The sequence below is a fragment of the Pan paniscus genome, chromosome 5, assembly GCF_029289425.2.
Source record: "Pan paniscus chromosome 5, NHGRI_mPanPan1-v2.0_pri, whole genome shotgun sequence".
NCBI lineage: Eukaryota > Metazoa > Chordata > Mammalia > Primates > Hominidae > Pan > Pan paniscus.
This window is the reverse complement of record NC_073254.2, coordinates 160,766,907-160,911,085: the sequence shown is the minus strand read 5'-3', so window position 1 is coordinate 160,911,085 and position 144,179 is coordinate 160,766,907. Positions and strand designations below refer to the sequence as shown.

At 34.8% G+C, this 144,179-nt stretch overlaps 1 long non-coding RNA gene and 1 pseudogene across 1 annotated transcript; both read left to right on the top strand.

Annotated features, from left to right (window-relative positions):
- LOC100969600 (small ribosomal subunit protein uS13-like) overlaps positions 1–21,693 on the top strand; it is a 23,372-nt pseudogene extending 1,679 nt beyond the window's left edge.
- Positions 21,694–46,184: 24,491 nt separating this feature from the next.
- Positions 46,185–98,742, top strand: LOC129398058 (uncharacterized). Its single transcript, XR_010112525.1, has 4 exons — positions 46,185–46,561; positions 48,830–48,957; positions 59,348–59,410; positions 98,410–98,742. It is a non-coding gene; the product is annotated as an uncharacterized LOC129398058 (long non-coding RNA).
- The last annotated feature ends 45,437 nt before the right edge of the window (positions 98,743–144,179 follow it).

The following is a 144,179-nucleotide window of genomic DNA, read 5'->3' as shown; positions in this document are numbered from 1 at the left end:
ATCTTACAAGAAAAATTCCAGGGTCTTGCCTGTACTTAACTATATCCTATTCATCCCCCTTTGTCCATTCTCTCATAACTTTTCTCTATTATGGTTTTCAAATCTACCCTACAACTGAAACTGTCAGAGTCACCAATGAGCTCCATGTAGCGCAATACAATGGCTCTTCCTTGGTCTTTATATTATTCACTATGTTGATGACATTTGAAATATTGACCACATCTCACTCTTTGATCTATTTTTCTCTTGACTTCCAGGATGCCCTACTATCTTGTTTTGCTGTAAGCTTTTTGCTGGTCCCTTTTGGTGGAAAAACAAATTTTAAGTTACACTGCTAACTCTAGATGTGGAAATATTTTATATATTAATATAATTCATTTCTTAATTATATTTTATTTCTAGCATATCAACAACTGGTTCATAAGGTTTTACACACACATAAGAAATCTACACAGATTTTTTAAAAGGTTCATTAAGTTCATTAAAAATAAGTGTTTACACTTTTATCTTAATACATATAAAAGTAATAAACTGAATTGATGAGAATATTTGTTATGTACACTCATTAATGTTTATTTATTGAGAACTTGTAATGTCTTAATTGAAATTATACAAAATGGATTTATATCACTGGGATTTAAAATGCCTTAAACACACTAATGAGATTATTTTATTTTTCAGGATTTTAGGAAATGCATCATAATTTGTTTACCATAAATGACACCAGGTAATATTTTCTCTATACTTTGCTAATCAGTTGATTAGAATTGATTGCATAAAACAGCTTGCTTTACTATAAAAACTTTAGCATTTTATTGGAAAAGGATAATTTAATTTGCTTATTTAAGACTCTCCTATGAGACATATACCTACTCATAGATGAAAAGGCATATATTCTGAAATAAGATGATTCTGGATTCAAATATGAGTTCCACCACTGATTAATTAAGGGTCTTTGACAAATTTCTAAATTTTACAAAACTTTTATCTGAAGCAAAGAGGGCTGTAACACCTATTATACAATACTGTTATGAGCATAAAACCTAGCAGAATGAAAAGAGCACAGTACTTGACTTGTGGTGATCAACTACATGAGAAAAGAACATGGAAACACTCACACAATACACACAGTGCAATCCCCTACTTTAATATACATGGATAGGACTGAAGGATCTAAAATATTCAATAGATGATATAACTTACCCAGTATTTTCTTTAAACCTCTTCTAGAATAGAATGAGAAAGGAAATGAAAAGAAAAATTGTCTTAATTCATGATCTATGATATTTTTTCTGCAGGAAATAAACTGATTTATCAATTTCAGTTTAATGCCTATTTTTTCCATGTATGTGTAAAGTTTTTTTTCGACACAATTCTGAAGCAAAATAAAATACAAATGGAGTGTATTGTGTGTTGCATGTGTTTGTGAGGAGCAGAAAGAGACAGATAAATAAACACCTATCTTTGGAAATTCAGGACATATATACATTTTAGCCACATGTATTCTAAAATAGAATGATTTTGTCAATAGATTTCTTTTAATATTTAGTTCTTCTGGATTCACATTTCCCATTATTTTCACATATCTTTTAACTAAACTATTTTCTTCTATCTGATATCATTTGATTATAATGTCTGTAACTACTACTGATAGTATTGATATGGAGTTATATCATTATAAGGCCTCTAGACATTAACCTCATAGTGTGCTGAGTAAAATTAACTTATGATTGTCTTTCTTTCCTTTTTATCTGTCAATTGAGTTTCTTTATGAGATTTTTTTTTTGGTGAATATTTCTGTTCTCATTTGTAGAAACAGAATCAATACAGAGTCACTGTGAAAAACTATATAACTTGGGTACCACAGTCTGAAGAACAAGTAATTTTTCTGGCATTATTGAGTATTCCACACAGTTCAAATAACCACATCATTGAAATGTGACTGTCTTTTAAAAAAATGTAAATGTGTAATGGCTTATATTTGTTCTGCTGCTATGACAGATTACCACACATTTAGTGACTTAAGACAATCGACATTCATTTTTCTCATAGCTCTGTAGGTCAGAAGTTGAGATGCATTCAGCTAGTTTCTCTGTTTTGGGTCTCACAAGGCCAAAATCAGTGTCAGCTGGGCGGGGCTCCTACCTAAAGGCTCTGGGAGAGTCTGCTTCCAAGCTCCTTAGGTTGTTGGCAGTATTCATTTTCTTGGAGTTGCAGGGCTGAGGTCCTGCTGTCCACCAGGAGCCTTTGTCAGCAAATTAATGCCACTTGTGTTCTTCATCATGCTGTCCCTGCATCTTCAAACCAGCAAGTCTTTCTCGTGGTTTGAATCTCTCTGAATTCTAATGCCATTCCTCTCTTATAACAGCCAGGGAATGTTCTCTCCTTTTTAGGGCTTATGTGGTTATATGGTGCCCACAGAGCAATCCAGGATAATCTCCCTATTTAAGGTTCATAAACTTAATTATATTTGCACATCTCTTTTGTCATGTAACCTAATATATTCACAGATTCAAGGGATCATGGTGAGGACAGTTTGGGGAAGGCATTCAGTTTACCACATGACTTGTTAAACATCCTTCAAAATTGACAGAAGTGTCCATATATTCCTGATATTTTAAATAATGTTCCATAAAACACATATATATTTAATGACAAAATGTATTTCAATGAAAGTGAATAAATGGTGTAGTGAATGAGCCTAGACCATTCTCCAGCATCATTCTTTTTGTCAAGTTTTGTTCTTTCTTCTTGATCTTTAAATGCCAAAACAAAAGTAAAAAGCATTGAACATGAAACATATAGGAACCTTTCTTAGTTCCTATCATGAGAGACATAAGAACTGAATGCAAGTCAAAAACAACATCCCCGTATACTTAGATTCTCATAGCACATTTGACTCAAAAAATATATGGTTCTCAAGAATTAGAGAAGTATGTAAGCTATTTAATTCAAATTTGGAGATTTATATGTCATTTTCCTGGAAATGTCAAATTTTTCTAAAATTTTCTACATGACGAGTTAGAGTTATTAAGGTAATTTATTTCTGCTTGATTACAAGGTAAGATGTTAATGTATGCTACTGCAGAGTGTGAAATTATTTCCTTAAACTTTAAATTACAAATGTTGCTGTGCATTTGTAATTCTGTATCAGTGCTTTTTCTTTGTTCTCATCCTTCATGTCTGTTTTTCAGTTATGACTCTTCATTGCTGGCTATTGTTAGAATGCATGCTTCTAGCAAAAAGCCAGCTACCTCTACTTTTCTAAGTTGTTTCATCTGCTGTAATTATAAACTCAATCCTGAAAAAGAAAAAGAAGTATGAGCGATGTTTTAAATGTAAGTCAGTAAAATTCATAAACTAAGGACTCTTCTAAAAGTCAAGGTCTTTGTGCCAGACATTTCAGTTCTGAGTTCATTGGTGTGTTAAAAGCTGAGGCTTCTGGAGTATTTATAATATGGAGAATTCTTTCAGTATAATTTTCACTAAAACTTCAGCAGAGAAAGCTTATGATAACTCATTTTCATTTCATATTTCTGTTATTTCAAAAACTGAATACCAACATTACTACATGATGAAAAATATTGTCTATTTCCCATAATTTTTAGCATTATTCAAAAATACCGATAGGTTCTATGTGCCAAATATTCTGTTTTCTGTTAATATTTTGGCAGCAGTACCAAGTTTGACACTAGAACATTTTAACTTGGAATCATAATTGTGTTTATGTATTCATGGGCTTAAAATTATGCAGAATACTTTAGATAAACCATATCTTAGCACAATTTCATTAAATTTTGTTCTAAAAGCATAATTCACATGATTTTCTCTAAATTACTAGCAGGAACCACTTTCCTTGTCTACTCTTTTTTATATATATAAACTTCTTCATGAACCTGTACTCAATTACTTTTTAAATCTTTGCTGAATGTAAATTATATAAAATGCATGAAAACATGTGTCTTTTTTTCCAAAAAGCTGCAGGCAGTGTCTGAAACAGACTGAATTCACTGAGTTTAATAAAAGACATGAAAAAAATAGTGCAACAATTCTATCCATGATGCCAATTTACTGTTTCTAACAAGCTTTTTTTTTGTAATGTTATATGAATATCAAGTGAGTCTTGCTTTATTTAAATAAAATTAGGAGAAGACAAATGAATATATAACATCTTTGAAAAAAAATGAAATACTTATTAGAAGACCAAATAGAAGACCGTGATTCAGCAAAATAAACATAATTCTAAGTATACACACATAATTCTAGGTGCACATACTCACGTGTGCAAGAAGTGTTAAATTTTCTTTCTTTCTCTCTCTCTCTTATTTCTTTCGAGACAGGGTCTCACTCTATCCCCAGGTATGAGCAGCTCACTTCAACCTCAAGCTCCGGGGTTCAAGGGATCCTCCTGTCTCAGCCTTCCAAGTAGCTGGGACTATAACTTGTGTTAGCATGCTTGGCTTATTTTTAATTTTTTTGTAGAGACAGGGTCTCTCTTTGTTGTCCAGGCTAGTTTGAACCCCTGGCCTCAAGTAATCTTCCCCACTCTACCTCCCAAAGTGTTGAGATTACAGGAGTAAGCCACTGTGCCTGGCCCATTATATTTCAAAAATAGTATTCAACTTGAATTAAAGACTCTATTTTCCCATTAGTTTGGCAGGAATGTCCCACACTACCCAAGAGTTTGATGTACTGAGTGGGCAAGTCTCCAAATCAAAGGAGGGCATTCCAGGAGGCTTGGTCTTTGGCCCAGGTGGGTAACTGCAAATAGGCATGTTAACCTAACTCAGATTGGCCCAGGAAGGCAGGAAAGGCTTAGCCTTTGTAATCTTTTCCCTGATTGGAAGTCTTGGTGCCCAAGAGCCTGTCTTCCTATTTGATAGTGTTATCTAATCATTCTCGTCTGAAATCTTGTCTCCAATTCCAGTGATCAGGCAGGGAATGGAGCATGGATCACAGTCTTTATTTAATTTGAAACCAAAACTTCCTTGCTGGTTTTGTGGAAATCTCAATTACTGCTTTAAAACCACAACACCAAAGTCACTAATCTACCTGTATGTCTTTTTCTTAGCCAACTCTGCCCCATAAATCTCACGTATCTAAAACAAAAGCCAGAAGGGGGGTTGTCCTCTGGAAACTTCTACTTTCAACTAACTTAATGGGGAGGGGGGTGGTTAAATATCAAGAAAAAAACACAAATTAATTGCTTGGAATATTATCGTGACACAATTTTTTGATTTGGCTCTTTACATGTAGCCTGTGTAAGTTTAGTTTCTATGATTTATGTATTTATATTTCGTTCTCTCTGAAAGGAATTATGAAAGCATACATTGTTTCTAAAAGATATTCTTACACTAAAACATAGTCTGGAAAGCTTTCACATTTTCAAATGTGCAAACTAATAAAGAAGCACACAGGAGAATTTAAATTTATGAGAGTAAAATTGAATCTAAAATTTGAACACCAATCCTAATTTTTGTTACATTACCTTTTTCTTTTACTAAAATAGAAACAATAATTCAAATAAAAGTTTTACCAAATGAAATAGAAATGTAATACAGGGGATAAAGAGATAAAGACTACTATGAGGGAACAAAAAGCATTGTGTTTCTGTCTGGCTCTTACATCACACAGAACCAAAAGAAAAGTTCACAAACCAGAAGCTTATGAATAAACATTTTTCATAATCTAATTCTAATTATATTACTCACTCTTTGGATATCTCTGATTAGAGATAAGATTTCTCAGTGTCAAACTCAGCTTTCCTCAGTGTCAAATTATAACCTCATCCTGGAAAATGAGCATTCCCGTCTCACACTCCTAGAACTTGAGATAACTAGTTGTCCCTTTCTCTGTGGTAGTAATAAATGAGCATACTAAACATGTTTATTCTGTTAGAAATGATAGCAAAAATGATGTGCAGCTTTCATTCAAAATATTATTTCTTCTGTAGTATATAGAAAAAAGTGTAAAATCACAAATGTTATTATGGGGTCCAAATTGTACCTTCAGTTTTACTCCCCAAAATCCCCAGTTACTTCCTTATAAGCTTTTTATGCTTTGTAACAAAGCAACTTGCTTCATTCTTAAAAACAAAGTTTTGTTCTAAAATATTTAATACCATACATAATACTCATGTATTCTTCTAATAATCATAATCATTTTCATCATCATCATACACCAGTGGACCTACCAGCAAGCTTGTGAAATGTAATTTCAAAGACTTGTGTGTCCCTTTCTTCAGTGGTAGCCATCTGCCTTGCTGTGATGAGTAACAACTATCTCAGTTGTCGTGTTTGTTATCCCTTTGCATTATCTTTCTTGTATTAATTGTGAAGAATAAAACATACATATAACAATATAAAGCATAAATGCAAATTTTATCAATGTTGGAAAGGAAGCATTCATGTACCCCAATTAGAGTCCAGTATGCTCTTGCCTGATAGCATTCTCCTCCCCAGCTCCCAGAGACAACAATTATAAAGGCAATTTGGGGGCTACACCAGGTAAGGGTGTGCAGTAGGAGCAAACCTCCAACAAACATATGGTTCAGATTTTGAGACTGACGATCCCATATGGCAAAAAGAGGAGTTTATTACTCATAGTGAGGCTTTCCTGGGAGAGCAGAGGAGGCTCTCAAACAGGTCTGCAAAGTTAGAGAGAGAAAGGACAAGTGACTGCTTTGTCTTTTACTGTAGTTAGGTGATGGGGCTAGGATGAGGTTCCTCACACTGTACAGAGCTTCAGCCTTGTGTGGTTGGAACTTCTCTGGCACTAAGGGAGTGAGCACGTGAACTTTATTATAGGCTTGCTCAGATACAGGGCAAGATGGAAAGACAGAGAGGCGGGAGTTTCAATGCTGTCAGCAATCAAACCTGAAAAATGGAATCGGGCTTTATTACAAAGGTTTGTGTTATCATTATTTTCTTGTATTTCTTTATAGTTTTATTAAATGATTATCCTCTGTTAAAAGTTAAATGTGCACATTTATGTAGATTGGCTTCTTTTGCTCAATGTTATCATTGAAAAATATATTAGACATCTTGCCTGTTTTTCATTTTAGTGACTGTATGTTAATGTATATTTGAATATGCCATGCTTTTTCACTTTTTTCAGTTTTGACTCTTTCAAACAATGCAGCCATTTAAAAAGATTGTAAATTTTATCCTCTATACAAATACATGATTTTTTTTCTGTGTGTATGTATATACATACAGGGTGGACATACATATATATGTAGACACTACATATATAGCTTTCTTTTTGTGTGTTGTTTAATAAATCCTTACTATGTGTTCATTAACATTTGGTCTTATTTTAATGTGTATATTATATTAGGGTTCTTTAGAGGGGCAAAACTAATAGGACAGATGTATATATGAAAGAGAATTTATTAAGGAGTATTCATTCACATGATCACAAAGTGAAGTCCCACAATAAGCTGTCTGCAAGTTGTGGAGCAAGAAAGCCAGCTCGAGTCCCAAAACCTCAAAAGTAGGGAAGGAAGCTGACAGCGCAGCCTTCAGTCTGTGGTTGAAGGCCTGAGAGCCCCTGGCAAATCACTGGTGTATGTCCAAGGGTCCAGAAGCTGAAGAACTTGGAGTTCCATATTCAGGGTCAGGAAGCATCCAGCACAAGAGAAAGATGATGATCGGAAGACTCGGCAAGTCGGCTTTAACCTAGCCGCACTGGCAGTTGATTCGAGGGTGCCCACCCACACTGAGGGTGGGTCTGCCTCTCCCAGTCCACTGACTCCAATATTTATCTCCTTTGGCAACACCCTCACAGACACACCCAGCAACAATACTTTGCATCCTTCAATCCAATCAGGTTGACACTTAATATTAACCATCACATATACCATTGATTGCTTTGCCTTTTACATTTGAATCTGTACTTCATCTGTGATTTTGTGTGTGATGTATAGTAAAGGACTTGGTCTTTTTTTTTTCCAATATGTAGCCATTTTTTTTTCCACATTAGTAGCCATTTTCTTCCCAGCAACATTCATTGAAAGCAGTGTCTTTCTCCCCATTCATATTCAGTCTCATTTTGTGTTCTTATATCTTTTTATATTCCATTCATGTATTTGTCTATTCCTGTACCTGTATAAGCCATCTTAATTATTATACATATTTAGTAAATATTGGCACCCACTAGAGTAAACTTTTTCCATTTTCTTCTCCTTTGAGTCTGTCAGCAGTTCTTGGAGGTTTATATTTCTTAACTTTCAAAGCAGCTTTATAAGAATGACCATCACATATACCTATTTGTTAGAATTTTAACTGGATTTATATTGACTCTACAAAGGCCTTGGAGAGAATTCACGTACATAAACACACACACACACACAAAACTGTTTCTTCAATACACACACACACACACACACACACACACACACACATATATATATGCATTATGGTCTAAATGTTTTTGTTACCTCAAAATTCATATGTTGAAATTCTAATCCCAAAGGTGATGGTAGTAGAATGTAGGGCTTTGGGGCAGTGATTAGACTATGAGGCCAGAATACTCCTGAGTGAGATTAACGTTTTTATGAAAGAAGACCCAGAGAGGCCCTCATCCCTACCACCATAAGAGGACATGTGAGCAAAGTCACCATGTATGAGGAACTAGGCCCTCAGCAGACACTGAATCCACTGGTGCCTTGAGCTTGGACTTCTTAGCCTCCAGATCTGTTAAGAAGTAAATTTCTGCCAGGTGCAGTGGCTCTCGCCTGTAATCCCAGCACTTTGGGAGGTTGAGGTGGGGGGATCACCTGAGGTCAGGAGTTTGAGACCAGCCTGGCCAACATGGTGAAACCCCATCTCTACTAAAAATACACACACACACACACACACACACACACAAATTAGCCAGGCATGGTGGTACACTTCTGTAATCCAAGCTACTCAGGAGGCTGAGGGAGGAGAATTGCTTGGACCCAGGAGGTGGAGGTTGCACTGAGCTGAGATGGCACCCACTGCACTCCAGCCTGGGTGACAGAGCCAGACCCCATCTCGTGAAAAACAAACAAACAAAAAAGAAGTACATTTCTGTTGTTTACAAGCCATCTAGTTTATGGTGTTTTGTTAGACAAACTACCTTTATTTTCATCTTTTATTCCCTATAAGTATTGTTGTTGATTTATTAGAATGTCTAATATTCTCGGTATAATACTGAACAAGCATAGTTTGTCTGTCTTCTGCTCAGCTCAGCTCATGATATCTGTCCATATCATTGTGTATATCACTAAGTAATAGGCATCTTTGTTTTGTTTCTGTTTTAAGAATTTATCAATTGGGATAAATTAGTAACACTACTAATTGTTGCTTTTAACATTCTATAACCTTTCTGATTTTTTATGTTTTTCAGTTCCCACGGTATTTTTCTTAATTTTTCCGTTATTGTAGCAAACTTGTTCTCTTTTTAGGTCCTTCAGCTTGTGCTTTATCTAGTTTGAGGTTATGTTATTAAGAGTATATGAGCCAGGAACAGTGGCTAATGGCTGTAATCCCAGCACTTTGGGAGGCCAAGCTGGGAGGATCACTTGACCCCAGGAGTTCATGACCAAGTCTGGCAAAATAGCAAGACTCCATCTCTACAAAAAGTCAAAAAATTAGCCAGGCGCGATTGCACATGCCTGTAGTTCCAGCTACTTGGGAGGATAAGGTGGGAGGATCACTTGAGGCTGGGAGGTCAAAACTGCAGTCAACCGTGGTCATGCCACTGACTTCAATCTGGGCAACAGAGCAAGAGCCTATCTGAAAACAAAAAAGGAGTTTATAAGTCTATATTTCTCCCTGATAGACTGAAAAAAATCTTATTACAAAGGGCTTTTTTAATCAATAATGATTTGTGATTTTAAGTGTAATTACAATCGATTTATTTAGATTAGTATTTACTTACATATCTTCCTCCATCATCTACTTTAATGTTATTGCTAATCTTATATTTTATAGTGTCTCTTGCTGAAATAATATCATTGGCATTTGTTCTGCTTTCTTTTGCCTTTCAATTGGATTAGTTAATAACTTCATATTTGTTGAACTTATTGATAATCTTTGAATTTAAGTTTCAAAAATTAGTCTGCTTTTTCTATTTGCTTCTGTACTCTTTTTTCCTTTTACTCTTTTTTGTTGTAATATTTTGAATTAAGTGTATACTATTTAATCATTCCTCTTTTTTTCTATCAGTAATATACTCTATTTCAGTTATTTTATTGGTTAGCCTAGAACTTATAACTTCTGACATCAAGTGATAAAAAAGCTATTGCTCAGTCACCGTACCAAAGAAGGCATATGGGGTAAATAAGCACGTGAAGATACTCAACATCATTGTCATTAGAAAATTTAAAATTAAAACAATGAGATATCACTACCTACCTATTAGAATGGCCAAAATTCAAAACACTCAAAAGACCAAATGCTGCTGAAGATGTGAAGCAACAGGATATCTCCTTCATTGCTAGTGGGATTGAAAAATGGCACAGCTACTTTGGGAAACAGTTTGCAGTTTCTTACAAAACTAAACATACTTTTATTATATAATCAAGCAATCGTTCTCCTCAGTATTAACCCAAATGAATTGCATATTATGTCTTCACAAAAATTCGCACATAACAGGGAATAGCAGTTTCATTCATAATTGTCAAAATTTGAAGCCATCAGGATATCTTTCAACAGCTGAGTGAATAAAAAAAAGTGGCACACCAATGCAATGGAATATAGTTTAGCACTAAAAAGAAATGAGTTAATAAGCTATAAAGTCATGAAGATACATGGAGAAACTTCTAATGCATATTTTTAAATAGAAGAAGCCAATCTGAAAAGTACCTGCTGTATAACTCCAACTTTGTGACATTCTGGAGAAGACAAAATTTTAGAGACCTGTGGTTGCCAGGGATTTGCAGGAAGGGACAGAGGAAAACATTAGCGGAGTACAGGTAAATTTTAGGGTAGTGAAACTATCCCGTATACTACTGTAACCATAGACACATGACACTGTATGTTTATCAAAACCCCTCGAACTGTACAACACAAAGAGTGAAACTCTCATGCAAACTATGACCTTTAGTTAATATAATGGATCAACATTTGTTCATTGATTATACAAATGCCTGCTAATTAGAGATATTAATAATTAGGAAAATTGTGGAGAAGGTGTAAGGAGAACTCCGTACTTTCTATTCAATTTTTCTGTAAATTTAAAACTGCTCTAAAAATAAAATCTATTAATCAAAACCAAATAAAAGCTACTGTGAAGCAATAACTTTCTTCCAGAATAGTAAGGACCTTAGCACACGTCTACCCTATGACAACCCTTACAGAATTTTAAAGTCAACTATATTGAGGTAGAATTTACATGCAATACATGAGTCATTTTACATGTACACTTCAATGAATTTTGCCCCATGTATATGTCCATGTAACCACCAAAAGAGTAAAGATATCAAAAACTTCCTTCACCCTATATGTTTTCTTGTTCCTCTTCCCAGTAAATCCTCACCTTCCACTCCTAATTCCAGGTAATTGCTGATGTGTTTCTCAGATTAGATTTCTGCAGATTAGATTTAAAAAAAAAAAAAAGCTTTACATAAAAGTAGTTACCCAGAACATACTCTATAGGATCTGTCTTCTGCTCAGCTCAATGTTCATGATATCTATCCATACCATTGTGTATATCACTGATTTATTCCTTTTTATTTCTGGGTATTCCATCATACAGATATACCATAATTTGCTTATACATTCACCTGTGTTGGCATTTGGTTTGTTAGAAGTTTTTGGCCATTTTGAACATAGCTGCTGTGAACATTTATTCAGAAGTCCTTGTAGAACACAAGTTTTCATTTATTTTGGAAAAGCAGCTATGAATAGAATTCTTGAGTTATATGATTATTGGGTTTTTAATACTCATCTTTATTAATTTCATCCTCAATGGGCACACAAAGTGTTCTGAATCAGAAAAACATCTCTTATTAAATTCTTCACAGTGATTAATAAGTATATTGTCCTTCCTTGCCTTTCTATAGGCTTATCCCTGAGGCAACACAATAAGAGCCCATGGAAATTTTTCCTATACAAGTGGCTAGATGCTTCATAGGTGTGGAATAAGAATAAAATGACTTTTCTCTGTTTACACAGGAGAAGTTATCCCTCTAGTCTCTGCAAAAGTCTTCTCATTACTGCAATGCTTTAGTATGTAAATGCAATCTCTCTTAGGGCCAGATAGACCAAAACATCTTAACTTTTAAGAACTGGAAATGTGTTCAATGTCTGAAGCCAAATTCCTTCTTGAAATACAAATATCTAGGAAGATTACTTACCAGTCTCTGTGGTGTGCTAACAGTTAAGCTAGGGGCCTATCCCTGGATGTAAACATTTGACTTTAAGGAAGATATGTCTTTATCTTTTTGAATCAGACAAACTATCTCTGTCATAAGGGGAACAAATAAATCTAATCCTTACAGTATGTAAAAAATATTTCTAGGGGAAGTCAAAGCAAACTATCTTAACTTTCTACCATGTAAGTTTCTGTTTCTATGTTTCGGGAGGCTAGGTTTCTTTTCAGAAACACCGAGAAATCCAAGTAAGTTTTATGTTCGAGAAATTATATGTAAGTTTAACTTTACAAGAAACTGTTAAACTGTTTTCAAAGTACCATTTTATATTCCCATGAACTGTGTATGAGAGTTCTAGTTGCTTTATATCCTCACTGATATTTGGTTCCTTCCATCTTTTAAAATTTAATTATGTAATGGATAGGTAGTGATATCTCATTATGTTTTGTGATGATTTTCTGCCCAGTTGAAAACATTATTTCCCGGTCTTTGGCTTCCATTGTTGCTGTCAAGAAGTTAACTATTGAACTAACTGCTCTTTACAAAATACGTTTTCCTTTCACTATAGCTACATTAAGATTTTTTCTGTGTGTCTGCTATGCAGTGTAGTAGTGTATAATAATTTTTGTCCTATTTCGGATTTGACGGCTTCCTTGAATCTGATGTCCTATTGGTTTTAGAAAATTCTTAGCTACTATTCCTAATATAGTGTCTTTGGTTTCCTCTCTCCTTTCACTCCTACTGTGATTTGTATTAAATTGTATGCCAGTCTTCCTCCCTGTATCTTAAAGATATTATATACTTTCTTCTGTATTTTCATCTATTTTTTCATTTAATATTTCATTTTAGATAATTATTTCTGTCTGACCTTCCAGGTACCAATTACTTATTTAATTTTGTTTAATCTACTCTTAAATATGTTCATTGTGTTCTAAATTATTTTTCAGTTCTAACATGTCTTAGTTTTTCCAAATATATCGTCTCCCTTTTCATTATAAAATGTTTACATTGGGCTTTTGTGTGTTTAAAAATAGTAAGCATAGTTGTTCTCAGGCATCTCTGTAGATATGCTTCTGCAGTCTTTTTATTTTTCAAATTAGTTCTCATTTATCTCCTACTGCACCTTGTCTTTGTATTTACAAAGTTATTTGTTGCAGTAATGTCAGATATAGAATTATGTTTTCTACTACCAGAGAGAATGTTGTGTGTCTCTACTTGGTTCCTGGGTTATAGTGGTTTGAGACACTTCCATGCTAGTGCTACTGTGGCATCCAGAGGATGCAACCCAGATGGTAGTGTTTGCAGGGACATTTTATTCTTGCTTACCTTACATGAGGGCACCCTTTGGGAGTCTCAACTCAAGGCAGAGGATGATTTCCAAAATCTCCATCCCCAGTGGATCCCTAGCCCTAGGAAGCTGTTGAAAGCACTCAGTATTTTACCCCCAAAATAGCCAACTTCTTCAGTAAAAAGATACCCCCAAATAATAGCCTCTGGAATTTCTCTTTGTCCTCTATTTCAAACCAAAGAAAATTCACCATTTTGGTGTGTCTTAGATGCTCAGGCAATAGCTGTTTAAAACAATAATATCTAGCTTTATAATTATGTGTATCAAGAAGTCTTGTACCAGGTATTGGGCAAGCAATTAACAAACATGAAATTCACCTCAATTCTAGTAAAAATAACATACATATTTTCTTTACATACTACATATTTTTACAAAGATTAAAAATAGCAAGAAAACATACATATTACCTGTCCATCTATATTATCTCTAAATAATATATGAATAACCTTTTTAAAATTATATATATGAAATCATAGCATGAATACTTCTCTAGACATGTTTTTTCACCCATTCTTTTTTTGAAGTGTATCTATGGTGATATATGTAACCGAAGCTCATTTATTTTCATATATAATATACCATTGTATATATATCAACATATGTTTGTCTATTACACTGTGGATATTCAGATCATCTTAAGTACACAGTTAAAAATAAAATTATTTTATCTTACCATATACATGTATTCAACTTTATTATATATTGTCAAATGGTTTTACAGAGTATTTATAATAATTTTAAAAACCACCAGCAATTTATTAAAGTTCCTGCTATTTTGTATCCATGACAACATTTGTATTATTAGTTTATTTTAATTTTTGCCAACCCAGTCCTTTACAATGACATCTCATTATAGGTTTAATTTATATTTTCTTATGAAGAAATAAGATAAAAATATATCTATGTTTCCTCTTTCCATTTACATATTTGCCAATTGTTTTTTTCTATGTGGTTTCTATATGGTTTTTCTTATTGGCATGAAGGAATTATTTATGTCATTTGAATAATAATTATTTTCCTGTGCTATATGTTGCAAACATCTTCTGCTAGGGTGTAGCTTGTCCTTTACTTTATAGTTATTTTGATGACTATGTCTTATTTTTGTTATAGTTGAAAAATTCATTAAACTTCTCCTTTGAAGACATGATTTTTGTGCTTTGAGAAATTAATTCCTATCTTAGAGAATAAGAATTTTGTTCTAAAATTCTTCTGGGTTTGATTTTAGGCATAGGTATAATATTTCATTTTTTTCATGTGGATAACTAATATTCAGAGCTTATTTTTTGAGATGTTCCAAATATTCTGACTAATAAACATTATCACATCAGTAATCTATCAGAACTCTGTATGAGGGTGAATAGACAACCTACAGAATGGGAGAAAATATTTGCAAACTATGCATCTGACAAAGATCTAATATCCAGCAATTATGAAGAACTTAAACACATTTATGAGAAAAAAAATTAAACAACCCCCTGAAAAAGTGATCAAAGGACAAGAACAGACATTTTCCTAAAAAGACATGTATGCAATCAAAAAGCTCAATATCACTGATAATTAGAGTAATGCAAATCAAAATCACAATGACATACCATCTCACACCAGTCAGAATAACTATTAATAAGAAGTCAAAAAATAACAGATCCTGGCGATGTTGGGGAGAAAAGGAAACACTTACGCACTGTTGGTGGGAGTGTAAATTAGTTCAACCATTGTGGAAAGCAGTGTGACAATTCCTCAAAGAGCTAAAAACAAAAATACCATTTAACCCAGCAATACCATTACTGGGTATATACCCAAAGGAATATAAATCATTCTACCATGAAGACACACGCACAAGCATATTTATTGCAGCACCATTCTCAATAACAAAGACATGGAATCAGCCTAAATGTCCATCAATGGCAGCTTGAATAATGCAAATGTGGTACGTATACACCATGGAATACTATGCAGCCATTACAAAGAATAAGATCATGTCCTTTACAGAAACATGGATGGAGCTGGACTTCATTTTCCTTAACAAACTAATGCAGGAACAGAAAACCACATGTTCTCACCTCTAAGTGGGAACTAAGTGATGAGAGAATACGGACACATAGAGGGTAACAACACACACTGGGGCCGATCAGAGGTTGGAGGATGGGAGGAGAGAAAGAATCAGAAAAAAAAGAACTATTAGGTGCTACACTTAGTAACTACTTGATGAAATAATCGGTACAACAAACCCCTGTAACACAAGTTTACCTATATGACAAAACCGCACATGTACCCCTGAATCTAAAAGTTTTGGTTTTTAATCTCTGTATGGTTAGGTCTCTTTCTCCTCTCTCCATCCTTTTCATTGCTATATTTGTTTATTGCTGAGGCAAAACAGATACTCTTAACTATTAAGATTTTGTAATATATCTTTCCACATAGAAAATGCTCCCCTCCCCAGCCAATCTTATTCTTTTTCAGTATGCCTTAACTATTCTTGTAGCTTCTCTCCTCCATTTTGTAATGTGTGTCCTTGTTTGTACAAGTTTTTTGCTTTTTTTATTGGAATCCTGTTGACTGTAAAGTAGTTTAGGACAATATATATCTTTATGGGAGAAGACTATCTATGAGCATAGCATTTTATTTCACATATTTGGAACTTTCTAAATATCTTTCAACATTTTTAAATACTTTTTCATAAAACTTATATTTCATAAAACTTATATTTTTCATAAAACTTTTTCATAAAACTCATAACTATCCCATAATATTATTTCTATCATAAATGAAACTTCCAAAAATAGATGTTCTTGTTGAACAGAAATCCTGGCGACTATTTGTATTGAACTTAATAATCATATTACATATTATTTGTGAATAATAATAGCGGTTTTTCTTCCTTTCTAACCCTTGCACCTCTTTTTTCTTGTTCTTTATTCCCTTCTTCTTTTTGTACAGATGGGGTCCCACTATGTGCCCAGGCTGGTCTTGAACTCTAGGCCTCAAGTGATCCTCCCACCTCACCCTCCCAAACTGCTAGGATTATAGGCATGAGCCATTATGCCCTGCCTGCGCCCCCCTTTTTTCTTTGTGAAAATATAAATGCTAAGACCTCTCATAATACGTAGAATAAATGTTATAAAACTGAACATTAGGGCCGGGCGCGGTGGCTCACGTCTGTAATCCCAGCACTTTGGGAGATAGAGACCACCCTGGCTAACACGGTGAAACCCCATCTCTACTAGAAATACAAAAAATTAGCCGGGTGTAGTGGCAGGAGCCTGTAGTCCCAGCTACTCAGGAGGCTGAGGCAGGAGAATGGCATGAACCCGGGAGGTGGATCTTGCAATGAGCCGAGATTCGGCCACTGCACTCCAGCCTGGGTGACAGAGCGAGACTGCATCTCAAAAAAAAAAAAAAAAAAAAACGGAACAATAATGTATTGTTTCTGATTTAACATCAAATAACTTATTTACTGAGATATTTTTGTAGCTACTTTTATCTGACGATTGAAGAAGTTCCTTTTTATTCAAAGTTATGGCTTTCTATCACTAATTGTTTTAATTTTTTCTCATCAATATATTTTTGTTCTTTCTAATCTCCTAGTATTATATGTTAAATTTTTTTATTCAGTGACACAGTGGTAAGCCTTTCCACTTCATTAACATTTCACCTAAAATATATTTAAATGGTAATATGATCATAACAGAAATATGCATGCGCGAGTAACAATTATTTCACTAAAATTTGAGTGCAGATATAGATCTTTTTGATGAACCAAAGACAGAAGATGATAACTAAAAAGCAATCAAAATCCAATTAGCCAGAGGCAGAAGTTTGATGTATTTTGTTCAATAATATTTAACTAAATTAAAATTCTATCTCTTGAAATAAATATTTTATGAATTACGTTTTCCTTGAAAGTCAAATTTGAATCCTAATATGGCAAAAGTTTAGGCTTCAATATTATTTGATTTGTTACTGTATGTAACATTTTTTCTTACAATAAATATTCATTAATCTAAATATGATTAACATTCAGTAATCATCCAGAGCTCTTTCATAGCATCTGTAAACATTTTGTGTAATTCAAACCACAGCAGAAGTAGTAAAGACCATCATTAGTATACTACCTCTCCTTTCTTGTAAAGGGATTTAAAAAAGAAAAATGAAGAAATTCTAAACTGTGCCCTTAATGAATGCTGAAGAACAACAAATTCACCTTCTTCTTTCAACTAAGAAAAATTAATCATCTCTTGAGAATTATGGTATTTATGAGGCACATAAAGAGATCTATATAATGCTCTAAAAAGACACTCAGAAATATTTTTATTCCTCTTGAATTTGAAATTATTGTGACCACCTATCCTTATCTTGTCTTACTTTTCTAGTCCAACCAAAAGAACTTTCTGTGATGATGGAAAGTTTCTGTAATCCATACTGTGCAATATAGTAGACTTCTGAGCTCTTGAAAGTTGGCTAGTGTGCCTGGGGAACTGAAGTTTTTAAATTGAATTTACAACTAAATTTTATTTAAATTTAAATAGCTATATGTGTCCAGTGGCTACCATAAAGGACCAAATGGCCAGACATATCACTTACATATTTGTTGTTTTTTTATATGTACATTTTCTCTTTCTCACCACTAAAAGTAAAATTTGATGACAGCAGGATCTTTGCCCTTTTTTGCTCACTATTATAACTCAAGTGGTTAGAAAAGTAGTTGGGACATGGTAATTTTTTTAATACTCTGAAAACAACAGAAATATGAAAACCTTTTTTTTCAAATTTAAATATGCTATGTAGTGTACTCTTTAAAGCAAGGGTTAAATACATGCTAAAAGTTCTAAGATTTTTTTTAATGGCCCCTTAGGTCAGGTTGCCATAATAAAAATCAAAATTTTCTATCCCAAATGTATCAGTGGTTGTCTCTACTTAACTCGCAGTTAGACTTCTGGGATCAAGAGGTCAGTTTACATGTACAAGAGCCAGCCTTTGGCATATACAGAAAGTGTAAAACAAAACACAAATTTTAAGTCTGGGTTTAACCTGGAATGAATAATTAAGTAGATACTCTAAGCAAAGTATCCATTGAAAGAGATCAGCCAGGCATTACAAACCATATATGAGCCAACTGAAGGAACTCCAAAATTTGAAGGGTGGATAGAAAACAGTTAATAGGGAGCTTTCCCCCAAGTTGTTTAAGAATGAAGGCGTACACTTTGAGTATGCAGTTATTAACGACTGCTGTAAAATATAACACACTGAAATCTAAATTTTGCATAGAACAGCAATCATTTTCTTATTTTTTCAATTTTGGGCTCAGAAATTTGAGTGGGGCTCAGCAAAGATAGTTCATCTCTGATCCACAAAAACATCCCAACTGGGATACTGCAATGACTTGCGTGTCTGGAGTAAACAGAAAGAGCTGAGAGCTAGCAAGGTATCTCTCTCTGTCTCTCTCTCTCTCTCCCCCCCCCACCCCCCTCCGTCTCTCTGTCTCTCTCCCTCTCTCTTCACCTTGTTCTATATTACCTTAACATTAGCTAGGGCTTCCTCACAGCATGGAAGACTCAGGTCAGTCAGACCTTGACATGGTTGGTCAATGCACCAAGAGGAATGAGCTGCTCATCCTCTTAAAGTCTACAGTCAAAACCGCTATAGCATCATTTTTACTATACTACATTATTTAAAACAGTCAGAGCCTAGCCCCAACTCAAGGGAGGACTCACAGACCTCACCTCTCATTAGAAGAAGCGTCAAAATATTTGTGGCTATTTTTATGCCATCACAGATTAAAGCAGCCTTCAGCTACGGATGAATAAATATCTAACCATGAAGGGTACTGAATTATTTTTATCTAAAATGTACATGGAAATAATTGAGTTACACTTATTAGAAATGTCCTTGGCAATGTGCTAGAAATCAGCTATTAGTTTTAAAAGTCATATGTTTAGAAGGATTCCATTGTACCGTATTACTTGTTTGTCCACTACCACTGTCTACACTGCCACATCTACAGGCAACTCTTCCTCTGTTTAGTCACTCCAAAGAAATTCACCAAGCTGTCTTTAAGCAATGACTCTATGAAGTTGTCTAATTTATTAGGACGTCACAGAATTAGTAAGGCAGAAAACCAATAACGTAATGTTGAGACCTTGAAACTCTCAAGAAACTCTGTTTGGAAATTTTATGATTTTGCCACATAAACTCACCTGCTTTTGCTTGGTCCATATTGCAATGTTAGGACAGGGGAGTGTAGCTAATAAACACAGTCATAAATTTATGCTATTTGCCTTCTCACAGCATTTTATCACCAAAAGTTATCATACATTGTTATAATTTATCTTTTTATATCTGAACAGCAGATGAATGATAAAAATGCACGGAGGGGTAATGAGTTACATTTAAATGCATTCTCAGAGTTAAGTCTTATACCCAAAACCCACAAGCTTCATGGCTCAAAACTGATTTTTTTTAACTTTTACTTGCTCTTTGTTACTACAGTGTATGGTGATCAGAATAATGATACTCCAAAGATTTCCACACCCTAATACCTCAAACCTGTAAATATCTTACTTTGCATGAGTGCCACAGCCAATAGAAGGGAGAAAAGGCAAGCGAATGGGTTCTCCACAGAGTCTCCTGATGTCCTGCATATATCAGGATTTCAGCCTGTTAAACCTGACTTTTACCTTCTGATCTCCAAACTGTACAATAAAAAAAAAACAGTGTTCTGTCATTGTATTTGTGACAATTTGTTACAGCAGCAGTAGGAAATAAATCCATGATGAAATGCAGTATATAACCTACAACATTTTAAGTTAAGAGCAGAGGCTATTAAAAATGACAATGGGACAACCGCTAGAATTTGAAAATGTCCCTGTCAAATTGGGTTGAATGTGCATCCTATCAGTAAAGCCACTTTATCTTTGTAGGGTATTGGGTTAACTTTCTTGGTGATTGTCCTTCCATATACATAATATTAAATAGCCTCCTAGGAACTAGGAACAAATACAATATTGATGTGGGTCCAGAAACTTCCTGAAAATGTACATGTTCTAAAGCACCCTTGAGCACTTAGAAACTCTGAACTTCCTGATCAGCTTTTGCTAAGCGTATTCTACTTGAAGACCATCTCTTGGGAAACTTGGCCTTGAGCCAGGAACTCTGACGTGCTTACTATGCTGAGGCCAAATAAAACTCTATAGTACTGCCCAGAACATATAGTGCATTCTAACCACAAGAGAGAGTTCAGGTAAATCTCTACTAAGGGATATTCTACCAAATATCCAAATATCTGAGCAGTAACCCTGAAAACTGTCAGTCATCAAAAACAAGGAACATCTGAGAAACTATCACAAACAAGACACAGGACACAGGACAACTAATTGTAATGTGGTATGCTGGATGGGATTTTAGGACAGAAAAAGGACGTTAAGGAAAATTGAGCTGTTCCACAGGTGGCCTCCACACCTCCACTTGTGTTGCTGCCATATCCATAGTGATCCCTGAGAAGTTCCAGCATATTTTGCAAATACTCAACACCAACATCAGTGGGTGGTGGAAAACAGCCTTTGCCATCACTGCCATTAAGGGTGTGGGTTGAAGATATGCTCACATGGTGTTGAGGAAAGCAGACATTGACATCACCAAGAGGGCAGGAGAACTCACTGAGGATGAGGTGGAACCTGTGATCACCATTATACAAAATCTACACCAGTACAAAATCCCAGACTGGTCCTTAAACAGACAGAAGTATGTAAAGGATGGAAAATATAGCCAGGTCCTGGCCAATGGTCTGGAAAATAAGGTCCGTGAAGATCTGGAGTGACTGAAGAAGATTCAGGCCCATAGAGGGCTATGCCACTTCTGGGGCCTTCATGTCTGAGGCAAGGACACCAAAACCACTGGCTGCAGTGGCCCTTCTGTGGGTGTGTCCAAGAAGAAATTGGCATGTGGGCCTTGTCTGTTAATAAATAATTTATATTTTAAAAAAAACAGGAAAACCAAGGGAATCTAAAAAAGTAATCTAAAATGAACTTTAGTTAATAATAGTGTATCAATATTGGTTCAATAACTATAACAAATGTACTATTTTAATTTATTGTTAATAGGGGAAATTGAGCATAGGATATACTGGAACTCTCTATACTGTCTTTGTAAGAATTCTTTAAATCTAAATTTATTTATTAAATATCTCTGTCATAAGTTCTAGTTAAGAAACTTCAATTTAAAATTTTTGACCACTGAAAATGGAAAGGTGGAACATTGTGCTTGGGGGATATATGTCCAAGATTTCAAAAATTCTGATAGCCAATAGATTTCAAATGATTGTTATTATTTTTCTTACTTATAAAGTGGCACAGTTGATCAAGATGACTTTTATTTACTGTGACTTTCTTACAGACCCCAAATGTTTGAAGACACAACTTCTGAAGACAAAATTTTTACACACACATAGAAAAAAAATTTGGTTTCCTATATATACATCTATACTAACAGAGCATATGCACGCTTGACATTGTATTTAGTTTCTTAAAACAATTATAACTTCACATACTGGGAGATGCATTCCCTAACCTCTAGGAGGAGCTCCTTGCCAGCAGTCTCCCCATAAAACACACACACAAACACTCACTCACTCACTTACTTACTCATTCTCTCCAGCCTTCACTCAAAGGTAGATGGTCACAGAGTTAACATGAGTCAAAGCTAAGGAAATAAATCACCTTTTTTACTATGGGAAGAAGCTTCCACTGAGGGAGTAGATAGGTTCATAGTTGTTAGGTACTCTTCAAAAAGAAGTGGCAAGTTTTGTAAGTTGAACACATGTAAGGGAGCCAGAACCATCTAATTTATGAATGTATGTCTGAGGAGAGGCCACAAAGAGTTTGCAACACAGGTCCTGTTGTAATGCATAGCGTGTATGTGCTTGTGATGGGACAACTTTATATTTCTCTCAGAACGTTTTGATGACAACAGGTAGTTCATCAAATATTTGGAGTCTTAGTCATCTCTATTTTCTTTCCATAACAGTCAAGGCTAATTATTTTCTATCCAGGAACAATTGTAATACAGAATACACCTTTACATTTTAAAAAAAAGTTAATGTAGGTGTATGAACAGAAAAGGAGTTGTTATTCATCTGTCATTTTTATAAAACTTTCCGGCCGGGAGCGGTGGCTCACGCCTGTAATCCCAGCACTTTGGGAGGCCGAGGCGGGCGGATCACGAGGTCAGGAGATCGAGACCATCCTGGCTAACACAGTGAAACCCCGTCTCTACTAAAAATACAAAAAATTAGCCGGGCGTGGTAGCGGGCGCCTGTAGTCCCAGCTACTCGGGAGGCTGAGGCAGGAGAATGGCGTGAACCCGGGAGGCGGAGCTTGCAGTGAGCCGAGATCGCGCCACTGCACTCCAGCCTGGGCGACAGAGCGAGACTCCGTCTCAAAAAAAAAAAAAAAAAAAAAAAAAAAAAAAAAAAAAACTTTCCATAGCCCCATTCAACACCTAAGTATAGCATATAGTCTTATTATGCATTAATTTACTCAATATTTTTCAAAATGTAGTATGTTTACATGTAATACATTTATTATTTCTGTTTTAAATGTGAACAAATCTTTACAAAGTTTCTTAGTTTTCATATCTAATATGATCAATATTCAGAGATATTGCCCTCAAAAATAAAAGTATTTTGGTCCTGAATAACAAGAATATAAAGGGATTTGAACCAAATGTTTGAGAAACACTGTTTGAGAAATACAAGATCTTGGTAACCTGGAGGCTTTAGGGGACAATCTGGAAAGCCTTGGAGCAGAGTCTGAATTGAGTCTGCTTATTGTTTACTCTTCAGAGATCTGAGGGTTAATGGACACCTTGGAGAAAGATTTATATTGGCCCCATAAATGTGTTCCATCTTGGTATGGCCCCAAGGATCTGAGGAGAAGCTATATATTTGAACTGAGTCTTTTCAATCATCATTCGAAGACTTACTGTTGATTTTTTTAAAGGTAATATGCAGAAAAGAGTGTTTGGAGTTATGAATTGCTCTATTTTATACACTCATGCAGGTGTGTGAGTGAAAGAGGGAAAAAATGTATGGAAGATTATGTGAAAAAAGAAAAGATTTATATACCTGAGGGTTTTTTTTGTTTTTTTTTTTTTTTGTTTTGTTTTTTTTTTGGCACAGGCTGCCTGAGAGAAGAGAGGGAAGGAAACGGGTGTGCCCATGAAAAAAACCTAATTTAAATAAAATTTTATTTGTCTACATGTATCTGTATTTATAGACAATTGTATTGGAAAGCTGTTAAATCTTTCTCTTCAAACTGATGGGGAGTCACTTTTTCAGGGGAAAAGAAAGTTGCAAAGGTGTGTGTATATCATATGATTCTACTTTCATAACAAAGAAAATAGTGGATATAATATACGTAAATATATATGCCTGTGTATATATATATATTCATGAACAACAAAAAAGGATTGAAAGTGAGCATTTTAGGCTATTAGCATTGGTTATCTCAATGAGATGAGAAAGAGAAGTAGAGAAAGATAACTAGCATGGCTTTTTTGCATTTTGCAATACAGATGGTCCCTGACTTACTATGGTTCGACATACAATTGTTTAACTTTATGATGATGTGAAAACAATACATACTTAGTAGAAACCATACTTTGAATGTTGCTCTCTTCTCTGGCTAGCTGCAGGATACAGTCCCAGGATGCCAGGCAGCAGCAGTGAGCTGCAGCTCCCAGTCAGCTGCGCAATCACAAGGGTAAACAACCGAAACGACCATTCGGTTTATCACTTCCAGTGCAGTATTCAATAAATTACAAGAGATATTATAAAAGGGATTTTGTGTTAGATGACTTTGCCCACCTGTAGGCTAATGTAAGTGTTCTGGGCACATTTAAGGTAGGCTAGGCTCACCTATGATGTTTTAAAGGTTAAGTGCATTAAATGCATTTTTGACTTAACAATATTTTCAACATACAACCGGTTTATCTAGATATAACCTCATTGTAAATCAAGGAATATTTGTATGTCATTTCAATTGTTAAGAGAAGTATGTGTTATCATTGTAATGTAGAAAAGATGAAAGTTTTATTAATGATACTCAATATAGAACAATGTTATGATATAATACGTGTTAAAAATAGTTACAAAGAATTTGTATAGTAAGTCCCATTTTTATAAAAAAATTAAGGCTATGTTTGTGTATGTATAGCTTTGCAAAATGTGTCCTATTGTTTCAGAATTGTGCCTGAAGCACACAGCTAAGTTCAAAAATTGCTAAGTACCATGTATTCTAAATCCACATAGCCAACAATGAACTGACAATTGGGACCTGACACCTTTATCACTCAATGGTGACAAACCCTGAGGAACAAATAGAAAAGAAAAAATGAAGAAGCTTTTCAGTACAAGACTGACCTTTCTCTACACTAAGGGACTGGAGTCATTGATCTGCCTCTGTTGAAAGACAAATACCAAAGCTTTGGATCAATACTGAATTCAAATTATAATTTCTCAGTTATAACAGTCTAGTAACTAAAGGTACCTGAAAAGTATAAAATCAGTCCAAAATGCTAATGATGGAAGTGCTATTCAGCAAGAAGGAAGTATGTGAGTTGTATGTAAGTAGGGACGAGAGTTGGGTTTGTTTAAATTATCTACTTACTGCATTATTGGGGAAAAATATAAAATGTTATGGATCCCAATAATTTGAGATTCCAGCGACATATGTTCAGAAAAAAGATTGGAAGGATACATGCTACTGTGATAATAAGGGTTATATCTGGTTGGTAGAATCATGGAAGGTTCTTATAATTCTTATTTTTGTATGACTATGTTAAATTAGCTATAGAATAAAATTTTTTTTTTTTTTTTTTTTTTTTTTTTTTTTTTTTTTTTGAGACGGAGTCTCGCTCTGTCGCCCAGGCTGGAGTGCAGTGGCGCGATCTCGGCTCACTGCAAGCTCCGCCTCCCGGGTTCACGCCATTCTCCTGCCTCAGCCTCCCGAGTAGCTGGGACTACAGGCGCCCGCTACCACGCCCGGCTAATTTTTTGTATTTTTAGTAGAGACGGGGTTTCACTGTGTTAGCCAGGATGGTCTCGATCTCCTGACCTCGTGATCCGCCCGCCTCGGCCTCCCAAAGTGCTGGGATTACAGGCGTGAGCCACCGCGCCCGGCCTAGAATAAAAATTTTAATGTAAAAACATTTTTAAACATTTCTGCACACAACATAAACATCACTTCTAAAAACATACAGTATCTGTTATCAATTTGCTACCTAATGTTATCTAATTCTGAGCTTAATCTTTCCACAGCATTTCTGGAAGTTTGAAAGCAATATAAACATTGACTTCACACGCTAATTATTGGCTTAGCAGAGAGAGGTGTTACTTTTTTATTTTCTAAAAATGTGGTACATAGCTTCTTCATTCTGTGTTCATCTAAGAGACTCACTGGGGACTACTTTGTGCTAAGTCATTAAAAAAGGTTTCTCCCTGCAGTACATAACTGCCATCTATTATCTCCACCTTCTTGGGCTCATCTTGTTAGGACAGAAAAGTATTCAATATTGGAAACACTTTCCTCATGACACCTTGTATTGTCTTCCAGGAAGGATATAATAAATAAGTCAATAGCTTTCTAGCACAAACCACACTATCCACTCTGGTAATCGGTAGTCCGTCACAATGAAGAATTTGTGTCTTTGCTTTAGAGGGCTTGCCAATCCTTTCCCAAGCTGTTTATTGACACAGGCATTTAATTTCTCCTAACGGTAGCATGAATTGAACTTATCTCTTTCACCTCAAAACTTTAAGTTTCTTCATAACCCAGATATACTTTATTGTCTATGAAGTAATATCTACAAGCTATAATTACTCAATGTGTTTAAAGTTCAGCTTCTTCTATAACCCACATAAATGATACAACATATTTTTCCATTACTAAAAAGATGAACTGATAAACATTAACAAAGTAGAGATTAGAACTATTGATTCCTTACTGTATTCTTTTATGACATTTAAAGGAAATGTGAGTGAAAAATAAAAACTCAGGGCCCCGATTCCTTATGCCAAAAGAAAATAATTAAGCTGGAAGCTGAGTCATGCAAGAAACTGCCTTTTCTTTTGTTCCTAGGCAGATAGGTACAAATAAAATGTTAAACATCTCCAAAGGTAGCTACTCTATGTTCACCTAATCTTATCTAAAATGCGTGAGATGAATACATAACTGACTATTCCCCTACCTGCTCCTTTTCCCTTGAAATGTGTGGATTACCATATCCTCCCTCTGTAACCTCCCAACTGGTTTTTCTTGCCGGCTCCATAGACAGAGCAGATTTATCAAGACAGGGGGATTGCAATAGAGAAAGAGTTTAATTCATGCAGAGCTGGCTGTACAGGAGACTAGAATTTTATTAATACTCAAATCAGTTGCCCCGAAAACTCAGGGATGCAGATTTTTAAGGATAATTTGGTGGGGAGGGGGTTGGAAAGTGGTGAGTGCTGATAGGTTGGGTCCAAGATGAACTTCCAGGATGTCAAAGATGTCTTGCACTGAGTCATTTCCCGGGGTGGAGAAGGGGGCACAACACCAGCTGACCCAGTTTATCCATCTGGGTGGTGCCAGCTGATTCATCAAGTACAGTGTCTACAAAACATCTCAAGCTCTGATCTCAAGTTTTACAATAATGAGTTTATCCCCAGGAACAATTTGGGGACGTTCAGAATCTTGTAGCCTCCAGCTGCATGACTTCTAAACCATAATTTCTCATCTTGTGGCTAATTTGTTACTCCTGAAAAAGGCAGTCTAGGCTCCAGGCAGGAAGGGGGTTCATTTTGGGAAAGGGTTGTTATTGTCTTTGTTTCAAAGTTAAACTATAAACTGTTAGGTTGGTGCAAAGGTAATTGCAGTTTTTGCCAATACTTTCAATGGCAAAATAAGTTCCTCCCACAGTTAGTTTGGCCTACGCCCAGGAATGAACAAGGACAGCTTGGAAGTTAGAATCAACAGGAAGTCAGGTAGGTCAGGTTTCTTTTCCTGTCATAATTTTCTCTTAAAATTTTTGCAAAGATAGTTTCACCTCTTTCCCTCCAGTCCACTTTTCATCTTTAAATATTAAAACCCTGAAGTTCTTCTTTGGAGAAAAGCACAGACCACAGACTGTTTCTGTGATTCTGTGTTCTTTTCTTCCAGGCATATCCTAAACCTTGGCAAAATAAACTTCTAAATTGATAGAGACCTATCTTAGATACTTTCTGGTTTACAATAACTAAGTAATGAACATATGTAGAAAGGAAAATACTGTTTCGTGTACATCAACATGGTTTTGTTTATGTATATTTGTGCATAAAATATGTACAATATGTGGGGGCCATGGGCTCTTGGCCCCTTAAAGGTTTTCTGAAAATCACTGACACGAGGCAGATTGATTAATAGGAAAAAGAGGCATACAAATTTATTTAACAAGCACACACAGGAGCCGTCAGAATGAAACCCCAACTTCCCAATGAATTACAGGAACTTATGTATCATCCTGAGGCCAAAGTAAAAAATGCAGACTCAGAGTATGGCCAGAAAAAGGTAAATCAGGTTTAGTGGCAAGACAGGTTGAGAGAGAAAGAGAGAAGCTTGGCTAGCAAAGGTGGCTTTGTTACTCGGATGAAACCTCCCTCAGAGAGACTAGATGGTAAATGTTTCTTTTCAGACTTTAAAAAGTGTGATACTCTCAATCTCTCCTGGGTCTGAGGAAAGGGATAGAAAGGGGAGGGGGTATGGATGGATTAATGGAGATTCTTTATAGATGCACAATTTTCCCACTTAAGACACCTTTGCAAAGCTACTTCTGTCAGGATGACCAAGAGGGAGCCATTTTAAAATATTTCAAAAAATATATTTTGGTGTAAAATATTTTTATTTCCTTCAAAGATAATGAAAAATATGCTGAATATTCTATGTCAGATAATTTAAAATATCTATTGAAGAATGGTAAATATTATGGTATCACCTGCTCTTGTGTAGACTCTCATCTCTAAAGTAAACTACTGGATAGCCCAATTGGTTCTGTGATTTTTTTTACATCATTTCCTACTCTATCTTCATTAGAAAACAAATATGAAATATGCCTTTTTCATTTTAAAATTGAATGTCAGCCAAAAGCCCTTTTTATTGACTATTCAATAGGTTTCTGTTTGGGAGCAAAAATGTTCTGAGCCATTGTAGCTGTAATGAAAATGTTTGTTATGGTATTGCTTAGTAAAGCATATAACCAAATCATCAGCTAAATATAGCCTCATATGCTCAGAAATTATCTTAAGTATAACACAAGTGTTTGTCTTCTGTCAGGGAAGAAGTAGAATAGCAGTAGGACCACACAAACTAATTATGTTTCCCTTAGTGTTGATTGTAAAGAAGGCAAAACGTTACTCCTATTTAAATTATTGAAATCTTTGTTTATATTTTACTGTTTCTTCTTCAAATGCCATTAATAATTTGATTGTATTGCCTTTAGTTGTTAATTCTCTAAAATATATGATATGGTTTCACTAAATACAATGTGATAAATTCATCTAAATTTTGTGTTTCATAATGGTTCTGCCCTTTCCTCAGCTCAGAGGGCATGTTTTCTGCAAGATAGGGAATGATGTCATTTTATACAGAGAATAATCTACCACCTGCTGGAAGGAGGAGGCATATTGTGGCAGCTGCATCACTGATTTGAAAAGGCAGCAAAATATAAATGTATAGATGAGTATGTCAGTGTAATGGGTGGGGAAGTATAACATGCTTTCCTCAACAACAGCTGGAAAATTATACTAAGCCTAAAATAGCATCTTTTGGCTTCAAACCAAATGTTTCTATCACTAGTACTACACAGAACAAAAACACTACTCACAAATGAATTCCACATTCTGTTTACAGAAGTAGCATCTTCACTGCAAGGCATATTAGATATTGAGGGAGAAATGCTAAAAAGTGAGGACAAAGATATGGTTTATGACTCCATTTATTTTCAAAAAAGACCTGGAGTCTTTAGACAAACAAGAGAGAAATAATGACTCTTGAACCCTTACTGTTTTCCTCTAAAGACTGACCTGGCATAAAGAAGTATAGATTTTTTTTAAAAGAAATGTGAAAGCTCATATAGAGCTTTATGAAATGCCAGTAATAACTTCAGAAATAATCTGTCTCTAAATAACGAATTTAATCAATTATGAATGAAAAGAAAGCTCTGTGTGTTCATAGAGCATTTAATAAATAGATGAACTTGTATGGCAAATACAATGAAATTACATGAATCTGTAAGTAATTTTTTTCTTTTATAGTTTGTAAACAATGACTAATAGAAATTGTCACCTAGAATCAATTCCAAGGTGTTTTTCTTTTTTATTTTTTCAGAATAGAGGAAATAACAGCACTAAAGAGCATGCTGTCCTCTTTTGCAATGCATTGGGTAGTAGGGAGGTATCTCTCGGCATTTCCTTTGGGATAGCAGATATTTTATGTCAGCCTCTATTATTTAACTAATAACATTCTAAATGTCACATTTAAAAAGTAACACATATTGAATTTTTATTTAATATGTAGTATTTCTTCCATTGTTTTTCATTGCCTTTGGACATAAAAACTTTCCGTAATTACTACTATAATTGAAGAAATTTTCATACGGATAATTGATTTTTACACACTGACTAATTAGATTTATTTTCCTATTGGGGTACGTTGACCATTTAAGCAAAAATTAACAATCATTTAAAGCTGAGTCTACATAGCAGGTAATTACATGATTAATTTTCTATAAATGTTTAAACTTCATATTTTAGGTAGGAAAACATGAAACTTTAGTATACACATTTTTTCTGGTGTTCTCTGAATCAAATAAAAATTTCTCTTGATTTCATACCTATTTTATAGTGTGGCAAAAAGTATAATTAAAAGCAAATGTGATCTTTGGCTATTAGACATTTTCATATTAATAGTGGAATATTCACTCGTTTAACACCTCTATATTTCATTTTAAGAATTAAGTCTGTAGACATTTCATTTAGAATAATCGTTATTGCCAAATAAGGTATTAGTCATGTTGAAAGTTTTAAAACATGTCTAAAAATCAAATATCTACACATCTCCTACCATTAAGAAGTGGTTTTTTTTGTTTGTTTGTTTTCCTCCTTGAATCTGGTGGACATGTGACTGCTTTGACCCTTAATGATGATGGAAGTGACACTATGTGACTTCTGAAAGTAGGTTATAAAGAGTGATGCAGCATTCTCCTGCTTCTCTGGGACACCTATTTTTGGTGAAGCCCCCAGCATGTAACAATTCTTACTGTTCTGGTACTACCACCCTGAAGAAGTCACATGTAGAAACATCTGCCAACACACCTAGCCAATAACCAGCATCAACTGCCAGCCCTGAGAATAGGCCCAATTGGATGCATAACCAAATCACCCTTTAGATAATTTGATCATAATCAACATCAGACTGAAACTCCATGAAAGAATTCAAGTGAGAACTACTTAGCTGAACTGTTTCAAAATCCCTGACCCAGAAAATTGTGAGCAAAATAAAATTGTTGTCTTAAGCTGCTAATATTTGGGTTAAGTTGTTATGTGGCTGTAATAATTGGCACAGTTATTACTTCCTTACTCATTACCTCTCTAGGAAAAAAGGTCTTATTTCTTTAATAAATATTCAGTGAATACTACACTTTACTTTGCGTGGTGCCTTACGATGTAGATACTCTTACTGAAAACTCTTATTTCCTTTATCCTTTAATGCTGGAGCCACCAACTGAAAAGTGAAAAAAGTACTTTTGCCTGACACCAGTGAAGATCTAAGAACAAGAGCCTCTCCGCACATATGCTGCAGGACTGCTGCACCTCTGGCTTGCACTAAATCAAGAGGGAGTTATTTCATTGATTGCCATGAAACTTGAAAGCACAGCAAAATTGTAGGGCAAATTAATAATAGATAAAAACGTTCGTTGAATTTAGTGTTCTCCTTTTTTTCTCTTTGCTATTGCTTATAAAGAAGAGTGAATATGCCTCAGTAAGCACTGATTCTTCTTCCTTGTGTAAATCTACCTTTTGTGACTGCAGGATAGACATTGCATCATTGATGTAGCCTTGGCCTTTGCTTTTCCTCACTTGTCACATGTGAGTCTACTGAGGGTTTTGCACTATGAGGAATACTCTGATTCCCAGATCAATTCAGAGAAGGACACATTTTCACTCTTTGAAATTTGATACCTGTTGACTCCTGTTCTCTAGCAAGTCTTCACAAGTGATTTTGCAGCTAATGAGACCCAGGATTCAGAGCCTCTCGAGAACAGAAGGGTCTAGACTACCGAGATTACCATGTGGCTGTGATCCACGGAACCCACTTTCTTATGTGGGAACCAGTGTGCAAGGTTTATCCTATGCCTAGATTCTCTAACATGATTTTTGATCATTTCTTGTATTTCCTTCACCCAGGACAGAGATTTTGCCCTAAACAAGCCCATTTACGAGGGACTGGTATTCTGCTTATAATTTGTCATCGTCCAAAAATGGAGTCTGACTCTCATCGCTCTCTTCCATGAGTTAAGCCCTCTTTTACCTATTTCTCATGTATTCAGTGTTATGTTTTGTAGTTTTTTGATAGGGTTTTTAGTAGTAGTTTGATTATTAATTTCTGAGTTCCCATATGTGGTTAGAAAGCATGAAATTGATTCTTTGGAACTTATTGAAGATTCTCTTGGAAGCTAGAATATGATGTATTTTAGGGGGTAAATATTATACATATGCTTAAAATAATGTGGATTCTATGATGTATAAAGTTGCATATATCAAGATTGTTAATTACTTTATTCACATCTCATTTTGTTTTCTGTAAATTTAATCTATCAATTTTTAATGACATATTAAAATTTATAGCTTCAATTGTTGATTTATCTATTTCTTCTTTTTTTACTTCTTGTCCTTGCCTATTTCAAGGCTGTATTAAGTTTTTCTTATAATGTCATTGTTATAAGAATAGATCTACTGTTACATTTGCAGTATGCAAATATAATTTGTATTGATAGTTTTTACTTTAAATTGATTTTATCTCATGTTATTTTGCTATTCTAGTACTTGCCAGTTAATACATACATGGTATAACTTTTCCCATTATTTTATTTTCCATATTCCTGCCTCATTATTTTTAAGTATGCCATACAGAAAATGTATTACTGAGTTTTTTCAGGGAGGGGCTGCCAATTTGCACATATCTGTCTTTTGACTAGCAAGGCTAACCCATTTAACCGCAATCAGCTTGATATTAAGACATAGTTCTCCTAACTTAAAACTATTAGGTCTTTCATTTTTTTCATGAATTTATCCTTTCCTAATTTCCAGTGGCAGATCAAATTTTTTCCTGTTGATTTAAAAGGTATTCTGTACTTTAAAAAAAAATTGTGATCTCTACTTATCCTTAATATTCTTATTGTTTTCTAAAACTGAACAATAGCTTATTTTATGACCAGACCATTGTGTACCTTCACAAAATTTCAAATAACAGTTTATTTTTCTTCATCCTCTTTCATTCTAATCTATATTGATGTAATCTAGGATTTCATTGCCAAATTGGGTGTCTGTGGATTGGGGATGATAATAATGCTGATCTCATAGGGTTGTGGTGAGGTTTAAATATACAACATATATGATAGTGTTCCACCCGTCCTTTGCACATAATAAATAATAAATTTAGTTAAATATCATTATGGATATGTTTATGTATTATTTATTGCATAATTATATGAGAAATCTCACTGTTTAATGCTCTATTTAATAGTCAAACATTCAGACCTTTTCATAAAATTTTCCATGTGTGGTATCACAACTAAAAATATTTTTATTTTACACTTAAATGCTATTCTTTCTGGATACAAAATTTGTAATTTACTCCATGCAATATAAAATTGGTAAGTCTATGCTTTCTTGCAGTTATTGTTGCAATTGAGAATTCTGATTTTTAAATCACATTTCCCATTGAAGGTATTCTGTTTTGATCTCTCTAGAAATTTAGAAATTTCTCTTTGTCTTTGATGTTCTTACATTTCACTATGCTGTCTATATGTGTCAACCCTTGCACAATCTTTTCTATTTAGTATGTTATGGGTCTTTACAATTTGAAGATTAATAGATTTCTTCAATTTTGGGAAATTCTCCATCATTATTTCTTTGAGTATTCTCTACCTTCCATTTCTCGTCTTCTCTTCTTCTTGAACTTTACATATATATATAACTATATATATAAATAAATATATTCATATAAATATATGTATATATAAATATATATATAAATACTTAATATTATGTGTGTGTGTGTTTGTGTGTATATGCAGTAATCATAGCAACTGTATTAACAGAGCAACAAAAGGTTTTCAGGGAGTAATGTTTAATCACTGACAATATTTAGAATTGTCAGTGTATGAGGTTAGTATAATGCAGACCGATTTTAGTCAGTTTTATTGCTGTTTTAAATTTTGTTCCTAAAACACACTCCCTTATTTCCCACAAGCAGAGTAAAACTGTTCTCTTGGTCCTGCCCCTCCACCCTTGGTTTGACACTGCTTAGGACAATTTGTTTCTGAAAATCTGTGGTGTAATGTTTAGTTAATTTATCAAGCCTCTTTATTATATGTAAAATAGAATTTCATAAATAATATTCACAATAACATTTGAATTTAAAGTAAAATAGAACCTAGGATTGTTTAAGAATAGTGAATGTAACTTGTAAATAAGTGTTATAATTTCTTGAAATTTTAAAGATAACAGCATCCCTTGTTAAAAAGGAGCTTGTTGATATTGTAAATGCATTTTATTTTTAATAAGCAACAGCTCATTGAAATGAATGAGACCTTTGCACCATTTTACCCAAAGCAATTTTGTGTAATAAGACTAATTCCTTTGAGGTCATCTGTTATGGAATTTAACTTCAGCTCAGTAAATTGTTTCCCCATTTCTTTGAAATGAGAATTTAAAGAAAGTGAACAAATGAAGGGATAATAAGTAAAAAATGTGAGCCTATTGTTAATGATCAGTCATTTTTAAAAAGCAAGAAAAATGTAGTTATATGTTCACATTGAGTCATTTGCAAAAATATACCAAACTCTCTGACTCAATTATTTTAAAGCTATGGCTAATGTTTATTTTTCAACAATACCAATTATAAGAATTACAGGAGAAAACATATTTTTGTAGGAGGTCACAATCTGTGTTTGCAACGTCATCTCTCATTGCTTTTGTTACTGCTCCCTGCCTCTAAACTTTCATTCCGTCTACTCCACATTCCTTGATACTTCTGAAAGGTTCCATCTGTATCATATCTCTTGGTATTGATTCATCATTTTCCCTATGATATATTCTTCTCACTCACTATATAGGCCATTCAATTTCTAACCTTTTTACAAGGCCTAGATGGAATTTTTGAAGCATGTCTCTTAGACATGTTTCAAAAGAGTTCATTATTCTCTCCTCTGTGATGGAAAGAACATTTTTCCTTGCTTTTACAGCACAGCATTATATAATTAATATATGTAAATTGTATGGCCTAAAAATAAAGGTAAGCTTAACTTTTAATTTTTCTATTGCTCCAAGTTATGGAGTAATCTTCCAGGTATGTGTGGTTTTCCAATGGGTCCACAATAAGACCAAGAACTGAATGTGAAACATAAGAGGGTCATCCATGAATAGCTCTGCTGTGCATGATGATGTAATGCTCTCTCCTCCCTGGCCAGGGCAACAGTGCTGATTTTGAGATTTTGATTAAATTAGACCAAATTTCTCTTCTATATGACAGATTTAGATTTCATTAGTTTAGGGTTTTGTTTTGTTTTGTTTTGTCAATGTTCTCAGAGGGTCTGTGTGTCTAAGTGAATGTGTGTGCATATCTGTGTCTGCTTGTATATGGATGGTTGTTATTGTTATTGTCACTGCTGTGTTAGATGCAAATGTTGCTTCTCAGCCAACCAACAATAATACATAAATTTATCTTCTCACTCCTTACAGAAAATATTGGAAGGAACCAGGACTTAGAGCAGCAACGCATACTTTGGATTAGGCCATACTATTACTGTAGACTAAATAACACAGAGATAGCCTCTCACAAAGAAGGTCTGTTGTCCAAAAGAATGCAAAAGTGATGATATATCCCTCCCTTGAACAAAGCTGAGAGATAATATGAAGAATAACTGTGATATTGATGGCAGCAGTGGCCCACCTGGAGCAGCTGCTGCAAAGACACTGGTTGCAGCAGGGAAGGGGTGGCCAGGGCTCTAGGGAGTCCAGGGGATCTGGGAACAGGCAGGAACCCCACCCCATTTCAAGTTGGCAGGGCAGGAGCCTCACACTCCCAGGCACAGCTGTACCCACTCAGCCATGGCTATGGACCAGGGCAACCCACACTCTTGGGGGCCCAGGAGGCCCCCACGCCCTTTCAGCCTCAGAAGTGCTTGCTCCTGCTGCTTGGCCTCTCCCTGCTCTGATTTTGGAGCAAAGTTGAAGCTAAACCCATGCCTGTCATTACCTGGCTGGGTATGTGAGCACTGACAAGCCAGCCCCCTGCCACTTCTCCCCCCTCTAGACTTTGGGCACTGAGCACAGCAGGGAGGCCAAGTGGGGGCTGATGGCAGCTCAGCATGGGCCTGCAGGAGTCCCTCAGAATGAATAGCCTGGGCACTATGGACTACCTGTTGATGGGCATGAGGCAGACAGACTCCTGGGCAGGAAGGGGCAGGTGCCTGATGAAGCCTCACCTTCAAGCCAGGGATGGCCTGAAGCCTGGGGCTTGGGCCATCAGTTTCCAGTGGAGTCCACAGCAGGAGTGAGAACTTATGATGTTTTTTCTGGTCCCACTCATGGCCACCCATGGACCAACGAGCATGGAGTTCCTCCCCTCTGAGCCCATAAAAACCCCAGACCTAGCCAGACTAACACAGATGTAGGGATGACCTGCCTGGAGAAAGGTCTCCTTTCCACTGAGAGCTGGCCACTCCTTGGAATGACCTGCCTGCAGAAAGGAGCAGGTCTTTGAGACCTGCTGTCCACTGAGAACTGGACAGATGTCAGAATGACCTGCCTGTGGTAGGAAGTTAGTTACTGTGAGTATCCTCTCTGCTGAGGGCTGAACACTTTTCAGGATGACCTGCCTGAGGAAAGGAGCTACGCACTTTGGGTCTCCTGAGAGCTGTTCTGTCACTTGATGAAGTTCCTCTCCACTTACTCACCCTCCAGTTGTCTGCATACCTCATTCTTCTTGGATATGGGACAAGAACTTGGGACCTGTGAAATGGCAGGACTGAAAGAGCTGTAACACAAACAGGGGTGAAACATGTCCTTCTTCTACTCAGTTGTTATGGATAATGAGAAGGAGAAAAGAGCTGCGACCCTTCAGGGATCCCAGACCTAGGGGATCCTCGAGCCAGGGCTGTGACACCCTCTTTGGGACTTTGTGGTTACTGTCATCTCCAGGCTTCCCAGTGCCACCGTGGTCCTTGGTGCCTGCACTGGAAGCCACTTGTGGTATGCCTGGCCCAGCCATAGCCTCACATGGAGCCGGCTCCTGTGCTGGTGCCTGGAACTGTCTGCCCCACTGCAGCTCACACACCTGGCTGAGCACTGGGGTCGGGCCCCGTGGTCACTCACACAGCCCTCACTGCTCTGTGCTTGGCTCGCCCTTGGCAGGCATGCGATTTGGGCTGGTAGTGCTCTTGACCACAATGCCAAGCCAAGTGGGCAGAACAAGCCCAGCAGGCCCGAGCAAAACTCGGGTAAATGTGCCATCAGCCACAGAGGTTTCCAGCTGGAAAAGTGACACCCTACGGATCCTGTGACAATACGGATGACTGAAGAGCACACATACGATACCCTCCTCTTTCCAAAGTACATTAAAGGGAATTGACTCTTAGATTTCAAAGTATGTAAAAGCTCAGGCTTAGAATAAATGAAGAAGAATGGACATAGAAAATTATCTATATTTTTCTGCTCTTCAGGAGTTCCAAACCAGCTTAGGAAACATAGGGAGACCCCATCTCTATAATAGATTTTTTTTTTTAATCAGCCAGGCATAGTGATACATGTCTGTAGTCCCAGCTGAGTGGGAGGGTCACTAGAGCCTGGAAGGTCTAGGCTGTGGTAGTCGTGATTGTGCCATTGCCCTCCAGCCTGGCAGACAGAGTGAAACTGTTGAGAAAAAAATAATGGTATTGATACAGCTTATTTTCTGCACTCTAAAGGACAAGTAGGCTTGTCTTTTTGTTTCTTTTGCATGGAAATGATGTTTCACTACTTTAGATTTCCCAAGTATCTTTGTTTACAACAGTTACAAGTGATTGTTAATATTTCTCCTTGTAAACTAATTTCCTATTTGCAGCATTGTCAATCCTATTAAGGATGGCTAATATTTTCCCCTGCTATTTTAAGCAGATGTAACTATTATATATTGCAGTGAAAACAATAATAAACATTAATAACAATGCTGCATTTCTTCAACTCCCACTGTTTAGTTGTCAGGGTAGTTGGCTACAGACCAACAGAACTGACTCAATCTATATCTTAATTGCTGATCAATGAGTTGGATGATGTGTTGGAATCTGTTATTCTAGTCCTGGAAGTTCAGGGGAAAAAAACTATGACCCAAATCTGAAGGTATATCTGCTCAGCACTCCCTGGAGGCTTTCTCATCAGCACTACATATTTTAGGAAATCATAACATTTGAGAAAGGGCCATAGTGGTTGCTTGTCACAGACATGCATGCTAAAGAGACACCCATACATTGCTTACATGCATTTGTTTCAATGTTTACCATTGAAAAATCTATTCAAATAATTTGTAAAAATTTATATTTATTTGTACCAAAATAAATGCTTTGCATGTAGAATTATATTGAGATTTTTTAAAGTACCAAGATTTTCCTTGTATTCCATTGGCATAATTGAGACAAATCCTCTCTTTCTCTCTTTCAGACTTAGCTGTCTGTATTTTCTTTTTATCCAGAGATAGAATTTCAATAATTCTCTGTGATTTCTCAATTACCCAAACTCCAGCCATGATATTGCCACCCACATATTTTACTCATCTGAAAACTCTACTATCATTTCTATGGAAAATGCCACTGAAATTACATCCCCTCACTATATGTAGGCTAGAAATAGCAGTTAATATTTTTCCTGTCACTTAGTGAATTATATCCTGCAGATGCATGTTCACTGTCCATGAAGTAAGAAACCTGACTGGATTCAGGAGAAGAAAAAGATTCTTTGTGCTTCTTTCTCAATTTTATTCAACATTCATTTACCTTTATCTCCATTTAGGAGTTTCAAGAAAAAATCAGCACTGTGTTGGCAAGAAAAATAATTAATATCGAATTTTTTAACTGAAAAATACAATGAGTGCCTGAAGCACCAAGGTATCACCATTAACAAATTCCGAAACGTTGGTATCTAGCAGTAATGGAGGAGGAATATTCAGGGACATGGTAACACACATGGATTATTTTGTAAATTGAAACTGTGTCTTCACTTCAGACAAAGATGCCATATGCAGGAATTTTTACATTCCTCCTTAAAAGTTATTGTTTTGTACTTTTTGTGTTTTCTTTTTTAAAGCAAGAGTGTAGGTTAAAAAATAAGTTTAATTTCCTTGGAGACAAAATGTTATATACATAAATTTATTACAACTATAATAATATTAATGTACTTGGATTTCTGTTTATGATTGAAAAATACCAATAGTTAAGATAAAGTCTGAATGTATTCTCGAAGTAGAGGAAAAGATGAATAAATTTAATGTTAAATATTATTTATTTATTTATTTATTTATTTATTTATTTATTTTTTGAGACAGAGTCTCTCTTTGTCACCCAGGCCAGAGTGCAGTGGCACAGTCATAACTCACTGAAGCCTCAAACTCCTGGGTTCAACTGATCCCCCTAACTCAGACTCCTAAGTATTAACAGTTGGGAATGTAAGGGGCTCTATATGTTGCCCAGGCTGGCCTGAATTCCTGGGCTCAAGAGATCCTCCTGCCTTGGCCTACTAAAGTGCTGGATACAGGTGTTAGCTACCATACCCAGCTCTAATTTACTTTTATAATATGGAAAAATCTTGTTCCCCTTTCCTTATTTTTTTTATCTAATAACAGTTACACTTTCTTTACTTTTCCTTTTTTCTTTTCTTTTTTTTTTTTTTTTTTTGAGACAGAGTCTTGCTCTGTCACCAGGCTAGAGTACAGAGGCGCGATCTCGGCTTACTGCACCCTCTGCCTCCCGGGTTCAAGAGATTCTCCTGCCTCAGCCTCCCAAGTAGCTGGAACTGCAGGTGCATGCCTCCATGCCCAGCTAATTTTTGTATTTTTAGTAGAGAAGGGGTTTCACCATGTTGGCCAGGATGGTCTCCATGTCGTGACCTCGTGATCTGCCCGCCTTGGCCTCCCGAAGTGTTGGGATTACAGGCATGAGCCACAGCGCCCAACCAGTTATACTTTCAATGGACCGTAAATGCTCATTAATATCCAGAGCACTCATGCAACTAACTGATCTGATGAGTTTTCCCTAGAGAATTCTCAATCTCTGATGAGAAATAAGGTCAGAAATAGATTACTTACTATATTGAAAATTGTCATGTAGTCATTTTTTTACATACTATGCCTGCTAATCTTGTATAATACAGTGTGGTAATTTAATGTGATTTTCTCATAATTAGAAATGACATATTATTAAAATAAATATTTTTCCAATTGCCTGCAAGTTAACGTTCTACATCTACATATTTTTGTCAAATGCTAAGCAAAATATGCTCTTTGAAGAATTAATTGTAATAACTTTATTCCCTTCTGAACAATTCCCTAATAATTAAAAATAAAAGCTTAAACTTTAAAAAAAAACATTGAAATTTAACCTTTCCACAGATTTTACTGTTGTGATTTTCATACAAAACATTTCACCTCAAAAAGATAGTATATTCTCATCTCATTTTTGGGTATATACTATGTAATTCAGATGTTAATTTAAGTCAGTTGACATCGCATAAAAACAATTACCAACTGCGAATCTGGATTTTAAATGCTCTGCCATTAAACAAAAACAACTGAGTACAATTAACATTTTTGTTTACATAAGCTATATCTCTTGACATTATTTTTATGGGATCACATTAAAACAAAAATGCCATTTTTCCTACTTTGTGACTTCTTTATATGTTTTGTCAGTGTACAAATACTAAAAATGTACATAAAAAGAATATTTTATCCTGAGAATTTAAAACTTTCTCTTATTTCTGATAAATATTATATAGTGTGTGTGTGTTTTCACTGTAAGACTAATGTCTACCTTAGAATGACTTAAAAGTTATTGTTATAGAGAACAATGTGAAAAATTTAGAAAATTGTTGTAATTGTAAAGTTTTATCAATTTATAAATGTTTCACTTATTTGGGATATACTCTTTGAGATATTTTGGTACCTCTATAATGAATGACGTGATTGAAATCCAGTTTATGTATGAGAGATGATTTTCTGGAATTTAAATTGCTGTAGCTTTTATCCTATATCTGTTATATTATTATTTTTCATGTGTTTTATTCTTAAACATTTTATTTGAAAGCTCATACATCAAAGAATATTTACTCTATATACATTTCAGAGAATTGTAATGAAATGAAGACTCACTTGGTCACCACTTGAGAACTAGAACATTACCAACATTCTGTGCTCGCCTTCAATTATGTTCCTTTCCCTCTCACCAGAGATATCAATATTCTGAATTTTATCTTACTCTATCCATTGCTTTTTCTGATGGTTTTATCTCCTAGGTGTCTATTCCTAAACAATATATTACTTAGTGTTACTTGCTTTAACATTTATATAAATGGCCTTATACTACAGGCATTCTTTTGGAAAAAAGATTGTTCAAAATCATTTCTTTATTCATATATGTTGATATCTGTACATATGATTTATTTATTTCCATTGTGTTTCAGTTTTGTGTTATCACACAATTCATTTATCCATTTTATAATTGATATACATTTGAGTCACTTTCCATTCCCTCTTTTGTTTTTTGGCTCTTGTTTGTTTGTTCATTTTTTGTTTGTTTGTTCATTTTTGTTTGTTTTTGTTTTTTGAGACTGAGTCTTGCTCTGTTGCCCAGGCTGAAGTGTAGTGGCGCAATCTCAGCTCACTACAAACTCTGCCTCCTGGGTTCATGCCATTCTCCTTTCTCAGCCTCCTGAATAGCTGGGACTACAGGTGCCTGCCACCATGCCTGGCTAATTTTTTGTGTTTTTAGTAGAGACAGGGTTTCACCGTGTTAGCCAGGATGGTCTCAATCTCCTGACCTCGTGATCTGCCCGCTTCAGCCTCCCAAAGTGCTGGGATTACAGGTGTCAGCCACCATGCCCAGCCTGTTTTGGTTTCTATTTTCACTTTTTGACATGAACATTCTTCTAATTTCTCTAAAGAAATAACACAATATGAGACTGACAAGTCATTGGAAGGTATACATTCATTTAACATTAATAAACAATGACATCTATTTTCCAATATGGGTTAACTAATTCATAGTGGTATGCAGTAGTTTATAGAAAGTTCTTTCCTTCCCAGTACTTAGTATTGTCAGACTTTTTATTTGTGTAAATCACATAATTTAAATGCCTTTGGTTACTAATGAGAACCATTGACTTTTTGTTAACCCAATATTGTTTTCTCTTTTTTACGTAGTATTATTTTCCTTTTATTTTTGCACCAACATTTTATATTCATGCATTCTTCACATTAATTTTTTATTTGCTTTACAAGGGAAAAAATCTTCTTCATGACGGTAATTTCTCTTTTCACTTTCCCAAAACATAATTTGATAGAATTATTCTTAATTTTAACTTAGTGACATTTAACCATATTTACTACATGCATTGGCTTTTGAATTTGCTTTAGAGGAGTTTAATCTATAGGTTTGGCTGAGGTCTCTATCTGAATGATTTATAATATTCCTGTATTAATATCTGTTCACATATATAAGAAGTCATGTATGTTAAAAGTATGTCTTAAAAATGGCAAAATTAGTGGGACATTATGGATTGAGAAATAAACTGTATTATTTAATGTCAAATTTGGTGAAGTGAATTAATGTGGTTGATAGGGGCAGGAGGCAGACAAATGCCTAGGTAGATAAGGGTGAAACTCTCCAGTGAAACTCCACCTCCAAGCCAAGGACAGTTTAAAGCCCAAAAGCCAAGCTATAAGTCAAATCCATGGACCTGATTGAGAAAACTTCTTCCCATTTAGCTTGCTTTCCTCTGGTTAAATCTCACCCTTCACCTATTTTACATATACCTACCCTTCCCTAATTGGTTTTTTACACTGTCGTGCCCACCTTTGAGTGGTGCCTTTGTTTTAACCTTTTTTTGCACACTCACAAACCAGTCAGCACACACTCCTTCTGAGCCCATAAAAGCCCTGGACTCAGCCACACTGGGAGAGAAACCACCTGACTCTGGGTGGTTGATCACCCTCACATCCCTTCTCTGCTGAGATGTGTTTTGTTACTTAATAAAATTCTTCTCTGTCCTCCTAACCCTTCAATTGGCAATGTATCCTCATTCTTCTTAGATGTGGGACAAGAACTTGGGAACTGCCAAATATGGGTATGACCTATAACATGGGCAGGCTGGGGTACACCTGGCAAGCCATGGGCTGAGCCAGTGTGCAAGCCAGGCACAGCCAAAGTGGACTGAGTGGGTGGGCTATCTCTTGAAGCAGGTAGCGTGGCTGAGTGAGGCCTGGGCAGGGACATCACTGGCCAGAGGTCCCCAACTTGTAAATTGACTGAGAAAAATCCTGTGTCAAAGTTATCCATTTTTTTCCTATTCTGAGTGGTAAAACATAAAACTTTTTTTTAATCAGTAGATATATAATGACATGTGGATTTTAGGATTGAAAATTTTTTAATGAGGATTATAATTGTTTAGAATTGATAAGAGAAAATATGTTTAGAAATGAAGGAAACCAAAATATTTTACCCAATTGTGTCTCTTTAATGTAAATCTTTTTAGCTAAAGGCAATTAAGAAGCAATAAAGAAAGAAAACACAACCTCTCTCTATCCTATCCCCTTTCTGCTCTAAAGGCAGGAAGTAAATTTTACTTTTACTGAAGAGGGTGTAGGGATTTTATCAGCTCAGAAATGGCACCAACCAAGCCAGAGTAATAATGAAGCAAACTTTAGTACCCTCTCATAATTTTCCTTTCTTTGGGAGCTTGAAGCTGTTCTCATCTTTCTCTTTTCTCTGCTATAAAATGTACTGCTGTTTTTTAAAATATTTAAACAAAGCTCCTAAACCACTGCTTTGAGAGAGTTACTTTTAGATACACTTTTCTCCAGTGTGATGGGAAGCATGCATATTAATATCCTTCTGCTTGCTTTTCTCTTATTTATCTTTCTTTTGTTTCAGGGAGAGTGTTACACCTATGAACTTGTGTTAATGAAAAATTATATTTATCTCTTCTAAATGTGGAAAATATTGCTGGAAGAAACAGGCAATGAGTAGCATAAAGTCTGGAAACCCATGAGTTAATAATTACTGTTTTTTTTTCCAGGTAGGTCTTCTAATTTCTTCAAGTAATTTTGTATGTGTCATAACTGAAATAGCACCACATCTGCATAGTAACCAGATTGACCCATAGAAGGCTCAGGTAGAAACCTAGAAGACCATTCACTAACCACAATGACAAGAAGGCAAGATTTCTCAAAGCTCGAAAAAGTCTAGAGAATTTTGTTACAGGTAAAATAGAAAAATAATGATAGAAGAAACCAAGGTTCTTTAACTTTTATTTTTATGCCATTTTATTGTGACACTACATATACTGAATTCTTGTCAACCACTAACATTTATAATACAGATCTTACATCTCACAAGAAAACAGAGAGTGAGCAACCTCCTAGAATAAAAAGAACTTCATGTGCAAGGCTCTTGAACTCCTATAGAAAGAACTGATATAGTTATTACCATAATTAATATATACATTATATCCAGGAAAGCCTTATGAGTAGTCAGCTATTGGGATTAATAAATAAGGCAAGATTGTGTCCTTAGGTGTCATCAAGAACTGCAGGATACTTCTTCAGTTCTTAAAATCTGGAAATTACACTGAATCATTTATCTGAAGCTCAAGAAGAAGTTAATTCTGCTTTATCTTAGTGGTTACTACTTTTAGTCAGAATTTTAGACGAGAAAACTGTAATTACAAAGAGGGAAGATGTCACAAGATGAAGTCCAAACCTCAAAAGTGCTGTTAATAATGGTTATTCTTTCACTTATAGTATAATCACTCTCAGCAGATATAATCTTGAAAGTAAAATATTAATGTAAAATAATGGTATTAAAATCTTGTCTGAAATTATTAGAATTATCCTAGTGGCAATGCCAAAGTTCACCTATTTCATGTATATATTATAACTGTATCAACATAATCAATAAAAGTAAGTGGTCACTAACTAGAGTTCTGAAGGAGTTTCAGGACAGAGGATCAGAACTCACTGAAAGAAAATGGGTCTTTGTAAATACTTGAGCACTTTCAATTTTATCAACACAAACTAATAAGGTTAAATTTTTTCTTTACACTCTGATTTTTTGAATAAACTAAATGAATAGCCAAGAAAATTGGGTTAAAATGAAATTTAAAAGACTATTCTAGGTACTTTTCTATTCTATTTTCATTTATACTGAAATATTTCATATGTCAGTTAAGAAACTCTGTTCCTACTTACTAATCATTTTCCACAGAAATTATGTGTTCAAAATTAGAGTTTATAATATTTGTAGAATTACGTGTTTAATATATTTATTTCAATATCCCCAAACTTAAATTTCTTGGTAACTCAGAAGAAAAAAAATCCTTAGAAATGGATGATGACTGAAGACAATATTAGAGAAGGATCTACAACTATTCATGAGTAAGCCTCCAAGATCTCTCTGCAAACAGTTAACTAGTTTTTACATTGTATAGAGGGTGTTTGTGTGTGAATGGAAACCGTCTATGAAGTTTCAAGTACTAGATATACTTAGGAGTGAAGGAGTGGAAATAAAGTAAAGCTTGGGTCAGTAAAAACAACAACAACAAAAACAACCATAGAGATCAGTCAAATTGAATCATGTAAAGTGACTCACTGTATGGAATAACTATGCCAGGGAAGACTAAGGTGAAAATAATGTTGATTTCATGGTGGAAGTCAGAATAAACATTTTAAGCCTAAATTCCTGATAGAGCTGGAATACCTAGAACTATTAAAGGTAACCAAATAATGTGTAAGAAAAATTTTCTGTGACAAATTATTAGATATTTCTAAGAGATTTAAACATAAAACTAAATTAATCTTAAACTAAGTCAAGTTTAATACCTGAAATCTTCACTTTGCTAACTTTATTAACATTTAGAGATTAGGGAATTCTTTTATATTTTTCACTTTCTATTTTTTTCTGCCCATACCACTCCTCCTCCTGACTCTGAGACAGCCAAGTGGGAGGGGGGACCTCAGAGAAACTCCAGCCAGCGTGCCCACTGGGGTGGAGCCTGGGGAAGTTCATGCCCTTTGCAGGGAGGAGGAGCCTGGCCCCTCCTCTTCCTGTGTGGAAGCTGGGATTCCAATGGCAGGCAGGAAATCCTCTAGTAGGTGATCGTGGCCTTCCTTGGGATCCCTGTTTCCCCCTTTTATTCCCTTTTCACCCAGTAAAACCCTGCTTTGCTCACTCTTTAAAGCATCTGTGAGCGTAAATTTTTGTGGCCATGGGACGGACAAGAACCACATGTTTACCTGAAGTCCTGTGACATTTTGGTGTGCAGCACGGGAGCTCCAAAAGTGGTGAGTAAAATGGGGGCTCAAAATCTGTCACTGTTGTTTCTAAGTCTTTACATCCTCGGACTTCTGAGGGTGGGGGAACCATGCCCCCACCCCCGTGGCTCCCGGGACTTTTCATAGCCTTTTCCTTACTTTTTTGGGACCCATTGCTAAGCAGCAGTTCCTTGCCCTGCTGGGGCTAGGACGCATGGCCCAAGGGTCCCACACAGCTGGCTGGCTGGTTCCCAACCACAAGCCACCGCAGCCTTCCCCTTTCCTGGCCAAAGGGTTTAGCTTTATCAGACAGTAATTAAGCTTTACCTCTGGTGGAGGAACCAGTTGCATAAGAATAAGAGGTTCTTCCCCAGGCATTTTTAAACTTTTTTTTTCTTCCCCTTTTCCCTTTTCTACCCAACAGCAGTTAACCTTTAAAGGGTTTTTTTTCCCCTTTTAGAAGATGTTTTTACTAAACCAGGCTCCCCGCCAACTATCCAGCTATCACTGTTTGTACACTTTGTAAAGTTTTGGTTGTGAAAAAGGATTTGTGGGGCTAGTCTTGGGCTGTGGCCAATCTGGTGTGCTTTGCGTGTCTGTGTGGTTTGGTTGCAGCCTCCATCTTGCTTTGCATCCTGGGGGCATGGCCAGTAACTGCTTGGCAATCCCTCTTGTTTGATAAACCCTCTTGAGGGAATGAGCCTTCTCAGATTAGATATCTGCATGTTTTCCTAGCCCTGTCTCTTATAGGGCCCCACCCAGCGACTGGGTTTTCTTCTGGCTGGCTGTGTAAGTACTGTGTGTGATGTTTGTAAAAAGAGCTCTAATAATTTGGCCTAAAGAAAGAAGTGTTTGGATCAAGTATTTTTTTAAGGGAAGTTAAAAGCTGTGGTACCTTTCAGTTCACATGACTTTCAGAAATAAATATCTTTCAGAAATAAAAACAGCCCTGAAGACTACTGGGAAAATGCAGGTTAGATGGAAGTTTGCTAAGCGTTTTGAGGTTACAAACTGCTTCATGGGTTTTGAGAACTGTCTGTCTTGCCTGCTTCACAATTGGTAAGGCCTAGAGAAGTATGAAACTAAATGCACCCTTAACTAAGAAGGCAAACATTGACTCCAGTTAGCACAATTAAAGCAACTTACCAGGATTTACCTTAAAGTTAACAATTGTTAAGGGTTACCATTATAACATGTGATTGAAACTACTGAAAATAGATTTACATGCAAGGTGTGTAAGAACAGTAAAATGTGTTTTTTAGTAAAAGGTTATAAGAAGGGATGGAAATAAAAATCTTTGCCTAGGGTCAAAGGATTGTTTTGAGTTAATTTAGGAAAAAGCTGAAAGTTCAAAGAAGTGGTAGAAGAATTGTGGAAAATAATCTTGCAGAAGAGACTCTCTGTGTGAACATATTGACTAAATTTTAAAAAGGGTATTATACGGTTTTTCTGTAAATTGAGCATTGAAATAAAAGCATAACAAGGTTTTCCTACGGTTCTAATCTGCTCTTTGGCAAAATTTGTAAAGGGTTATAAAAGGTCTTTGTTTCTTTAAAATTTCTGAGTCATGATTTTGGCAAAATAACTTACGATAATCTGAAATTCTATTTTATAATATCAAGTGTTTTAAACCTTAAGTATTTAACAGCCTTCCCAAAATAAAACTTCAGTTTCAAAATTGTCTTCTCTGGCACCTGGCTTTTTGAATGCTTCAGAGGACCCATGAAGTGTTCAGAAAAGGGAGGTTAAATAGGATTATTTAACATGTTTAAGTACATGGAATTGCCAAAATGATGCTCAGTCTTCTTTAGGTTATGTCTTGGTGAATAATGCTAATATACATGCCAAAATTGTATGGGATTTCTAAAATTCTAATGTCTGAGTATATGCTATGAATTATAATTAAGGTTTTTATGTTTAAGTTATTGTAAACCACTGAGATAACCAAACTTCTTTGTCAATCATGTTTCTAACTGTAACTACGTGGATATTTTGCTATTCACAGGCAACTGTTGTCATGTTGTAATCCTTTTCAAAAGATGGTTTATAATGAGCTATAGGACACTGACAGGTGCTCTCAAACATAATTTCTGATTGCACTTGAGACAATCAGGTTTCTGATAACTTTAGACATTTTAACATTGACATAAAGGAAAATGTATAGGATTCATGAAGAGCTGCAATGTTCATGAATATCCAGTAAAACAAGAGTTAACTAAATGAACTGAACTTAGAAAGCTGAAGCAACCTTTTGAACCATTGCTTGGAATATTTCTGATCCTCGTTTTGTTTTTTCAGAGTCAAGTGAACTTATTTTGAACGATTTATGGCCTTTAATAATTACATAAGGTATATACTCCTGTGATCAAAATTTGGAGCATGTTTGTTTCTCTCTGCCTGGTTCCTCCAGAATTTAGAACCTATCTGTGAGTACTCTTAACTTATGGCAATATAGCTGTTTGCATCAGTGCAATAAGAATTTATTTTTCTTTTGCAACAGGACACAATTGGAAAAAATGGTTACCAAGGCTTTGACTGGAAGGGTATGCTTCCCTTTAAGGAGTCAAACTCTACTTACAGAGCCAATAAAAGCCCCATGGGAGACTGGCCTCATACCTTCATCTGCACAATCCCTGTACAGAGTTCCTGACCTGTGGTCAGTAAAGAATGTCACTTTCTAACAGGTCTAGAAGCTCCAAGTTTATCTTGTGACCTTAAGAGGAGAGGATCACTCAATGCACAAGTATTTAAGGATACAAACCCATGCTTGGCTTTAAAAGGTTTTATCTGAGATTCCTTGCGGAACAGAATTCCATGAAAGCCAATCTAAAAGGCCTATGTAGAAATGATTATTCTTGCTGCACTTTATGCAGATAATCAGGCCAACTATAAAACTAAATGCAAACCACTCAGTCCTATGATGATGCCTTTTATTAACAAACATGAGGACTAGAAAGAGAGAAATCATGTATCAAAATTTATCATACATTATCATTCAATTCTAAACTCACCAGTTGTTTTTCAGTTTTTACCTACATTTTTAGACTAACCCCGCTTGTTCCTGTGAACCAACCAGCAATCTCTGGCTGCAGCTCAGAATGAACAAGAGGATGGGAAATGTGAAAATGAGGATCAATATTCTAGTTCTGAGCAATTATCCTGCAAATCCTTCCAGGTGATGGAATAAATAGGGTGCCCATCACCCAGAGGTTTCCTTTTTGGGAAAGTAAGACCAAGGGAACTAACCAAAGCAAAGCACCATGCCCCCAAATCCTAGCAAGCATAACTGTAGCTACCAGTTATCTGGGTTATGTCACAAAGTATCCCTTTGTCTCCCTTGTTGGAGGAGGACTCAGTTCCACAGTTTCAGCTTAGCATTCAGCTTATGATAAGGAGTCCATGCAACTGCCCCAAGACACATTTTTGTCCCAAACTCAATTCTGAGCTTCAGGTCAAAGCCCTAGGAAAGAAAACTGGATCTAAAAGATCCAGAGGCAGATGACAACAGAGGTTACAAGACACAGTGCAGGTGAGCATGGCTGATTCCTGCCAATTAAGCCAACCCCAAGCTTCCTGTTTCATGGATAAAGGCCACGTTAATATCTATGGCATAAATGAAGTCTAGGGAACTCCAAGGCTACTGACAGTAGGTGGGAAAGAGACATAGATGAGAGCAGATACTTGCTATTCTCTAGGACCTCCCTGCTTCATGGGTGCAAGCCACTTTGGCACTCATGATGAGACCTGCCAAGGTCACTGGAACTCGGGGATGCAAGGATGGAAGATGGAAAGAGGACACTGTTCTCTCTCTCCCTCACGTACCCTGTGTATCTGCTAGGAAGAGAGGGGAACCAGGGATGCTGCTCCCCTCTTTCTAGATGGGTAGCCATTCATCTTCAGTCTGTACCCCTTTCAAATGCATCCTGAACCGCTAGGACTCCTTTGAAAAAAACGCCTTCTTTTTCCTTTCTCCTCCTCAGTTCTCCTTTCACTAATAGGCAATTATGTTTCTGTACTATGAGACACTTCCCTCAGATGCATTTGCCAAACTGGAAAGAGTTAATTGCCCAAAACTTACACTGGTTGGCGTAGGATTGAGGTCAGGGGACGAAACCCAAAAGCCCAAGGCAACAGCAAAAGAGTAAAGTTTTTGTTTGTTTGTTTGTTTTGTTTTGTTTTACCAGTTGTGCTTTTGGCCTCTCTCTCCCTGTGTAAACTGGTAAAATACCTCAGAATTTTAGAGCTGTCGTTAGCCCTCCCCTTGTTTCATTTTGATACGTTTTCTAATAACCCAGTTTGTCTGTTCTTGCCTTCAGGCCATCAGATTCCAAGCAGTCATGCAACCAGAGGCTCTGACAATGACCTCTCCTGCTGGGAACCCTTAAATAGGCCTCTAGGAAAACTCTGACCCATTTCCCCAAAACAGTGCCCCCTGTCAGCAGGAAGCAGTTAAGATCAGTCTTCATCCTTATCCTTAATCTAATGGCAGTTAGATGTACTTCTTTAGAGGGGGAAGTGAGACAGCCAGGTGGGAGGGGGTCCTCAGAGAAACTCCAGCTCCTTGGAGAAACTCCAGCCATCCTACCCACTGAGGTGGAGCCTCGGGAAGTTCACGCCCTTTGCAGCATGGCCTGCCTGGCCCCTCCTCTTCCTTCCCTGGAAACCAGGGATTCCAACAGCAAGTGGGAAATTCTCTAGCAGGGGACTCTGGCCTTGCTGAGGATCCCTGTTTCCCCCACTCTTTTTTCCCCTTTTCACCCAATAAAACCCTGCTTAGCTCACCCTTTAAACCGTCTGCAAGCCTAAATTTTCATGGCTGTGGAATGGAGAAGAAATCTGTCTTTAGCCGAACTAAGGAAAGTCCTGCAACAGTTTCATGAGTGTTTTCTTCTTGTCATTTAGATCAAACTCATCAGTTCCTAGAAGAATCTTGTTCATTCCCTAGTTCAAGCTGCTTCTCATTCGTTGAGTCTCTCTCTAACACATTATCCTATTTGTGCCTGTCATGGTACACTGTACCTAAAATGATTGAATAGTTTCTTTGATAATTTAGTTTCCTGCCATTAGAATATAAGCTTATTAAAGACAAGTTTACTGTTTGTCTTGTTCATTCCTATATCCCCATCACCCACAACACAACCCATTCCCCGTCTTGCATACCACTGCCATTTAGTTTATTTGGTTGACAGTTGCCGTGATCTCTGTATTCAGTTCAGGATATGCATCCTTTGGATTTATAGTGGCATTCTGATCAGGAATATCAGCATCATTCTTTTCTGTGGATTATTCATCTGTGAGGCTCTAAATGGTTTTGTTTATGTGCTTGTTTTTGTTCAAAGGTCAGCTCAATCTTATATTTAATTCTGAAAAATATGACATGACAAATGTTAATTATAATTATTCACTTGTGCTTGACAAATACTGCTTTCTAAAGAAAAATTATCATTGTGATACTATTTCTTTAAAACCCCAAAATGTAACCAATGGACTTCTCTCTAGTATACTATACTAAGACTTCAATACTTTTAAGCTATTGTTTTTGTTTTTTATTACTCAAACTGTTTATATATGGAGACTGCTTATCAGATAAATTCATTCTGGGCTTTTTGCAATTATACTTCAACTAGCATTCTTACCTTAAAAAGCTAATAGTATTGTGTTTTAATAAAATTGAATAAAACTCAAATATACCCAGTTTTCACAATCTTTTTAAAAGATTCTATTGACAGTAAGCAATTTTTAGTTGGAATTTTTATCAAAAATATCCTCCAAACCAAAAGCTTTGGACAAAATATTTAGTTTGATTTATTTTGTCATTATTGTGGCTGTAAATGTTTGTGTTTATGTAAACTGTTTTTGTCTACATGGTATTGAAACATGAATTTTTTTGTCTCAACTAAAAACAATTGTATTCCAAGATATCTTGAAGTGTCTTCACGTGTGTAAAATAGTACTTCAGCATTACTGTATTTACAATGATATTAATTAGAGGTAGATCCATCCTATGTGGTAAAATGAAAAGGACTCTAATATTTCTGGTCTTAAACTGTTATGTAGTTTCAACAATGAAAGTTTATTATTTGGGGCTAATTGTTTTTTAATTCCAGGGCTTAAAATATATGTTATTATTATTAATTATGATTATAAAGACAATTTTATTATTTAACTGTATCTAGGAAAATGAAGGAATTGAAAACAAACTTCAACTTGGCCAAAATTTAGCCTAGAGCTATTGCCTGAAAAATAAGTAGAACCCATAGCAAACAAGCATTGTGTGAATCATGTAGTGTTTTGTTTTGCATTGCCATACCTGTCAATCAGCCTAAACTGTTGATTGTCCATGTAAACACATAACATAATAATGTTAAACATTTTTTTAAAGGCAGTCCAAAATACAGGGCATAGTGTGTTATTGGTGGAAGTTACTGGTGATGAAGGAGAATGTAAAATTGTTTTAATTCTCTTTACATTTTTCATTACTCCATTTTAAATACATTTTAATAGACATTCATTATATTTAGAAATTAAATGTTTGGGATATCTAAATAAACATTAGTTCAGTTATTTTTCCCTTTTGTCTTTTACATCTGAAACCTTTTAGGCTTTGACCTAGATTCAGATTCAGTGGCACTAATCACTAATACTTAACAAAAAAACAATTAAAATGTGAAGTATGCTAATGTCTTACTTCTTTGAATATTCTACCCCTGAGGATTATTTGTTTTTAATTCCCATCACTTTTTAACAGCACTCCTAGGAAACATTTAACAATAGTTCTTAAATAAAGATAATTTTTTGAAAGAATAATAAACTTAGCAAGATAATTTTCATATTCAAGGATATAGTCAAATACATTTTCTAAAAGACATTTTATTTCTTAGGCAAAATTAGATTTTTACAACTGACATAATGGTATAGGCTATTATTCTATGACAGTTTAATAAAATATTGGCTAATTTAGGTATATAAAGAAGGTTTTGCTTTGTGCATTATAGACTAATTGACTTAAATTATTTTAAAATATTTTCTTACATTTAAATATTTTCCTGTAGGACATGAATCATAAGCATTCAAATTACCTACTAGAAAATTGTGTAATGTCATAAATAAAGTATAACAGTTAAATTTTTGGTGGACCTATTTTATCTGAATACAGTAACTTAGTATGATTGTTTCAGATATCTCAGGATAAGTACAAAATCTACATTGTGAACACCCCCAAAGGTACTCACTCAGAAACACATTTTGTACACTTACAAAGATAACATCCTTCACAAAAGAAAAGAAAGCAGTTTGCATAAATCTTAATAATTTGAAATAAATCATACTATATACAACAGTAATTGAAATGAAATTATATGATTAAGTAAATTACCTTTAGCCTGTGTTCTACTCAGAATACACATAACAACAACAAACTTTAAACTCAGCCCAATTCCTGAAATGTTAATGCAAACAAGTATAATAAAGGTTTAGCAGAAGAAGTATGCTTTAAACATCAAATGCTCAGTCTCTAAATTCCCATACAAGATATCTGACTGTCAACTAAAAATTCAGAGGCCTATGAAAAGACAACAAATAACAAATAACACTCTAATGAGTGAAATAAATAATTACAGGATTAATATATGACAAAATGTTGGAACAATCAGAAGGAGAATGTAATGTAACTGTGATTAACATATTAAAAGCTTTAATAAAAGTGGAATAAAGTATGAAAGACCAGAAGGATACTTTCAGCAATCAATTGACTATAAGAAAGAAGCAAATGAAGATTCTAGAAGTCAAAGCACAGTAACAGGGATGAAGAATGGCTTTGAAGCACTCATTAGTAGATTCAACACAATCAAGAGAAAAGTCAGTAAACCTGAGGATAACCCTAATAGAAATTGCTGAAAATAAAACACAAAGAGTGAAAAGAGAGAAGGAAAAAGAAAAAAGCAAAGAGGAAAAGTTGTAGGACAATATTATATATACTAACATACACATAGTTGACACCCAGAAAGAGAAGAAAGACAGAAAGGGCTGAAAACAATTACACTTTGAGAATTTTGCAAAATCAGTTCCAGACACCAAACGACAGATTCAAGAAGCTCAGGACACCGAGCAGAATAAAAACAAATAAAACAACAGCAAAAACACAAACAAAAACCTCTCCTAGTTGTGCCATGTTGAAACTGCCAAAGGTCAAAGACAAATAGAACATCTCTTAGGCATTCAGAAAAAGACATATTTCCTACATAAAAGCAGTGTTAAAAATAACAGCACACTTCTCAAACGTTCCACACAACCAAGAAGACAATGAAGTGTCATTTTAAACGTGCTAAATGAACACACACACACACACGCTCAGACCTAACTTCTGTGTCCAGCAAAAATGTGTTTTTCAAAAAAGGGGAGAAATAAATATTGTCCTAGACAAACAAAAACTGAGAAAAAAACAGAAATGATGTACTCTATGTTTATAGCACAAGTAAAATTTAAATATTTGACAATGACATCACAAAGAGGAGGGTGATTGAAAAAATTTATTGTAAGGTCTTTAACCCGTACATGTGCAATGTTATAGAAACATAGAATCAGATTAATTTAAAATGCATATTATAAACCCTAATAAATTTACTAAATCTGATTTAAAGTACTGTAAGCCAAAAGAGCAAAGTAAGCTAGAATTTCTTAATGCTCAATCTGTAAAAGTGAGAAAAGAAGAAAAAACTAGCAATGAACAAAGGAACAAATAAAAATTAGCTACCAGATTAGTATATTTTAATCCAACTATATCAAATTTACTTTAAATACAAATGTTCTAAACACACCAGTTTAAATTAAAACATTGTCAAATGGGATAAAAATGTAAGACACAAGTATATGCTCTCAGCAGGAAAACCATATTAAGTATAAATATGTAAAAATATGAAAAGCAAATGGATTAGAAAAGGTACATAATGCACAAAATAATAAAAAATAGAATTATAGCCGGGTGTAGTGGCTTGTGCCTGTAATCTTAGCACTTTAGGATGCTGAGACAGGAGGATCACTTGGGCCCAGGAGTTCAAGACCAACCTGGGCAACATAGTGAGACCCAATCTCTACAAAAATTTTTTTTAAAAATAGCTAGATGTGGTGGCACATGTTTGTAGTTCCAGCTATTTAGGAAGCTGAGATGGGAGGATAGCTTGAGCCTGGGAAGTAGGGGCTGCAGTGATCCATGATCACACTACTGCAGGCCCTGTCTCAAAAAAAAAAAAAGAAGAGGGAGAAGAAGAAAATTAGAGTGTCTATGTTAATATCAAACAAAGTAAACATCAAAACAATAAACATTATCAGAGGTAACAAGGAACATTACTTTATGATAAAAAGGTCAATTCTCCAATGAGACATAACAATCTTAAATTTTTAAAGAGTTTTAAAAATATGAGACAAGAATGGAACTGAAAGATGAAATAGAGAAATTCAAAATTATAGGTAGAAAATGCAATATGTCTATCTCAGTATTTAATAAAGAAGTAGGCTGAAAATTAGGGTATGATGACCTCAAAACACTATTAACCAACATTTCATAATTGATATTTACAAAACACTTCACCCATCAAACACCAAAAAAAATCACATTAATTTGAAGCTCACAGGGAACATGCACAGGACAGAAAACATTCTAACCTCTAAAACAAACTAAAAATTTTAAAATACAAAAAAATCTGCAAACTATGTTCTCTAGTCATAATTGAATAAAATTATAAATCAGTAACAGAAAGATGGGTAGAACACTGCAAAATATTTTATAATTGAACAACACACTCTTAACTCATGGGTTGAAGAAGAAGTGTCAAGATCGTTAAAAATATTTTGAACTAAATGAAAACATAGCAAAATGTGTGAGATGCAGTAAAAGCAGTGTTTAGAGGGAAATTTATATCATTAAATGCATATATTAGAAAAGAAGAAACATTTGAAAATCAATAAATATAATACTCTTTTAGAAAACTAAAGAAAAAAAGCACCATTCAACCCTAAAGCAAATAGAAAATGAATGTAGTACACATAAACCTAAGAAATTGAACACAGAAAAATAATAGAGAAAATCAATGAAAACAAACATTGGTTTTTTGAAAAGATCAATAAAATTGATAAGCCTGCCAGTTTAGCCAAGACAAAAGAGAGGATACAATATCGTGAATAAAACAAGTATCATGTCTGCTGATTACAAAGGAAATACTAAGAACAACACTGCCCAGACATTTGACAACTTAGGTGAAAAGAAAATTCCTTGAAAGGCACAACTATCAAAACATACTCAAGGATAAATAAATAGTCTGAATAACTTTATATATGTGCTTTAAATACATTGAATTATTCATTAAAATCCTTCCAAAAGAGAAAACGTAGGTGGTTATATTGGTGAGTTCTACCAAACATGTAATGAAGAAACAATACTAATTCTACATAATCTCTTCTAATATAACAGGCAAGGAGAAAATGCTCCCTCACTCCTTTTACCAGGTCACCATTACCATATTACCAAAACCAGAAAAAGACATTTCAAAATGAGAAAACTACATACCAATATCTGTAATGACTATAGACAAAACCTTCAATGAAATTTTATTAGACCAAGTCAAAAAATGTGGGCCAGGTGTGAAGGCTCACGCCTGTAATCCTAGCACTTTGAGAGGCTGAGGTGGGTGGATCGCCTGAGGTCAGGATTCCAAGACCAGCCTGGCCAACATGTGAGACCCTGTCTCTATGAAAAATACAAAAATTAGCCGGGCATGGTGGCAGGTCCCTGTAATCCCAGCTACTTGGGAGGCTGAGGTGGAAGAATTGCTTGAGCCTGGGAGGTGGAGGTTGCAGTGAGCAGAGATCCCGCCATTGCACTCCAGCCTGGGGGATAGAGTGAGACTCCATCTCAAAAAATAAAAATAAAAATAAAAAAATTAAAAATAAATAATGAACAACTGGGTTCATCTAGGAATACAAGTTTGCTTCAATATTTGGCAATTAGTAATTGTATTCACCATGTTAATAGATGAATGAAGATAAACCGAATGCTAATCTTAATAGGTGCAGAAAATCTTTGACAAAATTTGATATCCATTCATAATAGAAACTATTAATCAAGAAAAGAAAATGATATTAAGCTAATAAAATTTTCAAAAAGCCTATAGCTAGCATAATACTTAATGTTAACATAATGAATGTCCCCCACCCCAAGTTTGAGAACAAAGCAATGTTTTCCTTTCTTACCATTCCTATAAACATTTTACTGGAAGTCCTAGAAAATGCAATAAGGCAAGAAAAAATAAAATACACTTTTCTATGTTACAATGTCAATATAAATGTCTATTATATTCTCATATGTTAGCAATGAATAATCAAATTTTGAAATAAAGAATACCTTTTTAGTATAACACCAAAATAGAAAAGTTATCGGTTTAACAAAAAATACACTATCTGTGTTAACTATGAAACACTAGTTAACAAAATTAAACAGGCAAATAAATTAAGAGATGTAAATTGTTCATTAGTTAGAGGATTGAAAATGTGGTGATGTCAATTCTCCTTAATATTACTTATGGATTTAATACTATTCCAATTAACATCCTAGTAACAAAATTGTGAATATAACAACATGACACTAACATTTATGTTAGTTATAATATATTTATATTAAGACAGAGCCAAAACAGTATTAAAAAAGAAAAATAAAATTGGAGGTTTGTCATCTCTGATATTAAGACTTCCTATAAAGCTACAGTAATCAAGACAGTTTGGTACATATCAGCACAAGGATAGACACATTCATTATTAGAAAGAACATAGAGTCCAGAAATAGACTTACACAAATAAAAATGTACTTGTTTTTGGTAAAGTTCTAAAGGTAATTCAGTGAAGAGCAACAAAAACCTTAAAAACCCTATGTCACATCTTGTACAATATTAATTTCAAATGAAAGATAGGTCTAAATGTAAACCTACAAACATTTTAGAAGATAACATAGGGGGAATCTTTATGTCCTTGAGTTCAGCAAAGACATTTTAGATATGAAAGTAAAAGAAGAATCCTTAAAAATGATAAGCCAGATTGTATAAAAATTAAAAACTTTTTCTCTGTGAAAGATACTATTATGAAAATGAAAAGACAAGCCAAAACCTGGGATGAAATATTTGCAGCCCTTATGCCTGATGAAGGAATTCTCTCTAGAAAAGGCTAAAAGAATATAAAAAATTGTTGAACTTACCATTATAAAACAAACAATTCCTATGACATTACTTGCAAGAATCTGAACAGACTCTTCACAAAACAACATATATGGATGGCAAATAAACATAAAGATTCTCCACGTTATTAATCTTCAAGGAAAGTGAAATTAAAACCATATTGAAATATTACTGTTCATATATTATAATGTCTAAAACCAAAAGAACAAAAACCAACCTGAAAATAAGAGCTTTTCAAGGTGCTGAGAAGTGGAACTCTCATATGTTGCCACAAGGGATGCAGAAATGGTATGGCCACCTTGGAATAAAGACTGGCGGTTTTCATAGTTGTTATAAAGTTATACACTTAACCATAGACTTAGTAATTTCACCACAAGATATTTAACTGATGTGGTTTGTCTGTGTCCCCACCCAAATCTCATCTTGAATTGTAGCTCCCATAATTCCCACATGTTGTGGGAGGGACCCGGTGGGAGATAATTGAATCGAGGGGGTGGTTTCCCCCATACTGTTCTGGTAGTGAATAAGTCTCATGAGATCTGATGGTTTTATAACAGGTTCCCCCATTCACTTTGCTCTCATTTTCTCTTGTCTGCAGCCATGTAAGACATGTCTTTTGCCTTCTGTCATGACTGTGAGGCCTCCCCAGCCAAGTGCAACTGTGAGTCCATTAAACCTCTTTTTCTTTATAAATTACCCAGTCTTGGGTATGTTTTTATCAGCAGTGTGAAAATGGACTAATACATTAACCTAGTGAATATGTTCACCCAAAAGTCTGTATGCAATAATTTATAGGAGTTTTATTCATAACTGAAACTGGGGACAACCCAAATGACTTTCAAAAGATGAATGATTAACACACGTAGACACATCCATGCAGTGGAATGTTACTCAGCTATAAAAAGTAATTAACATGGATTTACACAACATGGATGCATTTTCAATGCATTTTACCATGAAAGGAACAAGCCCCAGTTGTATGATTTCAATTATATGACATTCTGAAAAGGCAAACTATAGAGACAGAAAACAAGTCAGTGATTGCTAAGAATTGAATGCGGGAAGACGAGTTGACTACAAAGAAGCAACACAAGAGCCTTTTGGAGATAATTAAGTTATTCCGTATGATATTGTGGTGGTAGACACATATATCAATGCGTTTGTCAAACATACGGAACTATCCACCCAAAAGAGTGAATTTTACTGTATACAAAGTTTTGAGAAACCCAATTGACAGGAGAAACCTAATATGAAATACAGACTTTGGCCAATATATCTGACTATATTGCTAATGTGTGATATAATCACAGTGAAGCAGGAGGAGAATAAAAAAGCTACCTCAAGTAACTCATAAAATGGTGGGTTTTTTTTTTTTACTAGATACCATAAGACAAAAGGCAAGTATAATTGTATCCAAATACTGTGCCTTTGTGAAAAAAAATAGCCTAAAGGGTATAGATCAGCAATTCTGAACCACTATACTTAACATATTATTGTTGAACAAATGTTTAAATATAATATAGATAATGTGAGCCACATTTTTTTACTGTAGGAGAAAGAGGTTGTAAATAAAGGGGAATGATAGATGTAGTGCTGGGTTGAACTTGGAGATATCAGTATGAACACATTTATTATAATATATGCATAGATACAGAAATAGGCACAGATATGTGTATATATATGACTTAGTATACATAGATACATTTCTTAGTACAAAACACGGAGAACCTAGAAGCAGGCTCCCCACCAGCAAAGAAAACACCTAGAACCCATATTATAGTTTCTAAATATAATTCTCTAATTAATTGAACCAAGGTTTCTTGGAGAAATTATTGGTGCTAGGGTTGTAGCAGGGAAAGACAAGACAAACCCAAAACAAGTTGCCAAGCCAGGAGGTAAGGTAGAATCTTAAAAATATACTAATTGACAAGAGGAGAGAAAAAGGAGAAAGAGGAGAGAGAAGGGGAAGGAGAAGGAGAACGGGAGGAGGAAGAAAGGGGAGGGAAAAGAGGGAGGAGAAAGGAGGAGGAGCAGGAGGACCATCACCCAGAAGCCAATGGAGGAGGAGGAGGAGGAAGGGGAAGAGGAGGAGGAGAAGGAGGCAGAAGAGCAGGAGGACCACCACACAGAAGTCAACTGGAAAAAGTTCCCACAGATTAACTCAGGAACAATTTGAGCCATAAAGTACATAATGACAGTCTTGGATTATAACTCAAAGAATAAAATTCTCTTGAATCTATAGCGATATAAGAAAATAAGTCAATAAATAAGTCAGGAGAAAGGAGCAACTTTAACTTGCAGAAGAATTCTAATACATGTAGGAGTGAAGGAGTACAAAAATCACCCCAAAAACATCACAGTAAACAATGCCGCATGCAAGAGAGGACTGCTAGAATTAGTGGAAGAAACTTAAGAAACTTTAAGAAGAAATAGGATATTTGCATGTCCTCAAAGCTTCTTCTCTAAAATATTTGCTAATATGGTGACTTCTATGGTTCCTTCAAGAGGTGAGCTTGATTTCCCTGTCTTTGGGTATGGGCTGTGTACTTACTTTCTCACTTCTAATAAATAGAGTACAGCAGGTTTAAAAAAAGCAACTCTACAGTGGAGGGAAGAAAGCTAATGGATGCTGCTTTTACCAAGATATCAAGGTTAACATTACCAGTAGTAAGACAGTGATTATCATGTATTCCCTGACACAAAGAAGAAGAAGGGAAGGAGAAGGGCATGTCATTTCTATGCTATGCTTCCCCAAAATGCATACCCTACATCTAATATGAGAAAACAGCAGCCAAAAATAAATTGAAGGACATTTAATTACACAACTGCAAGTATTCTTTAAAAAAAAGCCAGGCCATGAAAAACAAAGAAAGATGGAGAAAATGTCACAAATTAGAGAAGACAATGAATACTTGCCAACTATACATAATATGATAGCTTAGATTTGATCCTAAACATAAAAATAGGAAACACATAAGTAGAAAAACTGAGAAAATCTGAATAATGTCTGTGGCTTAATTAGTAGCAGTATATCAATGCCAGTATCTTAAGTGTGATTATTGTCCCATGGTTATGAAGATGCTAGTATTAGGGAAAGCTAAGATGGGACCAGGTGATGGATATATGGGACTGTCTTTTCCCCTCTTTGCTATCTTCTCTAGGTCTTTATTTATCACAAAATAAAAAGTTTAAAAAAATTTACACTTAAAAGATTTCATAATCATGCCACAGATAAAAAGTTACATATATTTTCATGGTGCAGAATCATAGAACACATATAATTTATACATTTTGTTGCACTTTTTTTTCAACTTTTCAAAAATTGATTACAATAAGCAAATTACACATGGAAGAAAAAATATAATAAGGAAAGAATATGACATTCAAACATTGGCCATTTTCACAATTTAATTTATTTGATTTATCTATTTGATCTTACAACAGTTTGTGAGAAAAATACAATTAAACAAACTTATTTACTGTGTTTTGAAGAAGAAAAATTTATTAGTCTGCCTTTTCAGTACACAATTAATTGTGTGAGTCCTGGAATATTAAACAGGATTAATGCACTACACTTTCCCACAAATGTTCAGTTTCCCTGCAGTGCAGAGAGAAAGATGTAGCTGTCTGTCCTAAAAATAGATAGATGCAAAGCTGCTAGTGCAAGTGTGTGCAAATTTTGTTTGCTTGGTATGTAGAGTGCAAAAGGTAAGGCAAACAGCAAATATATTTCTGTGGGTTATACGTCAATTTCTGTAGAAGCAGTGATATATTAGTTTAAAAAAAGCTTGTCCTTTTTTTTTTAACAATGTCAAGAAATACAGGTAGACAGGAACGTAACATAGATGTCTATATTTTTAAGTTTAGGGGAATACTTAACTTTTGACAGCTTTAGCATTCATTATATATCAGGTTCTACAGTGTATAGATAAAAAAAGGATTTTATGTGAACAGAGTATATTGTTCCCCATTGTAATAAATTGCATAATTCAAAATTGCTAACTTAATTGAAGTTACTCTAAAAATATATAGTATAAGTGAAATTTGTTTGATCATTTTTTATTCATTCAATAAAAAAATTATTAGTTGTTAGCTCTTTGCAACTGTAAGAGAGACTGAATGTGTTATGGTCAAATTGAAGACACATTTTGATGCATTTGTATATCACAAAGGGTGGTTTGAAGACCACCTAGAGATAAACATATCTCAGGTGAAAACATTTATCGAATACCTATACAGTAGCACTTCTTAAATTTCAGTGTGAACAAAAATTACCTTGGGATCTAGTTTAAATGTAGATTTGTATTCAGTAGATCTGTTATGGGCCCTGAGGTTTGGCATCTCTAACAAAATGATGTCAGTGCTGGTGGTCTGTAGGTTACAATTTGAGTAGCAGGGCTCTAGAATACACATGTTTATAAATGACCCAATCACCTTCCAGATCACCAACAGAAAGATATGCCAGCTTTTCATACAATGACAAGAGAATAGTAATGCATGAAAACAATCGATGACTCCACTAGAGAAGACACTGTATGAGGGGAGGTTTTTTGGTCTGTGTTTTCTCTGCTTTAGTTCTGGTGCTCATAACAGTGTCTAGCACATGATAGACACTCAATATTACTTACTGAGTAAAAGGTCAACTAGTTGAAATGTTTTATTATATGGAGGATGAAAAATAGTTCCTACCCAATATTTGTATACTTTTATGCTTCAGAATTATGAAAGTCAAATAGAAAAGTCAAATATTAACTAGAGTTAACAGGAAGTTAAGAGGACAGTATCATTTAGAAATGCAAATTAATTAGCAAACAAATTAGTGTTCTGAGTTTATACAGTTTTAAAACTTTACTTTTTAAAACATAGTAAAGTTGTTACACTAACTTTAAAAAATTATTAAATTTTCTTTACTACAAAAAGAAAAATAAAGTGATTCTGTTCATTTGTATTTGAGAAAGAATGTGGGCATATATTCTGCATGTAGACAATTGTTTCTATAACTTCTTATATTAGAGAGTATATTTTTTAAAATGGTGTCTACATCATCAGGTTATTGTAAGGATTAAGCAGAATAACTTATTCAAAATATAAAGTAAAAATGCATGGCACAAAATAAAGGTTCAATAAAGTATTATTATCAATATCTATAATTAAGTAAAATAATATAGAATAATTCAGTACATAGCTTAATAGGTGACTGTGCAGGGTGATGAGAAAACCAAGGAATTTGGAGAAATAACCTATTATTTTGAGCCCTGGCTTCTTTGCTAATGGATTTTCTGACCTTAAGCAACTCCGCAGGTAGGTCTGGATATATAAATTACATAAGAAGGGAGAAGGTTTTATAAGCTCTGCAGTGCTAAACAAATATTAGTCTGTACAGGCCTGGAAAAATAGAGAAGGAATGTTTCTTAATCTTTTAAATTTCATGACATTCATGTCAATCTATGAAGATTTACTGAAAATCATGAGTCCAAATATATTATGCTAAAACCCTTGTGCTCAGGCTTAGCAGGTCCAGAATTTCACCTCAAATAGTCTTAAAGCTAGAAAAATACTACAGAAAATTCACTAACGAATGTGAAATTACATGGAGGGCACATGAAGGAGTGTAGGGTGCACTTATGTGTGTGGTTTTATTAAGGTATAAATCTTCTGTTATTTTGCCTGCTAAAGGACAGATGGCTGCCTTAAAATGGAATCTGGATGCAGCATCCACATACTGAATGTCATTATACACAGCAACAGCTGTGTTTAGCATATCCTTCATTTGAATTCTAGTTCAGGGGAAAGACAAAAAAGCATAGGCTGTCTATTATCACCAGGCACTATGTCCAAATAATAAAAACAGATTTTCTAAGGAACTCATACTTAAGGGGAATGTAGTCATAGTTATTGAGATATCCAAGATTGTGAAAATGACTAATCCTAGACCTGTGGCATAGCCTTTGTTAAATTTCACCCAGGAACTAATAAGTCAATGCCCAGGGAACATAAGGAAGGACATGCAATTTGAAGAGTCTAAAGAAAGCACTAGTATAAAGCTGAGAAATAAGTGAAAGCATTTAATCTGTGTGAAATTTTCAGGTCTTTTTCATAATTTATACAAATCCAGTTGATGCTTCTGAGGATGACAGTAAAGCTCTGTATTACCTCAACCTGCTGTGGGAAAATACCATACAGTGGATGGTTTAAACAACAGAAGTTTATTTTCAGAAAGTTCTAGAGGCTAGAAGTCTCAGACCAAGGTCTGACAGGCTCCATTTCTGGTGAGGACTCGCTTCATGGCTTGCAGGTGACAGTCTTCTCACCGTCCTCATATTGTGGGCCGCTGGCGGGAGTGCTTGCAAGAGAGAGAGGAAAAGAGATGGAGAGAAAGAGAGCTCTCCGGTGTCTCTTCTTGTAGTGACGCCAGTCTTAGGAGATCAGAACCCAACCTTAAGACCAAAATGACCTTAATTACCTCAAAAGGCCTTGTGTCCAGATGCAGTCACATTAGGGGTTAGGGCTTCAACAGTTCCATCCATAGCAAATTCCTAAATTAACATTATTACTATATGCATGGCTATACATTTTTATAATTCTGTACTTTTACTTTTGGAATTACCCTGTGGTATGTTGTAAGCAACTTGATGGGAAAGGGTTCTGACGACTGAAAGTAGCAAGCCTGCCTCTAGTTTTAGCTGCCACTTACTAATCTGTATGACCTTAGGCCAGTTACTTTACCTCTCAAAGACTGTTTTTTATTTGCAAAATGAGGCTAATAATATTATACATACTGCAAAGTTTCAGATAGGCACGTACAATAAGCACAGAATAATTAATACCTTCTAAAATAAAATTTCCCTTAAAATAGAGAATTGTTTTTCTTTAGATGACAGCACTTTTAAATTGCTAATTTACCCCAATTTTTTACTAATATTTTGGTTCCTTCTAAACCTTAAAAAATATTTATAAAAAGACATTTAAAATATGGCAATGATAATTGATAAATATTTGTATCAGGAAATAATTCACATAAAAGCAAAATATTAAAAGGTTTTTTATTTGACTTGGCTTAAATGAATCATGAAGGGTGGAAGTGATGGGTGCCACAGATATAAAAAGAATAACAGTGATAAGGCCAGGCTTGGTGGCTCACGCCTGTAATCCCAGCACTTTGGGAGGCCAAGGCAGGCGGATCACGAGGTCAGGAGATCGAGACCATCCTGGCTAACACGATGAAACCACGTATCTACTAAAAATACAAAAAATTAGCCAGAAGTGGTGGCGAGCACCTGTAGTCCCAGCTACTCAGGAGGCTGAGGCAGGAGAACGGCATGAACCTGGGAGGCAGAGCTTGCAGTGAGCCAAGATCAGGCCACTGCAATCCAGCCTGGGCGACAGTGTGAGACTCTGCCTCAAAAAAAAAAAAAATAGTGACAATAACTGACAATTTTATGAAGTAATCTTTATTAATAATTTGATTGATAAATGGGCAAAATAAGACACACAGCTAATAAGCCAAAGAGAACAAGATTATAACTCAGGGGTTGTGGCTCCGGTGACTAGCATTTTTTTTTAAATTTTATTATTATTATACTTTAAGTTTTAGGGTACATGTGCACGATGTGCAGGTTAGTTACATATGTATACATGTACCATGCTGGTGTGCTGCACCCATTAACTCGTCATTTAGCATTAGGTATATCTCCTAATGCTATCCCTCCCCCCTCCCCCCAGCCCACAACAGTCCCCAGAGTATGATGTTCCCCTTCCTGTGTCCATGTGTTCTCATTGTTCAATTCCCACCTGTGAGTGAGAACATGTGGTGTTTGGTTTTTTGTCCTTGCGATAGTTTACTGAGAATGATGATTTCCAATTTCATCCATGTCCCTACAAAGGACATGAACTCATCATTTTTTATGGCTGCATAGTATTCCATGGTGTATATGTGCCACATTTTCTTAATCCAGTCTATCATTGTTGGACATTTGGGTTGGTTCCAAGTCTTTGCTATTGTGAATAGTGCCACAATAAACATACGTGTGCATGTGTCTTTATAGCAGCATGATTTATAGTCCTTTGGGTATATACCCAGTAATGGGATGGCTGGGTCAAATGGTATTTCTAGTTCTAGATCCCTGAGGAATCGCCACACTGACTTCCACAATGGTTGAACTAGTTTACAGTCCCACCAACAGTGTAAAAATGTTCCTATTTCTCCACATCCTCTCAAGCACCTGCTGTTTCCTGACTTTTTAATGATTGCCATTCCAACTGGTGTGAGATGGTATCTCATTGTGGTTTTGATTTGCAGTTCTCTGATGGCCAGTGATGGTGAGCATTTTTTCATGTGTTTTTTGGCTGCATAAATGTCTTCTTTTGAGAAGTGTCTGTTCATGTCCTTCGCCCACTTTTTGATGGGGTTGTTTGTTTTTTTCTTGCAAATTTGTTTGAGTTCATTGTAGATTCTGGATATTAGCCCTTTGTCAGATGAGTAGGTTGCGAAAATTTTCTCCCATTTTGTAGGTTGTCTGTTCACTCTGATGGTAGTTTCTTTTGCTGTGCAGAAGCTCTTGAGTTTAATTAGATCCCATTTGTCAATTTTGGCTTTTGTTGCCATTGCTTTTGGTGTTTTAGGCATGAAGTCCTTGCCCATGCCTATGTCCTGAATGGTAATGCCTAGGTTTTCTTCTAGGGTTTTTATGGTTTTAGGTCTCATGCTAAAAACTCTCAATAAATTAGGTATTGATGGGACATATCTCAAAATGATAAGAGCTATCTATGACAAACCCATGGCCAATATCATACTGAATGGGAAAAAACTGGAAGCGTTCCCTTTGAAAACTGGCACAAGACAGGGATGCCCTCTCTCACCACTCCTATTCAACATAGTGTTGGAAGTTCTGGCCAGGGCAATTAGGCAGGAGAAAGAAAGAAAGAGTATTCAATTGGGAAAAGAGGAAGTCAAACTGTCCCTGTTTGCAGATGACATGATTGTATATCTAGAAAACCCCATTGTCTCAGCCCAAAATCTCCTTAAGCTGATAAGCAACTTCAGCAAAGTCTCAGGACACAAAAATCAATGTACAAAAATCACAAGCATTCTTATACACCAATAACAGACAAACAAAGAGCCAAATCATGAGTGAACACCCATTCACAATTGCTTAAAAGAGAATAAAATACCTAGGAATCCAACTTACAAGGGACGTGAAGGACCTCTTCAAGGAGAACTACAAACCACTGCTCAATGAAATAAAAGAGGATACAAACAAATGGAAGAACATTCCATGCTCATTTGTAGGAAGAATCAATATCGTGAAAATGGCCATACTGCCCAAGGTAATTTATAGATTCAATGCCATCCCCATCAAGCTACCAATGACTTTCTTCACAGAATTGGAGAAAACTAAAGTCAATCCTAAGCCAAAAGAACAAAGCTGGAGGCATCACGCTACCTGACTTCAAACTATACTACAAGGCTACAGTAACCAAAACAGCATGGTACTGGTACCAAAACAGAGATATAGATCAATGGACCAGAACAGAGCCCTCAGAAATAACACTGCATATCTACAACTATCTGATCTTTGACAAACCTGAGAAAAACAAGCAATGGAGAAAGGATTCCCTATTTAATAAATGGTGCTGGGAAAACTGGCTAGCCATATGTAGAAAGCTGAAACTGGATCCCTTCCTTACACCTTATACAAAAATTAATTCAAGATGGATTAAAGACTTAAACATTAGACCTAAAACCATAAAATCCGGTGACTAGCATTAAAGCTGTATGATTGGTTATTTGGAAGGGTAAACTGGACACTTCAGCAGAACTTTTACGATATAGAAGTGCTTTGATGAAGATACCAAGGCAGTTCCAGAAATGTGATTATTGTCAGTATATCCAAAAGTGATTCCTTCCGCAGGCCCTTACACGCTCATTAAACACACCAAGCATATTCATGCAAGGACAACACTGAAGTAGTCATTTCAACAAAAATTAACTGTGGAGGGTACCTAAATTCTTATGTCAGCTAATGAGCAAATTCTCTTTCTCTCTCTCTCTGTCTGTCTGTCTCATAGTTTTTTGGCGATCTTGAGTATTGCCATTTAGAGAGGATATCATAATGTCTATTCTGGTGCTATTCCTGTCAAATAGGCACCTTTACTCATTTTTACTCTTTAGGGCTCTGTCCCATCTGCTCAGTGGTGTAGACACATGGACTTAATTCCTTTTTCGTTATTGAATACAACTTGCCTCCTCTGGTTGTTTAACATATGTTTACTTTGAACATAATACTCTACATTCTATTCAGTCTTGTTAGTTACAATTAAAATCAAATTATATATTTTGTAGGTTAAAATATGTTATTTTTTCATTGTGAGGGCTCCCTAAGTTTCTCAGCCAAATGTTTATATATAAGCTGTTGAGTTTCTTGCCCATTATCATCCTAGTCAATTATCTAAGGATTTTATTAGTTTCTTGATCAGAAGGAAATACAACATTATTTGAGAGCTATTCAGTTTGTCTAGTGAGGACTGAGTACTGACCAATATATGTTGCCAAGATTGTTACATACTTTCACCTAAAACAAATATGATATTATTTTTAAAACCCCAATACAGTATGAGTTCTATTGAGACATGATCCTAATGTTTTAAAATATGCAAGAGTTTGAGTAACTGGACAAATTACGATCCTGTAATAGAGTAATAGCAAAAAGGGTATAATAAGCTAATCAAGATGTCCTTTTGAAAATAATTGTGCATAGATGTGCACATTTTCTCTATTTAATTAAAACACTGATTGAACAGCTAAAAGTTCCATATACTAGCATAAGCCTTGATGTTATAGTAATAAATATGTGGCTTTTGTCCTTGTGAAGCTTTTATTCTAACTGGAGCCACGGATAAGACAATAAAGACTAAGTTTTGATTCTGGTTCAAAAAACATGATCAGCTCAATTACCTATCAGCTACATGGCTTTTCTTGGACTACTCTTATGCTTAGAGAAGTAATGAAGTGGAAAGAAATGCCAAGGCCAGAAAAATGTAGGGAGACAAGTGTGACTTAAGGCCCATATTGAAGGAGATGAAGCTTTTGTGTGTGGAAACTTTCAAACATATGCAAAGAAGACAACGGTAAAATGAAACCCTGTGAAGTAATTACCCATCTGTAATAATCATCACCACTTTTGTTTTATACATCTATACCCCTATTCACTTTCACCATTATTCTCTATTATTTTGAGGCAAATGCCAAACATAACATAATTGAACTCAAAAATGTTTCAATAAGTTTCTCTAAAAGATAGGTACACCTTTAGAAAAAGGTAGTCACAATAAATTTTTCATCCCTAAAAGCTCAACAATAATAATCACCTTAAAGTTATCCAACAGACAATATTCAATTTTTCCTGATTAATTTTTTTTTTTTTTTTTTGGAGACAGAGTCTCACTCTGTCGCCCAGGATGGAGTTCAGTGGCATGATCTTGGCTCACTGCAACCTCTGCTTCCTGGGTTCAAGCAATTCTCTGCCTCAGCTTCCCGAGTAGCTGGGATTACAGGCACCCACCACCATGCCCGATTAATTTTTAATATAAGTTGTTTATATTCAGATCCAAACATTGTGTTTAGTAAATATGTCTTTAAATTTCTTTTACTCTGTAACTTCCTATTTTTTTCTTTCAAAATACTGCTTTGAAGAAATTGTGCCAAAGGTTCTATAGTGGTTTTGTAATTTCTCACTTTCTGTTTTTTTTGCCATTGGGTCCTCCCAGAACCTGAGGGAAAACATAAGCAAAAAAAAAAAAAAAAAAAAAAAATGCTTCTGTGTCCCTATATTTCCTTAACACTGGTAGATAGATCTAGAGGTTATGATCCGATTCAGGGTAGAGGTCTTAGAAAGGGTTTTTTATATGTGGTGGTGTATAAACCCAGCAAGAGCCATATGATATCTGTTAGATTGGTGCAACAGTTAATTGCGGGTTTTGCCATTGAAAGTAATGATAAAACCTGCAATTACTGTTGCACCAGCCTAATTGTTTCTATTTTTTGGAGGTTACACTGGTCATTGAGAATACTTGCTGATATCCATTTTTTTCAGTACATGTTTATAACATGGTGATATTTTAGTGTTTTTTTTTCAGTACATGTCTATAAAATGGTGATATTTTAATTTTATCATTTCTCTCTTCCTTTTTTTTTTTTTGAAACGGAGTCTTGCTCTGTCGTCCTGGCTGGAGTGCGCGATCTCGGCTGACTGTTACCTCCGCCTCCCGGGTTGAAGCAATTCTCCTGCCTCAGCCTCCCAAGTAGCTGGGACTACAGGCACAGGCTGCCACGCCCGGCTAATACTTTTTTTGTATTTTCCTAGAGACGGGGTTTCACCGTGCTGCCCAGGCTGGTCACGAACTCCTGAGCTCAGGCAACCCGCCCGACTTGGCCTCCCAAAGTGCTAGGATTACAGGCATGAGCCACCGCGCCCGGCCCATTTCTCTTTTTACTAGTTGAATTGCTTCTATATAAAGAAATCTTCTTGTCTCAATTATTTGGTATCCTGAGGTGCAGTTCATACAGAGAAGTCAGGGAAATGTTTAGTTATTTCCCTGCATTTACCAGTTCTCAGGACAATAAATTTGTTCTGTAGTGTCTTCTAAATATGTCTAAAGAAGTTTTTGTTTGTTTTTATTCCTTAGTATCATTTTTGAATTTACAAATTGTAACCTTCAATCCAATTTAAAATACATTAAATATGCTACAATTTTATCAAAGTCCAAACTATACTATATTTTATAAATGTGAGCCCTTTCAGGTTGATTGAGCCTCTTTGGTGAGATTAAAATAGTTCTTGGTGGCTTCCTCAACTTATGATGTGACATTTTTCCCACTTCCTGCCCCAGAACTGAATTTAGCCATATCTCCAAAGAGCATGAGTCCTTGTGGTGCATAGAGACACAGAGACACAGAGCTTGTTCTATGCTCTTCATGGCTACTAATTTGTTCCATTTTTTTGTTCTCTGTAATTGGCTTTCTTTCTAGTGAGAAAATGTTTCTTTAAGAGAATGTATATCATAGATTCATACTTATATTTATGAATCAAATGTGCTATTTTCATTTTCTACCTAACTTCAGCCATTTTATATTAATTTCTCTTTCATCTTTTGTTAAAAAATCTAGGTTCTTGATGGCTTTACATAACGACTTGGTTTATCTGTTATATACAGTAATTTACCTGCATCCATGGGGGATTGGTTCTGGGACCCCTGAGGATACCAAAATCCCAAGATGGTCAAGTCTCTCATATAAAACCAAGTGGTACAGTTGGCCCTCCTCATCTGCAGGTTTTGATCCACGGTTGGTTGCATTTGTGAAAGCCAAACCTATGAACATGGAAGGCTGGCTGTAGACATAATAGTTTCTGAATAACAATACAAACAGTATTACCAAAAATTTGTTTTCTGAACATAGCTGTAGAATATTTTTGCAGTTATTTTTGCTCTTACCTTATGTATCCCTACTAGGTATTACAATTTATTATGTTTTTTGGTCACTTGGAATAATGTCTTTCTGTCTCTTTAAGCCATAAACTTGATGCAAATTTTTCACTTGCTTTCATATATTCTCATGCTGATTTAAATTTGTTTTGTACTTGTGTAAAATATGTACCTGTCTGTAGTATGAAATCTAAAAAATAAGATCAAATGAAGAAAGTCTAGCTGTTAAAAACAACCCCATTAAAAAGAGGGCAAAAGACATGAACAGACACTTTTCAAAAGAAGACATATATGCAGCCAACAAGCATATGAAAAAATGCTCAACACCAGTAATCATTAGAAAAATGAAGTCAAAACCACAATGAGATACCACTTCATACTAGTCAGAATGACTATTACTAGAAAGTCAAGAAATAACATGCTGATGAGGCTCCAGAGTAAAGGGAACACTTATACACTGCTGATGGGAATATAAATTCATTCAATCACTGTGGAAAGCAGTTTGGCAATTTCTCAAAAAACTTGAACAACAGTTCAACCCAGCAATCCCAATAATGGGTATATGTATATTTTTTCTTTTTTTTTAATTATACTTTAAGTTCTAGGGTACATGTGCACAACGTGCAGGTTTGTTACATATGTATACATGTGCCATGTTGGTGTGCTGCACCCATTAACTCATCATTTACATTAGGTATTACTCCTAATGCTTTCCCTCCCCCCTCCCCCCAGCCCACGACTGGCCTCAGTGTGTGATGTTCCCCTTCCTGTGTCCAGGTGTTCTTATTGTTCAGTTCCCACATATGAGTGAGAACATGCGGTGTTTGGTTTTTTGTCCTTGCGATAGTTTACTGAGAATGGTGGCTTCGAGCATCATCCATGTCCCTACAAAGGACATGAACTCATCCTTTTTTATGGCTGCATGGTATTCCATGGTGTATATGTGCCACATTTTCTTAATCCAGTCTATCATTGTTGGACATTTGGGTTGGTTCCAAGTCTTTGCTATTGTGAATAGTGCCGCGATAAACATACGTGTGCATGTGTCTTTATAGCAGCATGATTTATAATCCTTTGGGTATATACCCAGATATGGGATCTCTGGGTCAAATGGTGTTTCTAGTTCTAGATCCTTGACTAATTACCACACTATCTTCCACAATGGTTGAACTAGTTTACAGTCCCACCAACAGTGTAAAAGTGTTCCTATTTCTCCACATCCTCTCAAGCACCTGTTGTTTCCTGACTTTTTAATGATTGCCATTCTAACTGGTGTGAGATGGTATCTCATTGTGGTTTTGATTTGCGTTTCTCTAATGGCCAGTAATGATGAGCATTTTTTCATGTAAATGTCTTCTTTTGAAAAGTGTCTGTTCATATCCTTCACCCAATTTTTGATGGGGTTGTTTGCTTTTTTCTTGTAAATTTGTTTGAGTTCTTTGTAGATTCTGGATATTAGCCCTTTGTCAGATGAATAGATTGCAAAAATTTTCTCCCATTCTGTAGATTGCCTGTTCACTCTGATGGTAGTTTCTTTTGCTGTGCAGAAGCTCTTTAGTTTAATTAGATCCCATTTGTCAATTTTAGCTTTTGTTGCCATTGCTTTTGGTGTTTTAGGCATGAAGTCCTTGCCCATTCCTATGTCCTGAATGGTATTGCCTAGGTTTTCTTCTAGGGTTTTTATGATTTTAGGTCTAACATTTAAGTCTTTAATCCATCTTGAATTAATTTTTGTATAAGGTGTAAGGAAGGGATCCTGTTTCAGCTTTCTACATATGGCTAGCCAATTTTCCCAGCACCATTTATTAAATAGGGAATCCATTACCCCTTGCTTGTTTTGTCAGGTTTGTCAAAGATCAGGTGGTTGTAGATGTGTAGTATTATTTCTGAGGGCTCTGTTCGGTTCCATTGGTCTATATATCTGCTTTGGTACCAGTACTATTCTGTTTTGGTTACTGTAGCCTTGCATTATAGTTTGAAGTCAGGTAGCTTGATGCCTCCAGCTTTGTTCTTTTGGCTTAGGATTGTCTTGGCAATGTGGGCCCTTTTTTGGTTCCATATGAACTTTAAAGTAGGTTTTTCCAATTCTGTGAAGAAAGTCATTGGTAGCTTGATGGGGATGGCATTGAATCTATAAGTTACCTTGGGCAGTATGGCCATTTTCACAATATTGATTCTTCCTATCCATGAGCATGGAATGTTCTTCCATTTGTTTGTATCCTCTTTTATTTCGTTGAGGAGTGGTTTATGGTTCTCCTTGAAGAGGTGTTTCACATCCCTTTTAAGTTGGATTCCTAGGTATTTCATTCTCTGTGAAGCAATTGTGAATGGGAATTCACTCATGATTTGGCTCTCTGTTTGTCTGTTATTGGTGTATAAGAATGCTTGGGACTTTTGCACATTGATTTTGTGTCCTGAGACTTTGCTGAAGTTGCTTATCAGCTTAAGGAGATTTTGGGCTGAGACGATGGGGTTTTCTAAATATACAATCATGTCATCTGCAAACAGGGACAATTTGACTTCCTCTTTTCCTAATTGAATACCCTTTATTTCTTTCTCCTGCCTAATTGCCCTGGCCAGAACTTCCAACACTATGTTGAATAGGAGTGGTGAGAGAGGGCATCCCTGTCTTGTGCCAGTTTTCAAAGGGAACACTTCCAGTTTTTTCCCATTCAGTATGATATTGGCTGTGGGTTTGTCATAAATAGTTCTTAGTATTTTGAGATACATCCCATAATACCTAATTTATTGCGTTTTTAGCATGAAGAGTTGTCGAATTTTGTCAAAGGCCTTTTCTGCATCTATTGAGATAATCATGTGGTTTTTGTCTTTGGTTCTGTTTATATGCTGGATTACGTTTACTGATTTGCGTATGTTGAATCAGCCTTGCATCCCAGGGATGAAGCCCACTTGATCATGGTGGATAAGCTTTTTGATGTGCTGCTGGATTCGGTTTGCCAGTATTTTATTGAGGATTTCTGCATCGATGTTCATCAGGGATATTGGTCTAAAATTCTCTTTTTTTGTTGTGTCTCTGCCAGGCTTTGGTATCAGGATGATGCTGGCCTCATCAAATGAGTTAGGGAGGATTCCCTCTTTTTCTATTGATTGGAATAGTTTCAGAAGGAATGGTACCAGCTCCTCCTTGTACCTCTGGTAGCATTCGGCTGTGAATCCGTCTGGTCCTGGAGTTTTTTTGGTTGGTAGGCTATTAATTATTGCCTCAATTTCAGAGCCTGTTATTGGTCTATTCAAGGATTCAACTTCTTCCTGGTTTAGACTTGGTAGGGTGTATATGTTGAGGAATTTATCCATTTCTTCTAGATTTTCTAGTTTATTTGCATAGAGGTGTTTATAGTATTCTCTGATGGTAGTTTGTATTTCTGTGGGATTGGTGGTGATATCCCCTTTATTATTTTTTATTGTGTGTATTTGATTCTTCTCTCTTTTCTTCTTTATTAGTCTTGCTAGTGGTCTATCAATTTTGTTGATCTTTTCAAAAAACCAGCTCCTGGATTCATTTGATTTTTTGAAGGGTTTTTTGTGTCTCTATCTCCTTCAGTTCTGCTCTGGTCTTAGTTATTTCTTGCCTTCTGCTAGCCTTTGAATGTGTTTGCTCTTGCTTCTCTAGTTCTAAATTGTGGTGTTAGTGTGTCAATTTTAGATCTTTCCTGCTTTCTCTCGTGGGTATTTAGTGCTATAAATTTCCCTCTACACACGGCTTTAAATGTGTCCCAGAGATTCTTGTATGTTGTGGCTTTGTTCTCGTTGGTTTCAAAGAACATCTTTATTTCTGCCTTTATTTCGTTATGTACCCAGTAGTCATTCAGGAGCAGGTTGTTCAGTTTCCATGTAGCTGAGCAGTTTTGAGTGAGTTTCTTAATCCTGAGTTCTAGTTTGATTGCACTGTGGTCTGAGAGACTGTTTGTTGTAATTTCTGCTCTTTTACATTTGCTGAGGAGTGCTTTACTTCCAACTATGTGGTCAATTTTGGAATAAGTGTGACGTGGTGCTAAGAAGAATGTATATTCTGTTGATTTGGGGTGGAGAGTTCTGTGGATGTCTATTAGGTCCGCTTGGTGCAGAGCTGAGTTCAATTCCTGGATATCCTTGTTAACTTCTGTCTCATTGATCTGTCTAATGTTGACAGTGGGGTGTTAAAGTCTACCATTATTATTGTGTGGGAGTCTGAATCTCTTTGTAAGTCTCTAAGGACTTGCTTTATGAATCTGGGTGCTCCTGTATTGGGTGCATATATATTTAGGATAGTTATGCTTGTTACCTGTGTGACAAAATAATATGTAAACCAAACTTCTGTGCCATGCAATTTATCTCTAGACCCAATCTCCACACGTACCCCTGAAAATAAAATAAAACCTAAAAAAAGTCTAGCTGTTATTCCTGATCTTCATCATCTACTATCTCCTCTACATAGGTAGCAATATCGGTTTATGACTTAGACTTTTATTTAAAAAAATAAGAATATAAAAATGAATTTGTAACCACTCACCATTTATGTAGATAAATAACACCAAACAGTATACATTTTCTTTGCTTGTTTTTTCAGATTATTTTGTATCCTGAAGATTTGATAGTAGTTTACGTAGTTTTTCCTTATTTCATGGTAGAGCTGTGTATTCTTCCATTATGTAAATGAGCCACATTTTATTCAGCCAGTGCCTACTAGTGGATTTTTGGGTTGTCTCCAGTTTTGTCAATTTAGCTTCTACCCTAAGGGATTGACCACAGTGTAGGTTTATTCCTGAAAGGAAATTTCATTTTGGTTAATATCAATTCATAGGGCCCAGACATCTCAGTAACATGAGGTTTACTTCCATTCACTCACATTTCCTTCTTGCACACAAATGCAATGTAAATCTAGCAAATCTCATTTCAACTGATTCTTAAATTGTCTTTCTAAATCATCTGTTGACTGTCTTAGAGTGATTTATGGGTTTTAGCTTTCAAGGCACAAGAAACCACTTTAACTTCCCCTTATGTTTTCTTGCAAAGAAAATGATACCACAAAGGTCTTGGTGATGGTTTTCTTTTTTTTCCGTGCCTATTTCTTCATATATATCTATTGTTGTTGCCTGTGAACATTTTGGTTTTATTATTGTAGTTGCTTAGTGTTTTGTGGGAGAATCTGTAGAAACTAAAAACTATCACTATCTCTCCAGAATTCTATATTCTATTATATTATAATACGATAATTATTTTATCATCATATAACATATCTTCTGTGATAAGATATATTATGTCATATAATTATTATATCATCAAAGATTTTATATATACAAAATAAGTATTTTATACAGAAAATACATAATTTTGACCACATCTTAAGGTTAAATATGATTTAAAACATATTCTTCATGTTAGTGTTTTGCCTAGTTTCATCTTATGATTAAGGTCAGCTAACTTTAGTGTCTTCTTTCTTCTCTATAAAATGAGCCATAAAAATGACAAATATATGTTTTCAATGACAAAAATATGTTTTCTAATTATCTGCTTTTCATTCAAAAGTTGCCATAACCAAGGGGGATTATGATACATAATTAAATAAGGCTACTCAGTATATATGGGAAAATTGAAGAACTTCATTATATATTAAAATGTCTTTATGTTTTTTAAAAATACATTACTATTTTTTTTTAAACCAAAGTACTACTTAGGCCATAAATTATACTAGAAATTCTGGCATCTTAAAGTAAATTCAGTCAATCAGAATAAGAATTTATGTTCAGGGTAAGAACTTTTTTTTATTCCCAGGTGATAGCTCCATCATCACATAAATCTTCACATAAATCCATCTCACAGTATGAAATTCAAGTTAATTGACTGAGTGACAAATTGGTTTAGTCTGTAGTTATTAAGTAGTATTTAATAAGTCCCATTGTGTCAGTGACATAGGCTAAACATTCAAAGTGTGTTTTCTGTGTAAGCATTCCTTACCATTTTACTTCCTTTGAAACTCTTTACAAGCATCCTCACATAACTTTTTTTTTTTTTTTAGGTGAAGTTAGCTAGAAGTGTTAGGGAAAGAAAGAAACAATATAAAAGCATTATAAAAACTAGATTCATTACCCATGATGACATAAGCAAGACACTTGCAAGTTATCTTAAAATTAAATGCAGTGGACTTTAATTATCTGCAATGTACCAAAATAAATACCCTGAAAAAATGTCAAAAAACAACACCTAGAAATCATGGGTAGAATATAATAAATAACCTTTTAACACACAAGGTAATCCTAGGGGTGAAAAACGAAGAGGGAGCAGAAAATATAATGGGTAATCAGACACTATTGCTAATCTTGGAAACAGAGACCATTTGAGTATTAAGAGGCTTATAGAAAAAGACCAACCAGGCAAGTCGAAGAGCTGTAACTTAGACTCTTGTATAAAATAGCAGTATTCAAAGTGCAATTCCCTTAATTCAATGGTGGAATACAAAAAAAAAAAGTCCAAAGTAAGAGTAAGACAACAAAGTATTATTACCTATGGTCTGAAATCAGAGTGGGTTAAAAATGATCATATCTCATCTTTTTAGCCAAAAAAGCATATCTTCATGTAAATCTGGGATTTGAATTTATACAATATATGTTCCTAGGAATTTCTAAAACAGTAAATTATTATTATTATTATTATTATTATTTTTGAAACAGAGTTTCCCTTTTGTTGCCCAGGCTGGAGTGCAATGGTACGAACTCAGCTCACCACAACCTCCGCCTCCTGGATTCAAGCGATTCTCCTGCCTCAGCCTCCCGAGTAGCTAGAATTACAGGCATGTGCCACCACGCTTGGCTAATTTTGTAGTTTTAGTAGAGATGGGGTTTCTCCATGTTGGTCAGGCTGGTCTCGACTCTGGACCTCAGGTGATCCACCTGCTTCAGCCTCCCAAAGTGATGGGATTACAGGCATGAGCCACCGCGCCTGGCCAGCAGTAAATAAAATTTTAAAACTTCCACATTTAGATAAATCATTGTAAAACTTCAAAATTCACAAAGACAAAAACAACATTTAAATACAGCCAGAAAAGTACTCTTCCCTTAAATTTTTTAGACTGATAGCATGCTTCTAAAACAACAATAATATCCAGAAATGTAAAATTATATCCTGAAAGTGATTACACAGAAATATCTGTCAACATAGAATTCTTATAATAATGTAGAAAATAATTTAATAAGGTAGACAAAACAAAGACCTTTTCTGGTCAGAAAAACAAAACCAGAGATTTACTACTAAAAAACACTTATGTAGGGACTTCCAAAGTATGTACTTTGGATGGAGGAAATTAAATCCAGAAGGAAGGTGGAAAGACTGAGATGTAACAGAGTCAATTAACTGAAAAAGGAGTAAGTAAACACATTGGTAAAACTAAACAAAATTTGACTAAATAAAATAAGAATCAAAACTCTCAATTTTGTAGGTGAAAATAGGGTAGGACTAAAACACTGGCTTGTAATAGTATGCAGGTTGCATAAGAGTAAGTTGAAGATTTCTAATGGTTTGGTATTGTTCAAGAGAAAAGACATAGAAATATGGAAACTGTAAAATGCTAAAATACTAAAGATTTGATGTTGGGCTGGGCGCGGTGGCTCACACCTGTAATCCCACCACTTTGGGAGGCCAAGACAGGCGGATCACAAGGTCAGCAGATCGAGACCATCCTGGCTAACATGGTGAAACCCTGTCTGTACCAAAAAATACAAAAAATTAGCTGGGCGTGGTGGTGAGCACCTGTAGTCCCAGCTACTTGGGAGGCTGAGGCATGAGAATGGCATGAACCCAGGAGGCAGAGCTTGCAGTGAGCTGAGATCACGCCACTGCACTCCAGTCTGGGCGAGAGAGCAAGACTCCGTCTCAAAAAAAAAAAAAATTAAAAAATTAAAATAAAAAAGATTTGTTGTTAACAATCAGAATAATTAAAATGTAATGTGTGATGTCCAAAACACTAGACTGAGAAGAATGATTAATACCAAAAGGAAGAAATAGAATGAAGTAAGGAAAGAGAATGGAAAATGCAGAATAAATAGCAAGAACAAAACAATATATTAACATAAATTCAAATATATTAGTAGTTACAGGAAGTGCAAATGAACTTAATTCAGTAAAGTTTTAGATAGAATTACAAAAATCCATATGCTTTTTGCTTGAAAAACATGGATATAAAATTTTAAGCTAAAGAAATGGATTTTAATCAATAAATGAAAATAACATTAAATTTTAAAAGATCAGATAAAGTAGATTACAAGGTAAAACTATTACTAAAGTCATTGCATACATAAAAATATAATTATTTGGGAAAGAACAGCAATTCTAAATTGGTCACCACAAAAATAACAGAGACTTTTATATATATAAAGCAAAAATTATTTGAAGCTTCAAATTCACCAATATTGTGGGAATTTCCCAATGGCAGGTTGATCGTTACTTTTGTGGATACAGATCCCTTAAATAACATTAGTAATGAGCTTGACTAGAGCATACATGGGATCCCAGATCTAATTTAGAAATCCATACTCTTCTCAGCACACATGGAATTTTAAAGAAAATACACCACATGGTTGCACGTAAGACAAGTTTCAGACTTCAAAGAATAGTTGTCATAAAGAAAGCTTTGTTGACCGGGTGCAGTGCTGACGCCTGTAATCCCAGCACTTTGGGGGGCCCACGCGGGTGGATCACCAGGTCAGGAGTTCAAGACCTGCCTGACCAACAGGGTGAAACCCCGTCTCTACTAAAAACACAAAAATTAGCCAGGCGTGGTGGCGCATGCCTGTAATCCCAGCTACTTAGGAGGCTGAGGCAGGAGAATGGCTTGAACCCAGGAGGCGGAGGTTGCAGTGAATGAAGATCGCGCCATTGCACTCCAGCCTGGGCAACAGAGTGAGACTCCGTCTCAAAACAAGAAAAAAAAATGCTTTGTCTGACAACAGCATAATTGAGGTAGAAGTAAATATAAATGATACTTAAGGAAAATGTAAAGATATGCTCTTAAGTCATGGAACAAATGAGCACTTATCATGGAAATAAGAAAATATTTAGAAATAAATATTAATGAAAATGATACAGAGTAAACAAGTAGTATCCAGTGGAAATAAATGGTAAATAATATTTATGGAACTGAATATTAAAATTTAAGAAGAAAGAAAAATGAAGTAAATAGCTCATTTTAAAAGTTTGAAAAGAAAGGTTATAGAATAAGCCACAAAACTATTACAACAGGTATTGAAGAGAGCAGAAATTGAATAAAGACAAAGAAAGATACAGCAAAGGTAAAAAAATCCAGCCTTCGAATCATTGGTAAGGCACATAAAGTTGATAAAACTCTGTTGAGACAGATCAAGAAAATAAGAGTGTATAAACGACAGAAACTATTAAAAATAAAAATTAAGAAAAACCTCTAAATAAGTAAAAAATTAGAAAGTGAACACTATTAAATACTTTGGGACAATTATTCAGAAAGATGATAAAATGGGCTATTTCCTAGAAAAACATAACTAAGCAAACCTAACTTAAGAAGAATTAACAAACATCTATATAGTAAAAATATATTGAAGAAATTCAATCAGTAGACAAATCTAAACTTAAAAAAGAGAAAGAGACAGAAAAAAACATTTTCCTCCAGATAGTTTAGTACATGAGTTTCACACAAAAATATTTAACAAAAAGATAGTGCTGATTTATTGTATTTCTGACAAGACAATAGGAAAAAGATTATAGAATCATCTTACTCATTAAAATAGAATGCAGTGCAAAAATTCTAAACAAAATATAAGTAAGCCAAATCCAGCAAAATATAAGCAAACATAGAAAGCAAAGATTGCTTACCTTTAGAAATATGTATCAATAAGTTTATCACATTGATAAATGAAAGAAAATAAAGCATACAGTTATCTCAAAAGATTCAGAATAATTACACAATGAAATTCAAAACCTATTTTATAATTTAAAAAACAAAAATCATTACAAGATAGCATACATAGGCCGGGCATGGTGGCTCACGCCTGTAATCCCAGCACTTTGGGAGGCCAAGGCAGGTGGATCACTTGAAGTCAGGCATTCGAGACCAGCCTGGCCCACATGCCGAAAACCTGTCTCTACTAAAAATGCAAAAATTAACCAGGCATGGTGTCGTGTGCCTGTAAGACCAAGGCATGAGAATTACTTGAACCTGGGAGGTGGAGGTTGCAGTGAGCCAAGATCGCGCCACTGCACTCCAGCCTGGTTGACAGAGCGAGATTCTATCTCAGAAAAAAACAAACAAACAAAACAAGGTAACATACATAAAAATTTTCTTACTTTGGTAAATGATATAAACAAAGCCTACACTGAACATTTTAATATAGTTAAAATGTCAAAAAGTTTTTTTTCTCTTTTCTCTCTCTCTTTTGTGTGTGTGTGTGTGGTGTGTGTGTGTGTGTGGTGTGTGTGTGTGTGTGTGTGTAAGGTGTTTACTCTGTTACCCTGGCTCGAGTGCAGTGGCATGATCACAGCTTATTGCAGCCTCAACCTCCTCGGTGGAAATGATCCTCCCACTTCAGCCTCCTTCCTGAGTGGCTGGGACTACAGGCATGTGCTGCACACTCAGCTAATTAAAAAAAAAATGGGGATGGGGTCTCATTATGTTGACATGGCTAGTCTCAAACTCTTGGGCTCAAGTGATCTTCCCATCTTGGCCTCCCGAAGTGCTAGGATCACAGTTGTGAACCAATATGTCCAGCTCTTAAAAAATAAGAATCAGACGAGGATACCCAGTCTCATTGTATCTATTAAACCTTGTACCAGATACCTTTGTAAAATCGTAAAATAAGAAAATAAAACAAACACAGGTAAATGATATTTTTAAATTTTATATAAGATATATATCTCCATAGTTTACTATGGATCACATATAGACAATTTATTGTACTTAATAAATGAGGTCAGCAACATTGTTGTTTATGGTCAATGTATAAATGTCAATTCCTTTTCTATAACTCAGCAACAGATGGATAATATACCTAAAACTTTAGAATATACAATAAAAATATACACAAGGTATTCAGAAATGAATTATATAAAATACATGAATGACCTTGATGGTGAAAATTCAATAAACTTTTTAAAGGATTTCAGAGATTAAATAAAATGAAGAGACATATAATGTTCATGGATAAGGTAAGCAATATATTAAAGTCATTTATATTTTTGAATATTATTAATATTTTAAATATTATTAAAGTCATATATTTTTCAAGTTGATCTTTAAGTTTAGAAATTTTGCCAATCATTAATTTGACCAGTTATTTCTAACATTTATATGGGAATATTGTGTACTTGTAATAGGAATATTCTGAAGAGTACAAAAGTCAACAGTATGGATATTAAGAAATCATAAATTTATGCAACCAGGATATTGTACAGTTGGTTCAGGGATACATAATAGATAATGAGATCAGTGGAATTAGATAAAGCCAAAAAAACAGGCATTTCATATATAAAAACATGACTTAAGACAAATGTGAGGAAATAGTGGACTCAAATGAAAGGCCTAAACAATTGGTTGTATATGAAAAAATAAAATAAAATAGCATTCTTGATTTACACAAGGTGTAGGTAAAGGAGAATTTTTTTTGTCCTTGAGCAGAGAAAGATTTTTTTTAATTAAAAACTTCTCGACTACCTTAAAAGTTAAAATGCTTGTGCAAAAAAAGAAAAATATTAAAATATGAGTTACAAGGTGGGATAGGATATTTGCAATGTATGCAACTCTCAACAGATGGTATAGATTATATCAGGAATACTTCAAAATCATTAAGAAAACTGTCCACTGTATAAATGGCAAGATAAACAAGTAATATGGAGAAAATTTATAGAAGTAAAGCCTCAATAGTCAAAAAATAAGAAATAGAATTTCACTAATAATCAGAAAAACCCAAATTACAATAACCATGAAGTAGTTTTTGTGTCCATGAAATTAACAATATGTAATTGTACCAAAAAGGCTGTGTTATACCATGAGAATGTTAATTGCTACAATCAGGTGGAAAGACAAATTTAGAAACTCTCTAGTGCATTTGAGGATGGTAATACCCCCTCCATTCTTGCTGGATAGCTTGTAGATCTCTTGTATATTGAGATGTAGAAAATGTTCAAAGCAGCAATGCTTGTAAAACAAGAAATTTTAAAAGTTTTAAATGTTGACTCAAGAAAAAATATATTTTAAATCCACAAATATTATATAACAGATAAGTGAATTAACTAGAGTGACCTGTATCAACATGGATACACCTCAAAAACACATCTGAGTGAAAAAGGTAGCCGAGATCGCGCCACTGCACTCCAGCCTGGGCGACAGAGCGAGACTCCGTCTCAAAAAAAAAAAAAAAAAAAAAAAAAAAATGCATTGGTTTCATTCAGAAAGACGGGACAATTTAAATATTTTCTGATTGATAATTGGTTGAGTTTATCTGAAGACCTGGGATCAAAGGAAATGTTCAGGTTAAGATAAAGGATTGTGGAGACCAAGTTTTATTGTGCAGAGGAATCTCTCAGATAGCTGACTTCAGAGAGAGAGCAGGTTGTAAATTGTTTCTTATCAGACCTAAAAGGGTGCCTGGCTCTTAGTTGATTATCTTCTGGATCTAGAAAGAGAGGAAGGAAAACAAGGGGGAAAGGGGATTTTCTATACAATGTGGATTTTTCCCACAAGAGACTTTGCAGGTCACTTTCAAGATAAGGCAAGGAAATATATTTGGGGGTTAAATATTTTTTGCTTGTCTTATAAAGTTATGCCAGAGTCAGATTGAAAAGTAAGTCACGATATATACGGTCAAATAAAACCCATCTGATGAGAATTTATGGTTTGTAAGGCATGACTCCCCAGACTCCTTAGAAAGGAATTTGGGCAAGATTAAAAAAAAAAAAAAATCAGAACTTAGTCCTCATACACCATCAACTTGCTGTTACTTAGCTATGATCAGTATTTAGCATTATATCCTTGTTCTTCTCAGGGTTCTTTTTAAAAAATTAGTTGCAGATCTTTGTTAAAAGGAGGCTTATTTTTCAAATTCTTGTATGTTGGGAAAAGAGGCAAGACAAATGTTTCTGAGATCTTAGAATGCATAGAAAATTTTACAAAAATCACAGTCTGTGTGCACTATAGGCTTGTGGTGCAATAGTACATATACAAAGACCTAATTAAAAAGAAAATCAGACCAGGCGCAGTGGCTCACGCCTGTAATCCTAGCACTCTGGGAGGCTGAGGGGTGGATCACTTGAGCCCAGGAGTTCAGGACCAGCCTGGACAACATGGTGAAACCTCCTCTCTACTAAAAATACAAAAATTAGTCTGGCATGGTGGCACTTGCCTGTAATCCCAGCTACTCAGGAAGCTGAGGCAGGAGAATTGCTTGAACCCAGGAGGTGGAGGTTGCAGTGAGCCGAGATTGCATCACTGCACTCTAGCCTGGGTGACAGAGCAAGACTCTCAAAAATAAAGAAAGAAACGAAGGGAGGGAGGGAGGGAGGGAGGACGGCAAGTGCAGCGGCTCATGCGTATGTAATTCCAGCACTTTGGGAGGCCAAGACTGGCAGATCACTTGAGCTGAGGAGTTGGAGACCAGCCTGGACACCACAATGAAACCCAGTCTCTACAAAAAATACAAAAATTTGCTGAGCGTGCTGGTGCATGCCTGTAGTCCTGGCTGCTCAGGAGGCTGAGGTGGGAGAATCACTTGACTTTATGTCGAGGCTGCAGTGAGCTGAGATCGCACCACTCCTAGATGGTAACAGTGAGAGCCTGTCTCAAAAAAAAGAAAAGAATGAAAGAGAAGAAAATACAGGTATTACAGCCTAGGTAAGTATGTACCCGTATGCTAAATTGTTTAAAAGATTATGTCAGATGAGTCACACCTTAGCTTGGTCCTGTGGAGCACGTATCATTATTAGTCATGTCACGTTTTACAGATGAGTAAACTAATGCAGTTATAATTTGTGGATATATGTAATCAACTAAGTGGCCAAACTAGGATTTGAAACCAGCTCCTTGCCTTCTTAGCCCACGTTCTTATCCTCTAACTAGCACCCAGCCACCAGGACTATTTTCCCCTGACCATGAAAGGCAAACAACTTTCCATTCAAAGAATACTTTATAATGACAAATGATGGGGAGTCAGTATTGCCCTAAGGTCTCCAAGCTGCATCAATAGCTATCAGTCACACATCAGATAAATAGATTTCAGAAGTTTTGTGTACAGTATGTTCTTGAATTTGGGCTTAAGCTCAGACTGACATATAGTATTTCATCACTAATGTGATCTCTTTCTTGCAGAGGGAACATTCTTTTTTTAAATTGTATTGCATAACTTGTTTGCTTCCTAGCAAAACAATTTTTGAATTTCTGTATAATTTCTGTTAAATCTATTTTTGAAGTTGAGGCTTAGGTCAAATGCAAATATGAATATAGATTTATCCAGCATGCATAATTTGTAGTCTGTGTGGAACTGACTCATCTGTCTTCAGTATCTGGCAGTCACATGACTAGCTCTCCTGCTAAGAGTGACCTATTCATCCTTCAAATAAACATCCACAAGGGGAAGAAAAACAATATGTACAGTTCCAGAGAAGGAACAACATATTGTGCATGAGCTGATGTACTTGAGTCAGTTCTGCCAACAATCTTTCAAATTAAGAGTTCCTCATTCAGAAAGCAGTCAGAAATGAAATTCTAAATGTTAAGCAATCTAAAAACTTAAGATTATATTCTTTTTTAAAATACAAGTGAATGACCAAATTAGTAAACAACTTTCTTGAACATCTGCAGGATGATTTTGGCATATACGTGTTTCAAATAAATATAAAGTTCTATATTATAATTATATACAGACATATGCTTTTCTGTACTTACCCTAGTTTAATCCGGAAAAAAATGTACTTCTGTATTATCTGTGTTCTGCTCAACCCAGTCTGTAGTTGAGAAGACAGGAGATCTGTAGATGTATGCACAGGGCAAAATGTTTTAGATACTCCATGGTTTTTTCTATGAGAGGGGAAAACATCCCCACTATGTGAATGATTCTGTCAATAATGTACATCCCCACCATTTAACAGATTTTTAAAATGCATATGTCATTTTCAGTAAAAAGAAATGTATACAGTAATACCAACTGCAGACTAAAATTGACTTTCTGGAAAAGTTTCACACATTTTCAGTATAAACTGACTAAAATCAGAAAGATGAACTAACATTCTGAAATAGTCATCTAGCTTTAAAATGATAAATTATTGACTATTTGCCTTTATACATTATATATATATATATACACAATCATTTTAGGAGAGAACTTGAAGAAATGGTTTAAGAACATTAGGGAGTGAAATTGTACTATCTCTATATGTGAAAACCTCATCTATATAATGTGAAATGAGGTCTCATTTTTATGTGGGTTTTCATCAATGAACTAAAGAATTATATTACATTACTGATAGAAAAGTGTGAAGAAAATGCTTTGGATGGAAGAACCTTATAGTAATGTTTAGGATTTAAAATATAGGTATTTAACAGTCTGTACACCTTTGAAAAATCATTTCTAAATTTTTATCGTTGCAATTGAACACATTTACTTTAAGATTACATTAAAAAATTTTTATAAATGTAAAAAAAAAATTTAAACTGAAATTCCATACTGTATTAAAGCAAGGTTGCCTCCAAATTCAGATCTCCTTCTGACCCAAGATTTCAGGAATAATATATTATTTTTTTTCCTAACATTCAGTTTTAGAAGTGGCCAGGACAGTTAATAAAAGATGGCATTACAGAATTATTGACATTTCCTTAGGTGTGATGATGGCACTGTACCTTTGGAAAAAGATTGCCCTCATTTTTTAGAAATGGATGCCGAGTGTTTTATGTGTCATGATATCTGCAACTTATTTTTATATTTACATAAAAATGATGCATAGGTTTATTTATAGACAATTATAAGACAAGTAAGCAAGATCTTAACAATTGTTAAATAAAAGTTGAAGGCACCTGGGTACTAATCTACTTTCAGATTTTTGTATTTAAAATAATTTTTAAAACAAGAACATGAAGGGAAAAATAAATTCAATTATAGCCTCTGCCTTCTGATGCTCATATTCCTTATTCTCATTTCCACTTAATTTTTCCCATATGAATTATCTACCACTTTTTACCGTACGTGTTATCAGTGCTTTTTAACTGGTCTATAGTGATGGACCCAATTTTTTAATATTTCTTCAATTTATCGTAGATTGATATTTTTGCAAAATACAATGAGGTGCAATAAAAATGAAATAAAATGGTACGCCAAATTCAAGCTCTTCCTTATCTCTGCTAATGAGAAACTATTAGAATATTCCAAGTGGTAGATGATAGTGTTTTGGACCAGTGTAGTGGTAGCAAAAGTAATCAGAATGGGTGAGATTCTAAATATATTTTGAAGGCAAATCTGGTTGGATTTACTGATTGATTGGCTGTAGCATTTACAAGAAAGAGAAAAAAATGACTCCAAGTTTTTGGGTGTGAACAACCGAAAGGTTGCAGTTGCAATTAATTAAGAAAGACTAAGATAGCAACAGGTTTAGCAGGGAAATGTAGGAGCTCAATTATAAACTTACTATGTTTGAGATGCCCTCTAGACACTCAAATGGAAATGTTGATCCTGAAGTTTCATATGTGAGTCTGGAGTTGGAGAGAGGTCTGAGTTAGAGAGAGAAATTTGGTAGTGGTCAATCTATAAAAGGTGTTTTAAGCCTTGAGCTTGGGTGACTGATGAGTCAGTAATAATAACTGCAGAACCTATGTATGACTCATAGTTAGTGAACCAGAATCTATTCTAAACATGTTTCTAAGTATGTGTTAATTTCATTATTTCACACAATTAAATAAAATTGGTACAGTTACCTCCATTTTATAGATGGAAAACCAAGGCCCAAAATGTTGGCAAGCTGGCTCAGGATTATATGGAGAATATCAAGAGAATAAGTATAAATAGAAAAGAGGATAATTCTGAGTACTGGGTACTAGGGTACATAAAAATTAAAGAGTAGATGTCTAAAAGAAAAAAAAGACAGCTAAGTATAATGACCTGGAAGTTACGTGAGGAATATTTGTCAGTGTGGAAGAAGTAAATACTTCAGGATGAAAAGAAGAAAGGAAAAAATGGATAACAAATAGTGTAAGAGTGATTTGCTTTAGTGATGTTCCTAAGTATGCAAAAAGGAAACAACAAATGACCTTAAATATTGTAAACTACAAATGCAAATTTAATATATTTGACTGTTACAAGCAGTTAAATTTTTGACATGGCATATATACAATTCTCATACTAAAATTATATATATTTAGTAAATTAAGTATTGTTAAATATTGTGCACTTGTGCACGAAGGAAGGAGTAAGAACTAAACTAAATCATATTCTCATATATTTCAAATGGAAAATCTCATATATTTCAAGTTAAATTCTCTAAACTTAATTATAAATTTCTGACAAGCACACTGGATCCGTAAATTTAATGTGCTTAATATTTTTATAAATGAGAGGCATTTAAAATGTCAGAAGCGTTTAAAATATTAAACACTCATATTTATCTAATAATTATGCAACTTGTTCCTAAACACAACATAGTATAATTAATTCTGTATAATTATGTAGTTATTAGGTAAATACGTAATAGACATATGTGTTTGTGTGTTATACTTCATGTTTCCTATTATATATTATCTATTTATGTATTAGGTACTTTAATATATATCTTCCTTTGGTATAGTCATTTATATCAAATTGAAGAAAGTGAAAGTCAAAAGACAAGGCATGGATATGATGACTGCATATGAATAAGATGAATTTCTGCCTCAAAATTGGAAGCTGGATGCTAAATACTTGCAGAAATATTCTCAAGACAGTGCGGAACATGTTGAACTGCTTCTTAAACTTCAGCTTTGTCTGCTGTATTCATGTTGGACCATATCCTGAGCCTTTCATTTACTTCAAAAATCCAGTGTCCCACATTCCATGGGCATCTTCCAAGTATTAACCTTAGCCAATTATTTTATAATCTTTTTCATAATGCTTGATCTGAATAGATGATATTCCCTACTGTAATCCAGCTTGCAAATATTTTCCTTCACTTCTGGATTTTATTCAATTTATTATGGCTTGTTTGGCTTCTGAAGTTTTTCCTCTATTTTTTTTCCTATGTCTGACTTCTCATGACAGATTTAGAGTTGTTTTATTGTGTGAGGACAAGCTTTTTTACATAGAAAAACACAGAAAAAAGGAAGTAGACAGTGAGGAAAGAAGAAAGAATATTGTATAGAAAGAGAATAGCTATACAGTTTAAGGATTATGTTAGCAAAGAGTTTAAAATATAGGTGAATAGGAAAATAAAGTTGTATTTCATCACAAGATAGAGGGATATTCCTTGAAAAAAATCATTTTTCTGTTTCACCAAAGTTTGGTCATTTGGTCTTTAATCTTTGTCCTTCTTCAGAGTCATGTGGCAACACTTCTCTCCCTTCTGCTGTAGCTGATGCTTGTCTAGCCTTCTCTGGGCAGAGGCAAGGTCCTGTTTTCCTCCCTCTATTTTCTTTGTAATTTTTGATCAGGCATGAACTTGTTGCTTTTTTCCTTTTGTGGCGGACCCTTTTGACTGTCAGAAGCTCAGTGTCACAACTCAGTTTTGAAGCATATATATATAAAGAGAGAGAGACTTTTTTTTGAAGCCCTGCTACAGTAGGTGAATACTTGTAGAGGAAAATAGATGCCTAATGGAAAAGATTGATGAATTTCTGTGCAGAAAACATGCAAAATATTAATTTCAAGATATAACTCAGTACTTTAACAAAAATAAGAAGTAGACACTGGGAAATAGGATAATTCAATTTTGCTAATTTCCTTTAGGGAAAAATCAAGCTATTACACTTTTGTTTTACACTTTAATAATTATAGAAATGTTTTCATTTGTATTCCTAAAGTGTTAAGATAGCTATTAATAAAACTAAATTTTACGTCAAAGATAGTGTTAAAAAGGAGACAACAATGTACAAAAATAATACCTTAAAAAGAGAAAGAGAAATGAATTATTTGAAATATACCAATATGCAACAGATGCACATTAGTTAGGATATGTGGTTAAACTTAAGGCTGTAGATTAGGTTAAAACCAAAGTCCAACAATATGTTTCTTAAAAGAAATGTGCAACTAATTTAAAAAGAGATTTAATAATGAAAAAACAAACTAAGATAAATTAGGGTAAAGATAAAGTAAAATAAATGATGGCAATTTATTTCTCTAAAATTAAATTTTGAGACATCAATCTGTTTGATAAAAGGAACAACTAATGGAACAATTCATAGTCACAAACTTCTATGCCATTTGTTAACAAAGCACCAAATATATAAAACAAAATCTGTTCAAATGTATAGAGAATTTGTGAGGGGTACAATTTTTCCATGTTTTAACATTCATAATTGATTATGCAAGTGAAATAAATTGTTCAAAATATAATAATGAAGTTGATGTAAAAATATGTATTTATTCATTCTGAAAACATTTAGTGAGGGCTTACTGTGTGTCAGACATTCTTTCAGATGCTAGAGGATGCTATAGAAAAATGCGTACCCTCTTGTAATACTTTGTTCAAGTTCTGATCAGAAGGATGAATGATGGAGCCCAAGAAACCAGGTACAAATTCAAGCTTCTTCCATTCATAAGCTAGGCAGTCCTTACTCAAATTTCTTATCGTATCTATTCTTTAGTTTCCTCATCTGAAATGTAGGTGAGGCTAATTGTATATGCCAACTTGACTGGTTTCAAGACGCTTACATATTTGGTTAGACATTATTTCCGAGTGTGTCAATAAGGGTGTTTCTGGAAGGACTGGGCATTTGAATTGGTGGACTGAGTAAAGCAGCTGGCCATCCCCAGTGTGAGTGGGCATCATCCAACTTGCTGAGGGTTTGAATAGAGCAAAAAGGCAAAGGAAGGATGAATTCTCTCTCTCTGCCAGACTGTTTGAGCTGAGACATTGGTCTTTTCCTGCCCTTGAGCTAGAACTTACACCATCAGAACTCCTGGTTCTCAGGCCTTCAGCTCCAAGCTGTAATTTATTCCACGACCTTTCCTGGGTCTCCAGCTTGCAGAGGGTGGACTGTAGGAATTTTCTGCCTCCATAATCACATAAGCCAATTCCTTATAATAAATCTCATTCTAGATATACATATCTGTATATCTCCTGTTTGTTCTTGCTCTCTGGAGAACCCTGACTAATATAGTTATTCTGAGGATCAGTGTTGTTTTGAAAACTGAATATTTCAGTGTGTGTGAAGTACTCAGAACAATGTCTGGCACAGGCAGATCCTGCACAAAGGTGGCTAATATCATTATTACCCCTTCTTTTCACCACACCTCTAGTATTTCTGTAAGTTGCCCGTATACTAGCCCAGCAAATGAACCTTGATATTTCCATAACATGTAATTACCTAATTCATATTGTTGCTACCATTCAACTAGAGATTATTACAAAATAATTTGAAAAACATCTTTATAATTGCTCACTGATTAAAGATTTTAAGATGCTTTTCTTTCAAATATTTTTATTTCTCAGAGCACCTACAATGCTTAGCGTAGGTCTTCATTTTCTGTCACTCATAATTACATTCTAATATTTTCATTATTTTAATATTTATCTATTTTCTCTACCTTACATTACTGACAGGATTTTTGGCCATGTCTATGTTTTAATTTTCTGCTCCCCACATACAATTTGAACAAAATATTATATTTTAAATTCTTTACAATTTTTCTGTTATTCTACATTTCTCATTTAAACTTAACCAGTTGTCTTTTCACCTAATTCTTATTTCTCTTTAGGGGTCTCTTCTTTTATTTCACAGTCTGGATATATTTATATTTTATTTATGATGCTAGTCCATCAATTTTTTTGATTTTTTAATAAAATAACCCACAGAACTACTTATCTTCTTCTGAGTCATTAGGATATTTTTATATATTTTTATTCTATAGTATTTTTCATGCCAACTATTGGTACTTATAAGTTCTCAGGTGAGTTTGCTACACAACTACCTCTTTAAATTGACTTTGTTGGCATGATATTAACTTCCAATGACATAGCTATATGATCAGTTCACATTGAAGGCAAAACCCTGTAATAGACAAAATTACCTTTGTCAGATTGACTCTGGTGACAAAAAAAGGCTTTTATTTTCTTCAAACTATTATGAAATTATTTATATTCTATTAGAGGAAGAGGATCTAGGTAATTTAGCAGGCCAAGTGTTTTGCAGGTGCACGGTCACAGTTACAGTGATTCGTAATTTGGGGACCCTAATAGCACTAGAAGCTGAACTGCTCCCTGAATACTCTGCAGTGCAATAAATGGTGCCTATAACAGTGCTGTGAAAAATCAACATACCCAAACTTACAGAGAAAATTAGCAAGTTCACTTGGGGGAAAGATACATGGCCTGAGCAGATTTTTTTCCTCTCTCTTCAAGAGAAATAATTTAATCCATTATTTTGGGAATCAAGATTGATAGTTATCTGAAACTGGATATTTGGAAAAAAAAAACAAGGAAAAAAGAAATATTAATCAATTTATGACAAAATAAAATAGAACTATACTAATAGATATTGAGTATTATTTATACACTAGGTAATTTTCTAATCCCTGCAAAGTAGGATCTATCACCCACAATTTGCAGATAAAGAGAATGAGATAGAAACATGTAAATAAACTGGTCTGAGATAACCATAAAGTAAAAGTCAGGAGTGGTTTTTAAATGCATGCAGTCTGACTCAGGTTCTCTGCTATTAATCTGATAGAAGTCTCTTAGGAAATTTGTCATCCTGGTCAGATAGAAAAAACAGCCCAAGTAAAATAACCAGAATAAGCAGCTCAAACCCAGAGCTTGAGATTCCCATGTCCCATCAGAAATATGTTTTGTCTATTCCTCAAGCTCCATAGTTTGTCTTTAGAAGTACATGCTAGACACTTCTACAGTAAAAGTAGTGAACAAACGCCACTGATGTAAGCTACAAAAGACATTTGCCAATTGCGCATTCTAAAAATTTGAGCATATTTGAAATACTTAAAAAACCCTGACAGTATCTTCAGATTTGACCATTCTTGTAAGCATTTTGACACTTAATAAGCAGAGAACCTCTTACAGAGATTCTTCTGGTCCCTTTCCATTCATCATAAAAGATTTTAATGATTTCTTTATATATTGAAAATCTATTTTTATAAAACTGACCATACTAATAAAATCATGTAATACTTTGTACACGTCTGGCTTTGACCTATAAAAGATAATATTTTTTAAAAATCATATGTAATACTATATTGCTAACCATACATCAGTTTTATTAAAGACAAATAGACATTCCAAAAGGGGTTGCACGTCACATTTTTTGCTCTAGTAAGAAATAAGCTATTTTCTTGTCATTCGCTTGGAATTCCAGTATTGCCATTATATGCACTAATGATTTATTTGTAGGAATCTTTTTAATTGAATTGTTGATGTTTCCAAGGTAAAATCATAATATAATTTAATTACAATAATATAAGAGGGCACTTAATTATGTACCCTCTGGTATACCTGATTATGAGAACTGCATTCTGTGTTTCAACCCCTTAAACTGAGAACTGTTATAAAGTCCATAGTGTTAGGATATTTAGAAATAGAAATGTTAATGCATCCAAGAGAGATTAAAGCCTCTTGAGTTCATATGGCATATTAATTTTGGCTTTTCTTCAGCTTTGAATTCCCACTATTTAGTAACTTTGAAATTTCATTTCCTTTTTGGACATTTCTCAGCACCACCATGAGTCTAATACAGTAAAATTGGGCTACCATCCAAGTGACACAAGCCCCATGCACTGGGGAAACGTAGGGATGGTGGATTCTGCTCCAAGACTGAGATAGAATAGCTCTTTATTTTGCAGACCTTTCCTTTATTTTTACTTAACTTTCCTATATTTGACATGAGAGCAACACAATCTCATGAGAGGTGTGAAACTAAAGGAACAGGGCCAAAGAGGCCCATGCAGTCTCTTTTGAGCCAAAGTCCTGTAGATTTACAAGGTCTTCCTGATCTATACTTGATCTAATCCAGTGGTTCTCAAAATAATTCCTGAATATCACTGTCACCTGGCTAGTACAAATTTTCAAGCCCTAGGCTAGACCTGCGAAGAGGGCGTCACAGTCTGTGTTTTAATAAGGCCTTCGGATGAAATCTGATGCATGCTAAAGTTTAAAAACCTGAGTTTTCAAATCACCTTGGCTAAGCTCTACATAGGGGTTTAAGTCTATGCAAGTAGAGCAATACATAGAGTGATTTTTGTTTTTCTGCATTGTTGCTGAACCGTAAATAATCTATTTGTAAATCTTTGTTAGTAGTAATGAGTTTGAATTTAAAAATGTGGAGGTTAAAAATTATGACCATTTTTTTCTGCCTCTCTTTTATGTACAGGTTAATCCTCATTACTTACAAATTCCCTACTTGTGAAGTTGTCTACTTGGTAAAACTTTTTGTAATACAAAAATCAATTTTGTGGATATAAACAGATAAGTCTGGTGTAGTAAAAAATGTGAATTGTCCAACAAGCACATTTCCAGCTGAGTTCAAAGTGATGTCTTGCCTTCTTTTTTCAGCTCACAAACAATAAACAAGTGTCCTTTTGTGATCTATTTAGTGCCATACTTTAGGCATTTTTTTTTTTTTTTTTTGCTTCTTATTGGTGATTTCACTGCTTAAAATGTCCCCCAAGGATATTGCTAAACTGTGGCCCTTTTTTCTAAACACAGGAAGACAAAAGAATGTGCCTTATGGAGAAAATAGCTTAACCTCTTTCTAGAATGAGCTACAGGGCTGTAGACATAAGGTCAATGTTTATAAATCAACAATATATATTAAATAAGTTGTCTTTAGACAAAGAGACATACAAAAAAATAAGGTCATGTATTGCATTAATCAGTTGATGAAAATATTGTAACCAGAGGCTTGAGGGACCATAACCTGTATTTCCCATAGGAACAATGGTTCAATATTGACTGATTCTGTGTTTGCAGCAAATTTATAGAATGTATCAGCCACTAATAATAAAAATCAGTTGTATATAATTTATATTTCTCAATTCTCTGCCGACTTGCCAATATAATAACTCCAACTAGTGCTATAGTATTTTTTTACATTGACCTAATCTTGCACTTCCCAACTCATTTTAAGATTGAGTTAATGTCTGACTTCCAAACCCTTCTAGGACAGTTCGTAATGGCTTGTTGAAATCCTGTTTTTCTATAGTGTAGTTGTAAATCATGACAGATTTTAAGTTCACTAAATATTTGACTTCAGCAGCATCCAAATATGTTTCTACTATTTGATAAAAAGGAACATGTTCTAATTCTCATCACTGAGGTACATGGAACAAAGTTAATATACTCTGTTAAAACATGCCTTTCACTAAACTGGAAATTTAGAAACTGAAAATGTTAAGGAAATAGAATGGTGGGAAAGTAGATTTCATGAATTGACTCAAGCATAAGAAAACTTTTCACTGTCCTGTGTTTTAGATGCAGGCCGCTCCCCATCTTCTGGCCATGTTAACACCTTTGGACCTATGGCTGTTTATCTCCATTAGATTACATAAAATGGTATAAAGCACACTATACTACAGTGTTCTATACAAATTACATGCTTTTGGAATGCTTTTTTCTTATTAACTATTAATATACAAATGTATTTTACAGTTTGATCCTTGGAATTTTTTTTCTGGTTTATTTATTTTATTCAGATGTATTCATTTAAAGCATTAGGAAAGATTTTCAAGAGATGGATACAGAGGTGAACAGCAGAACTTAAATAGCCAAAATATTTACTCATGTGAAATTATGAATTGTTAATTAACAGAAGCAACTGTCAAAATCATGAAACACTATTTCTACCATTTATTTTTATTGCTAGAGTACAGGAAAAACTCATGTCTGTTAATCATTCAGCTTTAGACAATAACCAGGCTTTCATATACTGTGTTCGATGATGAATCTACTAATGCCAACTTCCTTTTTTTCTTACAAACTTCCTAAAAGAAGCAAAGCAGTTTAGATAGCAAGTCGATTAAATCAATTAAATTAAAAATTGATATTTTTATTTTATTTAAACGTAAACTTTTTTGTGAACTATAAAATGAAATATATTTAATAGTAAGGAGGCATTAAATGGTTTTGGCTATTGTTAAATGACTCGTAGGTTAAATTTCTATCAGAAGTTTAGATAACTTACATTTTAATCTCAGAATTTACTTTGGCTTTTATGATTTTATGAGTCAAAGTGCAGATGCCCAGTTTATTTATTGGAATATTTGCTGCATTTGTAATATGAAAGGTCATTAGGAATGACTCAACACCACAAAGCACAGTTAAAATTCTAAAACTGGGAAATGACAACTTATTATTTTTACACCAGCATTAAAGCCAATTCTCTTTTTATTTCATAATAGAAGTAAAATCCAATAATGAAGTCAATAGAAACAATGGTGGTCAGGGTTGATATTTATATTTTTATTCTAATGTGTGTTTTATCAATTAATAACTTTTTCTCTTTCAAACAAGAACTCAAAAAATAAATTCCTAGCCTAAAGTTCAAAGATTTCTGATTTTAATATCGTATATTTTGACTCATCAATGTCCATGTAACCTCAGACAAGAAGAATGTGGACAACATAATAATTGTAAACCATTTGCTAGTGCATGATCAGAAACAGACACATAAATTCTGGCCAAACGCATTAACGGAAGTGAGAGGGTTTCTCTAAAATCATCTCTTCATATCTAAATAAGAACCATAGCAAAATTAAGCTCTTCACATCCTCTGAATCAGTTTTGCATTTTATGGACTAGCTGAAATGGCTGTAGCCAAATTGCCACCATCTTTTAAGAAAAGCCAATGTCAAGGCTGGAGCAGGAGAGAAGGGGACCTGCTGTTAATGACAATGCTGAGCCATTGACTCCACCCATGCTGAAGACTGCTCAAAGGCTAGAAGTTGTGCTATTATATATACAAGATTCTTATTGTCTAGGTATTTAGGTAAGTGTTTGTAAGTTTGATCAAAATCATTCCAATAGTTTTTTTTTTTTTTTAAACAGAGTCTCATTGTGTTGCTCAGGCTGGAATCCAGTGGCATGATCTCGGCTCAGTGCAACCTCCGCCTCCTGGGTTCAAGCAGTTCTCCTACATCAGCATCAGCGTTCCGAGTAGCTGGGATTACAGGCACCCGCCACCATGCCTGGCTAATGTTGGTCAGGCTGGCTCGAACTCCTGACCTCAAGAGATCCACCTGCTTTGGCCTCCCAAAGTGCTCGGATTACAGGCATGAGCTGCCACACCCAGCCTCCAAATACTTTTTTTTAAAATCAAAATAATGATTTCAATGACTGAGATCTGTTATGTATTTCAACATAATCATGTTTCATAAAGATTTAGTCTTCTGAAAGCCAGTGTGAATTGTTTTTTTTTCTACAAGTTTAATCAAAACCAAACAAAATCAACAAACCTCTACCCCCAAATGTGGTACTGTTTCCTAAAAGAATGCATTTCCTTTTTACTTCCATCACCATACATTGGTTAATGACTTCTGCACTTAAAATTCCTAACACACCTCACATAGCTCTTTTGTGCAGTAACACTTTTCTTCTCTCCAAATATGTGGTTCAATGGAAGTTACATTTTTTAAAATTATATTTTCCTCCTCACAACTTATTGGTTCTAAGATTTATACCCTTTCCAATGTGTATAAGACTACTGTGATTTTGGGACATGGGACCAAGTGTAGCATGTCTGATCCTATCTTTGATGGCAAATACTTCTGCTGTGAGATATGGGAGCTGCTGAGTGAAAATCTTTTACTGATAATAAAGCCAGTTGTCAGAGGGAAGCAAAAGTAAGAGAAGAAGAGACTTGAGGTGACTTTAATGAAAACTCCTACCTGCCAAAACTAGGCAAAAATATGACATACATAAATATAAATTTCCACAAGGAAATTTCTTTCCCACCTTTCTATATCTTTCTTACTCTTTATCATCACATTTACTAATAGAGATAATGTTCTTGATACTCAAAGTGCATTTGATATACTATTTCTTACTCATCTCTTCCCCACCCCTGTTTCATACGGGGAGCTCCAGGCAACCTAGTGGGATGGGAATTGGGGACTGAGAGCGAAGAAGTGTAGCAATAGCATTAGCACAGTATTGGCGAAAGAGAGAGGAAACTGACAACATTCCTTCTTCTCACTATGGTTGTAGCTTGAGGAAGGCCTTTGCTTGGGGAGGTGAAAATGAAGGCTCAACTACAAAATGCAATTTAATTAACAAGATGGGAATTTTCCTCAGATAAGAGTGACTGTTAGACTTATTGTGCCAGAATAATAGCATAATAATAATGTTATGAAGACTATCTAAGATTTCTCCCAGAGAAAAGAGGAAGAACATATCATGGTGGATTTCCAGGCCACAGTGAAAAAGAATAGTTTGTTTGAATAGTTGCATCCTAATGAGTTATGTTCGTTCAATGTAGCAGTTAGAGTGGTATAATATGGGCATGAACACACTACAGTTGTTGGCCCCAAAGATTAATAACAATGGACATAAAACATGGAATAAGATACATAAATACTTATTTATATTGTCTCAATTTATGACAATAGGAATACTGTAAAAACTGATACAAAGCAAGTAATTCAAATAATGATAATTATAACCTTAAATCAAGAAACAGAACAAATTGCTTAAATTACATGCCAGAAAAGATGGCTATAAAGGTTTCATTGTCAATAATTATAACAGGAAATCTTCCTTTAAATCATTTTTACAAGAACAATAATTTTAAGCATCTCAAACACATGCACACTTACATTACCACATATGTGCACCCTCTCATTCTTTGGGACATCATAAGTAATATAATATTACAATGCTTTCATTTATTTGTTGCACATACACTCAACTCCTTCTATATTTATGGCCTGTTGCTGGGATCTAGGGAAAAATGCTATACAAATATGCAATGAACTCACTCTCCAGGGGTATATTTCCTACTTTGGAGACAGTTAACTAACAAGGCAGACACGATGCAGTTTGGCTGTATCCTCTAAGAGGTGAAGTTTTAGGACAGCAAGTAGACAGAAGGGGTTGAGGAATGAGGAAGCAGAGCTTCTAGATAAGGGTTTCTGCTAAAAAAAAAAAAATGTGCCGCAGAAACAGATGGAGGTTAGGTAGGAGTACACTAAAAGATAAAAACAAAAGAAGAACAAAGGAATGGAACCCATGTTTTAAGAAGCCTAGAAAGCTGGACTAGTATGAGTACATTGAAGGGGAAGGAGAAAATAGACAAGAGGCAAGCAGAGGCCAAATCACAGCTGATCTGGTAATGCATGTAAAGGAGTTTAGACTTTAAGAGTAATATCATCAAGAATAGTTTCAAGCTATGGAACTCAAGTGGAAATAACACTAAAATATTTGCTTTATAGAAAGATCTTTTTGAATTTTTGATTCCTAAAAATATGATGGAAATTCCTATGGATTGAAATAACAGATATGCTGAAACCAAAACAAACTGCTGTGTTCTAAATGTGTCCTCCAAAGTTCGTATGTTGTAACTTCATTGCATTGTGATAGTATTAAAGGTAGTGCCTTTAGGATGTGATTAAGTCAGAAGGGCAGAGTCCTCATGAATGAAATTAGAGACCTCATAAAAGAGGCTGAAGGAAGTCTCTTTTGCCCTTCTGACCATTCAGCCATGTAAGGACAAGTATTTGTCCACTTAGGAGGGTACAGCAACAAAGTGTCATTATCGAAAGCAAGAACGGCCTGCACCACACATGAAACTTGCCAGGGCATTGATCTTGGACTTCCCAGCCTCATGAACTGTGAGAAATACATTTCGATTATTTATAAAGTAACCAGGCTATGGTATTTTGTTGTAGCAGCACAGATGGACAAAGACACAAACATATACAAGTTTTTAAAGCATCACTGGGATGATAAGAAATTCACCAATGCCAAAAAAAAATATTTTAATTAAAAAAAGATGAAAAGAACCTTTTTAGCTTTGATATGGTTTGGATATTTGTCCCTGCCCAATTCTCATACCGAAGTGTAATCCCCAACATTGGAGGTGGGACCTGGTAGGAGGTGTTTGGATTATGGGGGCCGATCCCTCATGAATGGCTCTGAACATCCCCTTGGTTATAAGGGAGCTCTCATTTTGAGTTCACATGAGATCTGGTCATTTAAATATGTGTGGCATCTCCCCCCATTCTGTCTCTCTCTTGCTCCTGTCTGGCCCTGTGAACTTGCTGGCTCCTCCTTCACCTTCCACTATGATTGTAGGCTTCCTTTGGCCTCCCCAGAAGCCAAGAAGATCCCAGCACCATGTTTCCTGTAAAGCCTGCAGAACCGTGAGCCAATTAAACCTCTTTTCTTTATATAATACACAGTCTCAGATATTTCTTTATAGCAATGCAAGAACAACCTAATGCAAGCCCCAACAATTTCTGTGGAAAAATGGAAGTTCAACTCTTCCTCTTTGCAGACTGCATACAATATAGCATATGACACACTGTGGGGAAGCATCAAATAAGAGACTTCTTCATAAGATTAGTCCTCAAAAACAGTGATTAAATAGATATTAAGCCCCTACTCCTCAGAAGTGACAGCAAAGAAATTTGGCTTTCTCATTTTTGGCATTGGGTACAAGGAACAAAATGATGTGATGATAGATAAGCATTAGCTAGTTATTACAGAAGATTGCATTCTGAATATGTGGCTATCTTTAAAAAGTACAATCTGCCACACGTAACAGAGTTAACTGGAACACTGCTTATGTGTTAAGAAAAGTTTTAAGGTGAGAAATTAAGTTCAGGTGGTCTCAGGTAATCAAATGCAAGTTCTCTCCTGAAAAACATTACAAAACTTGGATTATAGACTACAGGTAAATTATATTGTGATTTTTTTCAGTATTTCTCATTTCATTTTATATTATACCCTTCTATTTTGTATCTTATTAGCCCTTGGATTTATGAATGTGTCTGATGATTCAATGTGACGATTTGTTAAGATAAGGTATGAAATGGAAGAGGAGTATGTTAGGCTGGTACCAATGGATAATTCTGATAAGGTTAGTGATGAAGGCTTACATTCTGCTGAGCCATGTAGTGGTGTGGAAAGGGACACATAAAATCTCCTTTTCCAACAAAATCTCTCAGTGAATTTTACTTGAGCTGATAGTCCAACCTGGCATATGTCTTTCTGTCTTCTCTGACAAACTCAAAATGCAACATTATTCCCAGGAAAATTAAAGACACTAATTTCAAATCACAGTCATTGGATAAATGATGGTACTAATTGTTCTATACAACTATTAGAATCTAAAATATAATGTTTGTTGAAAAGTACATCCTGTGAAAAGGATATAAGTTATGTATCAGCAGAAAATATTGTCCAGAAAAGTCACACAAATGGTCAAAACCTAATAATGCCAGCATGTAAAAATACACTGAGATAATTGCTGAGAAAAGATGCTGAAGAAAAATTTGAAAAGATTCTACTTTTAAGGAGTATCATCAAGGCATTGATGATATGTTACAATATATTGAAGAGGTTTTGTATAATAAACTGAAAAACCAGAACCCTAATATCCAAGTTGATGAATAGATTTCACCAATAAATGGCATTCTGTAGTATTTGTAATATTTGTAAATGATAATAAAATTCACAGTAACATTCCCTGTGCAAAGAGTGGTCTGAAACAAGCAAAGGACTAGATATATTTAATGTATTATCTTTATATCTGAAACAGAAGTTCTATCTTCGATGGGTTGTATTAGCATTTGCACTAGGTACTCCATCAATAGTTGGCTCCTTGAAGATTTTACCTCTTGTATTAAGCCAAAGTCCAAATACTGTCATCAAACAATACTTTGTTCACAAACTGGTGCTAGTGTAAAGAAAGTCATGGAAAGGAAATAATAAAAGTTCAGAAATACCACAAAAAATGGTCAATTTTATTAAACCCAAACCAGCTTGCTTAAGAATCTTTTTAAAAATGTATAAAAACCTGGGCAAACATCACACACACACACACACACACACACACACACACCTCCTGCTGCAAAAAGGAATTCAGTGGCTTAATGGAGGGAGAAAGTTCCCGATAGGATGTTTCAGCCGAACAAGAATTAGAGAAGCACTGTCAAAAAAAAATGTAGGCCGAATTTTGCTGAGCACTTTAAAGATGAAAAATCGCTGCAGAAACCAACTTAATTGGCAGACATTTTCATCACATGATCCAGTTTAACAAGTCTTTGCAAGGATCTGGATATATATATATTTTTACTTTAAATGCAAGATTTTTGTAGTTAAATAAGAAAAATCACATATTTAGAAATATCAGTTGCATTTAAAAAATCATGTTACAAAAGAGAATCTTGAAATATTTTTACCACTACTTGGGCTTAGACTGAGAAATGACACGAGCAAAGCCCAAACTTTTTTGAAAATCATCTAGAGAACTCCAGAGTAATACTGAACAGTACTTTTCTTCCCTCTCAACTCAAAGTATATAACAGAATAATAAACACTTTCTCTGTAATTTCTTTTCAGCCTGAGACCTTAGCTTTGAAAGAAGAGGAAGAGGCCGGGAGCCATAGTTCATGCCTGTAATCCCAGCAATTTGGGAGGCCAAGACAGGCAGATTGCTTGAGCTCAGGAGTTGGAGACCAGCCTAGGCAACATGGCGAAACCCTGTCTCTATACAAAATACAAAAATTAGCCAGGTATGATGGTGTGCGCCTGTAGTCCTAGCTACTGCGGAGGCTGAGGTGAGAGGATCACTTGAGCCTGAGAAGTTGAGGCTACAGTGAGCCAAGACCGTTTCACTGCACTCCTGTACTCCAGCCTGGATGACAAAGTGAAATCCTATCTCAAAAAAAAAAAAAAAAAAAAAAAGAGGAATAACTTAATGAGCTGCAGTGTGACCACACAATCAAGATTAGAGTTACTATTCTGCCTCTAGACACCTTCTACATTTCTATAGAAGAAAAAGAATCTCCCTCCAGTCAGAAGGCACTGAATACTTTGATGCAGTTTTTAACTTCTAACATGTGTATGCAACCTTCTACTTGTTTAAAAAGGCATTGGGAGCAACTACAGAAATTGTCTCATTCAGTTTAAAATGAAACTAATGTGTGTTTATTGCAAGTCTGAACCAGCATTGAGCGACTATTTAGCAAAGAAACATAGGCACAGTTTTCATATAAATTTAATTATTTATATTTGATTCCAAAATAATTTTTAGGCATATATAGAGTTATGAAAAAGTTTATGTAACCAACACATGTGCATAACAGTTTGATAACTGATATATTGAATCTAAACATACCATTCAGAAAATATTTTTTCCAAAGATATGTTAAATTATATTTTAGGCCATAATTTTAATCATATGTCTTTGGTTTACAGTTTTAGTAGTTTTATCATTCAACCATATCAACCCATTTCATGTTGTAATAACATCAAATAATATCCAATTAGAATCACCATTTATATATTTTCTTTATGAGTTATACATTTTGAAAAGGAAGGAAAGAAATTAATGGGAAGAAAGGAAAATTAAGCTTAATACCAGATTTTACTCAAGAAAGTTTGGCTGACAGGTCAATTCTGGTTTTAAGAAGGGGAAAAGAAAAAAGAAAACTTTTTCACATACTTTATGGTAATATCCTTATTAGAACTCTGTATAGTAAAACTATGTTAAGTCTTTCAGAAAAACTTGAATTGAGTTGAAAAAATAAGTAGGAGGTGAAATTTTTTTTAAAGGAAGAAAAATTCGAGTTGTTTTTTTATATATACTATTACCTTAGTAGATGGTAGAGAAAAATATACAAAAAATGATATAAGTTGTCCAACATAAGCAGATCTGCAGAAAATAGATTATTCTCTATTCAAAAAATAAGAGGCAACTATTATTGGACTAATATATCTAAAATTTATTATTCATGCTAATATATTATGCAATGTAGATATAACCATTTTTTTTTGCAGAGGTTCCCTGAGACATGTAAATATTTTCAAGGTTTTCTCCAAGGTGAAAAGTGATTGAGAATGAGTGCTGTAATATATGTAAATGTAAGCATATCACATTAAATGAAAGCAAAATAAATGAAATAACCTTCTTTCAAAAATGAAGTTGAGACTGTTGTAAATATGAAATATATGGATATACTGTTTTCAAGAGTCAAGCCTAAAATGTAAAGGAACGGAAAATTAAATTTCAAAAGTTAGAAATGTATGTGTAAAGCATAAACTAAGTAGATGATGCTGTTGTAGTTAAATTAATATCAGATTAAAAACCACACAAACAAAATTATGATAACTAAAGTTAAAAAGGATCACTACATGAAGATTTAATTCATATCTAAGTTGAACAGTTCTAAAATTGAATACAGCTATTAATATAACTTAATTTAATGAAAAATTTGCCAAAATTTTAAGAAAGTGTGGCCAAATCTAAAAATTGAGTGGGTGCTTTTAAAAACACATTATAGAAATGGATGAAATTGACAAAAATAATCAGAACGAATACAACAGACATTACCAGCATAATTAACAGGACAGAACTAATGTCACTCACTGAGTAGGAAATACACACAATTGAAGACTATTCAAAAAACATTCTGAAAACTGATAATGTAATGGCTCATAAAGCTAGCAGCAACAAATGACAAGGAATTTTTATGACATATAGAATAAATTATCTGATCACAATATATATTTACTCTCATTCTATATTCCAAAAGATCTACAATTCAATTCCCAGTTCAGGTGGAATTCCACAATTCCATTTCATTTCCAAGAGAAAAGAGTGCATATTTACCAAATACATAAACAATGATGTTCATAGGAGATTAATACCTCTGAGCCAAAGAGCTGGAAATAATCTAATATTCATCAACAATAACATTGATCAATAAATTGTGCTACATTCATACAATGTGATACTGTACAGCTACAAGATTGAACTACTGGTACGTGAAAGAACATGGATGAATCTCACCAGTGAGATAATAAATGAAAAAAGTTAGATACCAAAGAGTGTATACTGGTGTGGGGAGAGATTGAGGCATGAGATCAACTGGAAAGAGGCTTTAAGGAAACTTACGGGACACTGTAAATCATTTATCTATTGGTCTGAGTGGTAGTTACATGGATTAAAATAGTGGTATCTAGATAAATTTAAATTTGTGTCCATCCAGTTGAGCACCTTAGGAATATTACACTGTATTACAAATAAACTCATTAACTAAAGAAGAAATCATAATAAAATTTAGAAAATATTGAGAATTGAATCAAATAAAAATACTAGGTAAAAATGTATAGAATGCAGAAAAGCTCAGAATTAGTGAGCTAAGCAACAACATGAAGAGTTTAGAGGCCAGGCACGGTGGCTCACTCTTGTAATCCCAGCACATTGGGAGGCCGAGGTGGGTGGATCATGAGGTCAGGAGTTTGCAACCAGCCTGGCCAACACAGTGAAACTCCATCTCTACTAAAAATACAAAAATTAGCTGGGTGTGGTGGTAGGCGCCTGTAATCCCAGCTACTCGGGAGACTGAGGCAGGAGAATCACTTGAACCCTGGAGGTGGAGGTTGCAGTGAGCTGAGATTGTGCCACTGCACTCCAGCCTGGGCAACAGAGCTAGACTCCATCTCAAAAAAAAAAAAAAAAAGAAAAAGAATTTAGAATAACTCAAAGTAGAATGTGATTAAGATAAGAGCAAATAACATAATAGAAAACTACATAATCATAATATAAAACTATAACATATTAATCATAATAGAACAAATTTACCAAAATCTAATCAAAAAGAAATACAAAACTGAATAGTTCTATAATCATTTAAACAGTGCGACTGGTTATTGAAAATATTTCTAGATATAAGTGTCAGTCCCAGAAAGTTTCTTAGAGAACTTCTTTCAAACCTGGAAGGAAATAAAAATTATAATTTTACACAAAATCTCCCAGGAAAGAGAAGAGAAGGGACACCTTTCAATTCATTTTATTGGACAAACAGAATGATAATATTAGACAAAGACAGTAAAGGAAAAATATTGATCAATCACTTTTATGAGTATAGATGCAATACCATAAACAAATTAACAAGCTAATTCATCAATGCATTAAAAACAATGCATTTCGATCAAATTGAGTTCATAAAAGGAATTCCAGGTTGGTTTAACATCAGTGAAAAAACATTAATTTATTACATAAAATCATTAAAGTAGGAAATAATATTATCATCTCAATATACAGAAAATTTATTCAGCGGAAGTCACTATGTATAATGATTTTTTAAAGTGCTTGGAAAGCTAAGGCATGAAGAATGTCTTTAAGTTGATAAAGGGTTTCTATAAAATATCTGTAGGAAGCACCATTTTTATAGATCCTTTTTTTCTATCAGATAGCGACAGTGGCATTTTAAATTCTCCCATTATGGTAATTGATTTATCTAGTTCTCCTAGTTAAAAATTCTATCAAGTTTGGCTTTATATATCCTAGGAGAATGTAAATAAGTCCATGAAAATTGAGAATTAAAATTTTTTATCCTTTTGAAATATCCCTTTTAAAAAAATTGAAACTGTCAGCTTTATTTTGGATAATATTTGTTTGTTCTTTTTTTTTACTCTTTCTTTAATTTCTGTAAAATTCTGTATCTTAGTTTGTGCAGTAATTAGTATGAAATTGGGTTTGATTTTACTTTAAACCAATATGATGATATGTGTATTTTATTTGGAGTTTCAAAATTCATTTACCATTAATATAATAATTATTGTATCTAGCTTATATTTAACATCCTGTCAATGTTTGATTTTTGTTTCATATGTTTGCCTGTTTTCCGCTACTTTATCAGCTATTTCTGTAATGACCAGTATTGTTATTATTAGTACCATTATTATTCAGTATTTCTTCTCCATTAGTGTTTTAATTATACTTAGATATACTATAGTTTCAGGGATTATCTTCACTATTACATTATTCATCTTGACATTAAAATCTAATGCAATTAGTACTTTAACTTTTTCCTGGAAAGTGCAAGAATGTAAGAATCATTTGACTGAATTAATTCTCCTACCCTTTGTGATATTGTTGCCATGCATTTTATTTCATTACATATTATAAACTTCAGAAGACATGATGATGCAGTCAATAAGTTTTCATATTTATATTTACTTTTATCTTTGCTTCTCATTTATTTCTTGATTCCTGTGTTCCATTATGGAATCTTTTTATTTCTGCCTGAGAAAATCCTTTAGTATTTGTATTAGTCAGGATGCAGTTAGGGAATAGAAAATATATTAGTATTTAAATAAGGAAAAATTCAGTATACATATTTGTTAACTATGGAAAGGGGTAAAAAAGAATACTGAATGGTTTTAAAGTCACCAATGCAGGAAACAACTACCACTTCTAGAGCTAAGAGAGTGTGAATCAGGAAGGAACTAAGAACTTAGATGAGGTCCCCTGCTAATAGAGATTCAGGTATTTCTGGCAAGGGCAAGAACATGCAGACTGCTAGTGGTAAAGAAACATGCTGAAGTAAGTGCACGTGATAGTGAAGATCTTTCCAGAGACCATGGTCATAGGTGTTGTACAGCAGTAGCCTGCTAGGTGATGAGAAAACATCCTGAATGTTGACCGCAGCTTGTCCATATGAACCACTGGTGTGAGTGCCACCAGGCTTGCCACATGCTTCTGGATTGGCTGTCACGTTGAAAAGCAGGACAGCAGATAGAAGAAGAAAGCTCTTTTCTACTTGTCTCCTTTCACAGTGTCCTTCCAGGAATGTCTTAAACCAGCTAGCAAAGGAAGAATGTCTGTTAGGTTCAGTTCTAGTATCACAAAGAAAGGTAAAGAAGAGTGAATGATGAGATGAGAGGCATTTTCAGAATGGGCATAATCTACCCCTTCACCTCTTCATCTTCCAGACACATCCTTCATGTAGTGTGAGTTTCCATACAGCAGGCAAACAACTCTATAATTCCATCGAATAAAAAGTTGTTATCCTTTTTGTAAGTGCAAAGTCCTTTTTCTCTTACAAAAATGATGAGGCCCATGGTCCTAATAGCCCATCATTTGCTATATTATTCACTAATCAAATTCAGTCACAATCCCACTGAATATTGTTATCTAAAGACTACATTATAAAATTATCCACCAATATGTTGTATATAAAATAAAAAGAAAAATGGGAAAGAAGAGAATATAATTAATATAATCTAATACATATACATGTAACAAGGAGAAACAGTAAAATTAACTATAGTTCACATTTTAATAACTGGTCATGACTATTATTAATATTTATGACTTTTCTTCTACAAGCTTTGCCATATTCCCTTGCTTTCAGAAAAATACTGCAGCTGGCCAAGATTTTGTTAGGTGGGGTAACCCAAACTGTTATTCTGAAAGGGCTATTTTCAAAAGTCCTACTTTTTTTGTTTGTTTATTCTATCATTAATCTTAACTTTTGGATGTGAAAGTACTAAGGTATCCCTAGAGACTCCCAGGAGTTCCACATGGATTCCTCTTCGCCTCCATTGTAAAACTGCAAATCTATTTCAGCTTCATAATCATTATCATTATGAATATGATACATAATCATATTCATATAATTATGAATATAATAAACCAGAAGAATAACCACTTTCTGTATTTGTTAAGTCGATGACATAAGGAGCACAAAATGTCCAGGAGACATTCTCATGTGTCAATTCAATGGAAACAATGTGTATCTGAGTAGTAGCAGTCTTCCTTTAGGAAAAAAAAGAATTCCACACTAGCAGAACTCAAAGTTCTTGATACAAGAACCAAAATTTTCACAAATAGACTATTAGGTATGCTAGCAAGGAGTCTTTCCCACTTCCTCTCCTTAATTCTCAGACCCATGTATTCCGGCAATAAAGGAGACAGGAACATAAAATGGTTTCTGATTGAGTTTAGCATTGCCTTCCAACTGTCACCGTAACTGAGTCCTCAGGAAGCTAGTTCTATCTTTCTATTAAGCCAGTGACTTCTCAGGTATGTGCAAATACAAGTAAACTATATGAGCATAAGCCAATTGCTTCACTTCTTTTTCTATAAAATAAATTTCTTGATAAGAAGCAATTTTATGCAGCATATAATGATGGTAGATAGGTAGTCCATAAGTCAACTGGATGGCAGAGCTGGCAGAAGCATTACTGGGAGATAAAGCAAATCTGCGTCTGTATGCAGAATAAGTGCATACCCCAGAGAGGCAGAATCTCTGCTCCCTTTGTGAAGAAGTCCAATGTAATCAACCTGCCATCAGGTGCCTGATGGTACTCCTGGGGTATGGTGTCATAACTGGGTCTCAGCACTGGTTACTACTGGAGACATTTTAGGTACTTAGCATTAGTAGTAGCAAGGTCAGCTTTGGTAAGAGTAAAAACATATTTTTAAACTCATTAGTAGTCTTACTCCTGACAGTATAGACACTTTGTTTATAGTCCCATTGAGCAAATACTGTGGTTGCCTGAGAAAGAAGTTTACTGATATTCACAGTGTCATTGTGTCCACTTGATTACTGAGAGCCTTCTCAACAATGGATGTTCCTTAGTGTTTATTCATATGAGATATAAATATCTTCAAATCTGGGCTCATTCTGAAAGCTCTATCCTCTTCCCTAGATTTCCAATTTTCCAATATTATTCTTTCCAAGTCTCTGACCTTTCAGCCAAACTCTTAACAACTGCCTGTGAATCAGAGCACATTTTTATTCTTGGCCAAATAGAGTGGCCAATGAAAGTAAAATAAAATTGTACCGTTCAAAATTCTGCCCACTGGAAGGATTTTTCTTTATGACTCTGCTTCAGAATCACCCCTGGGGAGGGTTGTAATTTCTCAGCCATCTACTTCTAGATGGGATCATATCATGTAGATCCATCTTTTAACTAGGCTTAAGTTTTAATTTCTCATTCAACTAATTGTAAAGAACACGAAGGCTTAGGCAATGGTGAAAGGAGAGGTTAGTGTAGCAGGAGTCAGTATCAAGAAAGTGTGATCTACCTGCTCAATTTACTTGTACCTTTCAGACATGCCTGAGCCTAGTCTCTTATATGTAAATATTTTTAGTTGATAATATATTCCTGCTGTTCATGAACAACTTTTTGGCTGTGGGTCAGATAATACCAGTTAGTGATAGGTATCTCAGGCTGAAGGGTCATCTGATACTACCATGGTTAGGACCTCAGTCTCTTCTAAGAGCCAGTAGCAAACATGATGCTCTTTCTCCACTTTACATCTCTATAATTTTCATTTGTTTTTCCATACGTTCTCATTCTTTCTTGAAATGTTTCAGCTAGTTCTCTGTATTTTTAAACATTTTAAACATGATCATTTAAATTTTGGTGTCTATTACTCAGCTTTGGACATTTAGAATTTGAGGACCATGGATTATCAAAGTACAAATGTTTAAAGGTTATTATATATATATATATATATATATATATATCTTTAGTTTTGTAAATAGAAATGAATAGGAGATAAAGATTACTGAGTTATTAATGCAGAGACAGTAATTGAGGCCACTGGAAGGAATTAGCTCTCCAAGAAAAAGTAGGTGGAGTAAGAAAAGAGAACATAGGATATAATTTTGAGAAATACCCATATTTAATGTTCAGGGAGAAAAGACATTAAGAGAATAATCAAAGGAAGAAAAAAGTCATCAGAAGAACATCTCACCAAAAGTTAGGAAGTAGAATATTTTTTGAAGGAAGAAATATTCAATCAATAATGTTAGACTGGGAAAGAAGTCCCAGAATTGTTCAATAACTTTTGGTGACAGTCTCTGGAGTCTAGCAGTTATAAAGTGTGGGTTTTGAAGCCTACTGATTGGACACAAATACTGACTCTACCACTAATAATTGTGTTATCTAGTTAAGCTGTGTGTATTTCAGTGTCAGTTCTTATGGAGTATTAAATTAAAACATGTAACTAATTAGAACAATGCCTGGTACATGGGAAACCATAACATGTTGTTATTATCATCATCACTTTTGTTACTATTCATTTTATTTTGGCAAAAGTGACACATTGTAGTGATAATGGGCAGCAGATTGAGGAATACATACAACATTAGTGGAAACAGAGTAGACTGTATTTTTCATGTTCTATTAACATATTTGACTGGGAATGGTAAAAGATGAAGTGGTGATGGAGTTAAAATAAGATATTTATTTTTTTTGGATAAACTTGAGAATTTTTACTTTCTGAAGGGAAATAATCAGTGGAGGGAAGGTTGAAAATAGAGAAGGGAAGAACAATCTATGGCAAAAAAGTTCCTGAGAACATAGAAAGATACCACAATGCAATAGGTAAAGGGATTTGTTTAGGTATAAGAAGGGAAGCTTCTTTATTGAGTCTACAGATGTGCAAGAAGGTTAGATAGTATGCAGATAGATTATTAATGGCAAATTGGTATTATTAAACATTATTTTATACTTTTTATTCTACTGATCAGTGTATATTTAATTTATTCTTAAATTATATATTTATTTAATTGATCACTTGTTGGTTCTTCAAGTCATTATTTAGCAAATGTTTCCTGAGTACTTAGTATTTGCCCAAGATAATGTTAGCAAATAAGGATATAAAAATCTTGAGAATTATAGTCTGTGAATTAACGGAGAGGCCAAACTAGCTGGAAAGAAGCATATAAAGAGTAAAGTCTGAAATATGTCGAGAGCTGTGAGAGATAAATAGGGAGTGTTGTAGAAGCCTAGAATGGATTGGGTGGGTTGGTGAGTGGTTTGAGGCACAGGAGTGGAAAGCAAAACTCCTTTTCTTGGTTCATAAGCCAAGGAAATGCAAAACGCTTTTAAGTTTGGCAACTGACTCTGATTTTCCAACAGTGTTTTGTGGAAACTTGGGTTAATTTTGGATCTCCACAAGTTGCTGCAGAGGCAAGTAGAAAATTACGTAGCAGAACACAGCCCTCTGACCCATTCAGTTCAAGTCTATTTGGATCTTTTTCATAAATGGGGTCCTGTGTAAGATTTTGGTGTAACAGACATTTCTGCTATTTAAATAAAAACACATTTAACACGTTTGCCTTAATAATTTTTTGAAAAGGAAAATCTGATGGAGAATCACTAGTTAATAGACTCCACAGATAAATTTTTAAAGATATTTGATGATTATTTCTGGTTTCAAAAAATGCATATGATTATTTCTTATGACACAGGCAATAAAAGCTTATCTTTCTTTACAAAGAATCTGTAAGTTTTAGGAAAACTGAGACATAGAGAACAAGATATGCTCTTTAATATGCTTAGTATTTTGATAGTGTTGTCCATTTAAAATAAATTATACATGCATATGAAAAATTTGAGGAAATACAATTCCTGAAACATTTTTAGCGCATGAAATGTTGAGAGTTTTAGCATTCTTTCTAAAAACATTTCTGAGCAAAGAATGCAAAATACAGCTGGAAAATTATTATGCTGAAATGTTGATTGCATGTTTTTAAAAGAGACAAAAATAAAGTAAATGTGCTAGCCAGGAAGTAGTGTTAGCAACAATCCCAAGAAGAAAGAATGTGAAATGCAGAAAAGAAGTAGTAATTAGGATTGTGAGTCATTATAATGTTAAAATTGAAAATTGAATCATATTAAAGTTATTAAAGTCAAAAGTTATGGTTCCTTAGTAGCATTATCCGAGTCATATTACCCATATGTACTATTTTCTCTTCCTGTTTGGTTTATTTTGCCTCTGGTCTTCAGCCATTAACGCAAAATGAATTAAAATTATATTGTTCTGTTTTTCAAAGATTGCTTTTTTGCTTCTTCATTAAAAAATGAGATTATAAAAATGTCTGTCAGACCATTCACCTTTCAGTTTCTTGACATAAATGTGTTTAAGAACTATATTTTGAAGACTATTTTTTTTTCACTCGGTACTTCAGTTTTTTTACTTACATTTACAATGTGCAAAATTTCAGGAATGGCAGGTAAGAGAGATAAGTGACTAAAATAAGATGGATTTGATCACCCTTTCCACATTATGAAAGACATTGAAATTGCTTCATTTGGGCATGTAAACAGACAAAAAAGCAAACACGGAAACAACTTTTTTTCATTGTCATCCCTGGACTCCTTTCTGTTTCAGCACAATACATTTTTTTTCTTCTTTAATGTTTTTGAGGAGAAGAATCATTATAATCTTAACAGTTCAGTAAATACTTGTTTACTTCCTCAGTTGCTAGACTCTTAGGAGAAAAAGTGATTTTGACAATGCTTAGGAATAAAATAACCGAATACTACTTAAGTGTCTCTGCGGTGCTTTATGGGCTGGCAAACGGTCAGTTACACACACAATGCCACAGCTTTCTTCTGACATAAGCTTTTCATTATTCTCCCTTGCTGTGTGTTGTGTCTCTTCTTTGTTTCTTTCTTTTTTTTTTTTTTTTTTTTGAGACGGAGTCTCGCTCTGTCACCCAGACTGGAGTGCAGTGGCATGATCTCGGCTCACTGCAAGCTCCGTCTCTTGGGTTCACGCCATTCTCCTGCCTCAGCCTCCTGAGTAGGTGGGACTAAAGGCGCCCGCCACCACGCCTGGCTAATTTTTTTGTATTTTTAGTAGAGACAGGTTGTCACCGTGTTAGCCAGAATGGTCTCGATCTCCTGACCTCGTGATCCGCCCGCCTCGGCCTCCCAAAGTGCTGGGATTACAGGCGTGAGCCACCGCGCCCGGCCTTGCTGTGTGTCTCATCCAGCATCGTTGGCGGGGCTCACAATAGCACATCTGATTTTATGCATAACTTACTATCTTTCAACATGCTGAAGCAGCAGGAGGAGAAAAAAAAAGGAGAGTGTTAATGGAATATAGGAAAAAGAAGGAGGAATCAGCAGAAAGAAAAAGAGAAAGGTACCACCGACGATTCTTTTAGGGCCCCTGGTTCCTTTAATTTTCCTTTTTGTTTCTCAGTGATCTGACATCAAAGACCCAGGCTAGATGTAGGTCTGGCTAAATTTATCTGATGACGTGATCAGTTCCAGCATCCTTTAAGTTTTGTGGAATAAAAAGTAAATAAAAAGATTTGAATCAATCAGATACCTGCTGAAATTAACCAGTCAATTTATTTAAATGGTTCATTGAGCAGTCCGGTGACGTGACAATCACACAGCTAGTGGGAAAATGAAAGAAAAAGAGCGGTCGGCTGGCTAGTTTTTATATATGATGACAATCATTCAACTTGAAGTCTCATTTGTTCTTCCCTTCACAGTTTGCCAGACCTGACTGGTTATTTTCGTAACAGAAAGACATAGACATAGTCTCTGCCAAATCTGCTTCACGATCAAGTTTAGTGAGTCAAGCAAGACTATTCATTGAGCATTCATAAGTGCTATGACAAGGAGCTACAGATTTTAGGAAATATGATTATTCAATAAATTAGACACAGCCACACTCCTCAATCATCATTCCAAAGGAGGATATAAGACAACTGCACATAAATAATTATCAAGAACACTGCAAGGAAGAAATTATAATAGAAGAGAAATTTAGTTGAAATGTTAGTGATCTTATAATCAATTTACAGCTAAATTCAAGAATTCCTCTTAAACTACGTCAGTAATCCTCAAGTGTGTGCATATTTGCAAATCATAAATTTGTAAAGATATTTCTAAATCTAAACATTAAGAGAAGGGGGGATAAAACATTGAGAATATGAAAGATATCCTACCATTGATAAAATATTTGATCTTGTGACATGAACAACACCCATAATACAAAATATACAAGAAATTTTTATTATCCAATAAAATGACAACTGGGTGATGTCAGAAAAAGATAAATTGATATAGAAATATTTGTGGATTGATAACTCAAAAATTCTCAATTGGAAAAATTCTACTATAATACTTGGTTCTTGGAAATGTGGCCATTCAATTAATTAATCACTGGAAGAATTGCTTTTTGCAAATTATTACTAAGTGATTCATTTTTGCTTCACTTGCCTGCATACCAGGAGCATACTACATTCTGGGGTATTCAGTTTTTCTTATACTGAAAGTTTCCTCTCTTTTGATTCTACTTTAAGGTCTCAGTTCTATTCCTAATAATAAGATGGTAGTGACTACCTCTGTATGTTTACTCATATACCATATTGTATCTAATCTATAGCATACCATATAACTGATGTTATTATGAGGAGTGGAGCCACATCAAGTGATGCTTTAGAAATGTATATGGATTTTTTGGTTGTAAAAGTGTATTGGGAGCAACCGCACACATTTCACTGGGGGATGGCTGGGGTACCAGATGTCCTGCAGTGCATAAGTTCATCATATAACATGAAGAAAAACTTTTTAGCCCCTGCAAGACCTTTTGACCTCTTTTGAACTCTTGTCAGTTATTCATGCAAAGTCGAGTGAGGAGACTCTGTATTATTTGGACCAAGAACCAAATTATCTTTTACTTATAAACAAAATAATTTGTACTGTTTTAATTTAAATTTTCCAGAAAACAACTATAAGGTAAATTTTAAAAAGAGCATACTCTGTTGTTTGAAATTTTACCAAAATAAAATTGCATCATCAATAAGAATGTCACTTTAGTGTTTGAGGGAATAATTCCAAACTGTACTTTTCTGTATTTGTAGTTACTAGGTTCGTATTTATTTTATGTATCACTGTGATCTTCTGACCACTCAACTGTACCTCATATACTTTCATGCTTTTTAAATCTGTAAATGTATCAAGAGATTTTAAAAACTGAAAATGCAGATGGAAACCTGCATTTTATTTCTATTCTCCTAGTTGGGAATGTTTTCTCATAATAGTTCCTAAAAATAACTACTATGGCGTTAATCATTTATAAAATAAGATAATGATCATTTTATATACCCCCTGTAGATATTGACTTAATAATGTCTGTAAGACTTAGATTTAAAGGAATGCAAAGAAAGATTCAAATGAAGGCAGTATGGGCATGGTGGTTCTACATTTTTTTGAGTGGAACTTCATTCATTAAATATTTTAATTTCATTAACTTTAAGAATTTATGAGAATTAGATACTAGTTATGAAATGTGAATCAGCTGTCGTAGTTTTCAATTTGGAGGCTTTACCATCAACCCATTAAGATCATTGATCCTTTTGTATTCACAGTAAAAAGAGCAGTATCTGACTTAAATTAGCTTTCCCTTTTCTTTGAAAAGTAACAAAAATAAGAGTGTAGTGTTCAAATAAAATTGACCCCATGAAAATCTCATAAGGTTTGTCCGGAAACATTTTTAGCCATTTTCAACAGTATTCAACTGCCCCTTTTACAGGTCCTTTTATATAATAATCAATATATGCATAGAGAATTGGTACCAATTCTCTTATTTCAAGCTAGCAAGAAAAACAGATCAGTAAATCATGAACTTTCTTTGCTGCTTCTTTCAACTTTAACAAAACAATTTTTCCAACCACTAAGCCAGTAGCCAATATTGTGATAAAGCTGTTTCTAAGTTCAGAATGTTCTGAGATTGATACAGACCCCAGAGTACACTTATTTATTTCTAAATACTAAAAAAAAAATTATAACTGGTATTCTTGAACTCCCTCCTAACATCAGGAAATAATGCATTTCTTTCATTAACAAATGTAATAATTAGCAGGTGAAAATAAAATATTTGCATCATTTCTTCTTTTAAAGAGACTGTGATAGTAATAGAAACTTGATTAGCTGCAGCCTATAATCTAGAAAAGTTAGTTGAATTTAATAACCACAATTAATTACTGTAGTTCACCAATATGGTTTATAAATATGGGAAAATATTCCCTGATATAGAGAGTACTACAAATAAATATGTTATAGCTCACTTTCCACAAATGCTTAACTATATTAAGAAAGCCATTTCATTTATCTGAGACTAATTTTTTCTAGCCTTCAAAGATGGTATTTGATTAAATGTTCTCTAAATTTCTTTCCCCTTTAATAATCTGTTACAGTCTCTGTTTAGACTGAAATTCAGTTTAGATTATAGGACAATTAGGTTGATTCTTAATCAGTGGATCAAAACTTCCAGATTAAATAAATTGGATATTGTTGTGTCTTTTGGAGGAAGACATACAAAGAATAATCATCAAAAAGTCAAGAGACACACAACTTTAACAGACAGTAAACATAGTACATATGAAAAATGGAAGTCTATGTGACCTCTTCATTGAAACTATAATTGAAAAGTATAACATGCATAATCAATGATAAATTTCTAAGTATGGTGATATGGTTTGGCTATGTGTCTTCACCCAAATCTCATGTCGAATTGTAATCCTCAATATTGGAGGAGGAGGCCTACTGGGAGGTGATTAGATCATGGCAGCAGACATCCCCCTGGCTGTTCTCAAGACAGTGAGTGAGTTCTCACAAGATCTGGTGTTTAGAAGTGTGTAGCACTTCCCTCTTTACTCTCTCTTCCTCCTGCTCCAGCCATGTAGGATGTGCAGGCTTCTCCTTTGCCTTGTGACATGATTGTGAGTTTCCTGAGGCCTCCCCAGCCATCCTTCCTGCATATCCTGTGGAACCGTGAACCAATTAAACCTCTTTCTTTATAAATTACCCAGTCTCAGATAGTTCTTTACAGCAGTTTGAGAATGGACTAATACGTATAGTAAAGGAAGACCTAGAAAAGAAAAACTGCCTTAAAAAGGCCTAGAGATTTTAGAAGACCACAAGACCAATACCTACAAATGATGTGATGTGTTTAAAAGAGCAAACAAAGATCTTGGGTACAATTGTGAAAATACAGTATCTTGGTTTATGAAAACAATAGAGCCTGTATTCTCTCTGCTAAGGAGATCATTTCTAAAAATGTTTATTTTAGGGTGTCAGAGCTATAAAGGAACTTAGAAAAACTGGAATAGTGGGTAGTCAATGTTATGCGAAATGTAGACATGTTGATGAATTTTAGCTCAATGTCATACCAAAGTTTTAATTTTTAAATATTTTCTTGTAATTAAATATATTACCTTGTGTAATTAATAATAATCTTCAATAAGAGATACAGTAACACTCTGTTAGTAATGCTGAGAAAAAAAAAGTTCTCATATAAACAAAAAGGTGAATTAGAGGGCCAATGAAATTCTTCAAAATATGATCTGTAGAAGTAGAGGCTAAAGATGAATGTGTACAGAATCTGGATGATGAAAGTAAAATTGCCCCCTGTATGAGCCTTGTGTACTATAAAACATCCATTTCTTATCCATGATCCTGGCCACTTGGGAACATGGCTGAAGTTAGAAAACAATACTTTCACTGGACTCATAGTATAAGTGGCCTGATTTATCACCTCCCCACTTTTCGCACCATAGAACATATTAGCTGAAGTGAGAATGAGTATAGTTCTCTTATTCATTTGTCAAGAGTATCATTCTGTTCATGTTCTGGTGTAGGAAATTAATATCATTAGAGAAGAAGAAAAGGTTCTGTTATTTTCCAATTCTAGTCATCATCCTAGTATTTCCCTGACTCAAAGTAATGTAGCAATTTCAATTACCTACTGGCTAGTATTGAGATGATTTTACTTACAACTCATGGAAATATTTTGTTTTGTTTATTTCCATTTTGGAATTGGAATTCTAGAGGATATTTATCTCCCTGTGTTTCTGCTTGACTACTTTCCTTGTGTAAAAATATCCAAATTATTTGTTTAAGTTCCCCACTGTCAGAAAAGGTTATGTAAATGAATATGTGACCTATATATAGGAAGTAGTCCCTTATGGTTTAATCCCTCTTACAATCACTGACTTAATAAAACAAATCCTTGCAGGAAATGTGATGCTGACCTACCTTTCAAAATAATGTATTAAAAAACAGCCCTGATTGTGTGGCAATAATATGTTGATAAAAATCTACTTGTATCAAAAAATGCAAGCCAATTTTGTGTGCCTGTATATATTTGTTTTGTGGAAATGGCCCAGATTTATTTTTATTTTTCTGATTTTAGTTTTCTTGCTAACTTCACATTAAACAAATAAATTAGTTAAGTGCGAAGTAATATTATTAGAGGAACTGTTTCAAGAATGTCTGTGAAATTGCATTTTAATACCCATTAGACATGGTTCTTCTTCTCTATAAACTTCTCTCCAACATTGAAAATGCAATTCTGCAGCATTAAGCAAAAGGCATATTTGAAATAAAGCTTGATTTTCAATCACTGAGCTAAACCTATTTCAAATAAACACCAGAATTCAATTAAATAGGAGTAAACTCTTCAGCTTGACCCACTACCATTTCAATGCTTCGTATTCTGAAAGTTTTAATAGGGAACACAAGACTTGAGTTGAATCTGATTTGGAGAATCCGAATGATCTGGCTGACCTGAAAAATGATAAGAGATGGGGAGAATCATTGCTCTTTGGGAGATAAAAGTTTTTGAGAAACAAGTTAGTAGAGAAACGCTTTCGAAACGCTGATGCTGACAAATGTGAAGCAGGTTCCCGGTGCGCTGATTACCAATTTGTCTGAGTCCAGTGAAACAGAACACTCACATACAGCACAAGTTATAGGAAGCAGATTTATCACTTACAGATAGGCAATGAGGGACAACAGAAGCCTAGGATGCACCACAAGCCAGTCTCCCATGGCTCAGGAAAGCTACCCAGGGTGGATCAAGTCTCTGCTGTGCATGCCCAATTACACCACAGTGGAGGGACCCTCAATGGCAGCCTGCCTCAAGTCATACACCTCAGGGTCACATTAACCACTGGACTAAATTGTTGAAGAATACCCTGTTCTGGGAAGATGAGGGAGCTGCAAGAGAGCCTATAGTATTCCAGCCACTTCCTCCTTACCTCAGGATTTTACATTCCCAGAACATTCTAGTTATTCTTGAAACCTACAAGCAAAACGGGGAACTGGGTTGGTCCAAGGCCACCCAAAGAACAGTCTTGTAACAAGGAAGCAATCATTCTTGAGAAAGCAGAAAGGCCCCAAATTGGCTTCAGGAAGACCCATGGGTCTTTTTATCAATTTTGTTTGAATACTCCCAGAGGCAGGTGGCATAACACCATTGCAATCCAGAAGGCAAATAATCTATGAATATATGCCCAGTTGTCTCCAGGAAGTAAGAAATTTACCTTGTCTACACCCATGGTTTTATATGCTGCCCATATATTAATAGAGGGAAGAGGGAGAGGGTCCTCAGTAATCAGTAATTGTAAACATTCATGCTTGTTGGAATGGTCTTCCCATGGCCCAGTACTTTCTGCTGCAAAAGAGCACCCTCAGTATGATGGACAAATTGCTAGTCAAATTGAGAAATTTGAGTAAAGTCAGAGAAACTTTGTCAAAAAAAAAAAAAAATCCCTACTGGCACACAAGCTCTGTAGAGAAGACATACTCTATATAGAACACAGAATTAAGATTTACCCAGTATAGTATGCCTACAATTACATAAGTTGGAATTTCCTTGGGAAGTGATTTTGGCAAATGTTGAAGAGAAAATCAGCACCTATTTATAGAAACCAGAATTAAAAAAAAAAATCCTTGGAGTGGGGTGGTCTTTCTCAAACTTGAAGAGATAACCAAGCGAGATTTGATTAGATAATTTAAAAGTTTATCCATGTGCCCAGCTCTCTGCACAAACACCCTAAAGAAAGTAAATTCTTTGGGAGAGGCAACTGTATAATTTTTAAAGCTTAGGCTAAATATGATGTAGTGCCAAAACTACAGATTTTTTGAGAAGTTTAGATGCCTATCTAAAAAGCATTTTAAAGTAGGTTTGAAAAAAATTCAGGATTATTTTAAGAATGGACATCTCTATGAGAAGGGTTAAGAGGAACATTGAAAACATTGCCCTGCAAGGTTATCCAAGGCATGTATCAATGTCTCAGTGAACAGCCACTTGCTTAGAAGCCTTTGGTAGTGAGGATTTGCATATTAAATTACTGGACACCTACCGGAAAGCAGGAGAAGCATCCAAGATATGCATATTGATTCTGGAAACGCTGAAATAGCAAGTTGAAGAGAGAAGGGGACTATCACTGGGAACACCATATCAGAATTAATCAGAGAAAATGCCAACAGGAGCTGTCTTTTACTTAATATAGTGAGAAAAGTGTGAGCTTCCAATGACAACAGGACCAGGCACAGCTCCTGTGGAGAGCACACAGAAGATAGGAGCAAATCTTTAGGCCATCCTCTTCTCCTCTTCCAATGGATGGTTACACAAGGATGGGAGTTGGGTGGGGTAAAAAATGCAATGGGAAATATTATCCTACTTTGGGAGGTGAGGGATAATCAGATAATGATTTTCAAAACTGAAAGGAGACAGAGGCAAGGAGAAAATAAGGCAAAGACAATTACCTAGAATGTTTACTCTTATGTATAGCTTGGTTTTATGACCTGGCTGGTTGTGATTCCCATATATTAATAAGTGGGTTCATGGTCAGGACTTACAGGGCCAGGGCCAGGGTGAAAACTTTTAACATGAAAATTATTTGATTTAACCTCAGAATTTAATGTTACAGAAATTCTCAAAGATTGTATCAAGGTACATTGCTCAGTGTCATAGTACACCTACTACTAGATAGGATTCTTTCAGGGACATATGTCTGGTGTGTAAACTAACATTCTTTCTCTGTTTGCTAGTTGCTCTGAGGTTACTACAGCAGCCCCTGATTTATCTATGTGGACAATATCCACAGAATTTAAGCATTATGGTCCTGTTGCCTTGTGATAATGAAAAAGCATCTAACTCTACATTACTAGATGTCAATTTTGCTACTAAACTTGGATTTTGACAATCACACTTCCACCTTATACACACTTGGGCAAGAAAGTTTCTATTAGAGCCCAGAGAAATACCACCTACAGACAAGATCCTTAGATTTCAGAGATTAAAGATGTTGTAAAGCAGGGACTCCCTATCACCCAGTGGAGCATGAACAAGTTGAAATTACACGCCCCTTCTGAATGAAGAATGTAGCCCATGCATTCGTTAGCTCAGTGGTACTTGTGGTCACAGATAAACCCCACAATACCAGTGTTTTAAAACAGATAAAATTCATTTCTTATTCTTACGAAGTTGAAAATATAGTTATGTGCTTGAGCTGATTCACATCAGATCACAAAAACTGACTAGTTAATTTTCAGTAATTGTGTGAGCCAATTGTTAGTCATAGTCATTATTTTAAAATAAACACATAATTAAATAAATTATATTAAAAACAAATCTAATTAATAATCAAAATCCATCACATCCTAATAATGCTACTAATATCTCTGCTGTAGATGTTATTAACTTCTATTGTATTTGTATAATAGAAATTTTATGAAATGGCGTGATATGCACATCTCTTCCTAACTCTGTATTCAGTGCTGAGACCTTAGCATGAACACGGTCCAATTTAAAAGTCATCAAAGGCAACCTACTTACTAAATATTTTGTCACATAACATAGGTCTCCATCTTCCCATCCTCCAACATCAATTTCCTTGTAATCTGCACCCCAGTGCCTAGGTCAATATTATCATTTTTAGGTTTTGGCCGGCAATATCACATTCGAACTCATTTCCATATTAGTTAGGATAACAACATCTACAGCAACTCCAGGACATCAGTGAATTAATAAGTTTGCACTTTATTTCTGGCTCACATAAATCCACAAATGTTGCTATTCCCCTCCAAATTACTCTTTGCATCCTGAGGCTCAATCTTTGACACCTGATTTTCAAATTTCCCCAGGGATCCATCCTATCTAGCCAGAATGGAAAAAAAAAAAAAAAAAAAAAAAAAAGCAAAGAGGATCGTGTGGGAAGGATCTATGGACCAGACCTGAGGATAGCACATACCATCTTTCTCTTGTATAGAACTCAGTTTCAGGCCACATGGATGCTGGGAAATAGAGACATCTGTGTGCACAGGTAGAAAATAACATAGTTCTAGTGAGGAGCCAGCATGCCTGTGCACACCCTTAGATGTGTGAACTCAGAGTCACACGTAGTAACTTTCTTACCTAACAACCAATATTTCATCTGATACCACCCAAGCCAACTCAAATAGTCACGACATCAGTTAATACCATCATTATCTGGTACTTAGGAAATTGAGCTCAGAGAGGTGAAGTGACTTGCAACAGTCAAAATGGAACTGACAGAAGCCATGGTAGAAGCTGTGTTCATAAACATATTTGGTTGAAGTATGTACTCTGCCTCAGCTTACCTCCCTTCTTCCTTACCCAAACATGCTGGAGTAACCTTAGCATATCCCTGGAGTTTAAGGGCTATGCTGAAATAATCGCTGTTCTGTGTCATCTCTCGTTAAATTTCTCCAAGCTGGCTCAGGACTCCCAAAAACCTCTCTTTCAGCAGGTAAAGCTCTCAAGACGTAAGATAGTATGGCAAGAAATCAGTAGGGATAGAAGAAATTATTTAGTTTCATCTTAAATGTTTATAGCATATTGCATCATTAAACTTTTACATGAATTTGTTTGGGATAGTTTTACTAATGGTAAAAATAATATATTTACATTGAGCTAAATTTGCCTCCATGTAATTCCTATGGATTGTTTCCTAACTGAATTGCAGGGAAGAATAATGTAAGTGTAATTCTTCCAAGTTACAAATTTTTAAATATTTAAAAGTGACCATCTCACCCCAGTTTTCTGTTTTACATGAAATAATTACAGGTCCTTTACCTGTCTATTTTATGGCATCAGTTCTGCTGCCTTTATCTTCCTCAATACCTTTTGAAAATATGGTACCTAGAAGGTAATTTAATTTCCCAGGTGTGCTCTGAGCATTAGATTAGGAATGCTCTCCATTATGGACTATGCATTCTTCTTTATTTCTTTTTCTCCCACTGTGGTTCCTCTGGGAAGGCATTGCTTTTTTTCATCATAGAATTATTATTACTATTTCAACACTGAACTTCCTTTCTCATTATATGTTTGGCCCTGAATACTGTCTCCTCCGTATCGCTATTTCTACAACATCATTCACAGTAATGAGATCTATTTTTACTCATCTGGTTATTAAATCAGCTCCTGTTGTCTATAGGTTTGTATTTTCATCATTAGTTCTGTATCCTAAATACTTCAAGTAAGCAATTCCATTTGCCCACAGTAATCAATATGCATTTAATATTTCATTGGTTTTTACCACTATCAGTTAACCATGATTTTACTAACTAGTACTTCCTTAATTACAAAGTACTAAAAAAGATCTTTTTCTTAATCTTTGGCAACATCAATATCAGCATATTTGATTATGAATAACAATATATTTAAAGATAAAGATGACTTCCTGATGTAATGCTTGATTCAATTTCCTCTCTAGACCCAGGAGGGAGTTATTTAAGAGATCCCAATTAAGAATGATTTGAATTAATTGCAGCAACATAACGTACACACTGCATTGCATTCCCAATTAAGTTAGAAAGAGATGGAAGATATTCTGCTGACAGCATGTCTTTATTGGGCTAATAGTCATTATTTACGTATCATCAATTCTTTATCTAATGTCAAGTATTTTGTTTCTTCAGAACACAAATAAGCATTATTAAGAAAAAACAATACCAATGAATAATAAATTTAGTGAATAAGAATAAGATTGGAAAATGCAGCATAAATTGACGAATCCTCAAGTACCCAAATCTTTACTTCTGTCTGCACATAAAAATTAGATGTCAACACTATGTAGGATTTGGATGACTCCCTGGGGCCCATTCTGACCTCAGATAAAAGCTAAATTTATTGAGCCTTAATTGATTTCCATTTGATACTGAAGTTAAAATGTATCATGGAGCATGTGGAGATTCTTACAGTGTTTAGAATATTCATAAAACTAAATTATTCTCAGAGGGAAAAATGCTTTAATAATGACACATTAGAATGGTAAGTATTCTTTTAGTAATAATAATCATTGGCTCTTAATCATAAAATATTAGCTTCAAACTATTACACTATTTTTAAAGATTGTTTTTATTGTGTTTAATATCGTTTTCCAATTTAATTCTAATTTTCGTTTGATGTTTTTATGTAATATGAACAAACATATGACTTGAATTAACAACATCAATACTTTAAATCTCAGATTTGCTACTTGTTTTTGTGTGACAGTGTATACGTCAGTTTAGCTTGCATGATTCTCATTTTATTCATGTGTAAATTTAAGAATATACCATTTCTTTCACCAAATGTTAGTTGCTGAATAAATGCATAGATGTGTGTGTGTGCGCACACATGCATGTGCACAGAGGTGGGGGGAGAGAGAAAAGAAAGGGAGAGATTGTTATTTTGTTTTGGATCAAAATATTTCTCCCACAGGATGTTCTTTGCACAAAGGCAAATCCCTATATGTAAATGGTAGAACACTTGAATAAGATACGGTGGTTTTATGGGAGAATTTTAATCAAATAATTTAATTTGATAATATGTGCCTATTGCACGTATATAGAATTAGACTAATCCCTCCTCCACATGACCCCTCTGATTGAAGTCAATTCCAAATTCTAGCTGATACCTACAAAATGTAACTCAATGGATTTGAAAAAACTCATTTTAAAAGAAATCAATTAATTTTTTTTCAAAAATATATCCAGAGAGCCAAATTATCAGTTTGATCCTCCCATCAATTCACCAGTTGACTGGTTGTGGTTGTCAGTTATGCAGGCCTAGACTTAATTGAAGCTGAATATAGTGTTTTTCTGAAAGCGGAGGAAGCCATCCTGGATCCCAGAAGCTATTATAGTTTCATTACATGTAGTTTTGTGAAGCAAGTACCCAGACTAATGAAGTCTAATTTCCTGCAGATTAAAAAAGAGAAGTGATAAGATATCACTGATGTTAGGTAAAGAAATTCTGAATATAGCACATTTATTCTGTTAAATTACTCATGAACACATGAAAACGTGGTTGCAAGCTAACGGGAGGGCCACTAGTATTTTCTTCCTTTGAGAGCTGTGGGGGTGTGGGAAATTCAAGAGCCCATTCTGTAATCTTAAAGCCTTTCAAGTAAAAACTCTGTGGGTGATCTCATTTCAAGATAAAGTTAAACTAATATCACAGGTCAAAACTTGCCAGCCAAGAAACCTAAAGAAAATATACAATTATCACTACCAGGAATGCACGTAATATTTGTAACCTAGAAAACCACTAAAGAAGAATGCTATTTGTATTGAGCTTAACATTGCATTCCTTTTGAACAAATGAACAATATATGGGTATAAGTACCTACATTCTAAAAATATATCACACCTACAAATTTATAGCACTAGGAAATATCAGTAGAAAATCAGCTGTCAGTTTACTAGAAATATCAGGTAATTCAGACTGTCCAATGTTAAAATCAGTCTTAAAAAGCACGTTATTGCTATCATAAACCATTAAAGGTGGTTTATAACCAGGGGAAAAATCCTTTAAAATCCTTCACTACTACAATTCACAAGCCATTGCTACAATTCACAACTCGTTTGTTAGAGTCTTAACCGCCCTCAGCTTTGCCTTGGGCCATTAACTAACAAACCAATCATTAACTGCTAGTAATGACCACTTTCCCAGGGATTATTGCTTAATTCAGCTCTTGTGTGGGATCCATTATTTTCTGAGATGTCAAAATAACTATGCATTAAGACATTTTTCTGTAATAAAAGCACCTCCTGAAATAAACAATGTGAATGTCAGAGAATTAAATTGTTCAGTGTACACACTATTTAAAATACATTACTTTAATGAACAATTCTGATGTTTCAAGGGAACATTCTCATTTTTTCACTCTCCTGAGCATATCCATCATGTAACTTAGATGCAGAATTAATGTGTATTTTTCTTCAGTAAAACACACAATGTCAAGACATTTATATTAGTAAACTGTGTTCTATATTCATCTGAGTAAGGCACATTTGATTATTAGCATTCTGCTCCTGAGAAACAAGGCAGGTTTGCTTGTCTGTTGCCATGGAAATAAATTAGGAAGGATAACCTGCCTACTTATCAATTTTTATTAATGCAATCAGCCTACCTGCTTAACCCATAAGTAACAATAGCACATTTAAACTAAGCCAATAAAGCCCTGTAACTCTAGGGGTGCCAGTTAAAGTAAATAGGATAGAAAATTGCTGAAATAAAAAGTCTGAGTTATGTGTCATAGTTATGGGCCCCATTAATATTACAGGATAAAGAATGTTGCCATTGAGAGGGCTCTAATGGTGGAATTACCTTCAACTAACATTTACTGAGAGGAGGAGAGGCAACTGAGACAAGAAGTCAAGAGGTATGTAATAAAACACAATTGCCCTCCTACTGTATTGAAGCAGTTTATAGCTGTATGTGTTAAAATTTGAAACTAAAGGAATCCTAATTCAATGCTAGCCAAATAAACATGAAAAATATAGCATATGTTTGATTGTGATTATTTAACATGTGCTAGAATAAAGTTCACTGTCCTACAATATAAGAAGAACAAAGCTTTCTAAGCCAATCAATATCAAGTTACAAGATCAAAAAATAGTTAACCTTTGAAATATAATATACTCATTTTTAAGTACTCCAGACCCATGTTTATTCATCACTGCAGGTCCAACTAAGCTTAGAAATAATTGATGTTTTCTCCCAGTAATTCAGACTGACTTGATCCTCAATGCCTACAAATTACTGAGATTTTACAAAGATTTTGCATTATTGTCAGGGAAATAGCAATTACACATGCATTTATTTTCTGAAGTGGGAGAAAAATTACTTGAGTATCATTATCTAGTTACTAGATTAAGGAAACACATCACAACAGAGGCAAAAATCTAATATTTATAAAATAATGTTTAAACTTTAGATGAGGATATATACTTTTAAAAAATGATCACTTAGTCATAAATTTCTATTTTTCATCTTCAACTATATTTAGTCGCTCAGAGTTTACTATTCAGAAAACTGAAATTTAATGACTGATCATTATGACATTCACACAACAGATTAATCATAAATGTGAGAATTAAATCAAGTTACTTATTCTAATTTTGCAAAAACAAAAAAAGTGTCTGTTGTAATTCATAGTTACTTGAGTTATAACATCTCCTGGGTAAATAATTTTTTTTTTTTTGAGACAGAGTCTCGCTCTGTCGTCCAGGCTGGAGTGCAGTGGCATGATCTCTGTTCACTGCAACCTCCACCTCTGGGATCAAGGGATTCTCCTGCCTTAGCCTCCTGAGTAGCTGGGAGATAAATAACTTTTTAAAAAGATCATCTTATATTTACACTAATAAAAGCAGGTTATGAAATACAAAATCATCCTTTTTATGGATCCCTATCTATTCAATCTGTGCAAAAAGATGGCTATGATATCTTTAACATTTAAAGGATAATGTGGGTAGACAGTTAACGTTTATTATCCATCAAGCCCAAGGCGAATCCTTAAATATACACTGTCCCATTCATCTCTAAGATAAAACAAGTTGGTAAGATACATACATGGTACCAAGTTTATAAATATGAAATTACGTCTTAGAAATGATAAATGACATTCCAAAGTTAACAAATGGTAAATAGCAAAGACACAACTGGAACCACAGTTGATCTTATTAAAAGTGATGCAAAAAAGCAATTACTTTTGCACCAACCAAATGTTTTGTAGGATATTAGATATGTAAGTCCCATTTCCTAACTACATTCCTAACAAATACACAGTAATACTAGTGCCATATATTTTTGAAGATGTAATTTATGAAGAGATTGTACTTGACAGAGTGGAAGTGACGGGAATTGAAAATATATCATAAACAGGGTTTCTGTTATAAGAAAAATATTAGCATCCAATGTAGATAAATATAAGTGGTTAACTATGGTTATAGGCCTATAAATGAGTCTGTCAAAAAGTTATTTTTTCAGTTTCTTTTTACAAACATTTATATTTAGATGCAGATCCCATGCCATGCTATTCATCCATTTAATGTGTGCAATTCAATTTTTTTAGTGTTTTCACAAATATGCACAACTATCTTCAGTCAGTTATTGAATAATTTCATCACCTCAAAAAGAAACCCCACACTCTTTATTCAACATTACCCTAGGTCCTCAAACCTAAACAAACACTAATATGGATTCTGTCTCATAAATTTGCCTACTCTGGACATTGAATATAAATGGCATCATATAATATGTATTATTTTGTGACTAGCTTCTTCCACTCGGTATAATCTTTTCAAGTGCCATTCATGCTATAACATATATTGTTATTCCATTGCAAGGATATACATATTTTTTACATCCATTGATCAACTGATAAATATTTATTTGGGTTGTTCCCATCTTTTCACTACAGTGAATAATGTGCTATAAACATCCAAGTACAAGTTTTTGCTTGGACATATGTTTTCACGTCTCCAATGTACACGTCATTCTAATGGGCAGAAAGAGCTATTCCACTGTGGTTTGGATTTGCAGTTCCCTTATGATTAATGACATGAAATACTTGCAAGTGCTTATTGGCTTTCATATATCTTCCACGGGGAAATTTCTATTTTGATCTTTTACCCATTTTTCATGAGATTTTTGACTTTTTTATTTACTTTATTGAGTTGTAATAGTTTTTAATATAGATAAAACTTTCAGATCAGATATATGATTTGCAAATATTTTCCCATTCTGCGGGTTGCCTTCTCCCTTTCTTAATAATGTCTGTTGAATGGAATACTATGCAGCCATAAAAAGAATGAGATCATGTCCTTTTCAAGGACATGGATGGCGCTAGAGGCCATTATCCTTAAAGAATTAACACAGCAACAGAAAACCAAATACTGCATGTTCTTGCTTATAAATGGGAGCTAAATTATGAGAACACACAGACACATAGAGGGGAACAACGCACACTGGGGACCCTCAGAGGGTAGAGGTTGGGAGGAGGACGAGGATCAGGAAAAATAAGTAATGGGTACGAGGCTTAATACCTGGGTGATGAAATAATTTGTATAACAAACCTGCATGACACAAGTTTACCTATATAACAAACCTGCACAAGTATCCCCGAACTTAAAATAAAAGCTAAAGGAAAATAATGTCTGTCGAAACACAAGTTTTTTTTTATTTTGATAAAGTTCAATTTATCAATTTATCAAGTTAAATAAAATTTCAATATCAAGTTAAATAAAATCTATCAATTTTATTGGTTTCTCATGGTTTTGTTTCATTTCTAAGAATGCACTGCTAAATCTAAGGTCAGGAAAATTTTCCTCTGCTTTTCTTCTAAGAGTTCCATTGCTTTAACTCTTAACATTTAGGTCACAGATTTATTTTCAGTTAATTTTTGTATACAGTAGGAGGTAAGAGTTTAATTGTATTATTTTGCATGTGACTATTCAGTTTTCTTAGTACAACTTGTTTTTTGTTTGTTTTGTTTGCTTGTTTGTTTTTATTAGAGACAAATTAGTGGTTCGTATCACTTGTTGGAAGACTTTTTCTCCAATGATGGAATTTGGCACTTTCAGAAAATCAGTTGACCATAGACACATGGGTTTATTTCTAGAGTTTCAGTTCTATTCCTTTGAACTATATGTCTGTCCTCATGACATTACCACACTGTCTTGATTACTGTTGCTGCATAGTAAGTTTTGAAATCAGGAAGCGTAAGTCATCCTACTATGTTCTTTTAAAAATTTGTTTATTTTGGGTCCCTTGCAATTTCATATAAATTTTAGAATCAATTTGTCCATTTCTACCAATCAATCAGTTGGAATTCTGACAGAGATTGAGTTAAAGTTGCAGATCAAATTGAGGAATATTGATATCTTAACAATATTAAGTTTTCTGGTCCATAAACATTGGATTTTTTAAATTCATTTAAGTATTTAATTTTTTGAATAATGCTTTATAATTTTCAGAGTATAGCTGTTCTTCTTTTGTTAACATATATCTGATAAGGAATTAATATCCAAAATATATTAGGAAGTCACATAACTCCATAGCAAGAAAATAAGTAATTTTAAAATGGGCCTGTGATTTTTCTTTTCTTGTGAGGTCTTTATCTAATTTTGGTGTCAGGGTAATACTGAACTCATCCAATGAGCTGGGAAGTACTCCCTTCTATTCAACTTTTTAGAAGAGCCTGCGAAGATTTGGTATTAATTCTTTTTTAAATGTGTGGTGTAATTCAGCAGTGTAGTCAACTAGGCCTGAGCTTTCTTTGTGGGTAGTGTTTTGATTATTAATTAAAAGCCTTCACTTAATATAGGTTAATTCAGATTATCTATTTCTTCTTGAGTGTTTTAAGCAATTCATTTTAAAATCAATTTAGCAAAGACAGAAGAAATATGCATTCATACTGTCTTTTATAATTATGTAATTGCCTTTACTAGGGTTCTTTGTTTTTTGGTGTGAGTATATGGATCTAAATTCCTGTCTGAGCTAACAGCCTGAGAAAAGTTTTTTTAGTGATTTTTGTAAGGTGTCTATTTTAAAAACAAATTTTCTCAGTTTGTGATTATCGGGTAATATTTCTATTTCACTTTCATTTTTGAAATACAGCTTCAGACTTTTGGTTGACCGTGTCTATGACCACTTTGTATATGATATGCTATTGCACTGCCTTAGGCTTCCCTTGTTTCTAATGAGAAGTCAGTTGATAATTTTATTGGAGTTCTCTTGTAAGGGATGAGTTTTGATTTTGGGCTTTTCTTTTCTTCTCTTGGTGCTTTCAAGAGCTTGGCCAGATGCGGTGACTCATGCCTGTAATCCCAGCACTTTCGGAGGCCGAGATGGGTGGATCATCTGAGGTTAGGAGTTCAAGACCAGCCTGACAAACATGGAGAAACCCCATCTCTTCTAAAAATACAAAATTAGCCAGGTGTGGTGGCACATTCCTATAATGCCAGCTACTCGGGAGGCTTAAGCAGGAGAACCGCTTGAACCTGGGAGATGGAGGTTGTGGTGAGCCAAGATCACACTATTGCACTCCAGCCTGGGCAACGAGTGGGAAACTCTGTCTCAAAAAAAAAAAAAACAAAAAAAAAAACAAACAATTTTTTTTGTCTTTCAGCATTTTTACTGTGATATGTTTGTGGATCACTTTGCATTTACTCTACTCAGAGTTCGTTGAGCTCCAAGGATCTGTAAATTATTGTTTTTCAATAACTTTGGGAAGTTTTTAACTGAGTTTTAAAATATTTTATGTGTTCTTTTCTTTCTCTTCTCCTTCTAGTACTCCCACCATGCTTATGCTAATGTGATGAATAATGTCCACATTTCCCAGACGCCCTCTGTTCATTTCTTTCATTTTTCTCTTCGTTATTCAGATTGAATAATCTCTATCAGTCTAACTCCAAATTTGCTAATTATTTCTTCTGCCAGTTCAACTCTACTGCTGAGCTGTCTTTCTACATTTTTTCACGCCATTATTATACTTTTCTAGTCCAGAATTTTTACTTCTGTTTCATAATTTCTATTGCTCTATGGATACTTCCTATTTGGTTAGATATTGCCATCATATCTTCCTTGAATTCTTTAACCGTGCTTTTCTTTCATTTTTGAACACATTTATAATGATGTTTTGAAGTCTATTACTGTTAAATCTGAAATCTGTTTACGCTCATAGGCAGTTTTTTTTGCCTGCCATTTTTTTTTTTTTTTTTTTTTTTGCACAACTCATTATATATTTCTTGTGATCTTTGGAAAGTGAACATTTTACAGAATACATTATAGCAACTCTGAGTAACTTTCTCCCAGGTTTATTTGTATTTGCTCATTGCTTATTTATTTATTACTACCTGGGTTTTTTAGTGGCACCTACTCCTCTCCCCACTTAACCCTCTGATGTTATGCTTGTTATGCCTGATCAGGGAAGTTATGGATTGAATTGTGTCCCCTCAAAATGTATATGCTCATGCACTGACCTCCAGTGCCTCAGAATGTGACTTTATTTGGAAACAGAGTCATTGCTGATGTAATTTTTAAATTAGAATGAGGTAATAATGCAGTAGAATGGGCTCCTAATCCAGTGTGCCCAATATCCTTATAAAAAGAGGAAATTGGCCGAGCATGTTGGCTCATACCTGTAATCCCAGCACTTTGGAAGGCCGAGGCAGGTGGATCACCTGAGGTCAGGAGCTCGAGACCAGCCTGACCAACATAATGAAACCCCGTCTCTACTAAAAAATACAAAAAAATTAGCCAGACCTGGTGGTGGGCACCAGTAATTCTAGCTACTCAGGGGGCTGAGGCAGGAGAATCTCTTGAACCCAGGAGGTGGAGGTTTCAGTGAGCTGAGATCGCGCCATTGCACTGGAGCCTGGGTGACAGAGAAAGATTCTGTCTCAAAAAAAAAAAAAAAGGAAATCTGGAGACAGACCCACACACCGGGAGAAAACCACAAGAAGATAAAGACAGGGATTGTGGTGATGGTTCTACATGACAAGGAAGGTAAAAATGGCCAGCAAACCACCAAAAACTAGATGAGAAGTATACAATACATTCTCATTCACAAACCTCAAAGGAGACAACTGCTAACACCTTGGTCTTGAACTTTCTAGCCTCCAGAATTGCAAGGCTATAAATTTCTGTTGTTTCAGTTTGTGTTACGTTGTTATGGCAGCTTTAGCAAAGTAATATAGGGCATAGCCTTGGTTATCTCATAGTCATTCTGGTATGACAGTGGTTTTGACAGCTCTCTTTGAACTCTTTCCTTGACCTCATTCAGCTGTTCTGTTCCAGTAATTGCCAGTTGATTGCTCTACAGTTTTCAGCAATATTCTGAATCATAAATTGATCCATAGACAAAGCCAATCAAGTTCAGGCTCCTTGGAAAGGATAATTTGTGAGAACATTGTTTGAGATTTTATTTTTTCTCATCCCAAGTGGGCTCCTCCCACTTATTTCTTTTTCTGGTTCTCTCAAAGTATCTGGCATAAAGTTTTGTCTATGTCAAATGAATCCAGTCATCTCTTCCCAATTTCCTTTCACTACAACCTCTCTTGCTTTTGAGAGCACTCTTAGACTTGAATTTCTCCACATTCTATTGCATGTAAAGAGAATTACTTTGAAAGAAGATTAAGAGCTATGTGTTCTATGACATGCTTCTCCCCAGCCTCCAGGCAAAATCTCTGAGCCACATCTCTGGAGTTTGATATGGAGACAGTGGTGTTCTTCACTCTGAGTGACACCTTGCTTTAGTAACTGAGTGTTTCATGGTGGGGAGTAGGGAAAGTAGCCTTAGATCTTCCTGCTAGGTCTTCTGATATGGAATTACTATCTTAGGAACAAAAGCAAGGGCCCCAGGATCTCAGTAGTGCCATGCCCAAGGTAGAGGTTACATCTCATGATTTAGAATGAATGGAAGAAACCACCATCATTTGGCTAAACTCATAGTCTCAGTAACGTATAGCTGGGTTCAGGATGCAAAGTGCTCATGTCCTGCCTTTCCTAGGAAAATAATACTCTAACGGGAAGCTAGGGGAAGAGGTAGATCTTTATTTTTGGTTGCACCCATTTGGAGTTGATACAGATAGGAGACAGAGAATTACTGGGTAGAAGAGGGTGGTTCCCCAGCACAGGCCCCACTCTCAAGCCTGGATACCTGTAGCCCTAAAATGAGGATAGGCATTCCTGTTTTCAAGCCCAAAAGCTGCCTCTGGCCTGCCATTCCCCCTATCCTCTACCCATATAAACCCCTGACCCCAGGCTCCAGCAGTAGAGAAGGAGATGAGCATATCAACAGAAGAATGGTGTGGCAAAGAGAAGAGAAGGGACATCTGAACACCGAGTGGACTTTGGCTGGGGATGGTCAGAGAGGAGATTGGCTGTTGAGCAGCCAAACTCCAGTGGAAGATCATCTTCCCACTCCATCCCCCTTCCAGCTTCCCATCTAACCTGCTGAGAGTCTCCTCCACCACTCAATAAAACCCCCGTATTCGTCCTTCAAGTCCGTGTAACACGATTCTTCTGGGACACTGGACAAGAGCTCAGGATACAGAAAGCTGTCACACCGGCCCTCTGCCCTTTCAAAAAATGGTCCACTGAGCTGGTTAATACTTAAGCCATCCGTGGATGGCAAGGCTAAAAGGGTGAACTGTAACACATGCCCATTTGGGCTTCGGGAGTCACAGGCTGTCACACCTGGATGCTGCCATGGGGCAGAAGCCTAGGGGTGCTCACTCCAGCTCCTACACCTGCCCGTCTGTATGCTCCACCTCCTATAAGGGGTTTGAGCAGCAGCAGCGACCTAACAGACAAGTCACAATCCTGTTGCATGTCCTCGGAGGGGAGTCAGGGAACTCTCCTGTTTCAGAGTGATGTTTCTATTTTGCTTAATATACAAGGATGAGTAGGAAGAAAGTCTCAGTTCAAATACCTCAATTCTCACTGTTCTTACAAAATGCTAGTAGATTTTTTTCCATAAATATCTTGTCTATATGTCCCTCATATCACTTCCTGAGACTTTAAATGATTGTTTTTAAGTAATTTTCACCATTTCTGCTGGAGTGTGGGTTGCTGGAGCTCCTCATTCTGTCATGCTGTAAATGCCTTTTAATATTTTTGAGTGTGTGAAAAAAACTAATAATAAAGATTAATATAAGACACCATGGGCTTGTGCTTCATCTTTTAAAGATTTAAAGTCAGCAGTTCTCAAGGAAAATGCTACCCTGGAAAGAAAATATAACCTTAAAGTCTGGCAACTGCTCTGGACTTATTCCTGAGATTTTCTTTCAAGGTAAGCCCAGTCTGTCTTAATTCACAGTAACCTATGCCTGGTGATTTAAAGCTCTAAAATTGACCTTTTAGCTTCCCATTTCCAAATTGTAATGTAATCTATTTGATACATCAAATAATTAAGTTCTGAATAATTAAGTGGCCCATTTACGATACACTAAAATATGGATTGTCTTGTTGTTTTATATATTTGTTTGTTTACTTGGAGAAAGTAAACCAAAGATAACACATTATTTCCTTGTAAAAATAATTTAATTGGAAAAAGGCTAATAGTTTTGCCAAATTTGGGGTTGGAGAATTTAATGTTTAATCTAATATGCAGTAAATTAGAAGAATGGGAGCTATCTCTCTTTTTTTTTTTTTTTTTTTTTTTTTAGGTTTAGTGCTCTACTGGTTTTAAGAAAAGAATCATTGAATTTGTTTTATGCAAATTATTACTTATAAGTTTGAAAATCGGCCGGGCGCGGTGGCTCACGCCCGTAATCCCAGCACTTTGGGAGGCCGAGGCGGGCGGATCACAAGGTCAGGAGATCGAGACCATCCTGGCTAACACGGTGAAACCCCGTCTCTACTAAAAATGCAAAAAAATATTAGCCCGGCGTGGTGGCGGGTGCCTATAGTCCCAGCTACTTCGGAGGCTGAGGGCTGAGGCAAGAGAATGGCGTGAACCCGGGAGGCGGAGCTTGCAGTGAGCTGAGATAGCGCCCCTGGACTCCAGCCTGGGCGACAGAGTCTCAAAAAAAAAAAAAGAAAAAGTTTGAAAATGTTAATTGTGTTTTTCTAAAACCTAGTAAACCAGGAACATTTATTTATACTCAAAGGATAAAACATCTATATTGTCATGTGAAATTTAAGCTCAGTTATTCTTATCATTTTAATTGCTCCTGAAAACAATAGTAATTGTTAATTTTGAGGTGCATCGTTTTAGGCTGGAAGACAAAGTAGAAAATAAAGTGCAAAATAGCATCATAGATAAGGCCTAGAATTAACTGGAAAGTACTAGGCAAGGGGCAGCAAGCAAATCAGTGGCAGAAAGCAAATTAGTGTTAATGACTTCTGTCAATATAGTTGATTTTTGGCTCCTACCATATCTGTGAGTGTGACTCATTCCACAATAATTGAATACAATGGCATTCCAACTATGTTTGAAATCTTTGACACTGGCTTAAGGAAGATTTTTCAGGAAAAGAGATTTTAGACTACTATTTTTGATACCAAGAAAAGAGAATGGCTTTTGAAAATATAAGGTCTAGATAATGACATAAAATAATTTATAATAAATATTAATATTATTATGATTTGTATTAATTATAATTAATAGGTATTGATATATACTATACTAAGCACTATATGTGATAGATACCAGGTGTCAATTATTTTATGATGTATATAGTTTTTTAAATTTTAGTGATAAGAAGATTAAGATCTACCAAGACTAAAGGGCCAAAAGCACACAATAGAGCATTCAAAGGCATGCAGACAGTTCAAAGCTTTCAGTGTGTGTACAATAATTATTTACATGATATTTTAATCTACACTGAAGATACAGGTATAATTTATATCACAAAAAATATACCAACATTCCATGTGGCATCTGTCAGCCAACGCAGAGGCAATAGAGGAATTTGTGTGTGTGTGTGAGATTAAAAAGGATGTTGAATAATTAGTATTCTAATTTATAACATATCACGCTGTTGTGCTGCTTCATTTTAAGCCTATTTTTAAAATCATCTCATGATACATTTGACTTTCTCTCTTCATGAACTTAAAGAAATCTCTTTAAGTGATTTATGATAACCTAAGATTGGTTATGAAACACTATTCAATTTTACAGAATAATTAGCTTTCGAATTCTTAGACAAGATATATTCTGAAATATATCCAAATCGCCAGACTTTAAAAGGTAAGAATTATTATTTATATGCTTCTATGTTGATATATAAGATATAGTTTATCATATTGAGAATCTTACGTAAATTTATTAGGTAATACATTCTGAATGTTCTGAGTACACAAAAGCAAGAAATCAATTAGTAATTTAAAAACAAGATGGTACCCAAGAAAAGTGGACAGCAGAAGCACTTTAAGGAGAATAGTTTTAGTTTTAGTAATTGTAAAAGCATGTGACATCCAAGATGCTAATAAATGCAAGCATAAAATTAAAGCAAACACAATATTAATTCCCTTTTGCTACCTGAAGATGTTGTAAAGTTAAAAATAACTAAATCATAATTAATAGATGTCATTCAATAAGAAACCTGTCAATAACAAAACTCCACAAGAAGAAAACTGCAGAATTTCTAATTTCCTGCAAATATTAGACATTTTAATTTCAGGTTCACTAGCTGAGTTACTAAATTCTAGGTAATCTTAGAAGATGGATGCTTAATAGCACAGACACACACATGCACACATGCATTACAATGTATAATAGCTATTATAATTATTACATATCTCTGTATCTACTTACCTATCCGTATCTATCTCTAATAGACCCTCCATTGAAGGACTGGCAACTAAATACCTGTCTTGCCAGTACTCATTATTTAAGAATGTGTTATGGCAATGTGTCCTGATAGAAAAATCATTATCCTTATTTCAAAAATACAGTATCTTGAATACAGAAACAAATAGGTATCTAGGTAGACGGTACAAACAAATACTCATGTGCATTTAAAACAGCATTTTAGTTTTAAAATATATATATATATATATCTTACAGAGTCACCAAATCAGATATGTTGAAAATAAATGATACTATTTTCCAGGTTTCATAGAAAGCCTAGGGATATTTTTCAGAGAAAATGTAAATTTTATCTATTCTAATAGCATTAGCAGTTTTTCTTATTGAGTTCAGAATACCTTATTGAGTATCTCTGAAGTTCTGAATTTAGGTATGCAAGAATTCAATATTTTTCTACAGATATTGATTTTGTTTACAAAGATCTCCAGGAAGGAGCAGAGTGTTTGAATTTATGTTGCCATACTTGCTTTATCCCTTGCCAGTCAGTTTGCAGACATAGATAACAAGCTGGAGGTTAAAAAGCCTTAAAACAAACCCAGCTGTATAAATGATTATATGCATAATTTTGCATTATTGTTTTTATTTCTTTGATCAAAAATAGATGCAGAGTCTAGTCTTGTAGGAAATGAAAATGAATGGGTGTCGTATCATAGTGATCTGAGTCTCTTTGCTGTGCACACACTTGTATTCTGTGCCTTGATTTTTTGTTGTTGTGCAATGAAATGCTGCTTTTCCTCTCAAAGGTCATTAACAAATCCAATGAATGAGGGCATAGTAACGCATTTAGAGATCAAAAATGGAGCAAGAATTCAAGTATATATTCAGCTTTCTGAAACCCCCTCTGTCTGCTCTGTCAACAATCACCAAAAGAAGACTGAACAGGAACTGCCTATCCAATTCCTACACTGAGCACAAAACAAGGTATTGGTGAATGAAATGATTGCTTAGAAAACTGAAAGCACTCCTCTTTGACTGAATACAGCTTGATTTATTCGTAGATAATGTTTTAAGATAGGAGTTGTGTTATTATTGATTTGTTGTTATTGACATAACCTACATCAAGTATAACAATTTTCTAAATATTTCAGTGATATGAGAAAGTCTTATTAACTATTTGATATATAAGAATATTTTAAAAACCATGTAGAACTGCTATAAGATTTTTGCAAAATTATCGTGTCAGAAATGGTACTAAGATTTATCACTTGGCACTGTGTCTTACTGTGTTTCTAATAAGTTGTTTTGTGCACTATTTTTTAAGAATTTTCTGATAATGATTACTTTTGGAGAACTCTGTAAGTGTAAGTTATTATTTGTTATCTCATTTTCTTAGAGGTTTACATATACATTTGCTATAGTTTGTTTTTTCACACATAGTATAAAAATATAATAGTTGCAGCATGGTACTTAATTTCATTCCATTCACTTCTTAATAAGCTATATTTGTACTCAAAAGGCATTTTTAGAAATGTGCTCACTAATATAATCTCTCATCTATAATTTCTACCATAAGGCAGCTAAAATTCCCTCTTGAGCAAGATAGATGTGCAAATTTAGTATTTTAATGAGGAAGTTTAAATTTATTTTCAAGAACACTTCACTTAGGCTAGGTTATTTTGAACATGTATAAATACAAGCACTCAATGTTTTAAGTGGGAAACCACTACTTGCTTATAGTGCTGGGATGCAGATAGTCAGGTTGAGTTTAAAAATAACCTTCCCTGAAGATCTTTTGATTAATTTATCCCAGAGCAAGTTTTCTTTACTGACCTTTGCATGAACTTCACTCACTGCTGTATGACCTCTGTTTTGCTTGTGCACAATATCTTTCTGTCCCTGGAGCTGGGCTGGTAAACACCAGGAGGAAGAGCATCCTCTCCTCCAAGACCTAGTCTGAAGTCTTACTCTCTGGAGAAATACCTTGTTTCAGGGATGAGGATGCAATACTTCACCTAACCATTGTACATATGGCAGAATAACTAAAGCCTGTGATCTAACAATTGCTTCATCACTCACTTGCAGAATAGTAATGTGAAAAGATATATTTCTCTCCCATCAATACTAATATTAGAATACAGTTTTCTATAATCAACAATTAAATATTTATAGAAAGTATGTAAGATGAAGATTAAAAATGTATATAAATATGTAAAACAGTAAAAACATCTTTTATAAGGGAAGTATTATACTATGATTTTTCTGATTTCTGATGTCTTGTCACAAACACAAAAGAAATATATAGAAGTTGACAGATTATACTTAAGTTACAAAGACAGAGTATCCCCAGCTTGTATTGAAAATGATGGTTCATGTATGCCAACTGTCTACATGTATCAAAATAACATTGAATGTACCAATTAATAAAAGAAAAAAGATGAAACCGGGAGAATATAAAGACAAATTTTCCGTATAAAATCTAGTGCTGGGTTACAAAGATATTTTTATTTAGAGTATACATGCATTTTTACATATATATACACACACAGAAAGATTTATATATGTAATGTATAAGAATGACATTATTTTATTTCTAAGAGGTGTTCATGTGAATTTAAGATCTTGATTCCCTAGGGACACCGAATCCCAGATGAGCAAAATACAGGAGATATTTATTATAAAAATTACTTTTTGGGGCTAGATGAATTCCCCTTCCAATTAGCACTAGGTCATAAGCTATATTTTAAAATGTAGAGTTCATTGTTTATTTGCATTCGATTTCTCTCTCTAATAAAAGAGGAGAAGTAGATACAAGTAAGACCAACTTCTTTTACGGTATCCACAAATCTTTACAACAATTATATATAATGTTTGTAAGAATAAAAAATAATATTTTCTACTAGGACAATGTGCATTTCAGAGTCTTCCCCGTCATTTCCTACCATGAAAAATTTTAAATGCTTACAAACATGGAGAGAATAATATGATAAAACATGGCCATGTACTGATAACCTAGCATTAACAATCGCCAAATTTGGGCTAATTTTATTTTATTTATATCCCTCCCACACTCCCTCAAATTATTTTGGAGCCAATTCCATATATAATGTTATTTAATCCATAAATATTTCAGCATATATCTCACAAATATTTCAAAGCAGCCACCATAATATTGCTTCAATAATAATTCTGCATTTGTTTGAAACAAATAAAAAGTTTAAAAAATCTCAGCAAAGAAATAAAAGTTATAAGAAAATGAACAGACAGAAATTATAGAACTGAAAGAATATAATAACAGAAATAAAGAGGAGAAAAAACCTTTGCTGGGTGAGCTCCATAATAGAGTGTTGGTGACAGAATCACTGAACTTGAGAACTGATCAAAAGATTTCACTCAATTCAAACAACAGAGAGAAAGTATACTTTAAAGAAAAAAATGAACAAAGTCTTATGGACATTGGGAATAATAATAAAATCTTACATTCATAATATCAAAGTTCTAAAAAAGAAGAGAAAGAATACATGGCTGAAAAATGTGTTAAAAAATAGCTGAAAAACCCCCATATTTGGCAAAAGACATGTACCTACAGATTCAAGAAGCTGAGCAAACTCCAAATACATTATACCCCCCAAAATTTACTCACACAGCATAATTAAACTGCTAAAAACTAAAGAGAAAGATAATATCATATAAGTAACCACAGAGCACATCACCTATCTGGGAATTCTGATTTGTATGATAATAAACTTCTCTTAAAGCATGGAGGCCAGAAATAATTGGTATTTTTTAGGAGTGAAGAAAGAGATCTGTCACCCACGAATTCTATATCTAACAAAAATATCCTTAAGAAATGAAAGAGAAATCAAGGCATTCTCAGACAAGGGTAAAATAATGCCTACTCTTTAAAAAGGGCTATAAAAACTCTCAGCAAATAGAAAAATATAAAAGAGTGAAGCTGAGGATTTAAAAAAATAGAAGGACTATTAAATATGTAACAATAAGGATATATATTCTAGATTATCTTATTTCTCATGAACTTCTTAAGTCATATTTGATGACTGAAGTAAAAAGCATAACACCATCTAATGTGGATCTCAATAAACATAGAGGAAATACTTCAGACGATTACATAAGTGCAAAGAGAAAGAAACCTAAATATAAATAAAATTTAAATACTTAATCAAATAGTCATACTTCAATATGAGTATGTTGTAATAAATTACATATGTATATTGTAATATCCAGAACAACCACTAAGAAAGCTATAAAAAGAGATCTAGTTTAAAGCAGTATAAATAAAATAAGAAAGAATCCAACGGAAAAGCAAAGAAAGAGAAACAGAATAATGATAATCCAGAAAGAACAGCAGACTCCTGGTTCCAAAATGGCAACATAGTAGCAATCTGGCTTCACTTCCCCTTCACAAAAAAACAAAAACAAATATACAGCACAGAGGTTATTGCCAGCAATATCCCAGAACTCAAACAGGAAGATGAAACAGTTCATGGGGCCACAGACAAGTAAAAAAACTCCAAACAGATGGTAGAAGAATCTGACTTCCATATCCATTATACACCCCCTTCCCCACAATCAGCCCTGCACTAAGTGTGTGGAAAAACTCTCCCCAACTCAGTTTCTATACTAGAAAAAGTGAGATCAGAGTGAAAATAAGTTTCTCTACCATCTTGGGTTCTCTGATGGGAGACC